Source organism: Sciurus carolinensis, chromosome 5 (genome assembly GCF_902686445.1).
Source record: "Sciurus carolinensis chromosome 5, mSciCar1.2, whole genome shotgun sequence".
Taxonomy (NCBI): domain Eukaryota; kingdom Metazoa; phylum Chordata; class Mammalia; order Rodentia; family Sciuridae; genus Sciurus; species Sciurus carolinensis.
Window position 1 is genome coordinate 52,338,750 of NC_062217.1, and position 144,179 is coordinate 52,482,928.

The 144,179-nt window shown below is 33.3% G+C and overlaps 1 protein-coding gene across 3 annotated transcripts; it reads left to right on the plus strand.

The window, feature by feature from the left end:
- The first annotated feature begins 15,714 nt into the window (after positions 1-15,714).
- On the plus strand, positions 15,715-105,770 carry Pcdh17 (protocadherin 17). Of its 3 annotated transcripts, XM_047553878.1 has the most exons (5): positions 15,715-19,474; positions 19,601-19,684; positions 50,033-50,091; positions 50,225-50,397; positions 104,457-105,770. In XM_047553878.1, the coding sequence occupies exons 1-5, from the start codon at positions 17,117-17,119 to the stop codon at positions 105,137-105,139; spliced, it is 3,357 nt and encodes a 1,118-aa protein (XP_047409834.1). In that variant the 5' UTR covers positions 15,715-17,116; the 3' UTR covers positions 105,140-105,770. The 3 variants fall into 3 exon arrangements, with proteins under 3 accessions (XP_047409834.1, XP_047409833.1, XP_047409835.1); XM_047553877.1 differs by having other exon boundaries at positions 15,715-19,684; XM_047553879.1 differs by lacking the exon at positions 19,601-19,684.
- The last annotated feature ends 38,409 nt before the right edge of the window (positions 105,771-144,179 follow it).

Genomic DNA, 144,179 nt, shown 5'->3' on the forward strand with positions numbered 1-144,179 from the left:
TTCACCATATATGCCTTAAATAGAAATGTATATTTATCACATGGAATGTCTATAATAGTAAAATACATAAATATTATTTTCATTATATTGACTAAAACCCTTATGAATTTTAACTAAACCTTTTTAACAGTAAATGCTTTTTCTTATGATAATTGATATAAATTATTTTTAGTTTTAAGATCAAGCTAATGACTAAAGAAATAAAATTCTTACTTGAGTCTTTCTATTAAAATAAAATTAATACTATATTAATTAACATAACACATCCTCAACAGTAGTATCAAGTCATTCATATGTATGACTTATATGCATGAGACAGTGTGCTAAAATTTGTGGAACTGACACTTCAGTAAAAAATGGAATTAACTTCATAAGAATAATTGAAACAATAAAACTAGTTAAAAGACATATCATAAAATGATTCCGGAATTAATACTGTCAAGTATTTAACATATGATATCAAGATTGATAGCCATCTACCTAAAGTAAAAATACAAATATAAATTCTTATTGAAATTTGATGACTCTCTTCCTTTAAAATTTTACAGACTGCTATAATCTTTTTATACACAGTAATTTAATTAATTCTCTAATTCTGGAGACAATTTCTATGATAAGTGTGTAAAAGAAAATCTCCAACAGACGAGTTAAACCAACAATGAAGACTTTATTCAATATGATTATGACAGAGAGGAGAGATTGAAATCAACTCTACTGAAACAAATGATTGAAGTGAGTTTAAGTGCTAGAGTGAGCAAGTGCAAAGGTGTGTGCTACACACACACACACACACAGACACACACACACACACAGTTATTTATTTCTGCATCTATGCTGATATCTACGTCTATATGTTGATAGCCATGGTACATACCAGTACTTCCAACTCCACTACAAAACCACAGACTTCACCATACCTTCGCCACATCCGTATTTCTTCTTCCCTTTTTGGAGTGTGAAATATGACTCCCACCAGCTCACACTGGTGCATGCAGTGACTCTTCAAATGCTGTCAGACAGCTACCTGTATACACAGGGCCCTACACTGTTTGGGCATGCCTAATTAGGGATTTGAGTTTGCCTAATGGATTGTTGACAGTTGAAGAGAGGATGAGGAGTAGAAATAGATAGAGAGGAAAGTTAGTCAATACTTGTATATATATGAAAAAAAGATGTTTAAAAAATTAGTTGTATTCTCTGAGATCAATTTGGAAATATCTTCATTTTCATAACTTTGTATTTAAAAATCATTTCAACTTACAGAAAGTTTGCAACAATAAGGGTAAGTCTACCTGTAGGAACACCTGGAAACTCTTCACTACATTTCTTTTTGTAAAACTTTTGCCACAGTTGCTTTTTCATTCTTTGTCTTCTCTGTAAGGCATATATGTTTAAACATGAATCTGTAGAAATCTACATGCAAATATATATGCAGCTGTGTATATACACATGCATATCTTTTTTGAATTATTTGAATATGTTTTATATATCATGGTTATATTTTGTGGTTATATTTATTCATAAATATTTCAATGTTTATTTCCTGAAAATATGGATATTGCCATAAATAACACCAGTATAGTTATTGGTATCAAAACGTAACAATGAAAGTTATTTCATTTAAGTATATGTATTCCAATTTCGCTAATTGATCTAGTAATGTCCTTTGTAGCATTTTTCTAAATTCAGCAAAGAGTCTTCTACTGAGAATCAGACATTACAGTTGATTGTCATAGATCTTTGGTCTCCACTTATCTGAAATATTTTCATGCTGTTTTCTTATCTTTATGTTACCAACATTATTTTTTTAAATGTAACTCCTCCAACTTACTGTTAGATATATGTAACTTATACATATATCTAACTTACTGTTATTAAATATGTATTTTTGACATAGCTAATTTCTTTCAAATTAATTTCATGTGAAAAATATTTCCACGAATATATAAAATGTTTGAATATTTATATCAACAGTTAAAAATAAAACTATATATATTAATATATAGTTATTAAAAAGAATGAAATAATTATATATATGATAATGCAACTACACAATGAAATCCTAAATACCTACTAAAAATCACAAAGGTCTGGTATAGAAAAAAGTGCATGATATATCATTATTGGGAGAAAAATAAACTATATAAAAATTTAATTGGTATGATCTATTTTATCTATTTGGTGTGGTATTGCTTCTTTTACACAAACTATGAGTGAAACACATTTTGAAAAATTTATAATAATATTTTGTGTCAAAAATTTAAATTTAAAATATTAAAATTATATTTAAGACTAATTTAGTTAAACTTCTTATTCTAAAAACATTAGAAATTTTACTATTCAAGTTTTCTGACATTAAATATTTGTAGCAATTCTAGTGACATCTAAAAATATTATAATCTCAAAAATTTTATTCAATGTGAGGCTCTAATAGCAGATTGTCTTTATAAATTCTGAAAAGTAATATCCATTAGTATTTTAGGATATGTAGAATTACTAGTAATTAATTTAACAGAAAATTTTTAGTGACATGTCAGTATATAGTCAAACAAATTAGGTGCCAAAGCTAACTATCAAAATAATGTGTAGAAGTTATCTTTGAATCAACTTGGAAACATTCAGCAGAGCAAGTCACATATAGAAATGTCCTCTCTATAATGAAAAAGCATGTCAATTTTTCCCTGCCAAAATCATGCAATGGGCAGCAGAATATTACTACTAATTGGTATGTATTTTCTTTTAGAACTGAAAATTCTAACCTTTTACTTGACAGATACTTGGGTAAAATGCCATGTAACATTTGAAAGGTATCTGTGCTCTTTACAGTTGTTTATGCTGCCACACATTTAGGAGCAAACAAATGAAAAAGTAAACAAAAGTAAAAATATTACCTAAATAGCTATTCACAGAGAAAAAAAAAAACATAAACCAAAACAAAGTGAATTTCAAATAAGTAAAATATAAAATGAATTAATAGGATAAAATATCAACCCAGAAAGCACAGTTCTAAATATTTACAATGTTTGATAACAAATGATGGTATTTGGGGTGGTTAAGAGAATAGTAATTGTAAATAAATATAATAACTCACTAATACAAATTTAAAATTCTTAAGTGTTGACTATATTCATTGTTGTTATAATATAGCTAAGTATGACTAACATCATAGGAATGGTGACAATTATATTTTAAAGTTAGCAAAATTTGTCCCAAATAGCAGCTGGTCACCACAAATGTGGAAGGGAGCTCTCTTAGAGATAGAATTAGTATTTTTGAGGTGTGAAAATTAAGTCTCTGTAAAGTTAACTGACTTGCTTTCTGAGCTATATTAAAGCCAAAGTTTTCTGATAGCTCTTTCAACATCACTGATGAAATAATACTATCCTAAACAGCCCACATACACACTCTACCTCAAGATTGTTAGAAAAATTTAGGCACGGTTCAGATTGCCAATTTCCCCATGAACTTTATGTTTCTTTCTGTGTGGGAGCGAAGGGGTACATGGGATTGAACCCAGGGGCACTTAACCATGGAGCCTCATCCTCAGTCCTTTTTTATATTTTATTTTGAGATAGGGTCTCACTAAGTTACTTAGGGCCTTAGTAAGTTGCTGGGGCTGGCTTTAAACTTGGTGATCCTTCTTCTGCCTCAGCCTTCTGAGCTGTTGAGATTACAGGCCTTCATGTCTGGCTCATGTCCTTTATTATGTAGTATAATTTTATTTACAAGGGCATTGTAAAATGAATTTATTCATTAATACTTGGGTGAGAATGTTAAGTTTACATAAGTCAATTAAATTGTCTAGTTTTCATGTCATAGATATCTTAAACCTATCAAAATAAATGATAAACATATTCAATGGGACAAAATTGAAGACAACCATGGGTTTCTAAGAAATAATCCACACTTTCATAAGAAAAATAGTATTGTGGCATTAATGTAATTTATTCACTATGAAATTCTTCAGATACTGGACCATATAAATATATTGAAACAACAATTTCTTATACCTAAAGACAATACAGAAATAAAAGTGGAAAGAACTAAAAATATTTTTTCTTTTGGGCACCTGGGATTTAACTCAGGAACACTCAACCACTGAGCCACATCCCCTATTTTGTATTTTATTTAGACCCAGGGTCTCACTGAGTTGCTTAGTGCCTTACCATTGCTGAGACTGGCTTAGAAATTGGGATCCTCCTGCCTCAGCTTCCCCAGCCACTAGGATTACAGGCATGAGTCACTGCACCCGGCCTAAAAATAATATTTCATTTGACACAATAAATTACAGCACCCCAAGTCAATGGTTTCTAATTTATTTATAAATCATTTCCTCCCTTATCCATTTCTGGATAATACACACACACACACACATACACACAGAGGAATGTTAGTTATGGGCCTATACCAAGGAATGCCTTTATTCTTAATTACTGGGGAATAAGTTATTTACTACAAATTTCTCAATGGAAAACTAGAGAAAGCAGTAAAAGTAATTAGTTGCTTGTTGTGGAACTCTAGGATTTTGGAGACCTGAGAGAGTTCTGTGGAAAAAAAGAAAAGATTTGGCTGGCTATAAGAAGAAAGAAAAACAAACCTGGAAATTAAGATCACTTATAGGAAAAGTAGTGAAGTGATAAAACTTAAAAGTATTAATGAAGGAAAACTACATTATTGATTTATTTATATTTTCTTTAAAATTAATTATTATGTGTTCATAATACAAAATGTATAAAATATATTAAAATGTCATCATCACTTACCATTCATTCATGAATTTTTATTGTATATCTTTATAAATTCTTGATGTTTATCTCCCCACTGTTTTTTTCCATAAACAAATGTGTATACACAACTTTTTTAAAAGTCCACATATTACATACTCTGTATTGTTTTAATGTAAATTTTAGTTTTTTTAATTTTATTAACTTTATATTCATATGTCAATAGAATTCTGTTATGTAACTCTTCTGTAAGTTATCAAATTCTTTGTGATTAGACAAAATGCTTTCCCAGAAATAGTCAAATCCTAACTTCAGGAATCTGCTAATGGTCATTACTTTGAAAAAGAGTCTTTTAAAGTGTAACTAAGGTTATAGACTCTAATTTAGGAAGATAGCCCTGTATTTGAGTGGACCAAATCTAATAAAATGAGCCATTAAAACCACAGAAGTTACCCCCATTGGAGTTCAAAGAGATGTTTCAGAAGTCAGACTGATTTTCATCTTGAGGAAGAACAGGCTTCCATGACTTGAACATGAAGGGGCAAGAAGACATGAATGCAGACCTCTGGGAAATTCTCCTGGCTGACAGCCAGCAGGGAAATGGAGACCTGACTCCTACAATAACACAGAATGGATTAAGATGCAACCTTGGATCTTTCAAGAAGGACGTTCCTGTCTGACTTGTTCACTGGTATGATTCCAGGCCCTAAAATCCACACCCTCATTTGCTAAGTCAAAAAATAAGCTAATTATATTTCTCTTTTGATAGTTTGCCTTTAATGTCACTTGTGGTTTATTTTTTCTTTTCTGTGAGAGATAATCCAACATTTCTAGGTGATTTATAAGAGCTTAAAGTTTAATATTAATTACTTAGTATCGTTAGGATAAGAAATTTTGAAAAGAAACCTATTTAACAGGAGATAAAGTCATCAAAGTGAGGTTAATAAAAATAGAAAATTTTATAGAAAGAGATAAAAAACAAGTAAATATATGGCAATGTCCATTATTTTGGTACATGAATGGAGAAAACCATGAATGCAAAAAGACTTAAGTGTGCAAATCAGTCTTTAAAAAGCCTACATCACCACTGGTTCTGGGGGGAAAGGAAGGTATTAAATGAGTTTGTAGAATCAGTGATGAGGGTAAAAATATGTAGTATCTATTTTAATGTTAAAATCAAGTCCAAATGCTAAAGAACTGCTAGGAGACTGTAAAGCTTTGGTTTCTTCTATACTGTAGCCATAATGATTTGCCTACAAGTCCGAAAGCAGTGAGATTTTATGCCATCTTGCTCTTCTGCTCATCAGCCTTGATGCCAGTAAATGTCACTTGTGCTGGAAGAGCTAGAAGACTTTCTTGTGTTCATCAATCAGTTGGTACTTGAACAAGTATAGTAGACTCCTGCTTACCTTGCTCCCTGTCCACAGGGTGGAGACCATCTGTTATGGTTTAGATATGAAGTATCTCCCAAAAACTCACCTATGAGGAAATGCAGAAATGTTCAGAGGTGATATGTTAGATTATACAACCCAATCAGTGGATTGATCCACTTGATGGAGTAATAATTTGAAAGAACTTCTATACTGAGTTGTGACTACAGGGAGGTAGGGTGTGGCTGAGGAAATAGATGATGGTGTGTGTGCTTTTGGGGTTTATATTTTGTCCCTGACAAGTAAGTGGAGTATTCATTCTCATTCTCTCTCTCTCTCTTTCTCTCTCTCTCTCTCTCTCTCCCCTCTCCCCTCTCTCTCTCTCTCTCTCCCCTCTCCCCTCTCTCTCTCCCCTCTCTCCCTCCCTTCCTCCCTTCCTCCAACCCTTTTTCATGAATGTTATGAATTGAGCAGCTTTCCTCTGCTGTATCCTTTGGCCATGATGTTCCATCTCTAACCAAAACTATGGAGTCAGTCGACAGCGGACTGAACCTTTGAAACTGTGAGCCCAAAATAAAATTCTCCTCTCAATTGTTCTCGTCAGGTGTTCTGGTCACAATGACACTAGTGCTGACTAAATTCCACTTAAAACAGCTCTAGAAAGCAAACCTAGGGCTGGGGTTGAGGCTCAGTGGTAGAGCATTTGCTTAGCAAGTGTGAGACTCTGCCTTAGAGTCTCAGTATTGAATATGAATAAGTTTTAAAAAATAAATATTCACCTAGAGTTAGCACTTAATAATATTTTATTTTTTCATCCTCCTTGAAATTCAAAGATCAAATGAATATGTCTGTGTTGGGTTTTGCATTTTGCCTGATAGTCAATGGGCTAGTCTAATTTACGAACTTGAGCCGTTTTCATCTCCCCCCAAAACATTTTTCCTCATATTTTTGTGGTTATATATTTCTTCCTCATTCTACTTTTTTCTTGTTTTAGAATTTCTATCGTTTATGTTTATGTTCTAGTAATGAATATCCTTCACCTGTCCTCATACTTATTTTTGTCTGATTTTATTTTTCCCTTCATCCACATGAATGCTCTGGGTTACAGAAAAATATCTAATCCTTTTCATGCATCTGTCTGTTTTCTCCAATATTCTTTCTACTATCAATTGCCTATACTGTAGTTTTTCATTTTACAGTCAGGATGTTTTAAATTTTATATTAATTTTCCTTCACGGCCACCTATTCCAACTTTCATGGATTCGCTATCTCCAAGAATCATTTTGAGAACACAATCTAGAATTTTTAGAAAGATTTTCTTCTGTTTTTGTATTAATTCTTCTGCACAAGAGAATATGTGCTTTGATTCTTTGTTGTGGTACTGAAACCCTGATCTATAGTGCACTGTTTTCAGAATGACACATGTATACTCTTCCTCTTCACAGAGGAAGATCAGATCATTGAGAGTAAAGACAAGTTCCTTCACACTGCAGATTTTGGTCAAATTCAAACAAAAGTAAAGACTTAATCATCTGGTCACTTTCCATACCTAAAGACATAATCCATATGTAACTACCTCATGCCTCATCCTACTCTTTGTACTTCTTCTATGCACATGATAATTACATTCTTCCAAAATCTCTTTCTCCCAAGGAAGTGACTCTGGGGACTAAAGACTTGAGAAATTTCTCTCAATCTAATACTATCATACCTGTATTTAGAAATTACTCTTATTCAAGTATGTCACTGTTGTTAATTTCACCATAATACACAAATTTTCTTTGTTTTTGTAGTATCAATTCAACAGCATTTGAGGCAAGGAAAGAATAAGTGACAGTAACACATGATAACAATTCAGTTGGAAAGGAGGATAAGACTTAGTCATTGCCTAAGGTTAAATAAGCCTTTCTTTTCATGTGTGTACACATTTAAAACAAAGTAATTAGGTTTCCTTTTCTTTAAAGTTTTCATTCTAAACCTTAACTTACTTGGGGTAAAATACTATTGTACCCAAGTGCTTAAAATTCTTCTAACTTGGAGTCCATGGATTACAAGGAATTCCATGGATTGCTTCTTAATGTATGACCCCTAAAACTAGGCAGCATTTTAAGTGTATGTTTTTAATATAGAAACATACTGGAAATATATTTGGGATTCTAATGCATTCAGCAGATTCCTCAAAGAGTCTATGACTCAATCTCGTAAATCAGGAGGTACTGGGTAGTGAAATCCATCAAAATTTGGTGTATGCATGTATCGATATGATAGAATGAAACCCACTATCCTGTATAATTAATATGCACAAATAAAAAGAATCTGGTTACTACTTTCAAAATATTGTTAATTTATATTTGTTGAAATGACTGAGACATAAAATAAACTGTTAAATCCTCAGCAATTTTTATACCTTTCTCTGACTGCTCTTGCCTTTTCACATCAGCAGTGTCCTTTAACTTTAACTAGACAGAATTACACAGCTCATCTTCCACCAATCTGAGTGAGGAAGATCCCTGCATCTCAAAGGACATGTTAGAGCTAAACCTGAATAGAAAAGTGAAAAGCCTGCATACTGAACTGTCTTCTACTTCTCTGCTGGTTGCATGATCACTTGTATCATAATGGTTATGTTTATTAACTTTTCCACAGTAAATAAAGTTTCTGGTCATAAGTAGAGGAAAGGTTTTTCTTTTTTCCTTTAAAAATTGAATTTTTCAATTATTAAAATATGCTTATATAGTGTGCAAATTTGTCTCACCTTTCTTAAAATTTCAATGTTGACAAAGCAAAGCTGCTTTTTGATAATTTTTCCAAACATTGGCACTTTAATGTTTGTACACAATGGGTGTGCTAATTAAGTATAAATAATTCCTACACATGCTCATAAAAACATTAATATAAACTAAAATTATAGAACAACATCAAATTTATTGAGAAGGGGTATTTCAGGAGTCAGCAGATTCCTAAGTAGATTCATTTCACAAAAGGGCTTAATTACAATAGTTCCTTACTGACATACTTTCAGAATATTGCTAATTTATATTTGTATAAGTGGATGAGCACTGCAATAACTTTTAATGCCTTTCTTTTTTTATGCCTTTTTTGATTGCTGTACAGTGATCTCGTCCTTTAGAAATAACAAAATAGAACACCTAGTCTCATCTAATTATTTTAGCCAATATGTTTCTAACTTTAATCTGTATTGTTCTCAGAAGAGTTGGCCAATATTTAAAAAGTATTCAAGCATCTAAATTGATGGTTGAGTACTATTTTTGTGATTGTCACATATCAAAATTATACTATGAAAACTACTTTTGATGAAAATAAAGATGTTTCATTTACTATCAAAGTTAAATTTAAGTCCTTCAATATTCAGTTAAAGTAAATCCTGAAGAATGTAATTAACCAAATTATGTGCATGTATGAATATTTCAAAATGAATCTCACTACTATGTATAAGTTTAATGCACTAGCAAAATTTAATTAAAAATAAAATACATGATTATATTTTTATTTCAATATTAGTAGTTTGTAAATAGCCAGGACCTTTTTCTACATATTCTTCTCTCACCTTTTGTAGAAACAGTGGACATTGACTAAGAAATCTGAACAATCTTCACATATCTGAATTCAGAAGCTCCAAAAATCAACTCATCCATGGTGATTTTAATGATGCTTAATTACAAGTGATTTATTTAACATAATCTCAAAAACATCAAATAAGTATAGAAACTATTTTATTAAATGTGTGCATGTTTGTGCATTTTTAGTGGAATATAGAGGAAAAATAAAGGTGTTTTACCTAAAACAAAAGTATGCTATTTCAAGGATGATAGACAATAGCTGTTTAACAGTGCTTGGTTTTCAACTGAACTGCTGGGAGAATTTTTTAAAAATAAGAGAAAATAATAAGCCTAGCTCACTGAAAAGAGGAATTTACATAAGGAGATCATAATTATCCAAGTAAGACCTTGTCACTGAAACTTGGGAGGGTTAATGATTATGATGATAATTAAAATGCAGAGGATCTGTAGAGTACTTATTTGTTTTCTGAAGAGCTCAGCATACTTTTCGCATATTCTTCTCATTGATCTCTGTGTGATAGCTATATAACAGGCTGTTTAAATGCCTTAGAATAATGGAAAGAAATGCTGGTCTTGTTATAAACATAAGTGATCATAAGCTTTTGGTTTTTGCCTCACCTGAAAGGCAGGACCTCCTGTGACACAGCTTTTTGAAACATCAGTTCAGGCCATCATTATAAAACTGACTCTGAGGAAAGAGTGCCACCTACTGAATCAAATTTCCTGGGTGCCCTCTAAGGGCTGGGCTCCCAGCTTCAGCATTGTCCTAACTTGCCTAACTACAAAAAATAATGGTATTGCTGCACTGTGCAAGAAATTATGACATTATCTTTGTTCCTAGTTTCAACCACTATAACGATTTGCAGGCACATCTATAAATTAACTATTTCATTCATAAGCTTTTCATTTGTTTTAAAATGTACATGCAAAGATTAAGCGAACCTAATTTTTCCGTGTAGAATTTCCCAAGCAAATACCTGAATGCCTGTATTGTCAAAGTGACCACAAGGGGGCGCCAGCACGTAACTTCTTATGGGGCAGGAGGGTTGAGATTAATTAATTGAACTCTTTATTTCTAGCTGACAGGTCGGGAGAGAATATAACCATTCCGTTAGAAAAGTCTCAGAGCTACACTTTACACAATGTAATCTAACTTTCCCTTTTAATATATACTAACTGATGCATCTGATGTATTGTAATTTTTTGGTCTGACCATACCTTTTTCTGTGTGGTCTTCTCTACCTATAAATATATAAATGTTGTGAATTTAGTTTACTTATCCGGTTAATTATGAATTAATTCCTTGAAGATATAACTTGAATATTTTTGTTGAATTAATATAGTGACTTTAATTTTTCATTGGTAACATTTACTAAACTAAGAAGGCACATATATTTGAATAATGAGATCATATTGTAACACATCATAGAATATATATGATATAGAAGAAAATGAAAATATAGTATTTCCTGACTTGAATATGTTTCCTAATGGCAACATTTCATAATTTTAATAAAAATTAAAAACTATTTAATTTGATTTTAAATACTGTAAAGAGATTACACTTAAATATTTGCTATGTAGAAGAAATTGAATTCTCACCATTTTTTAAATTAGAAAATATTTCTGCTGAAGTTTAAAAATTATAGTTCATTTGAATTGCTTATTATAATTTGTTTATTAAGGAAAAAATAGATTTTAGCAATTGTCATTTTAGTAATGTGAATTCTTATTTGTTAGAAGGTAAAACTTTCATTAAAATTCAGCAATTGTCAATGACTGTGTTTTTTGAGGTGAATCACAAATATCTCTATAAGACAACAGCAAGTAGAAGAATTAGCTAAGAATGTAATACTAGCACTTCAGGGTATTTAAATATGACATGGAAACTTTGATACTTCTCATATCTACATGTCGAGCTATTAAATTTAATTTTGAAGATTATTTGTTCACAAATAAAAATGTATGAAACCAGTTAATGAAATGTTTGTAAAAATATATAAGGAATATATATAGAGAGAGAGAGCATCTTTCTTCTGTATAAATAGTGACTGTATTGAAAACATCCACATCAAAAATGTCTCCTAAGAGCCATATTTTATTGAATTCAAGATCACAGCAAGCAGGACAAGTTACAGAAGAATGTTATAACATGGGCACAACACACAGTACACTCTTCTAGATTCCTGAACTTGATGTCATATGTCTATAGTCTTCTACAGCACAGAAATCAGTCTATGGTATAAAAACCAAGAGTATTTTTGAAAATATATTTATATCATCTCTTTCTTTTTCACTTGACTTTAATATTTTAAGCATAGTTTAAAACTCCATCTTAAATTACTACATGTAAACATAAAATCTATTTGGGGAATAGGACATAGGAAATGATTAAGTATGGTCATCATATCTGCTTAAAGAGAAGCAAATAATTGGAAAATTGGAAGTGAGATATCAGTTGATTTCATTTCCTTTAAAAATAAAATCAGTGTGGAACATAAAGGAAAAAATTAAGTACTTTGGGTACATGTCATTCTTCAACAACAAAATCCAGTATTACAAGGTATGAAGTATTTGCTATATATATATCTTTTGCTCTCTGGATGATGCCCTGTGGTATTCACCATGTGGTCCTTCTTTTTCCATACACTAGGGGGAGGTGTGACATAATTACTCTGGAGGGGCTTTCAGCATATTTTTGTCCTTGAGGATATGGTTTCATATCACTGGATTTTTTTTTAGACATTGTGTTTCCAATATCCCCCAACTGCACAAAAGCACATCCAATTAAGGCTAATCAATAAAACATAATAAGTGGAACAAGTTATAATATATTCATTTATGAATATGAAGAAATAAACTCCATTATGTATAACTATAATGCACACATAAAAATAGTTGTTTTAGAAAAAAACATAATACTCTTTCTTGGAATTATTTTATTCTTTCACTTTTGCATTATGGTAAATTTTATGTAGGTATATTTTGTGACTTTCCCCTGAATTAGTACGTAATGCAAAAAGTTTTAAATTTATCATATTAAAAAGTATTAATAAGCGAATGTGTAATCACTAGTCTTTAATCTAGTTGCTGCTTTTACAGACTCAAAGCCTCAACTTCCAACGTACATGACAGAGGTACTAATCCCAAAGAGATACAAAGCTGTAGTTTCACATGTCAGTGTGGTTAAGCACCCCTCAGACAAACAACTCCAAATTTCTAGGAGGTTCTATGACCCCTCTTCATCAACAGTATATATATATAACAAACTACCCTTTTTGAAAAAAAAAAAACAAAGACACTCTGGGATTTGAAGGTCTATCTTTGACTCTTTAAACTGTTAGAGTTTCCTAAAGGAGTGGTAAATTTGGATACAAATCAGGCTGCAAATTCTCACTCTAAGTTATCTCATTGAAGCCTCAGGGAAATAAATAGCTCCTTCACCTGAATCTTGAAGCAATTATCCCAACAAAAATCTTCAGAACTTTCTCGTAATTGGTCTGGATTTGATTTTCTTTGAATCCTGAATGATTCATGTTACAGATCTGTATGTTAGTCATTCACAATTTATAAATGGCAACTTAACTTCAGTATTTATGAATTGCAATCAATACTCTAGCAATCAAAACACTCACCTTTTCTATTTCAATACTTCAATTTTCTTTTTTGTCTAAACTCTTTCCCAGAACAGATCAGAAGCAATCCAGTCTTCACTTGTGGCTGTGTTTGATAATAGTTTAGGAAAAAATAACCTTTGAGACTGAAGTTGGGGAAGAATTTGGAGCCAGGGTTTGTGTGTGTGCGCTGTTACTTATAAAACAGAAGTCCCAAAAGATCTACTGATCTACCTTCATGTTTTTACAATTCAGCTTCTATGCATAGGACAATTGCATGGCAAATGTGGTTATCAATGGCTATTTGGTATTAAAAAGATAAAATTCAATTGCCTTGTGGAACTTTAATAACAAGGATGGAGGTGAACAAAACACTAAAACTATCTGTGTTGAGGGGGGTTTTCAATTGCCTTGAACCTTGAGATGAGAGGAGGGATGTGACCATTAGGGCAGAACCCCAAGTATTATTTAGCCAGGTTTGAATTTCTACAGAGACTTTTCTCCTCAGGAGAGGTTATTTTCCTCTAAGGACACATGGCCTCTTTCAACTGGCGTCTGCTTTTCTTCTGAAACACTTTCATAATCAAGGGACTTTACTTGCATGGGCGCCTGGGGAGAGCTGATTTTTCTCTGAGGATGAAGAAAGTTACATATTGATTGCTGTTGCTCTCGGCGTGTTTGCTCCAGCGCCGGCAGAAGCTGGCTCGAAAGCACCCTCGAATTCACACACTCATTGAAATACACGTCGCGCCAGTCAGAAACGCATTCACACACACACACACACACACACACACACACACACACCCCTGCGCACCTCATTCTGATGGGTCCACCTGGAGTCAGGAAATCTGCATCTCCCTTGGCATGGGTGTGTGTAAGATGAAAGCTTGTGTGAGTATATGTATGCGTGTGTACAGAAATCCATTAGAAAACCGCAGCTACCTTATTCTGGAAAGAATGCTGTGAATTCCATTCCAGTGTATGTAGAATAACAACAACAAAAAAATCAAATCGCTATCTTTTTTTTTTTTTTAAATTCTCTTTTCCGGAGGAAAACAGTGAAGGAGCTTCTCCCGGTAGTTAAAGACCCGGGAGACCCGGCAGCGAGGCCCTGGGCGCCGCCGCCAAAGCGTAAAGCTGGCTCGGCTGGCGGCGTTGGTTTCCCATCTAACTGATCTAATCAATGACTCTAAAGCGCTGGGGCTCCTAGCTCCGCCCCCGACAGCCTCTTCTCCGCCTTCTATTGGGCGTGGGCCGAGGAGGCAGGGCCTTGCTCCTCACGCGGATTGGCTGGCAGGGAATCAGTATCAATGTTTAAGCGGCGGCGTGAGGTGAATAGAGTCAGTCAGCAAGAGACGCTGGGGAGAGAACTGGGACTGCGAGTCCGGCGGATGCGGCAGCCGCGGAGGGCGACTGGGGAGACGCTACTCCAACTGTTGAATTGAATTTTCACCTTTCATTTCCTCCGTTGCTTTGCTTGCGGAGATGGATTTATTTGGTTTGAAATCCGCACGTCTTTCTCAGGCTTTGGGGTGATCCTGACGGGCAACAGATTGAAAGAGACCACCCGTGACAGAAAAGGAAGAATTAAAAAAAATAAAAATAAAAGCCCTCCACAACAGACTGCACAATTAGCTATGCACACCGATGCTGGACTTTGAATAGAGAACATTGAGAGAAAAATCTTGAACTATGATACTGGGGCAAAGCTGAGAATAATTTCTGGAAACGTGATTTTTTTTCCCCTAAGACTCTGAAAGATTTTGGGTTATCTCACGCCTAACCAAGATAAAGGGTTTTTTAAAAAAATAAAATAAAATAAAATAAATACACCTAGCAAAGCAGACGACTTGTTTTCCAGAGCCTCGGACTCCGGCAGAAAGAGGTAGAGTAAAAGTGCTCCTGGATTCAGCTTCACCTTCCTCCCCCACTCCCTTTCTCTCTCTCTTTTTTTCTTTTTCTTTTTTTTCCTCCAAAACATGAATCTGGTTTTTCTTTCTATAGAGTGAGTCAGAGAAAGCGGTAGGAAGAAGCCGCAACTAATGTCTGTGAAGGGAGGACCATGAGGCGAGAGTGAATACGATTCGTTCCGCTGCTTCTGACTCATCCGGCAGATCAGAACACCTGCATTTCTAGATGTGTCATTACCGTATATCTAGGCGCCTCAAGAACCCGAAATAACGTGTAGACCAACCTGTGCCTAACCTCTCCTTGGAAGTGGGCTCTCTCCCGGGGTGGGCTCCTCTGGCAGGACCGCCGCGGCCCGCAGCTTCTCACCCCCTGCCCTCCCGGAGTCGCCCAGAGAGACTCTGTGATAGCGAGACTGCAGAATGCATCACGCCAAACCTTGATGTGTTTCTTTCATCCAACCCATTGCTCCTACTATTAATTTTTTTTTTTTTTAGGAAAAGAAAAAAAAAAAAAAAAACCCGCACCTTATTCTCGTCAAATATTCACCACTTTTATTCCTCGCCAAGGTTTTCTTTTCTAGATGAAGAGGACTGGGAGACTGGGCCATTGGAAGGAGGTGCTGAATAGAAAGAAAAGAGAGGCACTTGACAGCCCAGCCCTGTGAATGCAGAGACTGTTTCCCTTCTAGCGAGAGACAGGGAGAGTGTGTGTTGGAGGACTGGGAGGGTGGCTCCCCCTTCCTTTTTATTCTGCCTCCCCCCTCCCCCTTCAAATCTGCACGTCCAACCATGAGTTGCCTGTTGATTTCCTTTTGCCTGGGAAGAAAAGCAAACTGGAATTAAACTGCATGGAGAGAAGTCCTTGCTCACAGGAAGAGAATGGGATGGTAGCGGCGGCTACTGGTTTTGCGTAGATACCAGTGTGTTCTACGATCAGAGGCGGAGATATATCTATATATTTTCCCCTCCCAATAGACTCACACCGCAAATGCTGATTAGGCTGTGGCTTTCTTGATTTCGGGGGAGAGCCTTTTCCGAGGAAGAGAGGGAGGAGCCTGGTAGGGGGAGGAAACTACAAATCGGGACACTAGTTCTTTGCGCTGCATTTCCTCCCCTCCCTTTGGCTGCTCGGAAAGGAGAGAGAAAAAAAAAAAAAAAAAAAAAAAAATACGCTTGGCTGGGAGATGCAGTCCGCCGCCGCCGCTGCCTCAGCCAGCAATGCAAGATTAGATCTCTAAATGCAGCAAAACACTGCCTGAAAACAGACCAGCCTGCGCAGCAAGCAGACATTTCACAGTGCGCCGGAGAAGCTTCAAAAATATATCTGTGACTCTCTGTTCGTGCTTCTCATTTCCATCAATTTCATCACGGGAGACGAGTAACAAGTAAGGATTTCACTTTCTGATCTGCCTGGAGACACACCTCCCCGAACCCTCCCCCACCCGATGTGAAGAGTATTCTGTAGGCTACCGGCTGGAGTGGATTTGCAGCGCCCTAGCGGGAGCCAGGAAAACCTACCGATTCTTTAGCTCATTACCATCCCTCCCAGACTCGATTTCCTTCTTATCGCCGGCCTCATCACTCAAGTTTGAGCCTCCTGAAGTCCAGGCGGGAGAGACAAAGCCCCGGGCTCGCCCTTAGCCGCAGGGAGCCGCCGCCTTGCTCCGAGCCGCTGCAGCTCCGCTGCGCCGCTGCTTCTCCCCCAGTGCGGATGCTGTAGATCAACAGGTTCGGGGAACTTGAGCGGAATAAGGAGAGACCGCCTGGTGCCGCAGCCCGGGTGCGGAAGGAAGGAAGGACCTACAGACTTGTGGCTCGCGTCGCGCGCGCGCGATCCTCCCGGGCCCCAGGCTGGCGCGCACCCACAAGCTTGCCCCTCCAGTCCGGCTGCTCCTGCCCCCACCCCACCGGTCTGGGATGTACCTTTCCATCTGTTGCTGCTTCCTTCTCTGGGCCCCTGCCCTGACGCTCAAAAACCTCAACTACTCAGTGCCTGAGGAACAAGGGGCCGGCACCGTGATCGGCAACATCGGCAAAGATGCTAGACTGCAGCCAGGGCTTCCGCCCGCTGAGCGCGGTGGCAGCGGCGGGCGAGGCAAGTCGGGCAGCTACCGGGTGCTGGAGAACTCAGCACCGCACCTGCTGGACGTGGATGCCGATAGTGGGCTCCTGTACACCAAGCAGCGCATCGACCGTGAGTCCTTGTGTCGCCACAATGCCAAGTGTCAGCTGTCCCTCGAGGTGTTCGCCAACGACAAGGAAATCTGCATGATCAAAGTAGAGATCCAGGACATCAACGACAACGCTCCCTCCTTCCCCTCGGATCAGATCGAAATGGACATCTCTGAAAATGCTGCCCCCGGAACCCGCTTTCCCCTTACCAGCGCACATGACCCGGACGCGGGTGAGAACGGGCTCCGCACCTATCTGCTCACGCGCGATGACCACGGTCTCTTTGCACTGGACGTCAAGTCCCGCGGCGACGGCACCAAGTTCCCAGAGCTGGTCATACAGAAGGCGTTGGACCGTGAACAACAGAACCACCATACACTTGTGCTGACTGCCCTGGATGGCGGCGAGCCGCCGCGCTCCGCTACTGTGCAGATCAACGTAAAGGTGATAGACTCTAATGACAACAGTCCGGTCTTCGAGGCGCCTTCCTACTTGGTAGAACTGCCCGAGAACGCCCCGCTGGGCACGGTAGTCATTGATCTGAACGCCACCGACGCTGATGAGGGTCCCAATGGCGAAGTGCTCTACTCCTTCAGTAGCTACGTGCCCGACCGCGTGCGGGAGCTGTTTTCCATTGACCCAAAGACCGGCCTGATTCGTGTTAAGGGCAACCTGGACTATGAAGAGAATGGGATGCTGGAGATCGACGTACAGGCCAGAGACTTGGGTCCTAACCCAATCCCGGCCCACTGCAAGGTCACGGTCAAGCTCATCGACCGCAATGACAACGCGCCGTCCATTGGTTTTGTTTCGGTGCGCCAGGGGGCGCTGAGCGAGGCCGCCCCGCCCGGCACAGTCATCGCCCTAGTGCGGGTCACTGACCGAGACTCGGGCAAAAACGGGCAGCTGCAGTGTCGAGTCCTAGGTGGAGGAGGGACAGGCGGCGGCGGCGGCCTCGGCGGTCCCGGGGGTTCTGTTCCCTTCAAGCTTGAGGAGAACTACGATAACTTCTACACAGTGGTGACTGACCGCCCGCTAGACCGCGAGACACAGGACGAGTACAACGTGACAATCGTGGCGAGGGACGGAGGCTCACCTCCACTCAACTCCACCAAGTCGTTCGCGGTCAAGATTCTAGACGAGAACGACAACCCTCCTCGTTTCACCAAAGGGCTCTACGTGTTGCAAGTGCATGAGAACAATATTCCAGGAGAGTACCTGGGTTCAGTGCTCGCTCAGGATCCCGATCTGGGCCAAAACGGCACAGTGTCCTATTCCATTTTGCCCTCGCACATTGGCGACGTGTCCATCTACACCTATGTGTCTGTGAACCCCACTAACGGGGCCATATACGCCCTGCGCTCCTTTAACTACGAGCAGACCAAGGCTTTTGAGTTCAAGGTACTTGCTAAGGACTCTGGAGCACCCTCGCACTTGGAGAGTAACGCCACGGTGAGGGTGACGGTGTTAGACGTGAATGACAACGCGCCAGTAATCGTGCTGCCCACGCTGCAGAACGACACGGCTGAGCTTCAGGTCCCGCGCAATGCTGGCCTGGGCTACCTGGTAAGCACCGTGCGCGCCTTAGATAGTGACTTTGGCGAGAGCGGGCGCCTCACTTACGAGATTGTGGATGGCAATGACGACCACCTGTTTGAGATTGATCCATCCAGCGGCGAGATTCGCACGCTGCACCCTTTCTGGGAGGACGTGACACCCGTGGTGGAGCTGGTGGTGAAGGTGACAGACCATGGCAAGCCCACCTTATCCGCTGTGGCCAAGCTCATTATCCGGTCTGTGAGCGGCTCGCTGCCGGAGGGGGTACCCCGGGTGAACGGCGAACAACACCACTGGGACATGTCTTTGCCGCTCATCGTGACTCTGAGCACTATCTCCATCATCCTCCTAGCGGCCATGATCACCATAGCTGTCAAATGCAAGCGCGAGAACAAGGAGATCCGCACTTACAACTGCCGCATCGCCGAGTACAGCCACCCGCAGCTGGGCGGGGGCAAGGGCAAGAAGAAGAAGATCAACAAAAATGATATCATGCTGGTGCAGAGCGAAGTGGAAGAGAGGAACGCCATGAACGTCATGAACGTGGTGAGCAGTCCCTCCCTGGCCACCTCCCCCATGTACTTCGACTACCAAACCCGCCTGCCCCTCAGCTCGCCCCGTTCAGAGGTGATGTATCTCAAACCAGCCTCCAACAACCTAACTGTCCCTCAGGGGCACGCAGGCTGCCACACCAGCTTCACCGGACAAGGGAATAACGCGAGCGAGACCCCTGCCACTCGGATGTCCATAATTCAGGTAGGAGACTTTTAGCATAACTGGGACTGAATTCACTTTATTGCTGGTTTTGGAGCTGTCCTGAAACCTTTGGAACAGGACAAGCCACACTGCCAGCAGCAGTGAGGGGGATTTTAAAAATGAAAATGGTTTACACTTTGACACTGTGTGTGCATCATATTTTACACATAAACCCTCACATATAATAGTCTAAAATCTACAAGATGTAAATGTCTTAATTCTGTTGCTTTTTTTAAAGTTTATTTTTATAGATTTAAAAATGTTAGCAGTGTACAGTATTAATAGTTTATTTTATTTGTTGGTCTACATTTCTTTCTGAAACAGGAATTCCAGAGTAGAAAAAAAAGTAATTCTCCTTAAAAGATTTTGATTCATTTGAAAATTTTTTATGCCAAAATGAAAGAAAATTTTACCCAAATATTAGCTATCAAATTACAGAATAGGAACTGGTCAGAATTTTAGAGCATGAGTAAGTTTAACTAAGTTGCCACTCCCCCCAAAAGTTAGTTTTATATTTTAAAAGTGTTTTAAAGGACAGAGATCTCATTTATTCTTCAACTGAAGCTGCAGCAATAATGCATTAGTGTAACTTATGCTTTTGAATTGTGAGTTAACACTTGGAGTTTACTCCAGAAATTTGAATAAATACAGTCTGGGGATAGTGATCTGTAAATATCTAGGAAAACCATTGTATTTGTTGTATTCTGTGTTTTTTGTGATGCTTCCTGAAGTCACTGAGGAATGAAGAGAGAGTTACTGGATCATTATGCAAGAGAGTCACAGGATTATTTTGTGCTATTGAAAATGGAAGGCAAATTTGCTCAGGATTTAGGTTGCATTTAGTTTACATAGTGTGCACTTTCAGGATTTCTAGGTGATGTTTATTGTATATTATATAGTATGATTCAAAGCTCTTAATATATGACAAAAACTAAATGACTGATATAAACAGATTTTGTAAAAAGGTGACCGTATTGTGACTACTTTGTTTAGTTCTGTATTTTCTTTTATTCACTATTGAGTCATATCACAGAAAAACTTATTTTTTGCTTATTATGAATGTGTTATTACAAATTACTCTGGATGAGCAGTGCTTGGAGTTCAAAATTGAGCTTAACTAAAAGTGACACTTTGGGAGGAAAATTAGAGTGAGGTAAATGAAAAATAACTTGCTCATATTATCATGCTTTGAAAAGCAAATAACTTTTGCTTTTAATGACACTTGACTCAGTAATGTTTTTATTTTAAAACTGAATAGCAAAATTTCATAGTCCTATTCTTTCACACAAGTGTTCCATATGCTAACTTTCATCAAAACATATTTTTCTACGATAGCATAATATCTTGGTTACTGAACACTAACAGATCAATTGTAGTATTAAATCCTACTTTAATAGTGTTCACTGTATATCAGTAATCATGATTTTAGGACATTGTCTATAAACTTCAAAGGAATTCCCCATTTTCATGTTTGTGCAAGTCTTTCTGTGACTGTAAAATTGGTATATGTGATAATCAAATCTCTATAGGGGGAGATAATGCTGAAATATATATATATATATATATATTTTTTTTTTCAATGTTGGGGATCAAACTCAGAGCACATGCTAGGCAAGCACTCAACCACTGAGCTATATACCCCTTGCCCTAAAATATATATTTGTAAATCTGTTGCAGTAATTTTATAATGAATTTATGTATTGTAACATTTCTTATAATTATACCATTAACAATGCAGAGATGTCACAAAGAGTTAATGCTTAATCCTCCACTTCAAGTGCTCTAAGTTGAATTTTCATTTGGTTTCTAATAAAAAAACAAAAAAAGTAATTGGTGCAAGTAGAATTCTCAGCAAGTCTGATTTCTTGGTGAGACCACTGAGGAACAAGTTTGACTGAAATATTCACAAGTTTTTAGGAGATAGTGATGCCTGTCCTGAATTTACAACATGTTGTCCTTGGAGCTGGTCACTGCTTAAGGGTGATGATGATGATGATGATTCTTCTCTTTACCAGTAAAATTCAAGAAAAAGCAAATTGCAAATGCATACAGAAATACACAATTTAGACAGAACACTAAAGACAAGGTGTATTGATAGTCTTTTTATTTTTTTAGAATCTTAACCCATGCAACAAAAACACAAAGTAAGTTTTTTCTCAAAGCGACTTCCTAAGTTCTCATATTGTTTGTGCCCTGAAAATATTCTCAGCATAAACTGTTAAAGCAGGCTCTTTGTTATATTGATTTTTTGCAATCCTCTAAGATATTCTTTGTAAATTTCTAATATATGTATTTCCTTTTAAATATATTAGGTTTATCTCAATACTTATTATGGAGAACATAGTAAATTAACAAGTGTCTTTTTACATTTCAAAACTGATATGCTGCAAACACATGGTGCTAAAGTGGCATGCTTGAATGAAAGCACTTAGGTATCACATAATCTTGTTTCAAATGCATTTATTAGTGTGTGTATAAAATAAAGTCCAGGAAGGAAACAGTATTAATTTCATATGTATTTTTGAAGGTAGACTTTTAATCCACAAAGTTCACTTGTACTCACAGCTACTAGGTGTGATTCATCTTTATGTACCAGCATTTTGCATGCTGTTTCAAAGTTTCACAGCATAATTCTACCAAATGAATTGAAAAGAATTTCATAATTGTGTTTCAATATCCTGGCACAATGTAGTGATAGAAATTTTAAGAACTTTGTGACTTATAAGGTTCATGTTACAGCTAAGGCTCATGTCACAGCAAAGGTTAAGATTTATTTAAGTATCAAAGCATTTGTGTATGTTTCACAGGGTCTAACATGTTAAGGTTAATGTCTGTAGGTTTTCTTGGCACAAGAGTGTTTTTACTGAATTTGAATATAGAATAATCATGTGAACTGGTATAGAAACAAAGGTTTGTGAGAAGTGATTTTATTAGAATAATTAAAGCTCCATAAATAAATTTAAGCAGTCTATATAGTGTTTAAACAGTAGATTTTAATAGATTAAAACACCCACAATAGTGAGAATTATAATACAACATAGATAATAATTAAATATTTTATTCCTTTCAAAAGTGTAAGACTGATTTTGAAGTATAAGAAGACAAATTTTGTGATAGATAAGACAGATTGTTACACAAATTTATAAAACCTTTTCCATAGGAGCAATTTCCACATGAATTACTTCATGTGATAACATGAAATCTAAAACCAAGTAGAGATCATTAATAATTCTTAAGAATAACTACTAATTTTACCTTATCAAGAATTACTTATTATGTCTCAGGGTAACTTCTCAACAGGTGTTTTCAATGAAGGTCTCCCAAGATGAGGTGAGGAAGCTGGGGACTTCTCACTGATAGGATTTCCAGTTTTGTTTGAAGATCTGTTTTCGTATTTTTTAAGCACTACTCCCAATAATTTTAACATAAACTCATAAAAGAAAATGTATTGAGCCAGCAAAATAAGATTTACTAAAATAAATTTTTTTAAAAAACATATTCTTATTTGGTGTTTTGCAGATCAATTTAAAATGATTCACAGTCTTTATGACAGGATGCTAGAATTCTTTAGAAATACATGCATGACCTTTTCAATAAAAAGGAATTAAGCACATGGTAAATACCTAGATTCAATCCAAACATATAAAAATGAGATTGACATGTAGAGAACTATAGTATCATAGCATAAATAATAAACTCAGTATCTCAAAATGAAAAGGTGAAATTAAAGGTCTTTCTTTAAATAATAACATTATCCATTACCCATCTTATTCCCACTTCTCTAATACAAGAGGTTCTTAACTATAGAGACTCATTAAGATGAGTTTCCAAACTCTTGATCCTTCAAACTTTATATCTCTAGGGTATTATTGATATTAGCAACAAATATACAATGTGAACAATTTCACTTGTCATTTAGAATTTTGCAGATATTATGCTGCAACTTTTATTCTAAGGAGGCACACTTTGATTAGTTACATGCTTTAATTTCTATAAACTAAATATAATCTCTATTAATTGAGGTTGTGGTGGTCTGAGTGGGAAAGGGATGTCCCTTTCCAACTGCATCATTCCTGTACTTTTTTTTTTTTCCTTCCGAAAGGTTTTTGAAAACATAAGAGTAATTTCTAGTTAAGAGTAACAAATCACAGTCATTAAACATTTTTCTTTTATTATACATTAAAAATAGTACAAACAAAGTAGTAAACTTAATTTAAAATATAATCAGCCATTAGGCATTTGAAGTTTCTTTGGAGAAGAGTTTTAAATTATTTTAAAATTTCAAACTTAGTGTCATTATTCATATTATATTGTCACTTTTATTCATAATTACATGTGCATCTGAGAAAACTTCAGCTCCAATATAAACCTGTGGGCATTCTTCTATTTCACAATAAAGGAAAACAGTAGAATCTTATTTTTTTTAAAATAGCTGATAACACATCATAGGGTAATAATTTCTTTATTCATTAGCTTTTAGTTTTCAATAAAATTTCCAAAATGTCAACTACATGATATTTTATCATATTAACACAGATAATAATTCACCTGGCCTTTAAAAGTGTAGGAAAAAGATGTAAATCTGCACCAAAGACTTGGGATTTTATTTTTGGCATCCCCATGTTATTTAAGGATCCACGTGATCACAAAAATGTGTGCCTTAAAATTCTTATCTCAACTAGTTGAACATACATTTTAGTTATAAAAAGTTACATTTCCTGAAACAGATAGCAACTATTGACTATATTTTTCAAGGCATGCATAAAAACACACAAAATAATATTTTCCAGAGAGTTTTTCCATAAAGTTGATACAGTAATATATATTACTCACTTCTTTATAATACAGTTTTTATATATGAGGTTAAAGGATTTATTCCTAAACTAATCCTAAATATCATCTCTATTAAAAATGATGAATTTTAGATATTTTAAGAAGAAAAACCTTCACACTCTTTAGATAAGCATTTAACACTTTATAAAATATAACATATATATTTTATTGTGTTTCTGCACTACTGGTAAGTTTCAGATTTCAAATTTTTCTGTTAGTGCTCCTATGTAATTTAATGCAACAGAAATAAATCTGTAAGGATAGTAGGTGTAAATTAAGAAAAATATTGTTTTTTAAAATTTATAAAGATCTATATGAATTTATTGCAGTAAATTTAGGTTCTGTATTCATTGAAGAAAATATGAAAAAAATTGACAAAATTAAATATGTATTTACATGTATACATGTCTTTACATGTTCAGTATGATATATGTAAATATTCAAAATATTGGCCTATTCTTACATGTTTCTTAGAGTTCAAAGAAATTCTCCTTTTTAAGGAGAAACTCAAACCTTTGTTTTCTTGATAGTGTTAGACCTTGGTGATTTTACCATTTTAAAGTTTCCAAAATTTGAAATTCCATAAAACAGACATCCTAGAGTGGAGGAGCTAAGAAACAACTGTCCTTCAGCAATTGGATTTTATATAGGTTAAAAGAGGAAAAAACCTATTGTCATGTAATTTTCTATTGTTTGGAGGATGACTGGAAGTGTTGTGAAAATACATGGTGTGAGCCTGATGATGAAAGAACTACAGAAGGAAGAAGTCACTATAATTGGGCTCATGCCAGTTAGGAAGTAAAACTTAACTCCCTGATGGTGAGAAGTCTTGCAATACACTCAATAGTGGGTGAATTCTTACAAATGCACCTGCTAATTATGATATTAGTCACTGCTCTAGAATGTATTCCCCTCAGTGATACTTCTGTTTAATAAATCCCACAGGGTATTATCTTGAAGTCATCTTTTAGTAAAATCATTAGGGAAGAGATTTTTTTTTTCACATTAAATTCCTTCAACCAATGATGGTATAGTTGTTAGAGAACAGCATGAAGTTCAGTTTGCCTATCATTTTGAAGATAGTGTGACTTTTGCCACCCACCCTAAAAACATTTTCAAAGTTCATCAGACCTACACTAATCTATTGTCAACCTATTTTAGTAAAGGAGACTTTGACAAGAATTTCCTTCAATAGCATACAGTATTTTACAGTTAGTCATGGCTTTCACCACTAGCTTTGACAGTGATGTATTGCTATCCTTTGGTCTCTTGAAATAAATCATCTATGATAAAGAAGTCCTTAATGGCATCAACATCCTTGCTGTGACTAAGCAAAAGCAGACTCCTGCTTCCTTGCTACTGCAGAAGTTTAAGTTCAATATTTTTAAGGTAAAGCATTTTTTAAAAATCTAACAAAATACAAATGCAAAATTATGGCTCTGTGGGTGGCATCTTTTACTTGTATTCACCAAATTCCTCCAGCAATAGATTAAAAAAATTGGTTTCAGACAATATTTCAGAGAATCTATTGATATATATGTAACACACTTTTGTTTGCTCTGGTCCTAGTGACATTCTGATTACTGGTATTTGTAGGCTTTGCCCTGGATCTATTCCAGACAGTTTTATTATAGTGAAATGGTTCTTATGGTTCATTGAGCTTCTACCATAACTGTGCTGAATGTGATTGGTGCATTTGCATATATTTATTCAAAAAAATAAGGCAGTTAAACAGTATAATTATGGGAAAATGAATCATAACAATAAAAGACTATTTAAGTTAACAAGCTTTGTGATCAAAGGATAAATACAGGTTGGATAAATGAGACTTTATATGTAACTAATCTACATAGACAGACTTTGGTCTGATTAGAGGAGTGGAATATATTAAAATAATTTAATGATATTAGAAATGCATTTTATCTCAGTTATTTTAAAACATTTAAAGCTTATATTACCTTTATATTTTCTTTATATTTCTATTTACTAGAACAGTCTCATGAACCATATTTTAGTTGTAAGAAAAATGAACACAATGAAGATAAATATAATTTTATAAACTTCTGTTCGGTTCTGAGATACACCATCTAAATAATATTTAATACTTTTCAAACTTGTAATGTTTCTGATTTTTAATTAGTGGAACGCACTAAAGCAACCATTTAAAGGACAATTTCTTGTTTACTGTCTTTATCAGCTAAAAGCAGCCTTTGTAGAGTTTGAAAGCTAAAGTATTAAAAATCAATTTCAAGTTTCAAAGCTTTACATTCATAATTATTATGCAGATATTTACTACTTTTATGAAACATGGGTTACATGTTTATAAATTATATTAATACATGATGTAGGTGATGACTTTCTATTCTGAAAGATGGTAATGTGGTTTCAATTCTTGCTTTCAAATAACATATTTAACTTACAACATAACTAAATAACCTTCCATTGACTATGGTACTTTATATATATGTTTTCTTTGGTAATAACATTTTAAGAATATAATTTAGACATGTCATTAATTTATATACATCTTCATAGTATTCCTAAATGAATCTTTAATAATTATGTGTATACATAATTTTGAGGTCCTCCAATTCAATAAAACACAAATTGAAATCTATACATATAATCCTAAATATTGGAATCCTAAATTCCAATAGTTTCCTTGCATAAAATGTAAATGCAACAGGTATTTTTTTAATAGACAAAAATAGTTTCAGTAGTTAAAAATGTCTTTTATGTTATAGTTCAATTTTAGGCAATTCATTTCTTAGAATAATTCTTAAATTTATACTTGCATTATGAACATTTCCATCAATTTTAGAAGCCTAACACTATAGTTTTCACCCTTAAGATGGAGCATTGTTTTTCTCATCACAGAGGGAAAAGACTCACCATAAATACCTTTGCAAAAAGTAATCTATTTCATTTTTTGCATAACATACTTTATCAGATTATACTGAGATTATTCTATGACTCAATATTTTATGTATTTTTTGTATTCTTTCACAACAGCAGAGCAAATTGTATATGCAGAATTGAATTTATAAAAGCAATTCACCTGTGGTTATCATGAGAAGAATTATGTAAGCACATTTGAAAAGTAGCAGTATATGTTTTCTACTGATGTCTCGGTCTGGTATGTTTGCAAAATAATATGCTTCACATCTTCATAAAATTTTCTAGAAAAATATTTTCCTTTCAGTATTCTGGAACAAGGGTGAGTTAGCTTTAAAAGAAATTATTTTCTAACTCAAATTTGATAATTACCTAATTATACATCATTATATAAATATTAGTCATAAAAACTTCACAACTTTAAAAATAGTTTTTTTTGATTTCATAGTTCTATTACAAAAAATAAGCAATATATTATCTAAGTTTGGTGAATTCTATTGTAGTATTTTCTGGGTACACACATTTCTTATTTTCTATTTTGCTTCTGCAGTTTTTCATCTGTCCTAAAAAGAATATCATAAATCAATTTTTTGTATTAAAATGTGACAATGAGAAGTTATAAGTCATGCAAAAATGATAAATCAGTTGTCCATCTTTATTATTGTTTTCATTATGGTAGAATTAAAAATTACATAGAAACTTACCTTCACATGCCTTCAAGGCAAGATATTTGAACATTTGCTGTATTTTCTCTACTGTTTTATCTTTGTATGATCTCATGTTACATTAATTACTATTTTTTCTTCTTGTTTCAAGTCAATGTCTTATTTCATATTATAATCTTGACTCAGTAAATCAGAAATTCCTGAATTAAAAATAAATTTAAGTTTGAAGGTTTACACTGACTTTTACTTTTCATGATATCCATGGAATGCCTTAATTAAGGAAACAGTGAAAACATCTTGATACTGTAGCATAAACCTAAGTGTGGAGTAAGGTATAAGATTATTGATATATTGACGTCATCTATCTATTTAGTCATCTCTTTCTCTGTGTATGTGTGTGTGCATATGTATATTATATATTATATATGTATATATGTATATATATATATATATATAAATAAAAACAGCAACCATTTTAATATCAACTCATAGATTAAAGAAAATAACTCTAACCTTGCACTTTTACTGTTGGCAGAAGCATGGGTAGTAATTATTAGCTAAGTTTCCAGGTCCTGACCTTCTTAGGAAAGCTACTATTTATCCCTAGATGATAATAAGGATGGAAATAAGAAAAATATCCTATTTAAAAAAAAAAAAAAAAAAAAAGACTACTCACCAGGAATTTTAAGGGTTACTGCCAAAAGTCTATTTTACACTCTGGCCCTGATAGAAGATGTGCCAATACTAACAAGTGAAGGAATATGCCTAAGTGAAGAGAAATAAAAAAGATGAGAAATACTTTTAAATAGACATTTTTCTTATGATTTTGAGCAATAGACTTTCCACAATTTTTTATAATCAAGACAATTACATAGTAATTTGGGTTAGAATGCATGCCCAGTTCCCCATCTCAAAACCCAATTTGTTACCACCTGTGGCTATTTCTATTAAAAAAAAAAGAAACATAATTACTATGAGTCTCAGCAGTCTTAGAGTAAATTTTTGCAATTACAATACCTCCCTTGGGCAGATGTGTGAAAATGGTAGATTAATTCCTGCCAGGATCTTTCTGTTCCTTGTGCATTTGTAGGTTTGGTGTCTCCTGCTTATTAGAGTGGCTCTGTTTGCTCTGGTTAAAGGTTATGTCAGTGTTTCTGTAGTAAATCTCTAGAAATAAAGATTCAAAAATCAGCCATTAAGTTTTGCCCTAGGTGAAAAGTTGACATGTAACATAGTAAAGGAGTAGATATATTTCCCATTACACCTCTGTGGTCCAGTTAAACTGGAAGTAAATGGGAGTAAGACCATTTAACAATGTTGAGAAAGCATGACTCAAACTATTAGGGAAAAAGAAAAGTATGGCAAAGTAATGTGTAAATCAGTAAAGGCCATGGAAGTAATTTTCTTCTATGTTGATCCCAAAACTACTTGAGGTCTCAGGATTTAAGAGGGATAATCAAGATACAAAGACTGAATGGATAACAGGAGGTGTGACATCTTACTACTTGCCATTCCCTCCTTTTAGTTGCAGTGGTGGTGGTGTAACCCCATTCCCAATTGATCTACATGCAAAATAGTGGATGATATTAAGTAAGAACATTATTGAACCTCCGGATCAGTGTTTTAATTCTCTATTTGCAAGATTAAGTTATTTTATCTCAAAGAAGTCTATATAGCAGAATACTTGAAGACAGAATCCATATCTGTCAATGTAGTTGAGAGAACCTAATATATAATGGGCACATTAGAAAATAAGAACTCTTGGAAAGGAAATCAAAAGTGTAGTTAAGTGATTTCCAATCATCAAAAATCCCATCTATGCTGAAGTATGGACTCAGACCAAAGTCTTAGATAGATAGATAGATACATAGATACATAGATAGATAGAACCATTTGGTAAATAATTTATTTTAAAGTGGCATATTTTGATAATTTTCATTTATACTCATTGCCTTTTAAATAACTACAATACAAATTCTTATATAATTATATTGATCCATTACAAGTTCATGGAGAAAAACAAGTGAATAAGACTTTTCAATTGTGAGCATCAACTTTCATAGTACCTCTTTATATTATATATGCAAGCATATATATAATATAACATATACATACATGAATATTCATACTTGTATTTTTTATGACAAGAGATGATTGTGTTGACTTTAGAATATCATTTTTCCCATTCTTTATTATAGTTTATAACAACACTAAAATTATGCAATTCAAATGTTATATTGAATTGCTTTAATTCTTACCCAGGTCTACTAAATTAATCTATTTTGATAATTTTGTCTGTATTAAACAATTTTTCAGATATTTATGTTTGTAGAGATACTGTGTAAAGTATAAATACTTCTGTTTTTTTTAAATAAAATGAGATTATAGCTAAATCATAAACAGTTCTTTTAAAGTTACATCTGTTTTTATTGGTTAATATACAATATTATGATTTTATTACTTTGATACCTACCATCTGCCATTTGATAATAAGAAAATAACATTGACAATTATCAAATATATATAATAATAATTAGCTAATTTACATAATTTTTCCCCAGATTTCAAAATCTATCTTATGTAGATGGTAATGAGATTTGCATATACTTATTGAGGAAAAGTAAACTAAGTATTCAAATAAACATCATGTCACCTGTTTTAATACTGTTATTTAAAATACATCCCCAACCTGTGGAGTGGTCTAATCCATAATAACTTATGCAATTGATAAATAATAAAATAATGTTTTAAAAAATTCATTGAAAGTTTGCCACTTTTAAGCTATTTTTGACTTGGTTATTACTTAACTGAATTTTTAATTTAAAATTTAAATTAATTTAAATATTAATTTTAATTGTAAAATCCATATAAGTAATACATTGGTTTGTTAAAATAAAGCCTTCAAGCAAAATGAGTTTTCAAACCATATTAAAAATTCATTTGGGGCTAAACATGTAGCTCAGTGATAAAACATTTGCATAACATGCATAAGACCTTAGGTTTGATTCTCAGCACCACAATAAGAAGAAAAAAGAAAGAGAGAGAGGAAGAGACAGAGAGAGGGAGAAAGAGAGAGGGAGGAAGGAAGGAAGGAAGGAAGGAAAGAAAGAAGGAACGAAGGAAGGAAGGAATAAATCATGCATCTTGCCAGAGTGACTGGGAAACAAGGAAAAACAACAATAAAAAAGAGCATTGAAATGTAATTTTAAAAGGTTTAGGGATTATTTTAAACATCTGTACACAAGACAAAGACCTTATGAAAGATTCAATTAATAATGTTAAATATTATGTAAAATTATATAATGTTTGATGGATTCTCAGTGTAGACATTATATACACACTTACCTAATCATTTTAGTACAAGTCTATCTATAAATTCACTCTGAAATACTTGGAAGTTTTTTTAAAGGCACACCAACAATCTGTGTTACTTATCCACATGGGGAGGTTGCCAGATAGGTATTGGCTTTGTGTTCTTGGAAAAGGCCTTGTACAGAGCAGATGTGCTCTCACAGGATCGACCAGAAACTGGGCCTGTCATACTAAGTCTGAATTTTACTCATTTCTCTCAATGTGGGACTTTTTCTTAAACTATTGTATATATATATGCTTTCTTTCAAAGAATACAGCTTACACATTTACTGGAAATGCAACTTCCAAATAATGTTGGTAACAATGTGAACATTTTGCAAAATCACCAGTTTTTAGGTATTGTTAGTTTTATATCAAACCACGTAATCTGAAAACATACGTTGTCAAATATTTGAAACATACGTTGTTTCAAATATTTGAAAAGTTTTATTTAAAACACATAATGTTGAGAGAAGCAAAAGGAAAGGGATTATTATTTATATCTCGTACTGACCTGTTCTAACTCTATTCTGGTCTTTTTCATCTGGTCTCTTATCTGTGACATCCTAGCAGAAGATGTGTTTTTTACAGAGATATTTAATATATTGTGTATTTATATTTATGGTACATATTATTAAATTCAGTATATATGTTTATGAGACAGGGTGGTGATGCTCACTGGATTTATGTTTAACTATATGCACATGTTCTCCTGGAATTCATATAGTTGAATTGCCATAGTAGAGAAATACAAGTACGGGTTGGATTAAATAATATGACATTTGGCATTTTTTAAAATGTAGTTGATAGACAAACATTTGTGTAGTAGTTAAAATTTTAAAAATTCTTCATTTTCATTTAATCCAGGCTTGATGATATATTTTAAGCGTTTAATGTTTATCTTCTTTTATATGAAAGAAAAATAAAACTAAGCAGTAAAATAAACTTCCCAACACAGTTCCCTCTTGTTGTTGTTCAGGTAGAACTGTGTACTAGTAAGATGTAGTGAAGATAAAAATCTTCCATCTGCCACTCCTGAAAAACAGAATGCTAATTTCTTTTCTTGGTAAATTTCTTAGTAAATCTTTTGCTTCTTACATTTATGACAATTCACGTCTGAGGAGTTTATCATATAATGAGTAAAACTTTATAGCTCAATTTATTCAATAAATTCCTTAAAATTATTTTAGTTGAAATTTCCCATTGAGTCTCAGTGAACGTGAACTTGATATTTGTGTTAGTTACTTATTAATTCACTAAAGAAATCTAATCTCTAAGGAAGCATCTGTTACTGAATGATGTTATTGTTTGGGTTTTTGAGGTGCAAGCACACTATTGGTAGTGAAAGTACTTTAGAAGTGAGAGAACGAAAGGGACTCTAGTTGAATATCCCTAGGTAATATAAATAATTGGAAAGTGGATATATCATTTCACTTGGTTAATTGTAGTAAACCTATTATCTTGTTATACCATTAAGGTAGAATCAACATGTTGGGAAACAGATAAAAGGTGCATGAAAGCATTTAAAATTCAATCATTAAGTTTCATTGCACCCATCTGCTTCTAGGAAATATAATTAGAAATTTGATTCAATGACCTTTAGCTGCCATTTTTGGGCCATAGTTTTAAAATCTGTGTTTTTAAGTTGAACATTTTAAGTTAATTTGATAAGAACCATACCCAATGCATTTCTAACCTAATTACTTTTTTCACAGAAAACTTGAAAAACTAAAATCATGCTTAATGGACTGGTGTAGATTTGACAGTCAATATACTTATTTAAACTTGAATTTGGTTAAAAGCAACTAACATTCAACTTGATTAAAGTTTCTATTAACTAGAGCAACTGCTCAAGATTTTACTGTTATTTTATGCACAAATTCCTACCTCTCATTAATTATTCTATGGGTTCATGTTACATGAAAATTACACTTACAACATCTAATTATGCTACAATTACATACCATAGCAAAAGAAAAACATCAGTGCAACTATTTAGAATTTCCAGTGATTATCCTAAATTTCAAATTGTGGGTACCCCCATGCTTTTTTGCCAAGATAAGTATGATATTATGGAACCTGTCTGGAATATTTCGTATGTATTCACTTAGAATGGTGAGGTATGATATATTATGTGTCTTGCATAAGAAGTGCATTATGCAAATTGATCAAGATTTCTTGTCAGCATTTATGTACTGCTTCTCTCACTGAAGCTCATGTAACTTGGAAAAGAGTCATGATTAGACAGGTGTTTCTTTGGCCCATGAGATCAAATTTCTGAAATATTTATACAGTGACAAGCCAGATGTACACAGTTTAACCTTATAATCCCATTTCACAGCTTTTCCAAATACTTAGAAACTTATTAAGTGTGAAGCTGATTATTTTGGCAGCGTATCTCCATTAAAAGGATTCAGATACTCCTTATTTACAAGCCAGTGCTGCTAATATAATCTAGTATATTAAATCAACAGGGAAACTGAAAGAGGAGAATTCATCCAAGGGCTAATTGACAGGGAAGCTTCTTCTAAAGCTTTCTAATTTGGTTTTTATTGACTCCATAATATCAGAAAACACATAGAGCAAGTGAATGATAAATACTATGCTACTACCATTTGGGTCTTAAGTAGTTATTGCACAGATCCCTTGTACTTCTACCATAATCTCAATATAAGCCACATAAGACCTTGCCTTTGCTCTCCCTATGCACATATTCCTTTCAGCATCATCTCAATTGCAAAGCTAACATTCATTTGACATGTGGAATTATTTTAAATGCATTCATCTGGATTTTTTAATGAATAGAGGCAATACAGAATAATGTAATAATGTGTCATGGTTTTCATTATGCTTATTTATTGGTTCTGCAATAATGGAAAGAGCTTATTGCTGTGCTTTCATCTTGAGCTATTTATGCACTATGGTACTGGGTTCACCATTTTATATTGGTGATGTTCTGTCCTCTCAAGAAAAAGGGTATCAACATTCTTAAATCAAATTAGACTAGAAAAAGAGTTCCATAATTTGTCTTTTTTATAATAAGTGTATAGCTTTTATAAACTACCTGACTCTACATAAATAAACTCATGTACCTTCAGAAAGAGAAAAAAAAAAAACTAGTTTTCAAGCAATGTATGACAACTCATTTCCCTATTTTGAAAAAATCAAAGAATGAGAAAGCTGTTTATCAGAGAAAATAGCAACTCTTTCACTTTTTCATTTCTTTTAGGGAAAATTCCATACTTCATGTTTTAGATTTAAATAACAATGTGTCTAAAGCATCAATAATAAGTTAACACATGTAGGGTAAAATATGGAATTAAGGAACTTTGTAAAGAAAAGATCTCCCTGTACAACTGACATGTAAATATTTGCAATTTTTGGACCCAGGATTTTTGTACTGTTTCAGATATTCTAGAAATGAAGCTATGCCACTGAGACTCAGACACTGTTAGTCTGGTGTATTTAGATTCAACTACTTTATCATCAAACTGGGAGTACGTAGTTAGTCTCCAAGGATGAATGCCCTGCATTTGACTGCAGGGCCAGATACTCCTCTCCTGTTTGATTTTTTTAACAATTTTTTCCTTGTTTCCCTATGTAAACAGATTTTACTCTTGGTGGGGAAAAAGATAACTATCACAAAACACCACTATGTAAAAATCTATGTTTTTGTATTAAAATAATTGTAAATTTTTTTCTAGTTTTGTGTGTTTGAGGGTTTTTTCCTTCTTTTCCCCCCCAAATTTCGAATGCATTTTTTCCATAATTTTAATAGGGATTTTTGCTTACTGGAAAAGTTCTACTTAAAAATTCATACCTAAAACAGTGTCTGGGGTATAGTAAGAACTTACTATATACTGTGTACTGAAAATATAGAAAGTTGCCTTTATCAAGTTTAATTGCCTTATAATTTACTACTCATATACAGATGCTGATAACCTTTTTTGTGTTAATCTACAATTTCTTCTCCCCAACTACAAAATCCAGAGGACTTACACCTGACTATTCATATTTTTTATTTACTCTATTTAATATGAGTATTAAACTTTTTACTGTGGGGATATTAATATGTTCATGATTGAGATGTTGTCAGTTTTTGCTGAGATAGTAACTAATACTGAACAGATACTCAAAATATTCCATAATAGGAAAGAGTACTTACAAAATATGTCTAATTTCAAGGTGTTTGGAAAAGAGATCATGAACAAGTATATATTTCTACTTCATATATGAGCACAGATGCATATGAAGCTAGATTTTTCACAAAAAGTTTCATTTTTTAAACATAATACAGTAAGCTGCATTTTACTAAAAAATATACAGTCACGGATGTATTTCTATGTCAACAATGTAGTTTCATATTATCTTAAAATGGTGGAATTCTGGGCCAAAGAATATGATTCATTTAAGTCACTTACTCTGTGTAGATAGTTTACACTGAGATTCTACTCACAAGATTCCTCGTTGAAAAAGAAATAAGCTCTTCAGTCCAGGGCAACTTGTTTCACCATTTATTCTTTTGTTTGTTGTTTTCTTATCAGATACTTGCTACTCACCAGGTTGTTATAAGAATTAAAATTGAGATGTGATTTTTCATACAAGGAATATGTTTAATACTAAATATTGAATAAATATTAATACATATCACTATTATGATGGTTAGGAACAAATATCATAAACTGAAACACTTAAACTTTAGAGTACTGATAGGCAGATATATCTTTGTTAAATGAGATTTCAGTTGACCTAAATTAGTAGTTGTTAAAGAACAGAATTTTATTTTAGAACAATGACGATTATTAAGAAGTAATTTTACCAGAATACTAATATGTTTGATTTCAAATTACCATTTTGTACTCTCTAAACCAGGTTTGTCTCTTTTAATTTTAAATAGACAATTTAAAAAGGTAACCAATTTTTGGTAGACTATCTTAAAAACTTTGTTTCCAGATATCTTAAACGTCTTAAACTAAGTCAGGTGCACATTTCTGTAATCCCGGTTTCTCAGGGTTGAAGCAGGAGAATCACAAGTTCCAGGCCAACCTGGGCAGCAGAGCAAAACCCCTTCTAAAAAAAAAAAAAAAAAAAAAAAATCTGGTTGGATGAAAAGCTAACACTAAGCATCAAATGAAGAGATATCTGTAAAAAAGAATTGTTGTAGGACAATGAATATTAGCAATACAGATACATAAAACTGGATCTGTAATCAGGCATACTTTTCTCATAAACAAATAGAAGTACACAAATTTTATACCCACATACAGACAGTTAGGAACTAATATGATCTGACTCAGAGCTGAGGGTTCTTGCTCCTACACCACTTGAAATCTCATGATTAGCATGCATTTCTCATAATGAGTATATAGAGGGCAAGAACATCATATAGTATAATAATTGCTTCTCTGAAATACTGAAACTTTGTTCCTAGACTGTTCCATGTGGAGGAGAACTCTTCAAAGATTCCACATGTTGAATGTTAAAAACTTGCCAAGCAGATTGGCACACACTTCTTACTCTAGCAACTCAGGAGCCTGAGGCAGGAGGATTGCAAGTTCACAGCCAACCTCAGCAACTGTTGACACCCTCAGTAATATCTTAGAACTTGTTTCAGAAAAAAAAAAAAAAAGGACTGGGGACATAACTCAGTGGTAAAGCATAACTGGGTTCAATTCCCAGTACAAACAAACCAACCAAACAAAGACCAACAACAAAACTCTGCCAGAACCTACTGTATAATACAGTGCTACAGGGGTTTTCAGATTGGGAGCTAGTTATCCTTTAAGAGGTTCTCTAGATTGGTCCTGTATAGTAGAAATATTTTCACAAGTTGGAGACTCCAGGTGTCACCCAGGATTCTCAGATTTAATCGTAGAACTGACTTTGCTTCTTTCATTCTAATCAAAATTGTCTAATAGTCTCCATTGCTTTTCTTTTGTGTTTAATTCAAAGTTTAACCATTATAGGAACAAAGCCACTCCAGGGGATGTGACCTGCAGAAAATCTATAGGGATCATTTACTAAACATTATTGGAATGAGGCTAAATCCATAAAGTACATACGATGATGATAAACAGAAGTAGAAAAGAATAGAAAACACAATACACACGAAAGCTAGGTAAATCATCTAGTACTTAAAGGTACAAAAATTTTGATTCAAAGAAAGCTTGTTTATATTATTTACTTATATTGGAACTTCCAGCTGGCCTTTCATGAGTTCCACAGATCTCAGTTACCCCTTCCATTAAAATAATAATGATAATTACATTGGCCCTATAGGTGAGGTTGAAAGAAAAGAATAAGGAATGTGTTGTAATGCCAAATAGATAAGGAAGCACTGAATCAAAAGAGCATGTCCTAAGAAGAAGTGTGAGATTTTATAAGTAAACAAGGACTGAAGATGTTTCTGGGAAAGAATGGGTCTTTACTCCTGTCCTAAATACACTTTAGAGGAATTTGTAATATACCTCAGGAAGCTTCATGTGTCTAAGTGCCATTTGTTTTTAGATGTTCCTGTGCTGGTACTGTTTCTACAGTTTTAAGTAGTTTGGAATGGAATATAAACATGCTCCAAATCACCAAACACTGAGAACCACTTAAAAAAATATGAACAGTGTTTCAATCAGGTACTTTAAAATGTACACTCTGAAGGGAGTCTGTGTCCTATAAAGAAAAATGACTTGTGTTTTTTTTCTTAGCTATGACCTAATTAAGCATACTGTATGTATAAAAATTATTTATAATGTTTTATCTTCAGGAGGCAAGAGAGTAAAACACTGAATTAAATACTTAAGAACAGAGTTTTAGTTTTTCTCAACCAAGAGTCAACAACTCTTTTTGATAAGGACCAGATGGCAAATATTTGAGGGTTTGTAGGCTGTCATAGTGTCTATTACAACTACTTGTATCTTTGAAGCATGAACATAGCCAGAGAGGACGTGTAAATGACTGGGAATGGCTGAATTCTGATAGAATTTCATTTTCCAAAAACAGAAAATGGACCATGGGCCAAACACTTTGGAAGACATTACTTATTGGCCCTATAGGTGAGGTTGAAAGAAAAGAATAAGGAATGTGTTGTAATGCCAAATAGATAAGGAATTAACAATATTTCTTAATTTTTTTAAATTTTTATTTGATTGCAAAAAATTTCTACCAAGTAGATTGTAAAATTTTTCTAACAAAATCAAAATGATAGTCTATAGTTTTAAAAATAGATATGAAGAATGTAGGCCTATTGCCTCATGAAATGAAAATCATCAAATAACATTACTTCTTTCACTAGAGAAGTATTCTTGGAATTAAAGCCTTAAAGCAAAGTAGAAACTGTAGGTCTTTGAATTAGATATGCAGTGACACCCTGATAAAGAGTAGAGGTATTTAATTTAATTTGGTGCTAATGTTTAATTAAAAATATTAACCTTAGTGGCAACACTTTGCTTTATTTTGATTGCAGGTATGAAAGCCTACCTTAAAAAAGAACATTTCCAATGAATCATATATTTTAAATATGATACCTATTCTTATATTTCAGAGAGGAAATGATAAATATTCTAGTAATCTAATACTAATTTGATTAATAATTAACTTTTTTCCCCAAATTTGGGTATACCTTTTCTTTTGTAATAGTAATTTCTGAGGATGTATACCATTATTAATCATTTATTATAGTCTAAATTTAAATTTACATAATTTTTTTCTCAAATTACAGTTTTGTTTGGAAACTAGAAATTCAAAGTCATTGGGTATATTTTTAGAAATTTAAAATTTTATATCTTTTTTGAAAAAAAGTAAGTAAATTAACTTTGAAGCTCATATGAAAGTTTAGAAGCTTCAAAATGACCCCAAAGCATTTATTAGTTATTTTAAAACGTTTTGATTGATTAGCTGGTTGATTTGTTGATTTATAAAGAATTAAAAATTCTCTATTCCTATCAAGAGTTAGAAGAAGGAAAAGTAATAATAGGCTATATCTTTAGATTGATGACAATATTTTGAGGCACAAGACTTGTGAAATGTGTTTACCAAAATCATTGCATATCTGAAGTTGTTGATTTCTTTACATTGTGAAAAAATAAACTAATGAAATATATTACCGAACTATGCTCTCTTACACATTTGGTTTACTCGAAACAATTTTTTTTGCTTGGGAATTTTACATAATGATTGACTAAAGGTAATACCTTAAATTTCTTTTGCATTTATAAGGTAAGTGTTCAAAAGTGCTTATTTTGACAATTTATATGAGTATAATGAGGGTAAGTAATCATATGGTTAATCATACTGCATGCATTAGAATATTTGAAAATAAGTGGCCCTTATTAGCTTTTATGTTATTATTCAGAGAAAAAAATATAGTTACTAGAATTATATATACTGTTCAACATAGTAAGATAATTTAATATGAACATATAGAAAGACAAAAGAACAGACCCTTTAAAGACTTTATTAGAAAAAGACTTTATTAGAGATGATAATAGTACCAATTTTGCTTAGTATGTAACAATAATTTTAAAAAGTACTTTTAAGGCAAGTTACATTAATTTCTCATCAACTCATTTCCAAAAATGTAGGAATTGCTCATAATTTTTCTCCATTCTTTTAGAGAGGCAGTACAGCAACTGACTGGTGCTGAAAGTATCTGGCAATTATCATTATTTTATAATGAGTTGAGTACATGGCAGGTGACTCTATGAAAATTACTTAGCTGTAGTTCTCTGTTTCAAACAAAATTTGAACAGTAACCACTTTGTCACCCCTCAGGCAATTGAAAGAGTGAATAATAAACATCAGTAATATTGTTTTGTAATCCCAATATAAGTCAGTATTCCAAAACTCCCTGGGCAGAATGTACACAATGGAGGCATCAGAAACATATTTTGATTCAGCATAGTATAGTTTCAAATCTTGTCCATAATTGCTAAGTGAATTAGACTAAAAACTGCTCTGAATAAATATCTCCAATTATAAAATTTTCCTTTTGCTTATTAGCAAGTTCTTTAAAACTAATAAAATAACATTTTAAGGAAGTGTTTCTACCAAAAGACTCATCATTCATAGTGATAATGAGTAAAATAATGCCACTAATTTATCTCTCTCCCTTCTCTCTTTCTCTTTCTATGTTGAGACCATTAGAAGAAGCAATTCCAGTATTGTAATGAATTCTTATTGGTCACCTATAACCTTTGAGTTTCCAGTCCTGGAAGCCCAGTTGTAGAGAATCCAGTTGTAGATAATCCTTCCAGTGGGAAAATCCTTCAGTATTCTTAATAGAGATGGAAAGAGCATGGGAGGATGAAAGCAGAGCAGTCTCCAGAGACAAAAAGTTTGGCTAAGAGATGACAAAAAAGTGAAAAGAATTCTGATCTTCTGTTATTGCAACTGGAATTAAAAGGGAAGACATGGTGCTGGATGGGGCTGACGTGGATAGGCTGACTGCACTGATGAGGGGACTGAGGACTTTAGAAGAACAGTCTTTAAGTGTGCTTTGATTTCTTTCCGGATGGCATATACACTATACAATTGCCAACCGAAAGCACGTCTGGCATTCAATGGCAACTTGGGGGTTCCTGGGATTCAAGATTCAATACACAATGAGAATGAATAGTATTCTGTTTTGTGTTCTGTTGATGACAAAATAGCATTCATCTTAACATTTGATTATCTCAATCTTCTTTGCTCTTGCCAAGGATGATTCCTCAGGATTTATAAATTACACAACTAAATTTTGGTACATAAGTTATTAAAGTTATCAATGACATTTATAAGAGGTAACAGTTGCAAGAGATTTTAAGATCACCTTAACGATCTAAGTTATATTCATTGAGCAGTAATCACAAAATTTTTGTTTACAGGATGTTCCCTTTTTTAATTTAAAAGAATACTGGTTTTTGCTCAATGTGGTAAGACTAGCCCATGTTTTTATTATGACTTTAGTAACCCAACACATATGTCTACTACACTATACTTGTATAAAATGTATTATTTTGAAAACCACTGATAAATACAGTTATTGCCATACTTCATGCACTTTAAAAATTCCAAAGCCATAGGTGCTGTCAGATAACTTTATAAGTAGTGGCTAAAATGCTCTTGCCTACTTCAGCGATGTAGGAAGAACCACACCATATATTCTGTTGAAGGCAAAGCTATCAGAAGCAATGTCGGTATGAAAAGGCTTAAAATGAGTTATTTGCCTCTTAACACTCCCTTGTGTTTAGCCTGCTGCAAAAGGAATGCTTGTTATCAGTGTGAAAAGCAGTGCCTTTGAATTAAGGGAAAAGTTCAACTTGTGTTGTTTTCAACCCAATGGCATCCATGTATGTAATCAACGGTACGTCCCCAGTTCAAAGGGATTTTTCAAACTTACACTCCCCATGCCTGAACCCTGAACATCCAAATTTAACTCAACCCATAATGATAAGATTTAACCTTGTGTCTAGAGTCATTTACTTTTAGACAAAGCTGTTTTATTACACATCAACCTGAAATTAGTTTGTGAGGTAAGCTGATCTCTTAATGATGACTTCAAAGAGTAAGACTTTTTCATTTCTTCTTAATCTTAGTAAGTTCTCTTCTAGATCAGTATATCTACAATTAAAACCGCCTTCATTTTTATGTTGCAACCAGTGGAGATCCATTTTTTTATTTCATAGATATGCATTCACTCCCTAGTATATTACAAATTTGTAAGGAGGATGTTGACACAAACATAAAACTTATACAGATAAACATAAAATGCAATCATATATAATTTTAAGGCAAATGTTTCTAGAATCTGGTTACATCTTTGTTTCTTCAGAGTCTAATAGTCTTTTTTAACCTAAAGCAGTTTTCATTTTCAAAAGTTTCCTTTGAATCTTTTTAACATCTTCTATTTCTCTTCTTCAGGGTTGAAATTTAGGTGAGGCAAGGGAAGTATTTAAGATAGAAAATTTAAGGATCATGTACACCTGTGTCCTGCTTTCACATTCCTAAGCACATTTTTAACATTTCAAATAGGTTTTTAAATTCTTTATTAAGTTCTATCATTTCCCTCTTAATACTTTTCTCTCTTTTTTTTTCCTTCCCACATATGGGTTATATTTGCCTGGTCCATGTAATTCCTGACAGGATTTCAGATATTAAGAATTTTATATTGTTGTTTTATAGCCTTTGTACACTTTGTTCCTAATGTGAATTTACCTATCTGTCTGAGGAATGATGTCAGTCCTTCAGCCTCCTCTCTGGTAGAGAAGCAGAGAAAGGCACAAGACATCTGAAATACCAGTTTCTAGTCCACTGCCTCCCATGTTCCTCTGATGGTCATTTTGGAAATGCCAGAGCTACTATGTGTGTCAAAATTGTTTCCTTCATAGGAAGTTTTCTGATTGTCTCAAGACTCTCTAAATGTTGGAGTAAGATAATCCTGGATAATTAAACATCAAGGTTATTTTTTAATAATTTAATTTTCATGGTGTGATCACACTAATCACAGTTTGGATTCTCCAGTGTTTACTTAAATAATATGTATGAAAGTAAAAACTGACCACAGAATGCAGCTTCCAAATGCTCATATTCTTCTCTCTTCCTTTTGCAGGGACATGTTTGAAGACTAGATATTTCTTTCTTAGAATTCATTAAAATTGAGATTCAAAATGATGAGGTCTTTACTTTTTTTCAATCCCACAGGTATTTCATTTTGTAGAAATCCAAGAATCATTTTTAAATTTCCCACACTTTTGTCTGATTATTATTTCATGATCATTATTGTGCTGCACATAGGATTTAAAAAATTTAAAAAGTTCTAATGGAAATTGTATTATTTAACTGAGCAATTTTCATACATTATCTCATATAAAATATACAACCATGTATTTTGGATACTATTATCCTGATTTTATCACCAATTCTATAAATTATTTTGATAGTAATTTGCATACATAGTACCTCACAGATGCTGGTCATTTTACATTTCCTGTCCTTTGAGTTTTTGCAAAAGTATGCTATGATATTACTCCCAAATGCAGAGTCAGTCTTTCAAGGTATTTTCTACATTTAAAAACTTATCCTTTCTGAAGATGGATCCCAGTTCTCCATGATCAGCTGTTTGTTTCTTGTATTAAAAGGGAAGCTGGCTACTCCTTTGCAATAAATGCAGTTAAAATGTTTATTTAAAACGTTTATTTTATGGCTAAGTAAATAGGGAGATACATACAAGAAAAAATAATCTTTAAAAGAAATAAAAGTTGAGTTAAATAATTTATATTTAAGGTGACTATTTTATAAAGTGGTTGCTTGGTTTTACTGGAGGGGTTAAATAAATCTTTATATCCCAAATCCATTTGTATTATTTTCAAATGAAGATGAACTTTTCATATAGGTTTTATATGTTGACCTGGTATCATTTCAAAGGACAAGTTCAGAAACACTCTTTATTGAGAATATTTAAGAAAATGTATTATTTTACTTTTTCTTTTCTTTTTTGTTTGTTTGTTTACTTTTTTATTAGAACTTTATGCTTATATGTAGTAGTTGGGTTTATCCCGACAAATTCGTACATGCTTCGAAATCTATTTCAGTTCATGAGCATCCCTTTTTCATCCCATTTTCCTGTCTCCTCCCTCCCCTTCCACTGATTTTTTGTTGTTGTTTTTACTAGTTATATGTGGCTGTAAAATGTATTTTGACATGTTATACATATATGGAGTATAACTTCCCATTCCTCTGGTTGTACATGTTTTGGAATTACATTGGTTGTATATTCATATATGAATATAGGAAAGTAATGTCTGATTCATTCTACTGTCTTTCCTATTCCCATTCCCCCCCTTCCCTTCTTCCCCGTTTGCCATTGATTCTTGAATAAACTTTCTTGTCAAATGCCCAAACAATGCATTACACATATATATCTTAACATTCTAGCCCAAAAGTTAGCATTATTCTTAATAATGTTTAGGGTGTCATTTTTTACCACTCCCCATGTCATATAATATATATATATATTTCATACAATATTTGATACACATTGGGGAGTTCTTCTCATTTTTGTTCAACATTTAACAATATCTCATATTTATACTATGTAAAAGACTAGATTGGAAATGACTTTTTCAGAATATACCATAATGCTAAACATGGTTCTAGGCACATAATAAATGTTAAAAAATGTTTTAGCAAGTATTAATCATAAAAATGACAAATAAAAATAAGAAAATGTATTATTTTCTATGAGATAGACAAATCCTCAGCATATATGAGATACAAATAATCATGTTACATGTATTTGGGTATCATTTATTTTTTAAATTAGCATACAATAGAGTGACTCTTTTTGGGGATGTATAGTTCTGTGGGTTTTTATAAATGTGTCATACCATGAAACAGGCAGATACTAAAGAGTCATATCACTCTAAAAAGTTTCCTTATGCTCTCATACATTTCCTCAACTTTAACCCTTGGTAATGATTAATCTGTTCTCTGATATAATTGTTTTGCTTTTTTGTAAAGTCTTATAAATGTAATCATGTAGTATACATTTTGGGGGGACTGGCTTTGTTCATAGAACATAACACTTCTGAGATTCATTCAAGTTTTTGCATCAAGAGTGTATTTTTTTCATTGCTAAATAGTATTTCATTTTACATATGTATGTATGTTTATTTACCTGTTGAATGAGATCTGGACTAATTCCAGTTTTTAGCAAAGAAAATTCCTGTAAATATGTACATACAAGATGTTTTTGTGAGCATAATTTTAATTTTATAGGATAAATCCCTGGAAGTAGAATTATTGAGTTATATGATATATTTATTTTTGCCTTTATAAGACAGTGCCCCAATTTTTTTCCACCATAGCTGCATTATTTTGCATTTCCACCTAAATACTGAGAATTCCAATTATTCCACATTCTTGTCTGTACTTAGTATTATTAATTTTTAAATTATCAAATCTCATAGATACATACTAACATTACATTTAAATTACAATTTATATTTCTCTAATAGCTAATTACTACAAATATTTTTAATGTGCCACCAACTTATTCTAGGTGATAAAGTATCAGTTCAAGATTTTCTTTTCTCCTTGCTAGTTTTGAGAGCTCTTTATATGCTTTGCATTTAGATCTCTGATCCATGTTTGAATGTGTGTGTGTGTGTGTTAATTGTAAAGCATAGGTTGTTATTCATTTCCACTGGATTATCTATTGAATTGTTTTTGCACCTTTGTTAAAAATCAATTGACCACATTTGTGTGGGTTGACTTCTGTATAGTCTCCTCTGTTCTATTGATCTGCGTTTCCATTCTTTAGGCAATACTAGACTGACTTAATTGTTTCACTTCAATTGTAAGTCTCAAAATAGAGTGATGTGATTTCTTCATCTGCATACTTCTTTCTCAAAACTATTTTGGCTATTATAATTCATTTGCATTTACAAGTTTCTTTTAATGTATGTTTATTCACTAAGTATTTGATTTGGGGAACTATTATAAATGTATTGCTTGAAATTTTGGTTTCCCATAGTCCATTCTAGAATTTAGACATATGATTGATTTTTTTGTGATGGTCTTGAATGTATCAATCTTGCTTAATTAATTTATTAGATCCAGGAAGTTTTGTTTATTTTGGCTCTTACTACTTTCCACCTAAATGATAATATTATCTGTAAATACAGTTACACTACCTGTGGACATTTTGTTCTTCCTTTCCAATTAGTTTGAGCATTATTAATTTTTCTTGCCTTATTTTATTTAGTACGGCGTTCAGCACAATGATGAATAGGAGTGGTGAGAGTGGACCTCCTTGCCTGGGTGAAAGCATTCAATCTTTCACTATTAAGTATGATACTAGCTGTGTTTGTTTGCAGATGCCCTTTATATAGTTGGGAAATTTTTCTTTTATTTGCTGAGAATTGTATTATTAATAGATGTTGAATTTTATCAAAGGCTTGATACATTTTTCAAAATTTCTATGTTTCATATTTTAATAGTAAAAATTCTTTTCAATCCATCTACCCTCTACTTTCAGGTCAACTTCTTAAGGCACATTGAAGTGTCCATATTAATTAATATACTTTCACGATTAGTTTTCTCCATTTCTATCAATATGGTTTAGTTTTAAAAGTGCACTTTTTTTTTTTTTTTTTGGTTCCAGGATTGAACCCATGGTCTCTTAACCACTGAGCCACATTCCCATTCCTTTTTTATTTTTATATTTTTTAGACAGGGCCTTACTAGTTTGCTTAGGGTCTTGTTCTAATGCACTTTTTTTTTTTTTAACCTTTCTTTGGGATATTTGTTTTTGAAATTATGGTTAGTGTTTCAGAATGCTAGTAGAATGAGTAAATTATAGACAATATCATATTTTAGGATTAGTGTATTATTGATTACTGCTAATAAAAATTCTGATTTGAATATCACTTATAAATGTACTATAATTTGCTGAGTACTACTAGAGAAATGTGTATAGACAATAATCAAAGGAACGTCAATTCCTACACACCTTATTCAATTTAAATGTTTGCTTGCTTGCTTACATTTGTTTTGTGCAAAAGGAAAGAATCTCTAAATTTTTATTGTCTTTAACAAACAACAACAAAGCCAGAGGGCACAAGTTTATGCTACTTCATAATATTGTTATAAGCAAATAATCAGATTTTTTAAAATATTAACTTTTGTCTCATTGATTCCTGACTTTGAGATTGATTTAATAGGTTATCAAATCCAAAAGTTTTAAAAAAAATATATACTTGAGAACATTTCTGTATCTACCCACCAGTTCAATTTACACAATTTTTATGACAAATATTGTGTTTTTGAAATAAGATTTAAACATCACTGTGTCCAAGCAGAGTTCGAGAAGAAAACATTGTAGTGATTAATTATTATAAACTACTATAAAGTTTTCAAGTTTTATAAATATGCATATTAAAAGACTCAGTTGAGACCTAAAGAGTTACAAGTGTCTCATCTCATATTTTATTTTCTTCTAAGACTTAAAATTCAAGACTTAAGAATTATAAATGTACAAGCTAGCACTCAATTTTTAGAGTACAGTGTTGTAAAATATCTGAAAGTGCTTCTATTTCTAAATTAAATGATGCTGTGATACATATGGCTTTTTCCCTTTTTCATTTTTCTATGCAAATGCTGTTATTTCATATTCAGATTATTTTAAATGAGTTTTCAGACACCCTTGGAGCCTAGGTAATGAAAATGTTACTCTTTATATTAAATCAGTGTGATTTTTTTAGTGAATTGGTTGTATGTTTGTTAAGGGCCAACTGGTTATTTCATTATGCTAATTATATACACACTTGCACACTCTCTCACATTCCTGTGTACTTTAATGGATGAGTGCAGACATTATTAAACTTCTATTACTCTGGTACTTATCAGTTTGTAAATTTTGAACTGTACTCTGCAATATTCTGTGATCATAAATCAGCTTAGATTTTTCTAGATTCCTATTTTCCTCCCTCCACACTGCCTCCTCCTCTTTCATAAATCTTTTTGCAAACATTTTTAGATATTGTCCCTGTTAGAATAAGAGAAGTTTTCCCAGTGTCTAACTGAATACAGATCCTCATTCTACTAGACTTCATCTAACTGACTCCATTAAAATCACAAGACTATTTGTAAGAATGCCTGTTTTCTAACGAGAGTTTCCATTTTCACATGACATTCTTTTTAAAAAAAATTTATTTTTGGTACCAGAGACTGAACCCAGGGGCTCTTAACCACTGAACCACATTCCCAGCCCTGTTTTGTTTGTTTTGTTTTGTTTGTTTGTTTGTTTTTTAAATTTGAGACAGGATCTTGTTAAGTTCTTAGGGCTTCTCTACATTGCTGAGGCTTGTATGAACTTGCGATCCTTGTTTCTCAGACTCCTGAGCTGCTTACAGGCATACACTACTGTGCTTGACTAAAATTTTATTTTCTCCTTACTCCCCAGGATTTTGTCTTCCTGAAGTGTTATTCTAAGACACTAAGGCCTAGCTTTTAACTAACAGCAACGATGGGTTGTATACATGTTTTTGACCAATTCAAAGGATAAACTAGTATTAAGTACATAAAATTTCTAAATAATTTTGAGTCAAAAAATTGGCTAGATTCTCTAGCAAACATTTTTTGCCGCCTGTTTAGGTTAGCACTACTAATTTTACTAGATGACCAAGTTATCATTAAAAGTTAAGAGCTTGTCAATATAAAAGCAAAAGTTAAAACATTTCACTGAATCCAGAATCTAGTTCACATGTCAATGAAAAACGTCTGCTACAAATACTAATTAAAGTGTTTAGGAGTGAGAAATGGATCCCACTTTTTACCTTCATCATTGCATGTAGTTTGAGAAAGGTCATTTGGCCTTAAAAGAAAGGAAGAAGAAGAAAAAACTTGCAAAATAAAAAAAATTCATAGGGATATTTCTACCACTAACCTTCTAGAGAATAATGAAATTTACATAATAGTTCGAGTAATTTTTCTTAATGTGTTTTCTTTTCCAGCAGTAGTTGACAGAGTCAAATAAGTTAAATTGTCATATTGAAAGAAAAACGCATAGTCATATTTTAAGTCAGACTTATTTATAAAGAAAGCACATGTTGCGTTGCATTAATCCTTACCTTGGACCCTCTGCTTCATAAATTGCGTGGTCCGTGTCACTGATCTTTGCATGCTGGATGGTCTTGTATGAACCATAGCTGCTTCAGGGCATAATGGTGTGATATGAAGTGATGGAGAAAACAGGAGAAGCTTTGTCACTGTGTCAGCTGCAAGAAGAAGTAACGTGTATGAATGTACAGTATAGGGAGATCTATGAAAGATCCAGTCTCTTTCTCCCAAAAGACTCTGTTCCATGATACAAGGAGAATTCAGTTCTTTTTGGCAGACCTCCACATCAGTTTGGAAGCAGTAGAAACAACCACAAAAACAAGCCTGGTTTCTCAGTGTCTTCACTCTCGATATTTTAAATAACGTGTTTTTTTTTTTTTCTTGTTTTTTTTTACTTTGTTTTTAAGAACCAGAAAGTGATACCTATTTCCATTTAATTGATTAATATAATTTCCATAGTTGGAATGTAACTGAGAATGAATTAGAGATGAGTTCAACCACATGTGACATGGTTGTATATGTTTCTGGCAAAATTTGAAGTAAAGGCCCTGTATTTTTTAATAGAAGAGTGGATGACTTTAAATGATATTACTTGGAGAAGGTCAGAGAATCCCAGCAGATGATGTAATTATGTTTAAAAATGAGTTGATTAAATAATTCACACTTTTAATATGGAGAAATTAGGTCATTTTCCCACTCCTCCCACAAATATTCAATCTTAATATCTAAGCAATGAAACAACATAGACAGTGTTATCCATCCTGGTACTAACAGAGAATGCCAGTTATGACAGGCTCTTTGTTTACTTTAACAGGTAATTTGTGGACCGGAATCATTTAATTGTTCTGAGTACATAATTACATGTCAGCAATTTCCAATTTAATTAAAATGTACAAATCTGAAGATTAAGGGAATTTTTAAATTATTAATCATTTTTCCACTAGGAAATCTTGTTGCTCTGCAGGAGATTTGTCCAGTGTACAACTATACGTATTTTTTTCCTTCTTTTTCACAGACAGACAATTTTCCCGCAGAGCCCAATTACATGGGCAGCAGGCAGCAGTTTGTTCAAAGGTAAGGCCTATTAAATAACTTTCTCAGCTTCTCCATTTGCATTCGTGTCAAAATTGCTTTGCAAGAGACTACACTTCAGATTTAAACTAGTAGAGACAACACTTTCTCTTCTTTTTCTTTATATGTATTTCAGTAGCTCCACGTTTAAGGACCCAGAAAGAGCCAGCCTGAGAGACAGTGGGCACGGGGACAGTGATCAGGCTGACAGTGACCAAGACACTAACAAAGGCTCCTGCTGTGACATGTCTGTTAGGGAGGCACTCAAGATGAAAACTACTTCAACTAAAAGCCAACCACTTGAACAAGGTGAGTGAAGTCTTCCAATGCTTACAAAGTGTAAAGCTTAAGCAATCATTATAAACCTATTAGACCGAGAGTTGCAGTTTATCACGGTGGAATAGACCATTGATAATAGATCAAAGAAACAGCAAATCCTACGATTACCTCAGATAAAAAGCAACTATTCAATATCACAGTCACAATGATAAAGAAGGGCCATGGATAATCTTCTTAATATGGGAACTTGACCAAAGTTAAGTAGATCATTCTTATTTCATAGACAGCTCCTAACCTTTCCTATTTGGGGTTTTGCTAGCAAGGAAATTATGGTGAATATTAATTAGATATGTACATTATAATAAACTAATTTATAATATTAAAATCACTAAATTGGATGATTTTTAGTTGAAATGAAAACTCAGAATTTTGAATCTCTTATCAGTGTTGATTTATTTTTAGTTCAGAGTTTAGCTTCATATAAGTGTTTCAAGAGTCAAATAATAACTAACCCAGAGTTTGGGTTCTTTTGTTTTGTTTTACATCTATAAATCTTCACAGATATCAAATAAACAGGAACTGGCCTACATTGAGATATAAAGAAATATAACAATAAATACATATTTTCTAAAAGCCTATCTTTAATTTGTTCATTTAATATTATTTATTAATGTTTATATTTTTATTGTTTCAAACAAATAAAATACTTGCTAATGATTCATCGAAAGAAAATTAAGACATTTCTAATATGAAAAACAGTCTACGAACAGGTTTTTATGTTCTAGTGTAAAAAATGAAAAGAATGCTATATAAATCAGATTTTATTATTTCAAATGCATTTGTTAGAATAGTAGATATAATATTAAATATACTCAATATTTATTATTTCATGGTTTTGGGAGTAAGAAACTACATGTGAGCATAGCTTCTAAATTATTTATTGATTGATGATTCATAAAAAGCAAACTTTTGTCTGTTGTACATTCTGTACTCATATTTGAGTAGGTACAGTCGTTAATTTTTCAATTCATGTTGAAATTTCAGTACAAACATATATAATCCAATATATTAAAAAGTTTATATATAATCATTATATTTATTCAAAACAGAAATAAATGTTTATATTCTATCTTCCACAAATATAATTTTCCTGAATTTACTTGAAGGTTTACCTCACAGAAAGCCTTGTTTGCTAAATAGTGTTAGACTGATGACAATTTCCCTGATTTTTACTATAAAAGCTTTTCATGTAACAATGCAATTCTATTTTCAAAATTATTATTAACAGAAGAAATATGAATACATATCTGATATTTACAGTTCCTGTAAATTTAGTTGTTTACTTGAAATGACTTATATGGTCATAATGAGTTGTGGCTCTGTGACATTGTAATATATAGAGTCCTGTTAGATACATTTTAAATACTGGGTTGTTGGATCTTGATTTGTGAATGCACAGCATGAGATAGACCCAACTATGTGTATGATGCATAAAGTAATTTATAGGTACTATTCAGAAAGCTGCACAGAGTAAGTAAAGAGTTTGCATGTACTATCATATTTTTTATAAGGAATTCTGTAAATAAAAGAAACAAAACAAAAGAAAACTTTGCTATTCATATTAACTCTGATTTGCTTGCATTCACTAATATATTTAATAGAAGTATCTTTGAGATATTTCCCCTATTAAAAAAAGGGAAAGTCTCATTTCTGAAGATATATTATAATAAAAAGTTATTTTTTAAATTTTTATATAAAAAACTTAATTCTTGGGAAAGTGGCTATCATTCTTTTAAAAGAGGCCAACATTGGTTTATATTTTAATTAATATCATGCATGAAATAATTGGTAGTATAAGAATGAGAATGCCAATAGAAATTCTGTAAGGCAGATAATTTCCATAAATTCCTTTAATAAATATAGGAAATTATTATGGATCTAGAAATTGGATTTAGGTAATCTATCAATTACACAGGAAAGAAAAACTAACCTCCATTTCAAAATATTATTTTTAAAGCTATCTATACTAATATTTCCTTGATTTATTCTTTGATTTCATTTATGCACTTTTGATATACATTTATCAAGTGTTTTGAATATATCAGGAAGGATGGAAACTTTTAAGGAATGTCAAAAATAAATTTTACTTGAATCTTGCTTTCAAGTAACCATATGTAGCTAATAGAAAGGAGAAACCTCTGTTTCTGTCTCTAATCTTTCATCTATCTCTGTCATAATCTCCCTATTTACCTCTCATTTATCTATTACTTTATCTCATTTTGTCATCTGTCTCGTCAATTTTATCTATGTGTGTATCTATGTTCTTTGGTCTTCCTATGTAGATTCAGAGGAGATTTATGGAGTTCTTAGTACTTTTCATAAACAGGCAAATTTCATTCCAACATTAGCTTATTTAACCAGCATATCTAAAAAGTTTTTTTATCTTATCTAAAGAAAGTAAAGTTTGTTTCAAATTTACTAATTTGCATAGCAGGTTGAAGTTTAATCCTAGACCTAAATATGGACAAAGCTTGTGTCTTTTCTGTGTACCTTTGTGTCTAAATGGGAGAATTTGATCTAATGCCATTTTAATTCATTGCTGTGACAAGAGATCAAGTAAACATTAAAGAATAAGTTAAAAGCTGAGCTAATACATGTAAGTCACAGGGGACAAAATTAAAATAGCTCATATGTATTGGTTAAAATACTGTCTATCCACTGTACTTTGCTCAGTACTTAAAAACCTTATACGGTTCATAGCATTTACAGATAGGTAAATACCATTACTCTCACATTTAATAGACTTGAGTACTTTTTAAATTTTTCTGCAGTTATAAGTAGTAAAGGAAGACTTAAACTTAAAAAAAAAATACAGAAGAAGAGCAACAACAAAACACATGCCATTCGAGCCTACCCTTTTAGGCCAGTGATTTATGCTATTTGCATAATGAGCAGTTTACTCAGAAATAAATGTAAAATGTTGAAGAAGCATGCAACTATTTTCTTGGTCAATACATTTTGTTAGTTTATTTGAAAAGCATGATGACAAGCAAGGCCACGCTAATTTCAGCGCACACATAAAAAGAACAGCTTCCTTTACAGATAAGAGACTGTGACAGCCATATCCAAATAATTATTTCATGTACATTTCAAATGTTAGATCCTAATTTTTAGTACTTTCAAAAATATCCTAGGAAACAAAAGTAAATTTCCTCCTTAAAAAAAAAAAAGAAACGATGAGTTAATTAAAAAGAAACCAGTTTATCACTCTTTCACAATTCAAATAAATTCTAAAAATAATTTTCATGTTATCAATGGTGCTTTCTTTGCTAATAGTAGTTTTTCTCTGGAAATGACTTAGGCCCCTTGAGATTTTTATTTTATTAACTCAAATGTTACTTTTTTTCTTCTCTTTGAGTTATTTTTTCACATTTGTTCTGTTCCTCAGAGTTGTGTATTTTTGCTATTACCAGCTTAATAAGTCCAGATACACAGCACTGGTATGTATTACCCATTATTTTAGCAAAAATATTTGAAAGGATTCAGCAGCTAACTGAAGGTGCCAAGTGCTATACTGTAGCAGACAATAGCTTTAAGGATTTCATGTTAATAAACCCTGTAGTAGATAGAGGTTATGTAGGGTTTTCAAGTAGAATGAAAAAAATTCTCAAGAATGTACTTAGTTTCTCTCTATTTGATTGCATTTTTGTGTACTGTTTTTTTCACCTTCTGTGCATCCTTTATCAAATATTGTAGGTAAGTAGATGAATGGATAGGTGGGTGGATAGATAAGTGACAGACAGATAGATAGAAGATAGATAAAGATTCTGGAACTTGAATATCACATTATTTGAAAATAAAGGTAAATATATATTTATGCTTAATATGCCATTGTCCTATCAAAAAAAGGCATACAAAATTGATCAAACCTGTACTTGCTCTTATTTTACTGATTTTGTATTTTAGAATAAGAAAATCTGATATAAAAACTAATAAAAGTACATATAATGCTATTTTTGTAAAGAAGAAAAACATACAGATTTATAAAGAATAAAACTCAAGAGGTTTTGAAGCTAACTTACTTTTTATGCTGCAGAATATTATTCACACTTTGACTTCTATAAGGAAGTACTGTACCTTTGAATTCTACCCACTAGAAGCCTTGTGAATGATTTTAAATGCTAGCAATAACTTTTTCATTCCAAAAGATTTAATAAGCATTCCCTAAAATCCTATAGTCTCCATTGATTCCCAAATAATAAATGTGCATCTTCATAAATGCTTACCAGTAATTTTCTGATCTTATTGGTGACCAAGTGAAAGTTCTCGCTTTTCCAAGAATGATCAGTCCTTCTAATATCTTTATAAATGACTGAAACCAAGTCCTTAATGACAGAAGCTAGTGAAATAGAACTGTACATTGTAATTTTATTGACAACTTATTCCTGAGTTGGCCATGGGAACACTACCAAGTTTAAGGCCTCTAGTAGCTACTGTCAGTCCCTTTCCCCTGTGACTGAATTCCAGAATTTTTTGCTTCCTAGGTATTGATTCCATTCAAATTCTTTCTCATTTCTCATTTTATTTAACTGCCTTACAATTTGCATTTTTTATATTTCATTCTGTGACTTCCATATCCTTTTTCTACTGTTAGAATGTATAACTTCTTAAATTGTATTTTGGTCAAAAGCATTTCACAGTACAACCCTTGATTAAAATGTAACTTTTAAAAATTCCATGGAAAATTAAGAGCAGAATACCAAGCAAGTAACCCTAGTTTGCTATCATTAATTCCAACTTTAAAGCTAAATTTCTTAATTTCCTGTCTTCCTAGAGTGTCTTATAGAAAACTACAGAATTAAAGCCAGTTGATCTTTTTTATCGCAGTATGTTTTTTTCCCAGTAAGTCAGTATTTAAATTTGGCTTATGAACTCCATAAGTGACAACAGTTACATGATTCCAGAGTTTGGTAGAGATTCTAAGCTTCATTCCTTCAAATCTCTCCATAGTTCACTGTGTAATGACTGCGATTTCAACATATTTCTACTTGTATATAGAAAGGAAACAGTTTAAGAAAATTCCCACAGTCTGAACTTCACCAGAAAGAGCTGTTGAAGAAACCCGTAGTAGGGAAGTTAGAGAATAGGAGTTAGGATCTTGTGTACTGGGTGAGTCCAAAACCACACATGCAGATTTGGGGAGGAAGTACTGAGCCAGAGTACTAAGGGGCTGAACACACACTTGACATTCTTTGCAATTTTCTCTAGAACTAACTCGGAATAATAGGATAATATTTGCATGTTCTCGAGCTTTTCTGCTCTGTGTTATATTTCCTCATTATGATCCGGGCAGTTTGGACCCTTCCTATCAAGGCTTCCTTTTTCTATACCTCCCAGAGCAGGCAGCAGCCAAAGCACTTCCTTATGAGCAAGAAGAAGAAGGTGATGACTACATGCATCCTCTTAGCAGTCACTGGCCAATCTCTGATACAATTTTTTAAAAGAAATGTTGTGATAAATTTGTGAATAACAAATAGGTCTCATGAAAGAAATTGACCATTATAAGGAGAAATATGTTGAAATCATAGTCATTACACAGTGAACTATGGAGAGATTTGAAAGAATGAAGCTTAGAATCTCTACCAAACTCTGGAATCGTGTAACTATTGTCACTTATGGAGTTCACAAGCCAAATTACTGTCATATACAGGGAATTAAAAAAAATTATTGAATATTTAATGTAAGAGAAAATACTTTACAAATGTTTGAAGGTATTGATAATTTATAATTCATATAAATAACATCTGAGGAATTATATTATTTGCCAAGAATTTGTATTATTTCAAACATGGTATATTTTTATTAGACTGGATTTACCTAAAAACACTTAAGTATCAATATTCCCACATTCCTGTGCTATCTTTTAGGAATTTCAGAATTCAGTCGGCCATACACTTTACTGGATAAAGTATTCTCCAAACTAAAAGCAGCATTAGTTTTTTTTGCTTATTAAACTTCACAACTATCCCCTTAGTTCACTTTAATAGTTTCAGTGACATCTCTTTTTCTCATGTGCAAACATCTGCTTCTAGAATCTAGCTGCTGGTATAATGAAGAAAGAGATATTATCACTCTCAAATCTTCTGTTCATTGTAAAACCACTGAAAAAGTGTTGAATGATTTACTACAGAGTTGATGGAATTTGGGAAACTGTCTTCCTTTAATAGACATATCAATAAATTTTGTTAAACATTCCAATTAGGAATGTTGGGACATTATTTCTCAGAGTATCAAAGAGCACCCTTCCCTTCCTTAAAGGTATTGTACCTCTCAAATATCCCAATACAACCCAAATAACTTTAACTTCTGTAATGAAAATACTTTTAAATAAAATCTTTTTACTAATATTAAGTGCAAACTTAAGAAATTAAAAGGGTGCCTATAAATTACAAATGTTTGGTATAATAATCAACCCATCTATTAAGAACTGTGAGAAAATAATTTTGGTAATTTAAAGGTCTAAAGCTTCCCCAAGAAATTATATATTTATTTCACTTTGATAGCATGCTTCAATATTGGAAGTTCTCTGTTCTTTTGAAAGCGGTATTACAGAATATTCAGTTAAGAAGGAACTTTGAATCTTTCATTTTGCAGGTAAGAAAACAGATTCCAGAGTCTTAAGTTAGTGGCAGAGGTAAGGTTGGTTCTGGGTTTATAAATGTCTAGTTTAAATCTCCTTCTATCCTACCATGCCTTTCCTATAGCACACAATTGAGACCTCCAGGTCTCTAAACAGGCACGTCAGATCTGTACAGCACCTTTTGTTTCCTTATGAATCTGACTATGTAAGTAGTCATGATGAAGAACTTAATTCTTGATTCTATAACAAATATTGAATAAAATCTCTAAGAGTACAATAAAATATATAATTCCAGATGTAGTTATTGATACTACTGTGCTATTTATCACCAAACACGAGGATAGTATTATTTGTTCAATCTGAGCACATTATCTGTACTTCTACTTGTTGGTCCTTGACCGTTTAGCACATTGAGAATGGGGTGGCAGAAGAGATTTTCAATCACTTAATATTTATTTACTTATTCAAACATTCTTTTAACAAATGACTGTGCTCATGGATATAGACTTGAGCTAAGGCACAGACAGGGTCAAGGAATTCACCATGTAGTAAGAGAATTTGACATGTAAACTGTGAGGTCAGTGCAGTGAAACAAGTCCACACGAATAATAGAGTCACGAAAAAGAAAATCCAGCCCAGAGTTAGGGTATTGAATAATATTTTTGGCTTAGAAGATATCTGAGCAGATCCTTTTGCTCACTTGGTCAAATGAAGTTGGAGAAAAGAAGATGACAGGGCGTTCTCAGAAACACAGATGAAATGAAGCAATGTGTGGCAAGTTGCTTATAGGAGCAGATGAGTACTGCTACATGAGACTAGGAATGACAGATGTGGGACTAGGGACACAACTGGAAGTCCAGTGAAGTGAAGTGTGATAGGGAATTGCTGGAGGAGTTAGGGAGGTAACAGTTCAAGCTTTGATCTTAAAGAGATGATTTTTCTGACAACACCTAGGCAGACAGTAATACCATTAGAAAGCAAGGGAAAGTAGTCCCAGGCAGGGAAAAATGAGACCTAGAGTTATGATGAGGTAGCAGGAATAAACTAAGTAAAAAATTTAAAATGCATTTAGGTATATACCGCTACTGATAGTTATAATGAATTGGTTAGTATTTTACTTGAAATTGATTTAGGAATGAGGAATTCTAAGAGGGAAAAATGACTTGATGTTCATAAATGAAATAACACTTGAATTATTTAACATTTTACATTTTAGATGCTGTATATAAAATGAAAGATAAAATTTTCATTCATGTGTTAATTTTTCTTAAATGATCAATACTTATTTTATACTTGAAATGAATCAGTAATATGGATCACTTGAACTGTTATCTTTCAGAGATACTAGGAAAACAACAGCAAATAAAAAACATTTTCAGATCTTTGAAAATATTTGGAAACAGTATAAAATGATGTGTTATTAATTCTTAGGAGCGTGAATTCTTTAAGTAGATAGTGGTTCACTTTATTAATGTGGTGAAGACATGGTGAGGTCACTGCAGGGAGAATACAATTAGAAAATACTTGGTCATTAATAGAAGAATTTAGAATTAAACTTGTTAATTAGACCTGTCTGAGGCACCCATGTGGAAGTATCAGAAGAGGCACCTGTCATTTACACTGTGACTACCAGAAATGTTGGATGTCTACCTTTGGAAATCACTGACATAAATTTTACTTTAATCCAAGAAAATTGATAAGAAAGAAAACAAAGAAAAAATAAATAAGGACCATGACAAAATCCTACAGAACACAATAGTTGAAAGTTGGGAAGAAAAGTTTAATATTTCAACCTGTTTAAAAAACATTCGTAGTATGTTCTGTGTGAATCCAAAATCTGAAAACCTCTAAATGAGTTATTTGACTAAAAGAGACAGTTTTTTTTTTCATTGTCAGCCAAATACAATCGATAGTCAAATTAAATCAATATATTAGCAAGATAATTTTGTCTGAAACAAAATGATACTATGCTGGTTCTACTTAATGACTGACAAATTCTGAGGATACTTTCAAATGTGCAACTAGACATCAGTAGTAAAGGTGTGTAATTCACTATTTTTAAGAAAGAAACCTCCACTTGGAACAGTTTTAGATTTTTAACTAATTCCTTGTTAAATATTTATTATGAACATGGGACCATCTTATTGATTATAGTGAATATTTGCTCAACAAACACTTATTGGGTTCTTGCTATTTGTCAGAGGCACTATTCCAAATGTTAAGGGTGGAATACTAAGTGAAATAAATATTCCTGCTCTCAGGGAACCTACATTCTAGTGAGGATTCAATTGCGTGGTAAACCCTCCCTGGAATCATGAAAACTTTTTTCAAGGAACTTATAGTATAGTAAGGCAAATAAAGAACTAAAAAAAAGTAGAAATGGTGTGTCATTATTTAAGTTTAGGTAAAGAAATCTGATGCTTTCATAGGAGGGATAGAATACTGATACTTGTCCAATGAAGATCTCTTGAGAAATGAAATTTGAGGTATGACATAATAGATGAACAGGATTTGTACTCTGAAAGAAGAAACTGAATAGCCTAAACACAATCATAGATACAAAAAGTACATATGAAATTGAGGGATAATGAATAGTTCGATATATCCAGGAGAGAATGGCCAATAAGAAGAAGAAAGAAGGAAGAAGAAGAGTTATCAAAACCAGGAAAGGAATAGTTAATAAGGAAGGGGAGGGCTCAAAAAGCTGTTTTATCACAGGGTCAAAGACAGCCAAGAAGAAACAATGTTGCCTCTTTAGAGAACACCAAGGAAATGAGGCTCAAGGGATGTTATGCAGTCAGATGCTAACACATCACTTGATTTCAATGAGAGGAGTTAAGAGCAAGGAATAAAAAATTTAAAAAGAAAATAATTTTCCAAATGATATTTCCTAGAATTTTGTTTAGAATTAGAGATAGGTTCCCTGCCCTTTCAAGACTTTCAAATAATGGAGAAGAGAAAGGAGGTTGGGGAAAACAGCTAAGAAGATGGTGTTATGGATTGCTCTGATTATTTAAAGCACCTGAACATCAATATACTAAAGCAAGTGACCCAAATGGAAGGAAATATTGAAGGATTGAACTAGACAAAGGATACTTACCTTAGCATTATGAGGATGATAACTTTAAAGTAAACTTTCTCTGTAAGGGATAGATAAGAGAAATAAATTTGAAAGGATAAATAACAATGTGGAGATAAGGGGAAAATAATTATCAGGAGTTTCTTAGAGGTGTCTCCAACTCTTCTTTATAAAGTGCAAGGTGAAGTTCATCATTCTCTTATTGCATATAAACACTTTTTATACAAATGACACTCAGATATGTAAAAAGCCAGAGAAGCTCAGGAATTTACCACCATAGTTTACCATGAGGCATATGTCTGTCAAAAACAGATGTAGCCATTATTTCTTATTTATAGCTGGTAAAAAGTTAAGAAATAAGAAAATATAATAAATCAAACCAAATATATTAACATATTAAAATCAGTTCTTCCTTTTCAATCTCATAGGCCTCATGAATTTTTGAAAGCTGATGTTATGATATATAGAGTTACAATTCTTAGAATAGAATGTCTTCCAGAATTAAATTTTTTTCCTATCTTAGGTTATGTGATGCGTCTACATGTATCATGTAGTATCCCTTCTGGAATCAGTGGTTGTATCCCAATTCAAACCCATCAACAGTTAGTCAATAGCTTATGTCACTTCAGGTCACTTTTGTGACTGCTCTTTTAAAAAGTTTTAAATTTAGGGAAAAGGAATAAGTTGATTTGTTCTTAATTTGCACATTATACTATTTTGTTCCTTAAATTTCTGACATAAGTTGTAATGATGACTCAAGGAGTAGTATAATGAAAATGTTGTCTACCACCAAGTGAAAAAGTAAAATTATTTAATCTGGTAGCCTATGAAATTTTGCTTCATACTGAATATAGGAAAAGTAATCTATCACCGTGTAATAGTTTCAATATAATAAATACTGACTTTGGAAGCTGAAATGTTTTCTTGACAATTTGAAATGTTATTCACAGCATAGGATCATTTTGAGTAGCAGTTTCAGGATTCGTAGACTAATAAGAAAGGCACCCCCACCCTGATACAGAGTTTATTTTTGAAACCAAATATGTGTTTTATGGAAATTGATTTGTCTCTTCTGGATTTTATTTTCCTTGAGGTTTTGAAATTCATATTGCAGGATGAAAATTGTTCCACTTCTTTTTTGTCCTCAGTCATTTCCTTCTTAATTTTAATTACTATATTTATTACTTAATTCATTTATATAGACATCTGACCTGTTACCCTTAAAAGCTAGCAGTACCTTAAGATTTCAGGTAAGAAGCAAGAAGTCCTTAAAACTTTTAATGTGTAAAAAAAAATCACTTAATGATTTCTGTAAAGATTACTCTTCACAGTTAGAAAACAGTAGACGATAGATGGAATCTTAAGTAAACATGAATCTGGAATTTTTGTTTACTGATGAGGAAATATTGTGACTTTTGCTCAGGGGTAGATCTTATTACTATGAATTAATACATGAATAAATTAATTCAGTGCATATTACTTTAGCACTCATGTATATGACACTCTGTGCCTGCAAGGTGTTTCATCTGCGTTGTCAACCCTCTGTTTAGCTGTAATTCCATTAGATAAATACTGTCTTATGTGCATAAACAAAATAAATTCTACAAGAGAAATCAATAGAAAATAACTTCACAAATCAGGTAAGATTTTTAATAGAGCCTTAAGAGTAAAGTAGGATTTCTAGATGAAGGTGAATTGAATATTCAAAGATGGGATAATCATATCACCAGAGAACTAGAGATGTGGCAAGTCATGGCATAACTCAGGAATGGCAAATAAATAAAGCTATTTTTTATTGGAATCAGAAGGGAGAATGGAGTTATAATGGAAATAAATTGGAATGAAGCAATTCATTGGGTCAGATTATGAAAGTCCTTGAATGCAGTACTAAAAGTTTTTATGTTATTCTATAGGTAGCTAAAAAACTATGAATTAATGATAGTCCAACAGAAACATGGAAATAAAAAGAGCTCAGTGGCCAAAATACCCATCCACATCAAATGATTCAAAAGGGCAGCGATTTGCTTAATGCTTTTTAAATTTTATATATCATAATTGCTGTGTTATAGAATTTTATTGAAATGCTTCTGAGCTATAAACAATAACTCAGAAGAAAGATTGTGCAATTCCAAATACTATTTATTTCTCTTTGTTGATAATGATTAAAGTTGATTTTTTCCATTTAATTCTCATTTACAACAGAGATAGCAATCCTACATTAAAAGCGGTATTGATGAAACCGTTAAAAGATTGTAAATATGTGGAAAACTGGTTGAATCTTTTCAATTAGAGAACAAAATATCAGCCAGTAGTAAGAGAGAATTTAAAGGAAGAAACAACAAACTGGGTGTGGTGGTGCAAACCTGTGATCCTAGCAACTCCAGGAGGCTGAGGCAGGAGGATCACAAGTTAGAGACCAAAATTTAGGGACCTCCATGCCAAAACAAAAACAAATAGAGTTGGGATATAGCACAGTGGTAGAGTGTCCCTGGCTCCAATCCCCAGTAGCACAAATAAAACAAAAATGTTTATTGAACAACTACTGTGTTTCCAGCACTGCACAATTATTTTTAAATATACTTGTCCTCAGCTGAATATATGATAACTGTTTTCACCTTTGATAAATGAAAAACTTGAGCATTTGAGGTCTGACGTAACTTGCTTATGTTGATGTCCTCAGCAGTGCATTGGTTACCTGTCTGATGTCATGTCTGTACTCTTTCCATTCTTGTCCCTTTGCTTATTTACAGTCTTCAATAATAATGTGCAAAGGAGAGTTTGCAGGGCAGTTATACTAAGTTGAAAAGAATTTCAAAATTGAAAATATGGTATGTTACTTTTTTTAAAAAAAAAATTAAGATGTTGATAGGCCTTTATTTTTATTCATTTATGTATATGTAGTGCTGAGACTCAAACCCAGTGCCTCACACATGCTAGGCAAGCCCTCTACCACTGAACCACAACCCAAGCCCTAGTATGTTACTTTTGAAAGAATTAAATTTGATACTTTATTTCTACGTATCTAGATTTATGAAGGGTACTTCAGGACCACATAGTTATCTGACTAATTCTTATTATCATTTTTATTATTATTTTGTCTTATTTTGCTTAGTACTTAATAATGAGATTTATATCTTGAATTTTTTTGTTTGTTGGTTCGCTGGTTGACTTTTTGTTTGATATTTGTATGGTCTACTGACCTTCACTCAGAATGACTACTGTTTTTCTGTTAACTCTAGAAGGTGTTATAAAAAATGAGCAGAATGCACCAAATAACTCCATGTTAACTCATTAAAATAGTTTAATTTCTATATACTCCTAAGCATCAGATTCATTTAAGAGACCTAAACTTATTAATGTGTAACCACTGGTAAAACAGGATATAAGAAGACAATTTTAAATTTATGTTCTGTCTTTTCATTCAGTGCCTCTTAAATTTGTCACAGTGGTAGTTCTGCTAATTTGGAACAATATGTAAAATTACTTTTGTTTATATTTAAGTTCTAGCATTAATGGTACAATTAGAACTATTCTAGACTATTCAGAGATATTTATGTTATATAAACAAAGTTCACTCTACTATATTGAGAATCTATAATATGCGAGAGTTCCCCTATAATCTTAAAACATTTCACAGTTCCCTAGGTACTTGATCTAAGTTTTCATGCAATTAAATTGGAGCAAAAAGACTCTTGTTTAAATTCCATTCAATTTATTTTTCCCCACCCAAACTTGCCAGTACTTATCTCCATTTCTTCCCCAAGGTCTCCCAGCCAGCATCCTTCAGATAATCCTGCAATCCACCTAGTCTTCAGTCAGAAACAAAAGAATTCCTCCTTTTTTTTTTTTTTTTCCCTTAATTCCAAAATCTACCCTTAACTCCAATTGTTACTTCTTCCCAATTCCACTTCAAAGTCTTCCCTCTGCCAAGTCTGGGGCCCTTTCTGGTCACAGTATCCTCAGGGTGGTCCTTGTTCACTATTATCTAAATCACCAACCATTAGCAAGAGAGTCATCTCATACAGATGTAGATTAATCATTCCTCCTCTAATGAAAACCCTAAAGTGACTTCCACAGAGATTTATAAAAATAATCTGAACTTTCAGAGTTGGTCTTCTGAGTCACCAGGCTTGCTCACTTCACTATAGCTGTGTAGACTTTCTTTCCCCTCCTACCCTCCCTCCACATTCCTTTTGTCTTCATTTTCTGTCCCTTCCCTTCCTTCCTTTCTCCATTTTCTTCTGGTTTTTTTTTTTTTTTTTTTTTTTTTAAGATAGAGACTTCTAGCACTGAGATCTTTTTGCACTAACTAGCCTTCCCAATAATGTGCAAGTGGCAGAGGGGAAAGGTATACTTGCTGTACTATCCAGTGTATCCCCAATGATCTTTTGAAAAAGAGAGAAAAATTTATCAAAGATTAACACCAGGGGATGAGAAGATTTTGGAGAATCTAAGTCATTGAGAAAATGATAAAGAATCTTGATCAGGTAAAGGTCATGGTATTGAACTAATCTTTACCCTTTAGGGAAGCCAGTTGTTAGGCATCCAACATGTGATGACATTGCAAGGAACTGAATTATGCACATTTACCTAAATTTTCTCACTTGACATACATGATTTTAATAAGGTAGGTATTAACTATTTCCATTTTAAATAGAGGAACTGATTAGTCTAAGGCCACCAATATTTTTTGTGGCTATGTTAAAATTTTAACTTAGGATATATAATTCTATTTTCATGGGTCTTATTATTTCACAATGATGTAAGAAAAATGAAGTACTAACCCTTCTAAGTGATAGATACAAGGGAGCCATGGAGCTGATCACATTTGGGGAAGAAAGGCCTTAACCTTCTGATAGACAGTATGAAAGGGTTGTCATAATTTTTCGGTATTCAGAACTACCAAGAGGTTTTTAACAACACTGCTGGGCTATGGAATAGTATTGGCAGGCAAAAATGGCATGCAGAGAAAGCAAATGATTGTACAGGAAGAGTGAAGAGAGAAATGAGACAGTGTGAAAGTGTGTATAATCCATTTTGAAACATGTGACTGCTCCACTTGAAATGTGAGACTAGATGTTCAAGAATATAGTGTGATATCAAGGGAGAGATGAATAAATTTGAGTTAGATTTTGAGTGTCTATAACTAATATTGGATTTTATAAGTATGTACACAAAAAAAGCAAGTAGTAAACTGACACATTCAGGAAAATAGTGAATCAAGTTGACAATATGATGAAACACAGGAGACAAATAAGCAAAATAAAAGCTTATCCTGTGAGTAAATGCAGTGAAGAACCTGAGGTGAAGCTGGTAAAGATGCCACAGGACTCAGAAGTAGCACTTCATATTACTGGACCCAGAAGACATATTTGCAATGAAATAATTAAATTTGAAAAGCCAGATAGTAGTATTCACTTATTTGTGAAATACTGATGTTACTGAAAGCTTGGTCCTTGTCCCCAGTGCCCATTCAATAATGAACACATGGTTTTGAGAAAAAAGGAAAAAGCAGTTTTATTGCTTTTCTAGCAAAGGGGAAACAGGGTGCTCCTATCTCAGAGGCTGTGATTCTCTGAGAACAGAGAGTTTTAAAAGAGGGGAATCAAAGGCTACATTCCAAGTGTTTTCTGTCCAGAGTTTTAATTCATTGTTAATTTGGGAGATAGTCATTTTTTAGCTCTTCTGGGAACATTCCCAAGTCTGAATATTACTTAGTTCCTGTGGTGGGTGAGTGCTCAAGGACAGGTAGCTCTGCCTAGGATGAGAAAGAAAGGTAATCCTGTTTCCAGGGATTAAGGAGAGGAAGAGATTAGGGAGAAGGAGGGAGAGAAGTAGAGAAAGAAATGTACTTTAAGAAAAAAATAAGTCCTAGTGGCAGAGCAGCAAGGGATATATTCAAAGCATAAAGTGGACCACTGTTAGACTGATATAGGCAACCACATGAATACTGATTTTATAAAACATCAGTTTATGTAAGTCCATCTAAAGCTACAGGGATGTGGTGAAGAAATGAAAGATTTGCCAAAAGGGCTAATAAAACATCACTAAGAAAAGAAATAAAGAAAAGTACTCATTTATTAAAAAGTTTCTAAAGAGAGAGGGGTAAGTGTACCTTTCAGGACACAATGTAATCCCTTGGAGAACATCTATTTAAAATAAAAATGTTAAAGTAGAAACTCTCCAGGGTCCAAAATTTTCCAGTTTTCTTCCTTATATTTTACAGAGGACACCAACACTATATTTTTGCAAGAATTTTCCTTATGTAAAGCCCCAAAAGTTAGGAAATAAATGTTCTCTTAGATTTGTTTTAATGAGATGTAACTTCAACTTTTTATGTTTGATTTTTAAACCATATTTTCTATATTATACTCACACACACATTTATATAATATATGTGATGTTTTGTATACACACGTACACACACATAACTTTAAAGTCTGCATGGCAAAGCTTTTTAAAAATTTTTAAATTACATTTAGCCTACTAACTTTACCAGATACATTACTTTTCAAATGTATTGTAATTGTGCATGGAAATTATACCAGGTTGCTAGAGATTTGTTTCTGAAATTGAAAACTATATAAACAATATGTAATAATGGATTGGCACATAAACTTATTAGGACAAGTGTATTCAAAAACCATTATTTATCAACTTGCTTATTTTTGTGTTCACATGACAATATTTTATTAACCCACATTTAAAAAATACTGAATACTGAAAAGAGTGAAGAAAAAAAACAGTTTTAAAAAGTCATATTATTTGCTTGATATTGAGTATATATTATGCTTTTTAAAATAGAGGTTAAGTATTACATATCTCATTAGTTTTAGAATTATGGAGTTGGAAATATAAATATGTACATTAATATGAGTATGTTTGTTACTTATGTATTTTCTCTTCACTTAAAAATTTGACATATTTGCTAGTGCCATCATTGTTTCCTGGATTGTTATTACTTTCTTTAGATGTAACAAGTTTTTCTCTGATGTCAGTTCAATAATGTCAAACTACTCAAATTCACTTTAATAATACAACATAGTCTTTAATTCTACCTTAGGGGGAATTTAGCTGCATCATGAATAACTTTAAAAAGAAGTCAGATTTTTACTTGCTTTGATTCAACGTCATGCTGAAATTCAAATTGAGTCAATAGTATGTTGCCATATAAATCCTTACTGCAACCTGCAAAGATGAATAGATATGATAGATAGTAATTAATATGTTATCTAAAATTTCTTTCTAATTTATTTGAGGGAGATTAGAAGTAATTTGTTTCCTTGGTACTGTAAATATCCCCTTATAATTATGCTTATGTGCTTAATGCATTATCTATTTAAAATATTGGACAAGGTAAAAAATCTATCCAGTAATAATCGTGCTTATTTATGAAGCATTGCTGATTCTTCAATGTGGTGTACATTCTTTTCTGCGTTCTCAAATTTAGTTTGCATTAACTGATTGAACAGTTATTTGTGCTTGACACACAATAAGGCACAAAATGATGAAATCGTGCCCCAAACCAACTTAATTCCTGATTTCTTGCTTATGCCACTCCAACACATGTGTTATTCAAAACTGTTGGAACAACATCTAGTTTGATGTTTTGCCAATGATAAACACACGCCTAAAAGAATACTTAGATTTGCCCTGTGAATTTCAGTGATAATACATGAGATTTGGCTATAAAAATTAAGTAGGTTAAAAATACATTATATCTGTAGATATTGGGGATTGTAGGATCACATTTTATTCCATTCATATAGATTAAAAAAATTGAGGAGTGAGACCCTGGATGGGGTCTTCAAACAGAAAAAGAATCTGTTAATAAATATAGAACTCTGAATAAAGTAGGAACTGTAGTTAATAATGAAGAATCAGTACTGTCATTATTGCGATGAATGTAAAGATGTTAATAATAGGGCTAACCAAGGTGTGAGGTACTTAGAACTTTCTGTAGTATCTTTTCAATTTTTATGCAATATTGCAAGTATTCAAGTTTATTTTAAAAATCATTAACCTTAGCAGAAAATACATTGAAGCCAAATTGTGCAGAATGTTAGATGTTAACCAAAGCATTTGGCATTTTTAATGATTGGTAAGAAACCATTGAAAATGTACAAAAAGGAGCATAATTAGTGCAGTCATTTAGGAAACCCTTTCTATGACTGCACACGTAAGTTGTGGGAAGGAAAAGGTGATATCAAGGAAGCCAGTGTAAGTCAATAACTCCCATATAAAAATGATAAACACCAGAATTTATGTGGTGATTCATATGAATTGACAGATCAAAATTTGATAGTTTGCAAATAATTAATGGTGTTTAACAGTTATGTGACTATAAAGTCTGTAGGACAAACAGAATGCTGATGATTTAGAGATGTTTATGACACAATAACTAGATTTGGAATAGGATAAAAATATACAATTGAAACTTAGAATCTACACTTGCTGATGGTGTTAAGTCTGGTAGGGTAAAAGATGTATTTGAGTTCCCAAGGCTCAATAAAAGTTTTATCATTTCCTCCAGGAATGTTCTGTGATTAAATAATTTGAAAACTTTTTAGCGGTGAACAAAGAATGCTTGGAATTTTCAAGTCTAGAATGTTGTGGTGGTCTGTCGCACTAATCTTTTTGCCATGACGGTTGTATTCATATTTGAAATATTAGCATTTTCTCATGAACACACAGTAAGCTATATCCTTTTAACACATAAACTAAGGGTTCAAAGTAAAATAAGATTTTTCTAGCTGCCAGACTATCACTCAATCAGTAATCTCTAACATGTATCCAGAATATTTATTCATGATTATGATTGTCTAAAAATGGAACATTATTGTAATTCCAAATTCATTTGATAAAATGAAATATTAAGTAGTTAACTTTTATTCTATTCTCATTTACATTTCTACTTTTTATTTAAAAAAATAATTTTTTGTTCCCTATATTACAAGTAGAAAATAAATTAACTTCTGAAACTTTAAAAGAAAGAGAAATAGATGGACTTTTAGAATTCGAAGATGACCCAGAAAACACCAATATGAGTTAGAGCTGAAACTTATTCCAAGGTGTGTGAAATAGTCCCCCTGATGTCTGTGGAGGTTCCTGGAAAGTTTGTGCAGGTGATTTGACATGTGCAAATTAGAAGTTATTATTAGGTGAAGCACTATCAGAGATAGATTTAAATTTGCATTTCATAGACTTGATGGGGGTCTTTGGGATCATTCTTTTTAATTTTTTCTTTAATTGACATAAAAATTGTGCATAATTATGGAGTATCATGTGGTGTTTTGGTACATGTATACATTTTATAATGTTCAAATCAGAGTAAGCATATCATTTCTTTGTGGTGAAAACATTCAAAATTCTTCCTTCTATTGTTATTTATAACCACTATACTGTGCAATACCATGCCAGAACTGTCTCCTACCTAATTTCGAACCCATCAACTAATCTTTCTTCATCCTTCTCTCCCTCTCCCCTCCCAATCTCTGGTAACTATCATTCCTCTCTCTTTTTTTTTTATTAAATAAGCCAAGTCTTCATTAAAAAAAAAATCTAAAGTTGCATTACCAAAAGATAACTATGAAGTAGCACTCTATAAACCAAAAAGTGTAAAAAAATACTTACATTATTTATTGGCCTGTACCATACCTTTCATTTTTATGTAGTGAAGTATAATAATAAGATCATACTTATTATTAAAATCTCTTATTTACCATTGACACTGTTGTCCAAGGCTGAAGCTGTTTGTAGAGAGAGCTCCCTGTGTGGGGCTAAGTCTTCACAGGTGACAGATTATCTTCCTCTCCAACAGATGCACACCTTTTCAGTATAGTTGGAATTCAGTGAGAGTGTTTAGAATAGATGAACCGTATGGAGAGAGATTATTAATTTAGGTCACTCATAGTACAGTGAAGAGGAAACATTTTGGGGAATTTTTCCTCCAATGAAAAAACTTAATCCAACATTCTTCCACTCCCCAACCCTGCCCCATTTATTCTGAGACCTCTAGAGGTGTTGGGCAACTCTCTTTGGATTGTTATGTAGGTAAGGCATTAAATTAGGCAGGGGTAGATTGTGCTCATTTATAATAAGTAAAATAAAATTTCCCTTTTGGTACTAATCAACATGCATTTTAAAAAAGTATGCATTAGGGAAAAAAGGAAGGTTAGTTATTGTATTCATTAAGGCAAATCGTTCATTTAAGTTTTGTTTTTATTTTTCAAATGGTTACTTACTATTGAAGTGTCAGAGTTGGATGGGTGTTTGTATAAATGCTATGTATTGTATTGAAGCAATTTAATATATTATTAAATACACAACAGAAGACTTGGTACATTCTGTATCAATATAGGGAACACTAGATCAGTAATTAGTGAACTGAGTTCTTGTATTGACCACTCAGTTATAATAACAGTGCTTATCTGTCTTTGTCTTGGGCCTTTCCCAACTTGAATATGTCTTAAATGCTTTGCCCATAAATGAGAGGACCAAACTAGATTACCTTTACTTTGTCTGACCACTTCATCATGTTGCATATATGGAAACTGAAAAGTTGCACCTCTGTAATGCTGATATGACAATCTCTACTCAAACTCATCAATTATTTTCTTAGTATGATTAATTCCATATAGTAATATTAATAACTAAAAATTCTTAGAAAATTCATTTGTGCTTTTCTAAATTTTCAGTTGATGATAGAAATGATTGATAATGTGATGATGAAAAGTATTTCTGCAAAATAAGACTCAATCATTTAATGAATTTTCATGAGATATTGTAATAAGCCAGATATATTGTAAAACAGGTAGACAGGAGTCCTCATGGAGACTAGGTCATTCTTTCAACACATGAAGGTAGTGAGGGAGGACAGCTGTGAAAGTAATGAGGAGGAGCATCCAGTACCTCTGGGGAAGAGAATTTCAAGCTGAGAGAATGACCAGTGCTAGTTGAATAAAAAGCACAAAGTTCTGAACAGCTGGGGCAGAGAAGGTGAGTTTGAGATAGCAGGACATGTCAGTTAGGGAAAGGAAAAAATTCAAGTGGATGTATAGTACCTTATAGAAAATGGGAAGGACACAATTCCTGGTGAATTACCCTACTGATGATGTTTGAAACATTTATTTTTTTATTTTTATTTTTTAAGAATCATCCAGGTGAGGTCCTCTTACAGTAAGATGCAAATTTTTTATAAGAATTATAGACTATAACTGAATTTACCTAGGCCATTGTATATTTGCACATCTCTTCAATAGGTTCTTTTGAATGCATGTATATTAAGAAACATATAACAGTATTACATATATAATGTTATTGTTATATGTTATTTAATATGTATGTATTATATGAATATATTCACACACATATAACACATTGTATTTTTTGTTGTTGGGGTTTGTTTATTTTTGAGAGCCGAGTTCTCTATGTGGCCTAGGCTGGTCATGAACTCCTGGACTTCAATGATCCTCCTGCCTCATTCTCCCTTGTAGCTGGGATTGCAGCATACACCACTCAGCCTGACTCTAACACAATGTATTTTTATGTATGCATATTTGGCATCATTTGAAATATATAATTTGTGCATTTCCTTTAATATCATGAGTAAACCCCTCATCCCTGATTTCTTCAAGATTAGTCTTATTCAACTCAGTATTCAAAACTGCAGTTGAGCAAATTTTTGTTGATGTAGTCCTCTATTTGAAGAATATGCATGTACACATTTTATGATTACTTTTATAAATAATGAGCTATTCTAACTACACTTGCAAATAATATACTGTTAAAGATATCTCTTAAAATAATATCTCTAATTATTTCCTTAAGATGTGATACTAGAAACAAAATTACTATTTCAAAGAATATGACTATTTTAAAAGTTCTTGATAAAAACTTAAACTCCATAGTAAATTATAATACCATTAAAAAGGTATAGAGTCTAAATATTTTCACGTTGAAAACCAGTCCAGTGTCCCAAAGGAAAATATTAAGACAGGAATATATTTAGAATTTTGTTTTTCATGTTTATTGGATTTCAGAAATCTTATATAAAAAAACATTTCTTTGACTAGCATTCTAAATGTAATCATACTGGATCTTTATTGTACTATTTCCATTTATTGACCCAAACACTTGACAAACTATTTAAAAATATTATTAGAATATTTTAACGTAATAAAAAGTAGGAGATTACATGCAAAGGTATAATCTAATTAAAATATAAGGAGATCACTTGATTTGTACGAGAAATCAGCTTTTAGATACAGCAGTTTAGAAAACTTAAAATTACTATTATAACATTTGCAAATGATAATACCTTGTTTTCCAAAATATGCAAATGGAAACTCAATAGAAAAGGGAAATTGAGCAAAGTCATGACTTTCAAGTAGGTGGAAGAATATATATTTAGTATGCACCTATGATCATAGAACGACTACTGAATGAAACTGAAAAAACTCATGGATAGGAAAGAATGATGCAATGCCTGATCCATAATACAGGGCCTGTATTGTGTCATATATATTTTTGATATAAATCTTGTAGTCTTTACCTTGTGCCAGGTATAATTTTCATAATAATCTAACCACAGCTTGTTCACTAATTGCATTATTCTAACTAGCTGTGTTGTATGCCCTTCATTTGACAGTATAACTGTGTAGCCTTTGAAAATGGTATCCCTTGTGGTTTTTAAATGCAGTATCAACATTTTGGCAGAAGCATTTTGCAGATATTTAAGTTACATGCATTTGAGTTAAAAATCACACCTTTAGAAAAAAGTTATTCCTTTTTTATCCACCTATTCTTGCTTATATAAGTGTAATAAACTGATAATTCTTTAGTAAATTACCAGTTTACTCAAAATTGCTTGAAGTAATTATGACCAAATATTTAATTATTTTAAACAAAAAAATTATATATTATTTAATGTAAAAATAGAGTGAAAGTAAAGCCAATCTTTTGTTCATTTTCGATGAACTTCATTCACTCATTAATTCAAGTTGTTTTGTAGCACATAATGAGATATTTGGTGGGACAATCATTTATAACTTATTGCCCAAAATAACTAATTTTTTTTTTTTAAGGAGAAAGGGATACTTGTAGTACATTTACTGGTCCAGACTTTTCAGGGCAAGTTGAAACTTAAAATTAACATAATACAGAAAAAAATTTAAATAATAAGTAAAGATGAACTTACATTTAAAAAAAGCAGAATAAAGAGCAATTGCATGGGAAAGCAAAAGGTAAGTGTAATGGAAAAATAGTAAGAAGTAAAACCAAATATTGCTCTATTTGACTTTCTTGTGATTATTTTTTAATGTTAAGCTTTTAACATCTACATTTAATATTTAAACAGAATACAAAGTATTTTTGTAACACATAGATTTAGTATGTGTACCAATCAAATAAGAGTTAATTGTTTTACAAATAGCTTTATGTATTTCCCTTGTGTATTTAAAAGTAGAAATGAGTAAGTTAATAGGGAAACTGTGAGAAAATCATTTAAATTTTAATACATAGATAAAATGGCCTATCTAGAATAATTTTAGTAACTCCCATTAGGGAAGTAGATTGTCTTTACATAGTTTGACTTTACCTAATTAATAAACATATTAACATTATAACAACTGATAAAGTTACTTCATTTTTGAATTAAAAGCAAACCTGTGTTTGAGTATGTATAATTCTGAGTCTTTCTATTTTGAAAGTATAGTTGAGCTTATTAAATTTTAATACCAGTAAACCAATTTAAGGTGACTTATGGTTTAATAAATGCCAGTGAGAACAGGAAGTTAAAAGGCTTATAAAATTCAGGAAGATAATTTTAACTTGATAATGTTTCATGGTGCAGGCTGATAACATTTTCTCTTAGTATTTCTTTTGATTCTCTACTTTTCTGGTATCTAGACATCGATATTTATCATTTTCATGCTTTGACTAACAGTTTCATGCTTACTACTAAATTGTCTGCAATTTTATGGAGAAATAAATGATAAATTCACTATTTCTTAGACATGCTCAGGAAGGACACTGCCAATTTTTATTTCTGTACATCAATTAATTACTTTAGCTGATCTGAAATTTTGTCAAATAGTTAATTATATTTGTGTTAATTTAATATTTTAAATTTTTACTTTTTGTGTTATAATATGTTTCATGGTTAACTAAACACACATTTGGTGATCTTATTCACATTAAAGTAAATTTTTAAACATTTTGCATTAAAATGAGCTAAAATATATTAGCTACTTCTATAGTAATTTAGATATTTTAATATATAAGAGCTATATCTAGAAATTTTAAAATGTTATCTGTATTTTGTATCTCTGTAGTGGGAACACATCTCCAAAAGTGGCAATATAAAAAGACACAATATCATATGAACTAATAGAAAACAGAGCAGAAAGAAAAAAACACAAATTAACTTTCACTTAGCATTCATTCATTTGAAGTATTATTTTTCTTTCTTACTCTTTTTAGTCTCTTTTTCACTACTTTTAAATGGGAGGGAAAATGCTTGTTTAGTTTTCTAAACTCAGCTATTGAAAGTAAATCTCATTTCTAAAACTATTTCAATTAAAAACAAATTATACATGGACACGTGTACATTTAGTACAAAGGTAACATATATGGTAACATCTTTGAATTTATATTTATTTGAACTTGTTTTATAATCCATTATTTTATGTCCTTTTGTCTTATAAACACACAGATATACTTGTAGAAAGTTTAAGAATTTCTCCAATTGAAAAGGCACTGAAATTTCTCAACTTACCCATAGCCAAAAACCAGTTCCATTACACAGTCAGAAATGGCAGTTACAGTTTATGGCTATTCACCTCAAGGGATGTACCTCTTACAGTACTTCCATTTTCACGTTTCCAGTTTTCAAATACCAAGGAAGTTAGTGCTCATCAAACAATGTGACACCTACATGCAAGATCAACATTTTTTTCCATATCTATATGATAGCCCCTTGTGAATTGAAATAGCATTTTTAGTAAAAAAGTTTAAAAGGAAGTTTGATGTTTCACTTAAGTTCATAGGTATTTCAAGAAGTTAGGACTCAAAGTATCATCTTTAAAGTAATTCTAAAATTTTGAGATTCAGATCTATTAAAAATTGTACACTGCTCTTTCAAATTTTATTTTTTAAAGTTTTGACATATTACTATGGGAATCACAGGTAGCTCAAAGTGGATATGGAGTCTATATATAATATTTGTCAATAGTGAAAGGAATCACATTGCTTAAAATCACTTGGATCTTATTTCAAATGTTGTGGGGGGATACAATTATTGAATAGTAATGATTTTTTTTTATATTTAAATTTTCAGTTCACAAAATATCTCTTAGAAGTTATTATAAAGCATTTCTTTCCAATCATTTTCTTAATTAGATAGTGCTTATTTAATGGTATTTTCTAGTTTATAAGGTTATTATCTTTTTGAAGTGTGTATATTGCTAGAAAAAAAAACCTGCTATATAAATTGCTAATTTTATTCTTAAATTTTCCAAATTAATAAGTTTTTACAGTGTCATTTTCCCCATTTATAACAATTTATGTTATGTCTTTAGAGACCAATTAAAGTAAAAGTACTTTGTAAGGATACTTCTAATTTATAAATTGTAGATTCACAAATCTCAGAAATCATACTGCTTCATTTAGGGAAATATTTTTCAGGCAAACCACATTAAAGAATAACAAATAAGAAAAATCTAAGCAACACATCTTGGACATTTCATAGCCATAGATAGATAGATAGATAGATAGATAGATAGATAGATAGGTAGGTAGATAGTAAGTATAGCTATATACATTATGCATATATGTACTTATATATGAGAGAAAAAAATGTGTGTGTGTGTATTTATATATCTACCTATCTACTATTTTATTTTTAAAATGGGATCCTCCCATGTTGCCTAGGCTGCCCCAGAATTTCTTAGGCTCAAGGAATCCTCCTGCTTTCATTTCCCAAGTAGCTGGGACTAAAAGCATGTGATACCACACCTGAAATTGAGTTTTATATTTCTATCTAGATCGAGTTAGATGAAAAATGGAATCAGTCCTTCCTTGATCTAGCAAAATCTGCACATTGACTTAGTTGTCAAGATGCGAATCTGGAAGTAAGCAAGTTAGTCCAAGTGTATTAGTTTTAACTTGTTTCCTCAGCCAAAGATGTTTTTTGTTAAAAATGCTCAGTATGTCCCATGGTGATGCATGCTTGTAATCCCAGCAGCTCAGGAATTTGAAGCAGGAGGATTACAAGTTCAAAGTCAGCCTTAGCAATTCAATGAGGCCCTAAGTAACTTAATGAGACCCTGTTTCTAAATAAAAAATAAAAAGTGTTGGAGATGTGGCTCAGTGATTAAGTGCCCCTGGGCTCAATAACTGGTAGCTCCATGCCCAGAAAAATGCTCAGGAGAGGGAAGTTATCTCTGAAACAGTTTTTAGAGCATAATATAATTGCTATTTTATTATATCTACTTTTTAATGTGTAAAAATTACATAAGCAATCATATATACCATATACAGCAATTGTTAGAATCTAGTGAGTAATGAACATGAAAATATTTTGATGAGAGTGAAAGACTATTGTGTGTGTGCGTGTGTGTGTGAGCGTGTGTATTCTTGTATGTAGTTGTTTCTTCTAAGAAAAGTGCTTGTCTAGAAACGTGTTAAGACACTTTAGATAATTCAGAAGTTCAAAAAAATTTTAACCTTCAAAATATAGTATGTGTGAATTTATTCATTGTTGAATAAATATACCTAAAACTAGTTTTGGTCTTTAAAGTAAACTTTATAATGGTAAATTTTATCTTTTTTATAACATTATTATTTTACATTTTTCAAAAGTGAAGTCTCTTCTCCTAAGCTTTGATTATTTAAAAAAATTTAACTTTTCTTTCTTTTGTTGTGCTGCAAACTGCAAAAACAGCGAATGATAGAATAATTGTTTCATTTTAATAGTTTATTTTCCCCCCACTCCTCAGAGAGCTCCTATATGGGTCATTGCCACATGTATCATTCTAGAGTATATTAATCAAGGTTCTGAATTGGGATGGCAACTCCTGTGTGTCCAAAGAGCTGGGTCAGGATGTTTCTATAATTCCCTCTTGAGGACTAGAAATATATTGGCCTTTTTTACTATATAGACCATAGGGTTTTGTATGCCATTAACCACTTGATTGCTGCTCAGCAGACTTTTGTTACAGTAAGTGAAAATCTTGATTATACAATTGACTAGAATTTTAGAAAACTTTCCCACTATCTGAAAAAAATTATGTCTTTCTTTGTAAATAAATTAAAATGAAGCATATACAGACGGAAGATTGAGTTTCCTTCTAACAATGGCTACAAGTATGTTGATAATTTATATTTTAAAAACTTAATCATCAAAAATAAGGGGCACAATTTTGTTTATTTGTAAATTATTGCCTCTCATGTAGCAACTCTAGCTTAACTACTTGGTTTTTAAATACTTCCAAAGTTGGGTTTCGTATAAAGATATACAAGGTAATACTGCAATTATAAATGAAATGAAAGGTAAAGGAAAGAAGGAAGGAAGGAAGGAAAGAAGAAAGAAAGGAAGAAAGGAGGAAGACCGGGGGGGGGGGGGAGGCAAGAAGAAAGGAATAGAGAGAAAAGATTGATTACTAGAGGTAAATGATGTCTTCTGTGGAAAAAAAACCTGTATTTTATCCAACAACTTCAAAGGAAAACAATCAATTTTTAACTTATATAACTAATATCATCCTTCCCTCAAAAACCTAACTTTTCTAATTAAACATCAATTTGGAGTTGGAAAATTGGAATAAATTTAAACTTTATGATCCAACACAGTGTAATACACTCCTGCTCTTTACTATGCCTCTACTTTGTATCTAGCTCTTTACATATATTGTTTCTGTCTTTATAGATTAAAAAACCTCTGTAATTTAGATGTTACTCCCATACTAGTAAAAGAATATTATGGATCAGAGAATATTTTTTATAAGCTAAGGTCTATGCTTTACCTAGGGTAACTTGTTGTTTCATGTAGAAGTAGGCAATGAATCAAAAACTTGTTCTAGTTGGTTTTGTCAGTTTCTAATGCAGAATAAGTTCCTTTAATTCTTTGGATTCAAGTTCCTCCTTTGAAATTCAGAATGAACAACATTTGCTTCCTCTTTAAAGAAATTTTTGTGAATACAATGTGAAAACTCTATACAGATGTTATTATTATTATAACAGCTGTTCCTAACAGAAAATAGGAATAAATGGTTGATCTTTATATTTTATTTGTAACTACTACCCTGGTTTTCCAAACCAGTTACTTTTAACTTTTAATAGACAGTATTTGAGTTTCAATAGATAGTATTTCCAAAACATTACTTTTAACTTTCATTAGACATCCAGCTCTCTTGGTTTCAGAGAGCAAAACCTGAAGATGGCATAACATTATTTAAACATTTATTTTTAGATAGCCAAATTCTTCTGATTTTGTAAATGTTCAAAAGAAAAACCAGATTTATTCACTATTTCATATGAATAATTGTATTTTAATCCTAAATTTTAAGAAAGAAAACCATATTAGTTGAACAGAGAAGCATAATAAAATAGAATGTTGACATAAAATGACATTACTTCAAATGGAAAACAGATACATACTTTTACCAAGTAAAAATGATTTGAAGAAATGCCTTAGAATCCTTTGTAGCCTATCTTAAGCCATACCCAGGAAAATAAATTACCTATTTTAGAGCAATAAGAGTGAAAATAAATTTATTTTTATCATTTACACTGAGTAAAAGATGTTAGTGATTCATTTTTTTTTAAATAAGATACAAGATTTTACACATTTTGATTATTAACAATAGAGATTAGAAAGGAATTATACATTGAATTTCACAATGAGAAAAAAAGCCTTTTTTTTCCTTTTAAATGGCAGGGAAGCTACTGAAGTTTCTGTCTGTTAGTAGAAGAAAGGAGTCAAATATGAAGGTTAGCAGTTCTTCCATCTACTTAAATTCCTCCCACATCTACAATTGATTGACAGTCTCAACAAACTGATAATTGCCCACTTGGTTTATTTTAAACAATTCTTATAATTTTTTTTTTTTTTTTATTTTTAAGTAGACTTGAAGAAATCATTAGGAAATTTCTTTTTCAAGTGGAATCATTTGCTTTTATTAAGGTAGAGCGTTCATCTTTTATGGAGACAATCTGTTGTGACACCTCAGATTCCCCTATCTTCATTGAGCTATGTGGATTTGTTTTCATTAAGTAAAAAGCCCATAATTTCAGGCTACCTTTCCACTCGTATTTACTTATTTATACACTCCTGTATAAATAATCATTTATACAGGTATTTACTTATTTATGAAATAAATTGTATTTATTTCATAAAAGTAGTATTTACTTATTTATGAAATAAATGGTTTTATGTAGTTAGACATATTGCAAAAAAGTGAGTCGGCAAACTTTAGCTTGAGAGTATTCCATGCTAGAAATCTAAGATGACCTTCTTTTTTTCCTGAAGAGATATTACAGGTTTTCTTAAAAGTCGAACTTTTAGATTTATGGTAATATGTCTAATATCAAATGTTAAGCAATGCAGTGATCTTGCCACATAAGCAAAACTGGTTAAATAATATTAAGATATTAACTGTTTTTTATATCTGTCATGAATAGCTCTCCTACTATGTTATGGGCTACTTAAACATAAACAAGTTACAAATTTTACTGTGAACCACCTGATATCAAGTTATACTGCCTGGATAAGACTGTCTTTATGTAAAATCAAAAGTCAGATATTCAATAACATTTTTTCAAAAATTAAAAAAAAAATAGCACAGTGTATGTTTGAAATCCTACAGCTCAAAACAAAAAATGACTGTGTATTTGGTACAAAGAATATTAGAAGGGGATTAAAAACATAACCCCTAGACTGGGACAAAACATATTACATAAATTTGAATTATTTTCACTGTGCAAAATCAAATACATCATAATTCTACTTTGAAGTTCTATTATTCCTTCAAATATATTAAAGCATATTTTAGTGTCGCAGATATTTTTTAACTGCTTTCATATATAACCACCTCACACAGTGAAGCACCTGAATTCAAGAACATTGAACATCTGCTGTGGAAAAGTAGTGGAATGTGCATTTTGGTGTAACAATGTACACAGACATTTTATCAAGTAAGGTTTTTAACTTGATGCATTTTGTGGTGTTATCAACCTATAAAATGTTCTGAGTTGATTAACTGACTGCATTTCTATATAAAATATGAAGAGAGAATATACAGAGTATAAAGAGTATATATATTAGGTATTTTTAGTTACTCCAGATCCTTCTTTCATATGTTTATTTTAAGTATCATTCCTGGAAGATATTTGTAGAAGCAAACTTTCCTTGTTGACTGGATAGGAAAATTGGGGCTAAGGAATTTATCATGTATGAATTCATAGTTTTAAAATTCGGAGTTCAGATATTGGTCTTCAGTTGTTTATAAAAATCATGCTGCTATCTCTTGATCTTCCTGGAAAGAAGAGATTGATTGTAGTATTTGGATATTTATTCCTGTTCATGTTTCTGAAAAATACCTAATAACATAGTGCAGCTTTCAAAATTTCAATGACTAATTTTGAGAACTATACAATGAAATGAATTTACCTATTACACAGAAATAATTGAATCCTATTACCCATTCAAAGACTATTTCAACATACTGTCTTTCACTCTGCAACTGATTCATTCAGGTCATAGAAATACATGAAAATCAGAGATGACGTCTTGTTAGGCCTTGCACACTGCCAAAACTGGCTTTCAGAGCTAAGGGACTCAAATGAGCAGTCACCTTCCGGTAAGTAGCATATTTTTAGGAAGGCGGGAAAAAAAGAACGTTAGTACCATGTAGAAAATTAGGAAATTAGACTAAAATACCAGCTGACTATTCCATGTCAAGAATTGAATAAAAAAAAAAAAGTAATTAGAATGATCTTGACATCTTTTTTCCCCTGACTCTGATTCAGTTATATGTAAACAGAATTCCATTCTGACAACTGTTTAGCTCAAGGCACAGATTTGAAGTATTAGAGATAATGGCAGATTTATTAGATTAACTATTGCCAGGATCTTTTAGTGTCCTAGATAATTACTAGCTGTGGTACATCTGAATGGTTTTAGCTTGTATTATTGCAGTGTGTGTGAATTCCCTTTTAGGCTTTGATGTTTCATCAAAAGAGATATTAGAAAGTTTATGCTTAGTTATGGTTCATTGATTTGTGTTTTTAAAGTTTGTGTGTATGAAAAAATTCATATATCTTTTTTCTTCCTCAAATTAGAAAATAAGGTGGAGATTTCTAGTAATTTCCTGAATTTTTAAGTAATTTTTCTCTTGGCTATGCTTATAATTTTAATTACTGATCTGTCCTTCTCTGATTACTCTGTGAGTGCCAAAAGAATCCTTTCATCAAAATTGCACAATATATTTCTTTTCCGTTTTGTATTTTTAATTTGTACAGTCTCTTTGCATACTTACATTCTCATGTGGGATCTACTGCCTTTTTATTCTTTTTTATGTGATGTTAGATTTCTTTCAAAGCACTTTTATTGCTGTATTTTATAATTCTTAATTGGGCTTAAATTTTCTTGATTAGCTTAATATTTTATATGACTCTCCCTACCATTAACTTAATTTTTGTTTGTAGCAGTACCTTTTGTTTCCCAGAAAAGGAATAATGAATTTTTTACCACATTTTTCTTTGTGCATAGGTGAAAGCTTCTTTTCAGTCAGTCAATAAATTTGCTATTGTTTTTCAGTTTTAGGAGATTAAAAATTTATGCTATTTTCCAGAAAAAATCTGTTAAGATTATTGCACTCAAATAAAATTTTTATTTGTTTATTTTTAAAAATGACCTTTTCAGGACAACACAAAGGATGCCAACTAAGCTTGGTCTTTCTTTGCCTTACAGATAGGGCTGTCATACATCATGGTCTATCCCAGTGGGGAGGGGAATATCTCTGTTTGTGCATGTTGTCCAGTCATGGTTTTTAATAGCAGCCTCATCACTTTCAGAAATGTCCTGTTCAGGACAATATATTATGTGGCCAACCTGATATAGGTGGATACAGCAAAGCAACATAAAAGGAAAAATATATAGGTTTTTGAAGTGTCGGGGAAAGGTCAGACTTGGCATCAGGAGAATAATTATTGTTTTGCCACTGTTTTGAACTTCAGTTTTCTTATTTGAAAAGCAGGCATTTTATTTCAGGCTATTTAAAATTCCTCTCATCCTTGAAATATAAACTATCATACCATATTATTCCCCCTTTGAGATTCAAATTACATAATAACTTCAAGGAAAGGATTTTAGATGGATATGTTTGTTTTAAGAGATTAAAGAAGGTGGATTGAGGGAATTAGTGTTTTCTTTCTTTCATTTGAACTTACGTAGATATTGTCCAAATGCCTTTGAAAAAATATAAAGTTTTATATTTTTATATATAAATGACAGTTATAACTATCCTTATAACTGTTATTTTGTATGTGAGCAGTCATGTACATGAAAGCCTGACTAGACAGACTAGAAAAGTTCAGAACACTGATCCTGTTCTGGAAATAGGATTATTTCTACAATGTTCCATTAAAAGGTAAATAAGATGTGTTTTTTGTGCATTTTGCAATTGTTGCTGAGTGTCAATAAATAATACATGAATAATGAACAGAAGGTCCAACTAAAAATAAACCTCCCTTATTATTCTTTTTCTGTATTAAGATCGGCTATAAAAGAATTTTTAAAAGTGGAATTTAGTTTACTAAAAAACAAAAAAAAAAAAATCAAAGAAAGACAACATCTATCATCACCTTTCTGGTTAATTGAATTACTTTGACACAGTGTCACTTTATCTTCCACTTCCTTGTTTTTTGTTACATAAGTTTTAGAAGGCAGGTAGGAAAATGACCCCTAGAGTAGGTATAGACTTACATTCTAAATACCTGTTTCTAATTTGTATGTGAGCCTGATAAATTTCTTTACCTTTCTGGCTTATCTCAATTTTTTTTTTTTTTTTTTTTTAAAGTGTGCCTAAAGCCAGAGAACAGTAAATGAGTACTTAAGGGCTTTGCAATAACTGCTACAGGTATTTGATTCTCATGCTTTAAGTTGCAAATACCACGATTTTGCTTTCCATGACAAAAGTTTTGATATTTATTTAGTAGAGATCAAATGTTTTAATTATTTTTCATCTAGTAACTTTATTCTTCAAGAAAATGTTCCATGTTTGTTTTTGGTTTGATCTATCCTGAAAAGAGTCCCTATTTGAGAAGCATAGACCCAGCAGATCAATAGCTCTCAAATTCTGAGATCATTTGTTACAAAAATGACATAGAGATAAAGAATAAGATATTTATGACCTTTGTACTTCAATTGTAAATTAACACCACACCCAAAAGACCATGTGTATTGCTCATTATATACTTACATTTTAAGTATGAAGTATTATATTAAGCATGTTGCAAACAAAAATAACAACTGCATAATTTGCTCTGTACTTTTAAAATTTGAGTCCCAAATGAATGACTTTTGCTTGTAAAAGGTCTACATCCAAATAGAATTTTTGTCTGAATTGTATTGTATTTACCTTGACTTGTAAATCTCCGCATAGCATCATAATCAGTGAATGCTTTTCATGAACCGGTCTGAATGCTTTTCACACAGGTATTCTATTAATCCCTACAACTACCCTATGAGGGTGTCACCAATTTACAGATGAGAAGGTGAAAGATTAGAGAAATTGAGAGATTTCATCTAGAAAATGTAGTGAATTTTTAGATCCAGCTATGGGAGCTTGCAAAATTCAACCTTGCCTTTCCCCAATACTGTAACTGTCGAACATTATTTTTTTAGTGTTTGTAAAATTCTTACTCTCAAGGTTGAAAGTTTCAATTCATACACAGCTGATAGCTAGAGTCCAGAAATGGTCTATTTTTTTAATCACCTCCTTTGTTCTGAGTACTGAAGGAAGTCAGCAATGTATAATGCAGGTGCATGTGACAGACAAGGGGTTTCTACTTATAAATGACTCACATGGATGGACTCACAAATGACCCAGATGAACCTATAGGAGAAAACTCTCATGGCCCTATTGTTTTTGTTATACTCCAAACTCTTGATGCTGATGATGAGTTCAAATAAAAGGAAGAATAAAACGGCTACTAGAAATGGCATAGCAAGGAATGCCAGCCAACTCCCACCTGATGCTGGGTTTTCTGCCTCTCTGCCAAAGTCTGTATTTGTGTGTGTGTGTGTGTGTGTGTGTGTGTATGGCGTTATGTGCATTTGTGCTTCTGTGTGTTCTTTTTTCCATTTTCATATCACCAGTTTGCTTCTATTAAGATTTTCTCAAAAGAGTGAACTAATTTGCTTTTGCAAATGTTTACCCTTTGTTAAGGACACACTCTTCTTGACAAAGAAGTTAATTTTAAAGTCAAAGAAAAATAAGTTAATTTTAAAGTCCATAGAAAGTGCCTTCTTTTCCTCTAAATTTGAAAGGGCCTTCAGTTTTTGTTTTTGTTTTTAAGTCACATTGGATATCATTCAATCAGCTTGCTTTTAGGACCAATATTAAGTATGAATTCTTGTTTTAAAAAGTTTTGTTAAAGGTAGAAAGCCCATAGATAATTTAGGGAGCACAGAGTAATTCTAGGGGTGTTAAATAAGCCTAGGAGATATTTCCCAGGTGGATTGTAGAGAAAATGTAATAAATGTAGGGTACAGGAGAGAATGTCAATTGGAGAAAAGATAAGGAGGAGAAAGAAAAGGGTATTGGAGGGAAACAATTTTATTTCATACCTCTTCAGAGAATCATTTCTATATCTTTGGAGGGAAGTAGTTCTTCTCCCCCTGAACTTCCTATAGTGCTTTATTGTTTTCTGCTGCTAAGATTCCCAATTAATTCGCTTGAGTTAGTATTAGTACTGCATGGTGCAGTATTAGTACTGTATTTAGTACTACAGTTTAGCTACCTTGAGTTTAGCATGTTTTTGCACACTAAACTCAAAGTCTATTTAACTCTGAATGTTTTATGCAGTAACCTACCTTTCTATCATGTTGTAAAATACATTTTGAATTGCAAAAGCTGAAAAGTGAATAAACTTTCAGAAAATAACTCATTTGAAATTGTGGAATACAAATAAGCTCAGTGTTTTAGGTTACATAATCCCACAATGATGTTTGCTTTCAGTCATGAGAATGTTGTCTTCTCTTTTTCATTTTATAGTCATTCCAATTGTTGTTGAGTTTGAGAAATTCACAGAGTAATTTTCAGATAGGATTTATTTCTTAGTTTGTTGAATAGTTTTGTATTTTTAGGTACCAGTACACTGATTTAAGGAATCAGTGAATGAGAATTCAGTTATATAGGTTTGTAGTCTGAAATTTAATCACATCCCAGTTTGTACCTGCCAGTGTACCATTTTGTTTTGACATCAAATTGAGAGGGTTCAAGGTGATCACTCTCTTCCTTTTAGCCATTGTCAAGGATAATGATGATTACATGGCTTATTATATCTTCATGTCATTTTGGTAGGCAGTACAGATAACAAGATCTGCTCACTAAAGCAGTTCAGTGGGCAGCAGAAATTTTGTAGAAAACCAAATATTTCTCAAGCATTTTCTCCTTTTATAGTTCTAGTAATAGAAAGCATTTTTAATCTAGTTTTCCACTCTATTTCTGGGTCATCATAATGATTGAGAGAAAAAAAATGAAAGAATAATTTTAATTTAATAGCTATTTCCTATTGTAAAGCCTGGCTTGGTGACTCAAATTCCTATCCCCCAAACCACTGAAACCTAATATGTGGGCACAGTACCTGGAAGGCATTATTTGAAACAAAGTGACAGGGGGCAATTTGCCGTGCTATAATAATGTATCCATTGATTTTTCATTTAAAGAAACTGAATTGACATGACAGAAACATTCTACTATGAATAATATCACAAAACAATAGGTGATATTGTCTGGCATTTATATGTTAGATACCGTTGTCACTTTTTAAACACCATTAGGTTCAGTCACTTTGAGGAATACTGTATAACTTGAATAGATCAATTATTAGATTCTGTACTTGTTAAGGGCGTGTGAATACTGCATCTATATTGGTTATAAAATAATGTATTTTTTTTAGTCAGAAATGAATCTGTTGCGAGATCTGACTCAATTTCTTTTTTAAAGTTATTTGACATTTAGTCTTCCTTCCCATGGCATTGATTTTCTTTCCTTAAATACAATATCTCAGAGAAGAAAATTATGATATACTTAGGGATAAATTCTGAAAGAAACACAATATGTGTAATAAATTAGCTTAAAAAGGAAATGCTTTTACAAATAATGTATATAACTCTTTGCTAATGTATAGTATATTTTGTTGAAATTTAGCATCAAATTTCTTAAGTAAAATGTATTTCTACCTTATTTTTTCCAGTTAGACTAATGGGAATGTATAAATATGAAACATTTTAAATGTTTATTTCTTAAATAAAAGCAAAAGTTATTAATATATGCTTTGAGATAAAGCTGAGTATCATCAGTATTGATGATAATCCTATACATATTGTTTTTGACTAATAAAGTGCATGTGTGTGAAGTCATATTTACAAATATAGAGCATGTTTTCTTCCTATAAGTGATTGTATTTTTTGATTGTTAACTCCAATGTCTGTGCATGTATTTGTACATACCTTTTATCACAATTTTTTTTTAATAACCCACTAGTGGATATGGAACTTCTAAGCAAGTTGCCCATTCACAGGATGCTACAAATGTAATTGTACCATACCTAAAAATCAAACAGTAAAGATTGAAGAGAGAAGCCTCACCAATCTTAGAAAATAAGCAAAAGGATCCACCAATCTTAGGAAATAAGCAAAAGGATCTATTAATTTGCTGGTGTTTTAAAGAAAATATCCTGCATATCCTTTCCAACTTACAATGGGTTTAAATATCAATAAATTGATCATAAAGTTTAAAATATCACGAGTAGAACAAATTCATTTAACTCACCTAACCTACTGAACATCATAGCTCAACAACACAGTAGACTGTACATTATTGATAGTTTACCCTCATGATCAGGTGTTTGCCTGGAAGTTGTTGCCCAGTGAGAAAATATACCATATGTGACTAGCAGCCAGGTCCAGTGGTGATCACCTGTAATTACAGCTATTTGGGAGGCTGAGGCAGAAAGATTGCAAGTTCAAGGCCCACTGAGGCAATTGGGGCCAAATCTTGTCTTAAAATAAAATACTAATAAAAAGGTTTGGGGTGTAGCTCAACGGTAGATCCCTTCCATAGCATACATGAGACCCTGGGTTCAATCCCATGCAAAATAAAAACAAACAAAAAAATATCATTAGCCTAGGAAAGAACAACATTTAAAGTACAGATTCTACTGAATGTTGCTTTCTCGCCACCATAAAGTTAAAAAAAAATAATTTGAAGTATAGTAGGGTGGGGAGTCCCTGAACTTCAAAGTATTTAGTATGATTTCTAATAATTGTACTTGTTTCCTAGGTGATTTCAGTCAAGTCTCATAGTTAGTAGCATCAATTTTATTGACATATATTCTTGTCTTTTTTATCAAATAGTTTATCTGTGAATCATTATGAAGGGGACATTATTTTAATTTTAATTTTTCCATTTCACTCTTGTTTTTACCTACTAGCACCAGCTTTTTAATTTGTCCCATTGTTGTTCTGCCTTTCTCAACAGTTTCTCTCTCTCTCTCTTTATTTCTCTATTTTATTTTATATTTCAAACTTTATATTTATGCCTGCTTATATTATTTCCCTGGGACTGCTGTAACAAAGTATTGCTGCCTGGTTGGTTTAAAACAGCAGAAGTTTATTCCTTCACAGTTCTGAAAACTAGAAGTACAAAATCAAGGCATTCTCTAATAACTCTAATGGAGGACCCTTCCTTTCCTTCTGCTGGTCGTCAGCAATCCCAGAAACCCTTTCCAATCTCTGCTTCCATAGCCCTATTGTGTTTTCTTCATGACTGTCTATATCTTTCTTTTCTCTTCCTACAAGTACTTCTTTTTTGGATTAGGTCCAATTCTAATCCAGGATGAACTCACTTTAAGTAATTACATCTGCAAAAACCCTATTTCCAAATTAGGTAATATTCTGATGTCCTGGGTTAACATGAATTTTGGGAGCAAAGTATCCAACTCGCACATACCTATAGCTCCTTTTTCACTAATATGGATGAAGTATATGATTGATTAAAGTAGTTCTGTGTGACTTATGTTAAAAAAACATGACATTTTGAATATATCTAAAATATGTTAGACACTGAATAGTGAGTTTGGATTATTATCAAGTGAATGGAAAATGGTCATTGGATAGAATAAAGTCCATCTGCTGGTAGGATTGAAAATGAAGAGCTATGTCATGTGTGGAGAAGACAAATGAGTCTGGTAGCAAGATGAGAATAAATGAAGGTCAAAGACTATACGTTTTTCCTTTCAGAACTATAAATTTAGCATAATAATAAGGTGACTCATACATTATTTGTCCTTCTCCTAAACAGCTATTCTTTATATTCTGTGTTCTCTTTACTGTGTTAAATAGCACAAGAGACATACTCTACACATGTGCATGTGGCAGACTTATTTTCAGGTGCTCCCATCTGTCCTGTGAGTGTACTTTAAAAATAGGAGAGAAATATACACAAATTAAACATGAAGCCAGAGGAAAAATAGAAAAAAAAAAGAAAGAAACATCTGCAGGGCAACAGTGACAGAAGTGTTTGAGGTGCCTGTTATTAACTACTCAACCTGTTTTACATTGCAATCCTGCATAATAGCATTTCAGGGGAGGGGCAAATAACAGATGTGGAAAAAGGTTGAAACTAAGTCTTATTTTAAAAGTGAACTTACTTTTGCTTACCAACAGGCTTTTTTTGGAAGGGAAACAAAAATTTTAGGTAACAATTGATTTCTTAAATTTCTGTATATTTTAATAGCACTAATGCAAAATGAAATTTTTTTGTCTTTTCTCTAAGAAGTAAATCAGTTTTATGTATCCATAATATATATAAGTTAGAGGCTTATAAAAGGCAAAACAAAAAATAAAACATTCATTGCATTTCCTTAATTTTGTATTAAATAAATGTTTCAAGTAAATAAAGAGAAGTTGCTACAAAAATGTATCTATATCTGTATCCATCTATATCTCTATCTATATATGTATTTGGGCTTATGTGTGTGTGTGTGTGTATGTGTGTGTTGTTATTACTGAAGTCAATAATAGGTGACTGAGTAATGAGCTAAATTATACTTTGTCTATTGTTTTAAGTTGTAGACCACATAAATTGTGTAAAACATTAAGATGTAATCAACATTTTTATGAAAGCATTCTTTTCTGGAGTTATTATAGAATTGAGTTTCTGACAGTATTTTTGGTGTCCTTCTTGCTTACATCTTCTACCCATTCGTGTAGAAAATAATTTATTTTAGTGTAGATAATTGGGTGCCTCATCATCATGAGAGTATTTTTACCATTGATCTAGGAATTCATGTAGTTACTTTGCACTGTTTACATCTCATTTAAACTGAAATGCCCCCTAAAAGTAATTTTTTCCTTTAAGACCACTTCTTATTTATTTGGGGCGATATCAATGACCATAACTTTTAGGGATGGAGCAATCTAAGGAATTTTATTATAAAATTAAAATCAATAGAGGATTCATAATTCATTTGGCCCTTTTTTCCCACTTGATTTTTCTATTTGTTAACTAAAAATATTTTATTTTTCAAGCATTCCCGACTTTGCTTTCCTTTGCTATCCTCACCCTACACACCATCACAACTAGACTTCAGTCTGTTGATCTGCTTCCTCCAGGTGAGCAATTTCTTCATCTGCTAGCTTTCTTCTCTGTGATCCAAATTTGACTTGTTAGATTATGGCACTCATAAGACTATGCATTTGCCATGCAGAACTTGTAGACTTTATTTCTTAAAGGAAAAATATTAACTCATTGATCCTGTTACTTTTGTGTTGGTGCTATTAGTACTTCAGGACAAACTATGGAATGTTAATGGTTGAAACAAGAATCTAAATATCGATTTAAATCAGAGTGTTTGATATTTATTTTCTTAAGCAAATTTAAGTAGTCGAATTCTCAATCATTTCCTTTAAAGAAAGTCTACCACTTATATTAATTTCGCACTGAAGATAATATAGGCAATGCTAAGTGAAGAAATGGATGCAATGGAGAGTAGTCTGAATCAGGAATGAGGGGCTGATTACTTTCCTTTGGTATAAATTATGGGTGCAGAACAAACTGTTTCACTGTCACAGCCTGAAGAACTGCATTTTACCCAAGAAACTGGGTGCCCAAATTCTCCTCTCCTTTTTGATGGACAATTACATATCATATTAAACAAGTTTTATTTTATGGAAATATATTAAAGAGTACTTTATGCATTAGTTTTTAAAATCTTTACACATCTCCTTAATATAGATTACTAAAGGCAGGACAGAACCAAATTCATAAAAAATACAATAATTGGTAAAGCTCAATAATAAAACCCTCTGAATTCCGTAAATTTTGTCAATGTATTCTAATCTCTAAGTATGCTCTGGATATGATGTAGATAATTTCGGAAAGCACATTAACACTTGAAATAACTGGATGAATTAAGTGAAGAGCAGGAAGGAGTTTCTCTATTTTAGGTGAAATTTTAGCTCACCATATTATATTTTTCTTTGTAGGAATATATATAGTCTAAGTCTCTGAATTATTTGAATGCATTCAAGAGATCTGATTATGTTCCTGTTTAATCGCTACATAAGGGAAAGTCAAACCACAGGAGAAAATGCTTATATCATAATGTTGCTGTACTTGAAAAATATACATGTGTATTACAGCAATCTAAGAATCCCTGTTATTTTTATTTGTGTTGCTTTACTCATGCCATAAAAAGCAAAGAGACTGCCTTATTTCCTGTATGGAAATGAATGGAAATTTGAGAGAACATACAAGAAAAACCCTTAAATAGAAAACGTCATAGTGTGGAAAGTTATACTTGTCTCTGAATTTTGGGTGGTGATGTCAAAGTGTGAAAATGTATGCACGTCCCCCCAATCTACATAAAATCTTCTTTGTTATACTTAAATTACAATAATTTCATATTGATTAAATTTTCATCAGTTGGAAAGAAGAGTTTTTCCATTCTGTGAAAATTAAATTCAGCAGTAATATGTGTACCAATAAATAATTTTAGCTTCTGGGATGCGAATTTCTGTACATAATTCCATGTACTCTAAAATGTATATCTGTCTTGTTCTGACATCTACACTCTGCTCAAATGTACATGCATGATCATAGGTTCATGTACACACATGCAAGTGCACACCTGTGTTTTACTGTTTCCACTTACCATGTTAAAACATGAACGAGCTGATTGAGCACCAGGAAAAGAAGAGTAGTTGTTCTTAAGGGAAGTAAGTGGATTTTTATGTCCACTAAACAGTTCTAGGAAGTTTTGACCTTTAGGGAAGACCCCTTCTGTTCATTTCCATCTGGAATACGATTTTTTAATTCATCAAGTGCTCAAAGGGTGCATGCATAAATACATACGTGCTTTTTTTTAGTTGCATTTCTTTGGTGATACTTATTTGAAATATGTTAAATGATCTTGTTATTTCAAAACTTTTTATTTTCTCACTATAAGTATCAGATAATCAAGATAGTGAAGCTTGAAAGTATTTTCTATTAAGAAATATACTATAATAAAACCCTTTTATTTAGAACAGAATTGCTGAGGTTTACTGAATGCAATTTTTTTATTTTAATTTGGTTATCATAATAGAATTATTAAGTAAAATATAACTGTTTTGTGTTATAAAATAATCAGAATAGCAATATGTTTTTATTTTGTTTTAATCACAATTATCTCACAAACAAATACTTAATATAGATACAGTTGGCCCTCTCTATCCTTGGGTTCTGCATCCATGGATTTGATCAAACTCAGATCAAAAGTATTCTGAAAAATGTTGCATCTGTACTGAAAAATTGCAATTTTTTTCTTGTCATTATTACCAAACAATACTGATATTTATATGACTTTTTATTATATTAGTTATTATAATTAATCTAGAGCTGCCTTAAAGTATATAAGAACTTATACATAGGGATTTTATGCAAATACTACCTCATTTAATATAAGGAACTAAGAATTCACAAGTTTTGGTGTCTGCAGGGGCTCCTGGACCCAATTCCCCATGGATTCCAAGGGACAACTGTACAACCCTTGAACTTTATGCATAATAAGTAGATCATTGGACTGTATATGTTAAAATATATCATTTTAAATAAATGCTTAATTTACCAATGCATTTCTTTTTGGAATTTTATGGAAAAGCATATGCAGATATATTTGTTTTTATAAAACAACTATACTTAATAAGAAAAAAGACTAAGAGAGAAAATTCAAGTACTACTAACCTAATAATTTTTCTATTTTGCAATATTACTTTACTACAGATAGCTAGATATTTTTCCTTTGTGATCATAACTATTTTATCTATTCAGGGAATGAATGTTAAATATCTTACTAGAAATTTGCCAAATCAAATAGTCATATTGTATTCTATTTCTAGTTGAACCTTGAATTACTGGGTATTTTAGGTTAAGGAATAAACTCATCTGGAGTTGTAAATTGAGTCACCAATAAATTTAAGATTAGAGCGACCCTTAAATTCAAGTTGTCTCCTTTGCACAGAAAATTGGTGATTTCAATTATGTGTCCAGTAGGTTTCCACATTCTCCAATTGATGTAGGTAATTATGTTTCTAAAGGCATTTAAGATTTAGTTAGGTTACTGCCATTTCCCTAAACATTCTCAAAGAGATTTGCTTTCATGCAAACCTACAAATTCAACTTGTTAGAATTTGTGTTGGCTTTTTTTTTTTTTTATCTGTTCCTAAAGAATTTATTTGTGCCAGATTACAGAGGGCTTTGAACACCAAATTCAGTAGTTCATATTACGTTCTTTTTTTCCATAATGACCATAATTATAAAAGCAACAACTTGAAAATAACTTTGGAAATAACAAAAGATCACTTATTCCTAAGATGAAGCATATATTTTCTTAAAGGGAAAACTTCAAATTTTAGCATGCTTGAATTAACAAAGATCTTAATTCTCCCTGATATATCAATAAAAACTCATTTTTTGATTAGATTTCAATTACGAATCTGCAAATACAGTAAGTGCTCATATATTTGTATTTGTTTGCCTGTTACTATTATTCCCAGGGAATGTACTTAAGTCTTGTCATCTGTTCTTTGTTCTGAATATGGTAGATTATCAAATAAAATGCAGACAATACTTTTCAATAGAAGGAAGCATTTAAAATTCCTCTGTAGATTCCTGTCATCTCTGAGAGGATCCACTCTCTCTCTTGAGAGTGTCTGTTTTTTCCTGTTCCTTTTAGCAAATTCATTCCCGTTTAAAAATAAATAAATAAATAAATAAAAATAAGATACCACTTTCTGATGTACATAATGCATTACATGTGGAATCACTTTCATATGCTTTAAAAACACATCTTTGTTATCCTTGATGTGCCTGAGAGCCCTCTCCAATCACTTTTTTTGACACTTGGTTTGAATATATAGCAGGGGAACCCAGAGGAACATATCTCTTTTCTTTCAATATGTGAGTTTCCTGACTGCTTTTGCAATTTCTTATGGTTTCAGTATGTTTTAAGGATTACAAAATATTAAATCCATTACTAGAAAAATGGCTTGTCATTGCCAGTAAAATCCATTACAAGAAACATTTCTGTGTATTTACTCTAGAACATGGATATTGAATGCATTGATTTTGCTTAAATTTTCATTCTTGAGATGACCCAATCATGCAGGATGAAAACATCAGCTTCCAATAAACTTACTGCACACTTACAGGTATAAGAACAGAATAATTTTAGTGAAGTAATTCCAAGAACAGCCTTTATATAAAATGTCAATTATCTTCGGCTAGTATCAGCAGTTTGGTGGTAGGGTTCTTTGTCTTGGTTAGATCAAGGCCAAATTGTTAAGGTTCAAACTTCCTCTATTTAATTCTATGGTAACCTTTGGACTCTGTCAGTTTCATTAGATCTCTCAAAAATATCTAATTTCACAGGAGTGAAAATAGTAAAAATGCATGATTATCATCATGTGTGTATGGACATGCCTTTGTGTACATTCACATGGAAAACATTTATTTTTAAACTTTTGCAATGTAAGTGATTTTTGTAAGAATTCATTTATTGATAAGTGTATCATTTTTGTATATCTCTCACTGCTTTGTATTTCTTTCTTTAAAAAATTATATTTTGAATACTAATCTGAACAGAGTACCTATCTGTTCATTTGGAGTCATGTCCATCTAATTTAAGGCAATAATTTAAACTTTAACTCTACCTTTAGAGTTGATTTCTTTGAGTTTAAGTAGCTTTTGGGACCTAGGATGTCATTGAGAATATTAAAATACAAAATTTTTCTTAAAAATCCATCTTCTGGAATTTCCACATTCTACTGACAGGAATTGATTACTAAATAATAAGCAGAAGAGGATTATCTCTCACTCTGAATTAATTGTTTTCAGAGAATGCTAAAAATGATATCAATTCTGTTTGCTTGTTTCTAGAACCTGAAAGCAATGAAGTGCTAGAAATAAGATGAACAATAGGATTTAAATTGGTAAATAGATATACCTCCCCAAAGCAATCAGTAAGCAGGCATGAAAAGAAAAAAAAAAAAAAAAAAAAAAAAAAGCACTAATAAGACTATCTTGCTTGCTACTTACAAGAGTTTGGCTTAATAGGCATGTTTTTATTGACCTTCCTTACAGGATTACCACTCTGCTAGGAGGATGATTTGAATCTTAAATGTATTCATCCATGTCATCAAAAATGGTGTCATTATCAGAGATGGGGTTAGCTTACAGAGGCAATAAAAGCATAAGGAAAACATCCTCTCTAAAGATGAAGAACGGTAGCATATTTGCATAGTCTTAGGTCTGAAATTCACAGAATTATTTAAGTTGCTCGAATTTTATATTTGTCCTTGTAAACTAAACAGCTTTTACTAACTATTGCATGCCACAGCATAGGTTTCTCACTGCATATAAATCAGGTTCTTTTGGAAACTGCATTAACTCTTTCAAGACTCTAAAATTACAAAAACTTATGAATTAATTTATGTGTTTATGGTAGCTTTCAGATGAAGTGTAAGATACAAATGCAACAAATGTAAAACCAAATAGAAGTTGACTCACTTTACTCAATGCCTTAGAAGGAAGAAAAGGAGAAATCTAGGAGAGAATAAAGGAACCTATTTGTGCTAAGGTGTAGATATTCAGGATACTCACTGTTTTCCATGATTTAAAATTATAAAAGGGCAATTATTTACATAGAGGTTTTTATATCAATAACAGTGTCCCTGGTTTAAAAATTCTGTGAAGGAAAATAAACTGACCTCCAAGTTTGAGTGGAATGAACTTCAGGTAGATTTGTTTATATCATGTTTTAAAAAGGCATAGTCAATAATACACAAAGAGTTTGGGATATTTATATAAACTTGGTATTTAACAGACAAGTATAAATGTTATTTTAAACAATGTATATGTCATAGCAGAAGAGAGTTAGGTACGACTTCTCCTAAGTTCTGGCATCATTCTGAAAACTGACTTTACAGATTCACACATGAGCAATTTGACAATGAGTAGTCCTGTAAGTAATAGTTCCTATTTTTGATTACGAATAATATTTGATACCTTTTAAATTTAATTATGCTTTATATCAGTTACAGCATTGTGTTCAGATTCAGAAAGTGTTTATCAAGTGTGTTGTGTACATTCAAGGAATGGTTCCCCAAAGAGCATACCAGGGCATGAGGGTCTCAATGAGGAAAACTGATTAAAAAAATCAAGAAAGAACATGTAATTTACTAGGGAGATTATAACATTTTTTTCATCCAAAATAGCAATGTTTACTCTGAAGAAAAAAAATCAGTCATTTCATTTCATTAGTTATTTTTATTGATATAGACTATCAATATTCCTGAAATATTCCTGGGATTGAAAGTTCTAACTTATTTGTTGTCATCCTCTTTGCTTAATTGAAGTATTTGTTATTTCTTTCCTAAGTATCTAAAAGATCCTTTTTCTTTCCAACTCTTCTAGTCTTCTAAAATAATCCTTCAGTTTTTCAGATATGTGATCATATGTGATCATTATAGTTGATAATAATAACAGAAAATTAGGGAGCAAAGAGAAATAATGTAGATGTAGGAATAAAATACTTTTCCAATGTAAAGTTATAAAGTTCTGGATTTATATTGATAATATAAAATATCAGTTGAATCAACAAACATGAAGACTTTCTTTAGTTTAGGTCCAAGCTGAAAAGGCAAGATTTGGGACCAGAATGATTATCCAATGATTGTTTGGAGGTCAATGAATCATGCCAGTTTCTATTTTATCTGTTGGAGATATCAAAACTCTTGCTATCAGTTTCTAGAAATAATGCTGATTTGAATATTATTCACTCTCTAGTTCATCCCAGTTCTGTAGGTTCATAAATGTTGTCCAGTATCTTTTCAATGAAACACTCAATTCAAGAATCTTCTGAGATGTATGCTCAACTGAGCAAATATCTAAAATTGTGTTCCATTGCCTGCTGCATTAAATTTGATCTTTTATTTAGAATGTTTCTTTTTTCAGATCTTAGCTAATTTCACCTGCATTACTATTTAATTTTTTAGTATTGCAGCATAAATTCTTTGACTTATGAAACTGATCTCTAACTGCCTTATGAAATGTGTGGCAGTTGCTTCTCTTATCAATGCCTTTCTTGAAACACCCTCTTCCTACTTTCCACTCCCGGTTGAAACTCTGATAATCCTTGAATCGCAGATCAAGCAACCTCTCCTGTGCAAAGTCTTTTACAATATTGCGATCTACATTTGTCTCTGGATATTGTTATATGACATTCTTACAACATAGTTCAAAATGTAGTGGTATTTGAAATATTTCCCCTATGTTGGTTTCAAATCCAGTTTTCTAGTTTACACTCAAAGTTTAAACTCCTTTGTGAAGAGCCTTAGTTATACAAACTTGAGAATGTAAAAGTGGATAGATTCAGGTTCACTTACCATAAACTTCTACCTGAGGCAACACTCGTCCCATAACAACCTATTCAAGAATGCCTCTGTTGAAACTTCTAGCACCTGGGCACAAAATAGATGTTTAATGCATTTTTACCTTATGAATTATTGAGTACACTACTTTAAAGTAACTGCTGAGCTACTCATATCTAATGCACCCAAAGAGTCTTAGTCTGTTGGGACATTTGCATTTTATTGTTTTTCTTTGAGAGGTATCACAAACTTCTCAAAGAAAATACAAACCTTCTTCCATTAGTATAACATTGAACTTCAGAGCCAGTTCTCCTCAGGGTACCTGTTAGGAAAGAGATGGCCCCATTTAGCTGAGCCTTCCCTTCCAAGCATCTGCTGCTGCCTGGGTAATAACTGTGCTTACAGGATAGGATTGGGGCAACTAAATTTTAAATGTTAATTTCAGAGTAGTGTGCCATGGGACACAATTATATTTGTGTCATAAATTTCCAATGCATGGCTTAGGTTTTCACTGTTTTATATATCTAGTGCTTCCATATCAAATTTCCTTAGACTGTTTTGCATTTTTTCCATAACATAAACTTCATTTTAACTTGTCTTAAATTTTCTTCATCTCAGAGCACTATCTAGATATCATCAATATATACGCAAAAAGGTCATTCTGGTAGATATTTTGCTATGTCCGAAGGGTCACAAACACTTATAACCATCCCTGAAGGTGTGCAGGTGCATGCAATAGGAAGTTCAAATGCTCCAAGCAGCTTCAGATACCCAGCTGCGATTGGATTCACTTGAATATGATATAGGCCAGTGGTTTCTGGTGTCTGAATGCAGCCATGGCAATACATTCAGAAGCATTGTGCAACGCAGGTGCACGCTAGAGGATTGGTACTTCAAAGCTGCCACGGTTTGACTATTTGATGGCATTATAATAACTTCCCCTTCAAAATGTGCTCTCTGCCTATCAAAAGCAGATAGAATGGCATTTCACAACTAAAGTAAAATCTGTGAGCCAAGCTTGGCAGTGCATCCACCTAAAAATATGTATGTTTCTTTCGCAATATTTTTATTATGTGAACTATATATCTAAATTCTTATTTCTTATGGGTGATTACTTTGAAATAATTTAAGTTCCTGGTGTTCTATACACGGTGATTTTTAAGATACCACCACTGTGTGAATAGACATCCTTATGCAATGAGCATATTGTAACTAGATATATTTTCCCCATTACATTAAAAAATAAACGTAACAAAAACATATCTCACACCTGTGTATCTGTTTATCAGTTATGACACTTGATTAGTAAAACAACATAGATCTTTATGCATAGGGGAAAAGCATGATAAATATAATGCAATAGAAGATCATTTATTTAAATAAGTGATTAACTCTCCTATGTCACTTTTCTTCTTACTCACCTTGTTCTTCTCTGCATAGGATATAAACCAAGCTTATTCAAAGTAATGCTAAAATAAGGGCAGTCAGTCACATGAGCACTTGTAGGGAAAAAAACTACATATAATAAAATTGTAATATTAGAATACTTTTTATTGGCACAGGAAAAATTATTTTGAAATAACTTTGCTGCTCTGTCTTTAGAAATAATATTGAAAGTGAAAGTTTTACTCCTGTTGTCGGCAGAGTGAAACCAGACAGTTCATTTTGAACTAATATACTAGTAAATGGAACACAGAAATCACAAGAGAAAATAATTTGATGACTAAATTGTTCAGGTATCTTTTATATGGAATGACTTTATCATTGAAACAAAACATAAGGATGTTATTGGCTGGTCAAAAGAAGCAAGCGAATAATAATCAACATAGTCAAAAAAAAGAAAGAACTCTTTATGTCAGAGAAGTGTCAGTTCACAGGATGTTGCAAATTATGCCAACTTAGTGAAAGAGAAACCTATTTTATTAGTTTTGTTGGACTGTATTCTGACAAAATTTCTATTTTAGCATTGATAGTTCTCTGACATGTTAGAATATATTTGGATATATTGTAATTTGTGGTGCTTAAATAGAAGTATGTACACAGACACATGAGATATTGTGTGTTTGCATCAAATAAAGAGAATGAAAATGAGCTTTTGTTTCACCATTAAAACCTTTCAGTAGAAAACAACTGCCCATGAACTGCCAGTCTAAGGTCTTGGCTTGACATGGTTTGCAAGAAGATGAAGAATCCATGATAGATGCTTGACTATAGCAATTAATTATACAATTAATATACAGAATTCTTCTATCAGCCATAAGTAGAGACTTGTACCTGTTTTGCTTTTCCAAACAGCTAATTAGGTGTTAAGAAAGCTTACATTAGTGAAAGAAGGTAAATTAGAAATAAAAAGAAAAATGAGAACAAATAAAAAATGAACTTCCATTTATAGAGTTGTATGGAAACAACCCTAATTTTAAGAAACTGTTAGAAACAGTACCAACTACCACAGTAATAGAGGAGCACTACTCCTATTTAAAGCTGTTTACAAAACACAAATAAAACCATTTTGTTGACAGTCATAAACCACAAAAAACTCCCTCTTAAATATCCATCTTCCATGGTCATAGCACTTTAGAACTTCCTCACCGATGCCTTGATTTATGAATTTCAGTTTCCAAACTTCTATGACAGACATTTATTTCTTCAGTATGAAAAAGTAAATCTTAGGCAGGTACCAGATGCATGTGTGAGAGACTCTTATGCTGGAAACTATATACATATTTTCAGATGTACGTGTATGCGAGCTCTGAGGCAGCAGGTAAATTTTAAACTAAGGAAAGGGAATACTTTTACATTCTCTAACATCTCCCTACATGGTAACAAATTTGTGGCTGGATAGTTCTCCCTGGGAGTATAGTACTTTGAAGATGGCAAATAAGTTTAGTCTTCTGATTTGAGATACATTCCTGCCTGAAAGCAAGACAGAAAAAGAATAGTTTGTTTTGCTCTGCAGTGAGAAATTTTTTGGCTGGTTCCTGGACACGTTTCCTTTGTAGTGGACACCACAGAGTCATAGCACATGCAGGTTTTCCCGTTCCTTTTTCCACAATACCTATGCTAGATAAGTCCTACTCAATCTCTGTTAATTCTTGCTGATTTAAATAGAGATCTGACTTCAAATTTTAATTGTATGCGTGCTAATTGTTGGCACCTTTCACCCATCATTGAAATGGCTATGTGCTTCCAGTGATACGGTGACATTACAAAATTAAAATCACAATGTAGAAGTTAGTAACCTTTGTGGAGGACTGCTGAACTCCAATGATGAAAGTGTGAATTATTTGGTGTTTTCATTGTACAAAATTCTGATTTTAGAGGTAGTTAAGTTGTTGACCTAATCATAGATTTCACCTTCATGGATGTAGAGCAAAAGGAAAAATTAAAATGTCATTTTTGGGAAGTTTTATTTCAAGATATTAATTCATATGTGTGCATTTATATATAAGAATTTTGTTAATATATAAACAAATATATAAAAAAATTAATTAAAAACAAAATATTTTATTTATGGTATCTTATATTATGAATTTAGAACTTTCTTATGATTTGCATGTGGCAGTTACTAAATCTTAATATTCAGGATACAATGGCTATGAATTTTAGATTTTAGATTTTTAAAAGATTTTTGGATTATGTTCTGGAGAATGTTTATCAGATACATATAAATGAAGATGTATACACGTTTGTGTATGTTGTGCGTGGGATTTATGATTCAGCTGAAAAGCAACAACTACAGTCATTTGATAGTTATTTGAGTCACGATATCTTTTGCAAAAATATTGTATAAATTAAGATGCAAAATTGAACCAACTAAAGTTACTGCATTTCAATAATTCCCTCTCAGAGCATGTGTAATAAATATGGTGACGGAAGTATAGAAAATGATTCTGAATACTGAACAAGTGTTTAAAGTGATTTGATTTTCATATGGTCTGTCAGGAATTGTACCTTTAACCAGATTAAACACTGCAAAGTTTGTCCAGGCAAAACTGCCCAGAGTTCCAGCTGCTGGACTTCAGAATTGTTTTGTCACGTCTAGCTCTCAGTTTTCTCATCCCCTCTTTGTTACCAAGGGGAGCATTCTCTGAAAAGGTGACCATGTTGTATTTAGGAAAGGATGAAAATAAAGGTAAATAATTTCTTGAGACTTCTACACTGGATCAGAAGAAAAATGTGACTATTGGATCAATTATTTTTGTTTTTGTTTCTTCTATTTACTGAATTCGTTTTCTGGTACAAATACCAAATCTATGCAAATAGTGGTTACCTAGATATTTGCTTCCTTTTTCATTTGTGTAGTTGATAATTCTATGTATTTATTCTGGGATTCATTCTTTCCAAAGTACAGAGAACAATTTAATTATCTACCTTTAGAGCCACAAGACTTAAAAAGTATTCCACACTATTATTTTTTATTATACTCATTTAGCTTATTAAGGGAATTTAAAAATATATAGCAGAAGGTGCACATGGCAGAAATTTTACTGGTATAACTCACCTTGTCTTAAATGCTTGCTTCTGTGGCATCCCTCCCTCCCTCATCTACATCCCCTTCATCTCTCCTCCACCCTTTCCTCCCTACCTTCCTTCTTCCCTCTCTTCCGTCCTCCATTGCTCTCTCCTTTTCTCCTTTCCTCATTTCTCTTTGCATTATTTCTTCCCTATTTTCTCCACCTTTTTTTTCATTTTATTTAATATCTTTACGTCTAGATTGTCATTCATTGTAGATTACCTGTGTCCCTTTTGGTACCTAACTATTCATTTATTTATTTATGTTTTCTCAGAAATGATTCCACTCTCTCATAAACTCTAACTTGACCCATGGCAGTTATGGTTCACTTTGTGCTCATGGTCTCTGTTGTTTGTACAGAAGTATCCATTCAATTTTCTTCACTGTCTGTGAACTGCTGGCATCAAAATTACAGTCTAATCACAAGGTGAACAGCTTGTAATGTATCATAATCAATACTCAAAATTTGCTCCCCTGAATGTGACATGAAGGAGTCAGGTAAAAAGCTGCAGATTTTCAGCTGTGAAGTGCAAACAGTCATTTTATGATGGTGGTTTCAAATCCAAGGTCGATTTACACTTTCTTATGACTGCATTAGTCTATGTCTTTCTCCCTCTTCTTAAATTCTTATTGAATTCATTCAGCACTGGCTATCCAAATAGCTGAAATGGAAGGCCAGTCGATATTGGAATATAAAAACTGTGTTGGCATATTTCAAAGACATTGTATTGGTTGTAAATGAATTTAAGGGGAAAAAAATCATGGCTCTAAAAAGATACAAAAGTATGAATAAAAAATACATTGTATTGTTTTCTATTGTGTTTTTGAAGGGTAGAATTGGTCAAATGAAATGATATTGTAGTTTCTAACACCTACTGACAGATAGATAGAGGTAATATATAATTCCCATTCAATGTAGATAAAGAAAACAGCTGATATTGAACTTTTCTGACATTTATTTGTTTTTTTTTTTTTTAATCCCAGCTCTAATTTAAATATGTAAGAAGGCTTCCCAGAATGTACTGTGTGTCTAGCTTCCGCTAAAGCTGTTTAGCCTTCCCAGCCAAGGGTAGCATGTGTGAGTCGATAGGTGTGGATTTCAGTGTAAGACCACTTTCAGCCTTCTTGCCTGCATTACGTAATAGCAAATATTTTATTCTCCCCTAGCAAATCATTTTTTAAGTGACAAAAATAAAGTGGACATAACTACCTCAACGAATTTCTTTAGCATTTCTCCAAGACTGTACATGTTATAAAATATTTCCATATTTTTATTCTGTCAAAACACCATTTTGATTCTTTTTCAAAAAATTTACTCTCATAGGAAAATTATTTATTGTTAAAACTGAGATAAAACCAGTTGTGGATTTATGGAATTTGCTCGTTTGTTTTTGTTTGTTTGATGAGGAATCATACATGAACTTTAAATATAAACTCATCTCATATGAGACTTTGAACATTATCTGTGAAAATTTAACAATACTATTAAATTTGCTGTCCATAGACTTTCCCCCCCTTAAACATGACACTATACATTTGTAGGGTTCATCTAGCATCAATTAAAAGGCAATCCCCAGTGTTACTAAATGTGTAGGGAATTCTATTCCCACCACGTGAAGGTAAATTGTAAATATCCTCTCCTGAAAGTAAAAGTCCCCGATTTAAAAAGGATCATTAAACAGAATGAAAACAACCGTTTGCAGAGTAAAGGAAGAACTGGGAAGATGTACTTCAAAGTTATGGTTTAAAATATTGGGGTCAATAAAAATATGCAACTGTTGTCATTTTGGAGGAATTTTTTTTTTATTTCCTTGTTTTGCATCTTTAAAATAGGGATCATTAAAGAATGCTTTACATAGATTCTCCATATCTTTATTGGCAAAGGAGAAAAGTAAAAATTCTCACAGAAAGCATTATTATTTAAAACAGGAAATTGTGATTCATCATTTATTCTGAACTCTACTTATTGAGTAAATCCATTTTCACCTGCTTACACTAAAAACAAAAGGCTGAAGTGCAGAAAACTGATTACATGATCCATAGGCATATCTAATAAAACAGGAATGTGCACTTTTTGACAAGCTAATTCGTAATACATTCTGATAGAAAATTCTATTTGCCACTCTCAGTAGGAAAAGTAGGCTTTGAAAGAAAACCTTTTATTTCATGACTGTCACCAAAATAACAATTACAAGTAAAATAGGGATAAGACATTTTTTAAAAAGCAGCTTAGGACTTGGTATGGAAGTTGCAATCCAGTTTTTGCCCTGCTATTTGATTTGAAAAATTAATCCTGATAATCCTTTTTGAAGTTCTCTGTTTCCAGGATGGGTTATACAGAACAAAGACTAACTGATATCCCCAGGACATTAGATTACGATGATGCTCTGTTCTACTGAGAATGATTCTCCAATGGCCACTTTTTACTTCTTTGCAGGCTATGGGAATTCGTTAATATCTAGAGAATAGACTTAAATAAAACCATTGTCTCAAACAGCAGGTTTATGCAACCATCCTGAAATGTTTTAATTATTGTTTTCTTTTCCTTTTTAATTAAGAGACCAGAGGTCAAGCAAGCCCACTGAGAGCTGATCACAGCCTCTGTAGAAATTTAAAGGAAACCCTAATGATTGGATTTGCTGTCTTCTCTTTTGTTTTGCAGAACCAGAAGAGTGTGTTAATTGCACAGATGAATGCCGAGTGCTTGGTCATTCTGACAGGTGTTGGATGCCACAGTTCCCTGCAGCCAATCAGGCTGAAAACGCAGATTACCGCACAAATCTCTTTGTACCCACAGTTGAAGCTAATGTTGAGACTGAGAATTATGAAACTGTGAATCCCACTGGGAAAAAGACTTTTTGTACATTTGGAAAAGACAAGCGAGAGCACACTATTCTCATTGCCAATGTTAAACCTTATTTAAAAGCCAAACGTGCCCTGAGCCCTCTCCTCCAAGAGGTCCCCTCAGCATCAAGCAGCCCTACCAAGGCATGCATTGAGCCTTGCACCTCAACAAAAGGCTCCCTAGATGGTTGTGAAGCAAAACCAGGAGCCCTGGCCGAAGCAAGCAGTCAGTACTTGCCCACTGACAGTCAGTATCTGTCGCCCAGTAAGCAACCAAGAGACCCTCCCTTCATGGCTTCTGATCAGATGGCAAGGGTCTTCGCAGATGTGCATTCCAGAGCCAGCCGGGATTCCAGCGAGATGGGTGCTGTTCTGGAGCAACTTGACCACCCCAACAGGGATCTGGGCCGAGAGTCCGTGGATGCAGAGGAAGTTGTGAGAGAAATTGATAAGCTTTTGCAGGACTGCAGGGGGAATGACCCTGTGGCTGTGAGAAAGTGAGAGAGAGAGAGCGAGCGGGAGAGAAAGGCATTGGCATTTTCTTGTCTCTTCTGTTGATTTAAGAATGAGCGCTCCTGGGGACAACCCATCTTACAGGGATGAAGAAAGACCAATGCTGCTCTAAGGCTTTTAGTGAACATCTGAAGTGCCCACAAGTATGTTCTTTTCACTGCTGTTTCTTTTTCAGAGATAACAATGGTTTTGTTCTGACCAAACTTATATTAGGACAAAATTAACGATGCTTAAAGAGAAAAGAAGGAGAGAGAGAGAGAGAGAGACGAAAATTGAGAGAAGAAAAAGGAGGAGGAGGCGTTACCTTTTGACAATCTGTTAGGAAGGTATGCAGTATGGGAAGTGAAGTGTTTCTGATCACTCTAAGACTGTCCTCCGTGATTTATGCTGACTTAACTGTTTACCTATAAACCCCATACAAAGCAGGGTCATCATTTGTGATCTGTGGTGGATTTCTAGCAGTCATCACAGGCTTCTACTGAAAGTCCCGAAAAGACCTTGCAGTAGTCCAAGCTACACCAAACATTAACACATATTTGTGGTAAACATTTCTGTATAAAGTTACCTGCCACACATATAAACACAAAGAACATTCCATTTCATTCGTCAAAAGCAAAAACAAAAACAAAAACAAAAACAAAAAATGAGAAAAAAAAAAAAAAAAAAACCCTTGGTCATTTGTAAGACACCTCACGTCGTATAAAAGTTAAATGTAAAAAGATATAGTCCATTTTGTCCTGCACACACGTAGACTAATTCACTTCATTAAAGGAGAAGAAAATTTAAAGATTCAAAATGCCTATTTAGCATTTAGTGTCCAACAAAGATATAAATAATGATGAGTTTGAAGTTTGACACAGAAAAAGTTCTGGGAAATAGTCGCCTTCAAGTGGTAATATTCAGAGCATATTAACATCAATAATATGACTTATTCATTTGTGGACACTAAAATAGCTCAGGAAAGTGAAAATGTCTTAGACATACACAAATCACACGACCATTTAAATGTGCAAATGTAAGAAGATTCAATGTGTTTACATCAAATGACATATTTTTATTGATTTATTGCAGATTCCGTGCATATGAGCCAAATTGTTGAGTGTATAAGAGCTATATTGTGTATTTTATTAAATTAATATATAGTTGTGTTGCAAAAATATTTGGGCTTATATTGTAAATGGCAAGTGTTGCCTCGGTAGCTGTCGAACTCTATGAGTTTTGTTTTTTCCTGCTTCCTTTTCCCCATGGAGTGTGGGAAGCAGTGCCTCAGAGCAGAGTCTCTTGTTTAATGTATAGTCTACCAAGTACTACAGTACATAATCTGTTCAAAATGTGTTTGAGTGAGCTGATGGAGCTAACTGAAAGGTCAGAAATTACATCCGTCAGTCATGGTTCTGTGCAAGTCCTTGTAGAAGCTTTTATTAAAGTCATGCTAAATCACAAGAATTACATTTGTACCAATACCTGAAACTTCTTCATGTTGTTTTCAATACCATAAAGCTTCTGCCTATGTAGATATCATACCATTGGTTGGTTCTCAAAAGTATCTTAAGTGGTTCAGATGTATGTTTCCATTATATTTCAAAAACATGAAAAATGCTTTAATGCATGTGTGGTACCAGCACTGGTTACTTGCATTGTGTAGTGTTTTTCAAGAGGTCTGGGTCGTAACAAAATCTTTTTTCCTTTGTCTCAGTGCTACTCTGCTTCTTTTTATTGGTGTCCTTCGAAAACAATACACCTTCTATTCCATCCTTGAGTTGCATCTTTTCTTGTGACATTTAGCAAGTTTCAAACTTACTTCCATGTGAGGCTAAGAAACCTCTAATTTCAGGAATTGGGAAAAATAAAATTAGCATTTGCAGAAGTAGTAGCAGATGGGAAAATGCCTTGATTGACATTTTCCTTCAGTATTTAAATTTTTTGGCATTTTACAGCTTCATGGCAAATAGTTTGGAGCCCATACCTTAGAAAATGTGGTGCTGAGTTAAATAAAGGCTGTTTGTGCACTGGAGCAGAAAAATGCATTATTTGCAAACTGGTGGAGAATTCTGTGCCTTCTTTTCTGGCCACCAAGCCAGTGTAGAAACAGCATAAATGTCATAAAACCCTTATATTTAAAACAAAAGTAAAAGCAAAAACAAACATTGAACTAAATTAAGTTTTTGTAATCTTAAACCTTAAAAATTCTGCTGAAAATATTTCCATCAAATGACTTCAAGATTTTAGACTGTACCTCATTTGCAAAATTGCTTTGGGAGAAAAGAGTGGACAACTCCCATCAGCCTTATTCTCTTGAGAACTATATTTGTTCCTAGTAACAGCCTTTCCAAAGCTCTACTCTTGGTTTTTATTATTCGTAAATGTTTAAAAAAAAGAAAAGAAGGGATCTTGTACATGTGAAACCTAATTGACTCTCTATATTTTGGACAATTTATGTATCTGAAATGTGTTGTCTCTGTTACATGATGTTAATTTTGCCAGGAGACTACAGGTTGATTTAGCTTGATAGCTAAAATTTGATGGAAAACTGATTTCCATTTAGTCTTACCAAGTGTTGCCTCTCTCTTACTAGACAGATAACCACTTAGTAAAATCTAAAGCAGTATGTAAATGAAATCAACAAAGAGAGTAGGATTTATTTTAAAAACATTCTTAACGCTAAGTAGCCAGTTGTTCAATTTATTCTGTGTGTCTGAAGACATTAGGACACCTTAAGATCATAAGAATTGGTTGTGCCAATGTGTGAGGGATTTACCTTTAGGCTCTCTGTCACCAGTGATTTACTAGTGTTAGCTGTTTAACACATTATCTGTATTTAGTAGTGATTATTTATTTACAAGTTGGTGGTAATTCAGCAGTCAGGACTCTGAGCTTTTGTAGTTGACAAATCTTGCTTTTATTCATTTCCCTGGCAACTGCCTTTAACACAGACCTCTGGTGCTTGGCTTCCAAGGAAGCCTATGAGATGCCAAAATCACACCTATGGGGAGCAATTGCTCTAATGGTGATGCATAATCACTGAGAATTGAAGGGGTTTTGGTGGAATTTGAAATGTGTAAAAAAATTACATCTTTCAGATACTAACCCCTAAACACACACACACACACACACACACACACACACACACATACACACACACACACATACACTTTCAGAATGAACTATTTGATACTACTTTGTCATTTAAGTTCTTAAATAACTGAAGTCAAGCACAGAAAAAGAATCCATTTATAGAATTTAGTAAAAACCCTATTTCTAAAACTTGCTTACTGATGAATTAAAAAATAAATATCAGTAACAAAGTGATCTTTTCATTAGATGTTAATGATGACAAATCTTTGTCAAAAGTAAAAAATAGTAAGAATCAGTTAGTTACACCTATACCAAAGTAAACATTAAAGAGACATACCATGCAATTTCAAAGAATACTTTACATTGTTTCTCAACCTGATAGGCTTATCCTTACTACAGGCAACATGCAAAAATTGGCCCCTGATTCCATAAATTCATTGAATTCCTGGTTTTGGGAAATTGACTTATTTTATTTTCCAAAATTAACTGAGATCTTATAAAACATGACTTCCTTTAAAGGATCTAGACACAGTTTAATTTTAAAAAAATGACACCATTAAAAAAATAAGTCATGTAGTAATAGAGCAATATGCTTTATTAGAACCAGGTTAAAGCTGTTTGTTGTCTAATGGAGGAGAAGTTGCTGAGGTCAACAAATAGACCAAGGTCTGGCATAATATATGCCCACTCATTATGGTCTAATTATATTCTTTTGACAACAGACAGCATTTATCAGAGCATTAATTCAAATGAGAGTTTTGGCTATCAAGATGTGTTGATTCAAAACATAATTGAATGAGACCTGATTAAAGTCTGACTTTCCTGGTCCCAGTGTTTTGCAGGTTAGCTACTCCCATTTATCAGCCCCATTACTCCATAAGGTTCTTAGCTGCACCAAGTGATTGGTGAACAAGGACAACAACAACAAAAGCAGCATACATTGTATGGATTTATCTCAACGCTATTGTTTAATGGCTGTGTTTAATGTGACCTATCTGGAAAATGAGGACTCCGAATAAAAAGCTATTACTAATAGTGGCGTTGCCTTCCCTTGAATTCATTATCACACTGTATACCTCAAGGACCCGGATTATAATTATTTTGGAAAAGCAAATGTGACATCACAACTGTTTTTGCTAATTACCTGTTTGCCAGTAGAATGAGGTTCTTTACAAAATTTGCTTCACAATAATGTCACCAATTTCTCTACAGGAGTGAATTAAAAATCTTTCAGATGTTTTAGATAAGTTGTCTAGTCAAATGGTGATGGAGTCAGGACCTAACAATTCTTGTGTCTCTTAATATTTACCATCAGTGTATCAATAATTTGGTACGAAATCCCAAATGGTTTCAAAAATTCAGTTTATAAATCTTCTCTTAATCTTACGTGACCAACGAAAGCACATATTTACAAAAGGAAATTTGAAGTAAATGTATGGTGTCAAGTTAATTTAAAATGATAAGCCTCTCCTACTAACTCAGAGTATCTGTTGAATTCCTACTGTGTGTTTGCCTGGGCCTAAAATGCCTCTGGAGTAAAAGCTAACAAGGAATCAGTGCTGGTTATAATCGAATGGAAAAAAAAAAATCAGGTAAGTTACTGTGTGTACATTGGATTTGATTGTGTTTTTCCTCCTTTAATCCATAAACCCTGTATTTCTGCTCTCACAGTGAATGTATCTTCTAAATTCCAAACCTACATAATATTTTTCCTATTAATATTTTGTTTTACGTTTTATGACAGCATGACCTATCAATAAGCGTGCACAAGTTTTCCATATTTAAGAAGATCTTTATTGGTTAGACTTACTGGTATAGGCTAAATAATTTGCCTATTCCTTCTTTGCTGGTCTTTTTCTTTGAGCAACTACTATCTAGGTGCCACTTTCTATAGAAGGATCTTAAGTTACAGAGAACTAAGCCAATTACATTTTGTTCTCAGAGTTCTTAGAATTTGTACCTTGGTGATATATACTGACATACAAATTGACCTTTTCTCACCTTTTATACCATTACCTTTCCATGATGAAAATAATTTCACTATTAAGAATATAAAAATCCATATGCCTACCATGCCATGAACTGCTTTTAAGTTGTGAGGGTTGACCAAGCTGTTAATTGAAACATCTGAAACTGACCAGGGTTGAGAGAGCACAGAATCATTCAGATGAAGAGCCCTATGTTACCATGCCACAACTGAGAGGAAGTCCTGTATGGAACATATCTTAAAATCATTCATAACCTGCTTTCGGAGATGGTTGTACAAAATTGTGTATGTGTATCACACAGGTTGACTTACTGCTCCTTATTCAAAATAAATATTTATTCTTCTTTGTCTTAGGATTGGGATATTTCACTGCAAGAGGAATACTTTATTTGTTTCACTCCCTTTTTTATGTACAAATTAAATTATGACATTTAAAAATGACTAAATTTTGAATATGACAGTTGTCTTACTTAAGTTACATGTCATTTTATTTTATCATATATTTTAAAATTATAAAAAAGTAAAAATAAAAAACCAAAATTTGAACCCATTTTTGTTCATGTTATATAGATGGCCATATTTTGTTTAAAAAATTGTCATTCAAGGCAGCTTATATGAAAGTTGTGCTTACTTCCCTAAGGGTTTACACTGTCACTCTGACCAACTAGTGGAATAATTCCACAAACCTAAATTAATACTGATAAATTTTGGTTGTAGGAAATTTTCCAACTCACAGAGTCCTTTCACAAATTTACAAGGCATTACAGAATTAAGAATTCTGAAGCTCAAAAAGGTAATTGGGCTTATCCAAGGGCAACTAGCTGGGAAGCCTTCCACTTAGACTTGAACTAAGTGTCTAATTCTGCTGCTTGTTCTATGTTTTCTGAATTCTGCAATCTTGCCATATTTAAAGTTTCTTCTCTAGCATCTTCCATTTATTATTCAAAAACAATTTTTACATTATGCTACTAGTATGATTTTCTTGATAATCACAGTATCCTTTAGACTGTGCCTATGTTAATGATTCATTATTTAGTATTAAATAATTTGAGAAGAAGAGAAGAGAATTTATAGTTTCTAAGAAAATGAATAGACATTATATTAATTGGGTCTGTCTTAAGACTGCCTTCAGTTTTTCTCATTGCCATCTACAAAATTATTTCACAACATTGATGGTATAATTTCTAAAATCTTTTATGGAGCATCAGAATTTCCCAGTGAACTTGGTATATTCTTACTTGGAAGCAATCACATTGACTTCATTGAATTCCTTTAGATCATGAAGGTTTGCATATGCTAAAGAATGCTTAATAATAGGGCTACTAACTAACTTATTGGAAATGGTTACATAAATGCTAGTAATATTAAAAGTATATTTGAATAATATGTCCATATCTATGGAATACTATATACTTATAAAGTCATGAGAGTCTAATAACTTCAAAAATGAGCATCAGAAAATAAAAGGGAGAAGTTATTTAAGCAATAGTAACATGGCTAAGGATGAATAACATATTTTTAGATTTCTGACTTGTCTCATCCATATTGGATAAATATTATATTATTGTCTTTTTCAGTGATCAAATGAAGACATTTCAATTGCTATCAAAGTCACTATTTAGGATGATTAATCAATAGTGAAGTTGATCTGATTCTGCCTGAATTTAACTCAGTAATAATTTGTTTGCAGTTTCTATCACAACTCACAGAAATCGAATTTTAATCTCAAGCAGTGCATAATAGATTTTAATGCCCCTTTAACACTAATTAGTTATTGTATATTTTGGAAATTTAAATTAAAATAGATTAGATGTAATATTTATTCATTTTATTGATCAGCTAAATATCTCAGTACTAATTTTTAAATTTTTAAATCACATTTTCATGTTATTCTTTTACCACTGCAGTTTAAAGACTGGCTTAAATATAATAATTGACTTTCAGTGAAATTTTGAACTTTAATTGCCCTTTCCCTTTAAAAATCTGATTTTCACCTATAACTCTTTGTTTATAGTATTTAACATTCTGGTTCTTTATTATCTACCATGTGATTATCTCCTATTTTCATCTTTATTCTATAATTTCTCTCAATATTAGTTAAATACTATGTTATCTTTTTATCTATTATTAAAATAATCTGCATGTTATAGATTAATTATGGACCTAGTGAGAAGTTACCAGATTAATACAGTAGGTAGGTAGAAATTTTCCAAGGCTTTTTTTTTTTTTTTTTTTTTTTTTCGGTGGCGGGGAGGTACCAAGGATTGGACTCAGGGGCACTCTACCACTGAGCCACATCCCCAGTCCTATTTATTTATTTATTTATTTATTTATTTATTTATTTATTTTAGAGACAGTGCCTCACTGAGTTGCTTAGCACCTCACTTTTGCTGAGGCTGTCTTTGAACTTGAGATAGTCTAGACTCAACCTCAGCCTCCAGAGCCACCGGGATTGCAGGCATGCATCACCCACGGGCTCTAAGCCACTTTTGTAAAGCTATGGTAAAACTAATATCAATTTTTAGATGTAACCTATAAGAAGTGTTAAAATTGACAAAATGCATAATGATTTCTAGCAGGAGGTATACAAAGTGAAAATAGGTTAGCATGAGGAATTTTAGAAGAAAATCTTTATAAAGGAGTCTTTAACTCCTTCACAGAAAGGTTGCCTTAGTGATTAGAAAGCTAATCATCTTACTATGTTATCCCAATCCTATGCATTAAGAAATTCTCACATTCAGATCTCATCATGTTAAATGTTTTACTTTGATTGAAGATACTGTGAGATTATTATGTGCTTATGATTTTCAAACTGTACTTCTTCCTTACACATCTCCAACATTTAAATACTACATGTAGTTTGTCATTTCTTTCATTTTGCACGAGTACAAAAATTTACTCTCAGTCCATAATCCAGAGGAGAAAAGGAAGTAAATAAATGGGTGAAATATGGCTTCTCTAGTGCCTTTCTGTCTTGAGGCTGTGGCATCCCTATTCAATTTAAGACTAATCTATGGAGCATGCATTGTGTATTTTGACACAATGGAGCATACAAATATGACCTAAATGAAGCTTCTGCCTCTGTATAATTTACAGTATACTAGGAAATGAAGAGTTTTTTAAAAATGCAGGCTGCAGTTGGTAGTATGAAAGAAGTAAGTTGCAGTGGATAGACCAATAAAAGAAAAAAGAAATAAAAGAAAGGCAACTACTTCCTGCTGAGGAACTTTGAGGTGGGATGGGAATATCTGTAACATCTTCTAGGAGACAGCAGCATTCCAACTGAATATTTAAGGTGGGGCAGGATTTTAGGAGAGCTGTATAGGAAATGCATTTTGGAGAAAGAGACATTTAAATAAAGCCAGGATGTTTTCTGATTAGAAAGGTACCAGGGTGGTAAAAGTGGGTTAGATCAAGTGTGGGCTGTGCAGAATGTATAGATTAGATGTCTTGAATGTCTACCCTAAAGGAGTAGAGGCTTAAGGACACCTGAATTAGCCTCACTAGTTTGGAAAGCTCTGAGGAAGGTTTGCCAAGCTGAATGTGAATTCAGGAAAATAACACTGGGACAGCTTGCTGCTGCCTGGCGATTCGTTCTTTATAAGATGCTGCCTAATAGCACCTTGTTCTTGGGTCAGGTCCAAGTATTCTAGAGGCAATGCCAACTTTGCTGAATCTTGAAATTCTCAGCTTCAAGCCATCAGCAGAGTATTTATGTATATGTTTCCAGTTTCCCAGAAATAATTCTTCCTTTGAAATCTGTAATCATGTTTGAAGCTTTGGGAGGCAAAGAGGCAAGACAAAGGTGAAAATCAAGGGTATGGATGATTTCCATGCCTGGAATAGTGGCTTTTTAATATTCCTGGATTCTGTAAGCATCTCTTGGAATCTGCTGTGTAAATTTAGAGTAATTGCACTCCAAAGAATTGTTTAGTATGTCCCAGACTCTTCAGGCTGATAGAGATGTCCAATATTGTGATTCCACAATATTCTAAGCATACAGAAGCTTATGATTATTGACAATCTAGGCACTAAAATGGGGAATAATTAGTTTGGTGCGGTAGTGCCCACCTGTAATCCCATTGGCTCTGGAGACTGAGGCAGGAGGATTGCAAGTTCAAAGCCAGCTTCAGCAAAAATGAGGTGCTAAGCTACTCAGTGAGACCCTGTCTCTATATAAAATACAAAATAGGGCTGGGGATGTGGTCAAGTACTCCTGAGTTCAATCCCTGGAACTCCTTCCCCCCCAAAAATTGGGTATAATTACAGTAGATCAGTAGTTCAAAACTAGTGCAGTTTTGTCTCCTGGGATATCTGGCAGTGTTGATAGTTTTTGTTGTTAACACATGGAGTTAAGTAGGTTGTCATTATTGGCATCTAGTAGACGAAAGGTGTTACTGAACATCCTAAAATGCACAGGACAATCACTCCTACAAAAAGTGCCAGTAACTTGCAGGTTGAGAAACCCTGCCTTAGAGAAGGGATGTAGTGAAGAGGAGTGAACAATCCTGACTTGTGGATATTTGGTGTTGAAGTAAATGGATCCACATGTTTCCAGCCAGAATTTAGAGAAGAGTCCTGGAAATTCTTCTAAATGCCTTAGCATTAAGGACTAGGACTTCTCTCCAAATTTTTGTGGATGTATTCTGCAGTAATTGTTGTTGGCCAGTGTCTTCCTGCACCTCAGACAATTATCTCTGACTCTTGTCAGTACCAATAACACACATATTGAATGAATTTTCTCAGAATGAAAGGGCAGGCAACTGCTTGGGAATGACCGTTTTCTCTACTCCTGCTAAAGGGGTCTATAACTGGTTTCCTAAGGAAGTTGGGTAAAACAGAATTCCTCAGCAGTCCCCAATAGGAGGAAAAAGAATCTGCCTCTGGGACTACCTCAAAGATCTAGTTTTATAGGCCAATTAAAATGACCAACTCATCCTCCAGCCTGAAGTAACTTGTCCTTTGTGTATACGTGGGATCTGTCTCCACCACCACACTGGGGCTTTATGGAAGCCAGAAACTAGAAAAGCAGTGATAGTACAAGGTAGTAGATACAGAAATGACAATGTTCAAACAGAACTAGGTGACCATCTCTAAGCCTGGATGCCGTAGGATGAATGTCCCTATTGATCTCTTAGTCACTTTCCAATCATAAATACTGACTTTAATTCTTTCCAAGTAATACATGAAATGCCAAAAAAATGTCAGATTGACTTTCTAAATGAGGTGAGGGGAAGGTGAGTGCAAACGGTTTCTTAAAAGTTTTATTTCTCTTGACACATATTCTGTTTTACCCATCTGTAATGCAGGGTAGGCGGTTCCAATGCACATTTTATGAATTTGAACTTGAAATGACTCTAGTTTTAAAATAATAATGGTAATGTGTTAAAAGGGTGACAAGAACTCCAGTGGCAAAGTTGAAAGTCTGTGCATTGACAGTCAATTAATATAAATAGTAATTACCATAGCCAATCCACATTTGAGATTGGCTTTTATTTGGCTACATATGCACTGAGTGCATTAAAAGGTAAGAGTTGTTATATACTGTGGCGAATTTCAGTTTTACCCACAGACCAGGACCACTTTGAAAAGCAGAGGCTTTCATGAGGGACAGAAGAGAAAACCAGAGCCTCAGCCTTGAGTGTGATCTTTCCAGTGAAGACTCAGTTATCTCCCAGCATACACACAAACTTGTATATATTTTTCTATATTACAGCTTCCTATATTAAAAAGCAATGTAATTATGATATATTATTATGGTTCAAGTTAATTTACTTCTTAATGGTTTATTTGCTTAGCAAAATTTGCATTTTATTTCACAGCAAATCTTATGACACCACCTGCCCTATTTTAGGCAGAATACCACACCAGAACTAAGAAAGAAAGTAGAAATGTTGAAAAAGAGAATGAATATCTGAAACATCTCACCCCCACCCATTCCTGGTTGGTGACCCTGAATTTAACAGTCAGGAAAGAGCATGATAAAGCTTGATGTTTTCTACCCTCACATACAGAAGCACTGGCTGTTTCAACCCTCCCTCCCTCTCCCTCTCCACCACCCCTACTGTTGCAGTTCAATAAAGGTAATTTCCACAGGCAATGCTAAACCATATTAAGTTCATTGCGAGGGTGTATTCAGTTTGAGAAATGTAAAAGACAAGTGCAAAGTTACATGAAGACAGAACAATTTACCAATCTTTCACATTACTCCTGCTGCCTGACTTTTATTGGCCTCAGACAGACAAGGGTCCAAAGTGCAGATCATGGCCTAATATAAAAAAGCATTGCTTTCTAACCTCTTCCTTCTGTTACCAAGAGCATAGAATTAGGGGATATATGTTCTCTTCTTGTTGAAGCACATGCATCATTATATATATGCATCTTTTTCTACTTCAAGATTCCAATCCTAAGGTGACACCTGCAATTGTAAAGATGACTCGTTACAGTCATCTAGAGAGTCCCCTAACAGATGGAGAGGACTTTGTTTCCCAGGGAACACTGACAGGTTACAATTCTCAACAGTTTTTAATCGTTTTGACAAACTTACAAACATCTGTCAATTATCCTATTCACTAAAGTTAATAACAACTATCTGGGAGAGACAAAGCAATAAATTTTTAAAGAATTATTCCATAAAATTTTTTTGTAGAGAAAAGAAAATGTAGGTCAAACATATTTGGAAGTTTAATTTTTAATACACAGGCAAAACTCCTTGAATTTTCAATAATAAATGTCATAGTTCTGTTATTCCTGAAAATAATTCTTAGATGTTGCATAAATAATAGTACTAGGACAAAACTATAATAACCTAATAATTAGACAAAAAAATTTAACTCATATACTTAAACAAAGTCACTTTTCTCTTTGAAAACTATTACTGTTGTACAATACAGTTTCCCAAATGAATGAAACTGGAAGTATTTCCAGTTACAAAGTTATCAGAAGAAGTAGAGGATGGTAGTTGATGAGCTCTATGGCTGAACTACCTCAACGGGAATCTTAACGACAACTATGCTCTCCAGCCATGCGGGCTTCCATCAGGAATAGAAAAAATCTGGCCACTATACCAAATTCAGACCCCAGCTTATTTTTGTAAATGAAGATTTAGATTTATTGGAAGGTTGGAAGCTGGTCAAGGCCTTTGTTTATTTGTTTGGATATCATTTTTGGCTGTTTTCCTGCTAAAGAGTTGACATATTAGGAGAAAACTATATGTCCCACAAAGCCAAAAATATGATTTATCTCTCTATAGAGGGCATATGCTGGTCCTTGCCTAATGAAACTACTGTGTATTTCAGTTTCTTCTCTTATAAAATGTGAATGACAAGAGAAACTTCTATGGCAATAGTAAGGAATAAACAAGGTACTACATGAAAAGCTTAAAACCATTTGGACACACAGTAAGTTCTCAATGAGTGTTATCCATCATTACAAATGGACTCTTGTCACAGTTATATAAATCTATCCACACACAATCACAATACTAACTGCAACATCTTGTCAAAGGTCTTTCTCAATTTATTCTAAAGTAAAACACAAAAAACCAACAATAATAACAAACCAGTTCAAGAATTTACTCTGTTTATTGCAGTTTCACAGCCATTATGAGCAAACATATTCCTTGCATATTGATACTCAATAAGTCACTTAAGCATCACCACTATTTCAACAGAATCCTGGAGGCCTTTACCTTGTTTGCCACTAGCTTGTAGAAGTATGTAGTCCATGGTCAAATGCTTCTCAGTGAAGTTAAACAAGTGGCAGCTGGCACCATACAGCTCTGTTATAATGAAAACATGAGGTGGCTGCCATTACACAGTCCTGCACTAATGAGAACAGTAGGAGGCTAGCATTACAATGGTCTAATGAAAACAGGAAATGGCTGGCATTAAATTGCTATAATAAAAACAGGAGGTGGCTAGCATTACACTGGTAGAATAAATAAATTAAGAAGTGTCAGGCCTCCCCAATCCCATCTCCATTATATATGACCACAGTCCCCACAATTTAGACCGGACCTACATAGGGTCAAATCAGGGTTGGATGAAAACATGATTTTTTTTATACTATGCTTCAAATTTTCTTCTGTTTTGATTCCTATTTCCCTTAGGCCAATGCAAACATGTCATAATATAATGATATAATTTACACTAAATTCTTTTCTCTGCCCTTAATTAAAAAAAAAATAAAATAAGAGTGACATTATTATGACTCAGATGATTTGCTGGAATAAAAGCCAACCAGTCAAAAAGAGCTTCTAATTTTGTTCATATCTTTTACTCTTCCTTTCTCTTTTATATATTCAGTGATGACTAACCAGATATGTATAAAACACTAACAACACAGAAAATGGTAGGGGCGGGGGGGGGATACTATGCAAAGAAAAAATTATGCACAAAATCATTCATCTAACTAATGGATTTACTTTTCTATGAACAAAAGGTCAGGGTTTCTTTTACATTTTTTTTTTTTAATTTTTAGTGTAGATAGAGGACTTTTGTGTAAAGCCCTCAGACAATAGATTTACAAGAATCCTATGCTTTATTGTAACTCACAGAGCCAGCTGTATCTAATTCATCCTGTCCTTTTTTTTTTTTTTTTCTTTCTTTAAAATCTGGACTGAAAATTGAGCAAGCTGGCACAGTTCAAGGTAAGTATATTAAAATAGCACACAATCCTTTATCAGTCAGTGGCTCCAACTCCCGTTTTAAAAATTCTATATTAGCCACTTAATTTTTTTCCAGTTTAAAAATACATACCCACATATTTACAAATGATTTCTAAAGAAGAACAATGACTGAAGTACTTCAACGGAAAGGTTCATGTTTTTGCAGTTTCTGCTGAAGCTTTAGTTTCCCAAGCCGAAAAGAGAAGGAAACATTTTGGCGAGGTTCTCAGCTCAGAAAACAGTGGTATGATTAAAATAAGAAAAAAATGTGAATAAACAAATCAAACTTTTAATCCAGTCCTGTACACTGACATCTAATTTTCTTTGCTCCATAATTTTTATTAGGCTTCTCTAAGACTTCTGAATTAGCTTAATGAACAAACAAATTTATGAATACGTTTCTAGGTAATATACTAAAGAAGCAAGTAAGTAGTGAGGAACAGTAATCTTACACTATACTTACCTTATTTTAATTAAGCAAGGCTTGCTCTTTCTAAATAAGCCTTCATTATAAATCATCAAAATTGATATAAAAATTAAGAAAAGTCATGGAAAACAAAAAGTCAAATACATTTGGAATAATTATGGGAAACAAAAAGTCAATTAACATGCTGTATTCTTTTATTTTCAAAGAGTTGGAAGTTATAGTGTAAAAGAAGCAATTTCTGTCACACATTTAAAGTCAGAATTAAATCAATGATGCCCTGAACGCTAATACATGTGTTGCATAAAATCTGTTGCTGGGCTTGCATGGGACTCACAGACATGGCTTAATCGAGACACAAAGTGATGTGTGCCATGCATTCAAAATTAGCATTTGGCCTGGGGCCACTAAATTTGGCATCCTGAGAACTGATTCTATCCTCTGCCAAGTTTCTGCAGGGACTAGACTCACTGCATTCTGAATCACAGTCTCTGCTTTCCCCTTCTACAGAATGTCTTTGAATTGTGAGACCTGAGAAACTTGCAAGTGAACATAAAAATTAAATGTGAAATACAGAATTCTTCACAAAGGAAGATTTTAGATGAAAGATGTATACAGAATACGAAATATTTCCAATTAATCAATTTTAAGGTAGGCTGCTTTCTAGCCATCTCACCCTTTCAATTAGTTTAGAACACACAGTAAGCTGCCCATGTTGCTAAACTCCAAAGAAATACTTAAGAGTTTATGAATTTTGCATACTATAAATTTACTTGACAAGTCTCATCACATTGTAAGCAATATTTTTTATTAGCCAACTTGGTGGAAGAAATGGCGTTTTGCCCTATTTTCAAACTAACAAATTCTGTCATGGTTGGCATCTTTATTACATTATTAAATGCATCAGTCAATAGGACCTGGTATAATTGAGCCTTGTTATGTAAGGCAGTTGTTAAAACTATAGATTTTTTTTCCCCAAAGTCAAATCAGCAGGCAGAAAAGAATATTGTTTTAATGATATTTTAGAAAAATATGTGTCACTACTGCAAATATTTTTGACTTAAAATAATGAAATGACCTTTCCTCAATTGTGCTCAAAATCATTCCTAATTGTGTTCCACTGAAAATACTGCACTAAGCATTTGATGGTACAGGATATCAGCTTTGTGTAGCATATGCAATCCTTCAAACCAAGCACCTGGGAATTACAAAGGGATCACAGATGAACAAGTGACAAAATGTGAGAATAAATTGAAAAGACTTGCTTAGAGCTGAAAAGGAAGGGGAGGAGAAAGGGTGAGGGAAGAGACCCTATGACAGAAGAAAAAGAAAAGTTCTTTGTTTGAAATTCTTTTAGAAAATTAAAGATTATCTTAGTAGCTTTCTCAGAGGTCAATAAAATTATTTAAAAATAAGTGGGCAAGATGCTAAGTGAGGGAAAATTCAAGGAAAAAAAAATGCAAGTGTTTAGTTTCCTTTTCTCCTGAAGTTCATTAACAGTTTTAACTTCCTATATAAAGTAATGGCATAGGATTAAGTGAAATTTTCATAGGCAAAGTCAGCAATATTACAAAGAAAAAAATCAGGACCTAATCTGGAAAAAGCAACTTTATTTCCTATTTTCCCAGATTCCTAAAATTTAACAACTGTTCTGTTGAGTTTTTCAAAAGAAAGTAAAATAGTCATTAATTTTATCCAGAAAGAACAAAATTCTCCTGAGAAACTTGCAGTATTTTTACCACAAATGAACTTTCAAAATTCTTCAAGAACAAATCTTGATAATAGTTCATGTTACAGCAATTTATATGTGACATTAAATTAAAACAAAAGTTAAATGAAAGTTTATTTCATTCAAATATACAATGGAACATACCCCGCTCTTGCTATTACTATTAATTATTTTTAATTGACAAAAATACCAAATATGCATACAACATGATGTTTTGCAATATGTATACACTATGCAATGGCTAAATCATGCTAATTAACATATGCATTACCTCATTAACCATGCATTTTAAATGGCATATTGCAAAGTATATTGGACTTAAAAAATCTTCTGAAAATATCAAATATAATTTAGATTTAAGAGATCACACTTTTTTAAAGATCACACATATTTTCAAGAATGTTTATACTCAAAAAAGTAATTGCTTTCATTTAAAACAAATTATACTTTAAAAAATAAAATTAATATACTTTTAAAAAGGTCTATGTTCCTGAAAACAGGTTCTAGAATTTACCATCATTACCTGCTCCCCACAAAAAAAAAAAAAAAAAAAAAAAAACCACTAGAAAAAAACTAATATTCTTTCAAATATTCTCCTTTGATTCATACATGGTCTCACTTTAAAAACTGGAAAACAACATTTAGGAATTACTGAGTATTGGTGGGAGGGAAAGAAAGTTGTGTCAATAAGTAAAATCAGTGTCCCATACTTCACCTGGCAAAAACAGACTTGTATGTTTGTATGTTATGGCACATTTAAATATCTGCCAATAGACTCTACTGAGAGCTTTGACAAGATAAATGCCATTTAGTGCAGTCTATATTCTATTTCTTATGAAAAGGTAGATTCTTTTGCTTTTTTCTTTATCCTATTTCAATTTGTTGGTTTAGGATTTTCTCAGGTAACTGTGGCTATTCAATTCTCATTACTCTTCCATTTCAGAGCTCTCCAGACATAAGAGCTGAATTTGACATGCAGTTCACAATTGAATATTGACTACTTAATATTTAAATACCTTAATATTGAGAACTAAATGAATCTGTAGCTGAGAGGTCACTTGGGGATATAGATGGTAGGTACAATTGTGCATCTCCCAGTAAGTAGACTATGGCCCAGTTTAGGAAATAAGCAGAGTAGTAGTATAAAACAATGAAATGGAAAACAAAACTTACAACATGATTTTCATATTCAATATTTTTAGAGGATTAAAATGACTATGGAGTGAATAAAATAATTATTGTAACTTCTCACTGATATGTTCTTTTTGAATATCTTTATTTTGAATCATTTGTAAAAGGGCATGTTGGTTAATCTTATGTCAGTTCTTCACAATTAATCTTTACTTCTTGCTCTTGATAGGTCTCTCTCCAGTTGATTCTATTTCTCTGGAGAACTCTGGTACACTATGACAAGGGATATACCATAATAATGACAGTGTTTAGGACTAATTTGATGGTTTTCATTTTAGGATGGTAGAGGATCATGCTGAGAAATATAAACTAAATGAATTTTGTGTCCAAGACACATGTAAGTTGATTCTTTCAAACATCTTCCTCAAAAGTGTTTGTACAGGAAGTAATTACCTAGTTATTGTAAAGGACAAATGGAGGTTTGCACAATGAAAGGAAGGATAGTGAAAATGCTAGAAAGAATGGAACTCTAGGAGATGGAAACAGTGCATACCAAACCTGGTTTTCTGAAAGGTCATGATTTGTCTAGAAAATTATATTAATAGGAAGTTTTCTACTAGAACAATTAACTGCTGTGAAAAAGTGGCAACCCTTTGAGTTATTTCTTGGCAACTATGTTATAAAGGATGCTTTCTCAACAATATCTTTTTGGAGCACTTAACTTCCTTAAAGGAAAATATATCTTGTTTTGTTGCTATCAAATCATTTGTATTATAATGTATTCACTTTTGTTCAAGAATAAATATGAAACTAATATGACTTCCACACATTGATAGTTCTTATCTAAAAAACAAAAAGAAATTTATAAATTATATTTAAACTGAAATACAAATCCAATAAAACTCAAATTAATCACAATTAACTTAACATGATGAATGATTGTGTTTTGTCTAAATTAAATTGCCACTGGATATGTAAATATGAAAGAGTAGGCACAAGGCTCTGTTTAGGGACTGACTGCAGGTGGTTTCAAGTCTGGCATTGCTAAGCTACTGTGCATCTTACAATGATGCTAATCTCCTATCACTAATCTCTTTTTGACCTATTGTAAAACACTCATTAGTACACATACCCTGGTGTCTTTTGAATGCATGCATCATTTACATATTAATTCTCCAAATTTTTTTCTTCTTAGTCACTTCAATAAATGTAGTGTTTCTTAGGTTGAAACTTAACTAATTTTTTTATTATTTTAAAAATAAAATTCTGCACCTTAAAAATTCTGGTAGAAATATTCTAATATACTAGGATAAATATACATATCCCAGATAACATATGGATACCAGTTGAGAGAAACTACTATAGAAGGAATTTTTACTTGGTCATTTTGTTATCCTGAAATTTTTTACTACAAATTCCTTCTGTTTATATTATCATGGTCCTCTTAAGTTTTTCCACAGAATATAAGAATGAATTTGCATGATGCAACAGAATTCAGCATAGAAACATAATACAATACTTGTTGTGCCTTTAGCAGTCATATTTGATTTTATGGATATTAGTGGAATTTGTGGCCTTATCCATAATTCAGTTGCAAATGGCTTTAGGTCAGGTGATCATCTTCAAAAAAAGAAGAAAGGCTAGTGAGGTAAGGCTTTCCTGAACAAATCATTAAATTGCTGCAACTTGGCAAAGTTCCTAACAAGAAGCAAGAAGTGGCACTGAAATGTCTCATTCTCACCTTGATGAGTCCTTATCGTGGATTTTGCTGTTGCTCTCAATTATTATATATTCCACAAGTGTTGACTATTTTTGGATTACAGCAGCCTCACAGTCAGATGATGATGAATGAATTTAATGATCTGTTCTGTTTTAGCAGAAATCTAGTGTTAAGGCAAAATAAGATATTTAGACTAATCTCTATGACTCCTACTTGAAGTTTTAATAAACTGCCAAAACAATGTGCTAAAACTAGAGTGAAAGTTTTTCCAAAAGACAGACTTTTTTATTCCCAGGGAAATAAATTAATTCCTTCCAAAGGAAGTGATAATATGGCATACTTTTCAAATGTGTTATTTGTATTAATTATCTAGATTCTAGAAGGTCCTACTTCCTTTTACTAAGTAGCAAAGAATTCATCATGAATATGACAAGCATCATTCAATTACACCTAAATTGAAAATACTTTTTCTGGAGTCATGGCATGTGTCATATATACCTTGTGATATATGTGTATGAATATATATTGGCTGTTTAAGGTCTACATGGTGGCCAAAAGCAAAACAACAAAACAAAGCAAAAAACTAACTGAAAAACATTGGCAGGGAAGATGATACATATGGATGTGGGTGGCAGTGTTTGAACAACAGATCTGGTCGTCCCTAAGGGAACATTTCAGGAAAAAAAAAATATTTATACTAAACTAGTGCATTGTGTTAAATTAAGTAAGAGTTTCTATCATATATTTGTATGCTATCAAAATTACAACCTTTGCCTTTTTGGCTTGGTGACGTTGGATCTCGTTTGTGAAATAGAATTTTAGATGTTGCCTTGAGCTCTTTTTGCCCTACACATTTTAAATTTTGTTCCTCTTACATTTACAAATATTGAGCTAGCATTATTTATGTATATTGAATAACAGATATCCCCAGACATTTATTTCACCAGGCCTATCACATGGAATAGAGGCAAATGAACAAAATCAATACATTTAAGATTCATTGCATAAGAATTCCTGAAACATCCACTTCTTTCTTTTATTCTATCATACCTTCCTCTGCTTCAAATATAAGAGATATAATTAGAAATCACTTACTAATATTACAAACTTTGAAATCAGAGGCATATATGTGCAAACCTAACTCAGACACAAACCAGGTAAATTTGGCCAAATTCCTTTGTATTACATGCATTGTGTGTTCATTTATTTGTTTATTTTTCATCTTTGTGGTTATACCTACTTCATTGACTTATTTGAAGATAAAGGAATTTCAGCATGTGTCAGATAATGAGGCACAGAGATTTCTTTAGGAAAGCAAGGAATACCCATTCAAGGGAGAATGAAGACTATCTTAGGAGTGAGAGATGCTTTGTGAGTGCTTGGGCTTTTATTTTAAAGGAAAGTTGGTGAGGCTTGGATATGGGAAGGTATGTGGGAATGACAGCAGTCTAGTGATCCTAGGATGGTTTGGAGTGACATGGCAATTCTCAGGATCCCTAATCTGACATGATCTCCATTATGTGATCAATAGTTAAGGTTGGGAAATTACCCTAGATTACAGATTGTATCTGTCCCTTTGCTCCCTCTATTAGAAAAATACATGTGTTCATAGGCTAATTAAGGATGCACAGGGCAATTTTCATAAGTGGGTGAATTTTCAGTAACTTAAAGATTATGAGAGAAGATTTGTAGATTTCTCCAAAATTTGGGAGTTATAGGCCTGAGAGAGAAAATTGACTTAGAAATGAAGTAGGCAGAACTTTAGTATAAAGCTTTCAGATCGAAGTTATATTTCAGTTCACCCTTCACTTTGTCTCCTTTCTACCTCTCTTTTTTATTTCTCTGATCTACCTTTCTGTCAAGCAGCCTGTTGGCACTTCTAAGTGTCCATAGACCCTCATTATTCATGTCTCCCACTAACCTACCCTAATTCCAGACATCATTATTTCGAGACTGAGTCTCATTACAATCTTCTTTTGTGGGGGAAATGGGGAAGACTGGAGATTGAACCCAGGACCTTTATCCACTGAGCTACATTCTCAAATGGGCCCCAGCCCCCTTTGTTTTGAGACAGGGTCTGGCTCAAGGTCTCCCTGAGTTGCTGAGACTGGCCTTGAACTTGTGATCCCCCTGTCTCAGCCTCCTGAGTTGCTGGGATTACAGGTGTAGGCCAACAGTCCTACTTACAATCTTCTAATGCCTCTTCTTGTTCAAGACTTTTCCTTTTAAGTGTCTACTGTCTTAAACTGTGAACTGTGATGGTTAATTTTACATGCCAATTTGACTGGATAATCAAGCAAAATTACAATAATCCAAACCTTGCAGGACTACAGAGAGCCTGAACTCTTGGAAAGGAAGTTTTTCCTGCAAGAGAAAGAATGAAACCACAACGAGATGGGTCATTTGCTGAAGGCAAAGGAATACAGAATGTAGCAGAAGGTAGTTATAAATACCTGACCTTATGGGCAGTTGTAGAAGGGAGGACTACACTAGTTGCATTGTATTTTGTTATGAATACAATATATGTACATGGACATACATTAACCAAAAATCTTTATTTTATTTTGTCTCTTATTCCCTTGTCATGTAATGTAAAATATATCGTTAGTAGTTAAGTATTGTTAATTTCACTTTATGGTAATTAAGTTATGCCATATCACAAGAAGAGTCAACATCACTGAAGGAAATGGGTAACAGGAAATACTGCAATTTTTTGTGATTATCATCTTTATTTGGAGAGTAGGCATGGTTTAAAGAAATACAAATGGGTATCAAATTGAACGGGTGAACTTATGATATTTAGTTTTATGTAAAAATTTGACTAGGCTAAAAGATGCTCAGATAATTAATAAAACATTATTCCCATGTGTCTCTGTGAGGGTGTTTTCAGAAGATATTAGTATTTAAATAAATAGACTGAGTGAAGATTTCCCTGACCAACATGGATAGGCATTGTCCAATCCCTTGAGGATTCAAATAAAACAAAAAGGGAAGAAGGCACATTCTTTCTCTGAACAAAGACATCCATCTTCTCATGCCTTCCAACATTGGTCCACCTGGTTCTTAACATCTTTGGACTGGGACCAGGACTTATTCCATCTGTTTTTCTGTTTCTTAGGCCTATGGACTTGAGCTTTATCACAGTACCAATTATCCTTGTTCTTCAGTTTGCAGACAGGAGTTTGTGGGTCTCCATAATTGTGTGAACCAATTTCTCAATAAATCTCTCTTGCTCCACCTTCTCATATATACATGCACTATATATGCTCTGCATCACCATGTGATATATGACACAATTTCTCCTATAACTAGGATTCCCAGGTCCACAAATGAATGTATGTATGTGTACTTTATATATGTATTTACTGCTATTGGTTCTATTTCTCTGGAAATCCTGACAAATGCATTAACTTAATTGCCAGGATTAGTCTTTGAAGTCATAATCTACAAAAAATTTCCCAAAGTTACCCAGAAAAAAGTCAAAGACACAAGAAGGGCTTTAAAGATGGGGCTACTCTTTGCTGCTACCATTTCACATATTTGCTCTCATTTCTTTACCTCTTTCCCCATTCTTCTGGATCTGGACTTGGCTAAGCCCTTTGTTACAAATCTTGGCTTCCTTCTTATGTTGTCATGTAGGTGTAGACAAATCACTGCATCCTGCTCACCAACCCTCGTTTTGACATTCTACACCATGACATTTCTCTAGCTGGTTTCATAACATTTATCACTTTCTAAGACTATAAATAAATACATTATTTTTGTCACCTAATCTCATTACTAGAATATGAATCCTTCAAGAGCAGGGGATCTATGTTTATGGTATTCTTTTTCTTTTTCTTTGTGATAGTTACTTTGCTCAAGTAGTTGGGCCAGTGTCCCTAGAACACAATGGGTTATCAATGAATATCTGCTGAACTAACTTAAACCTCAGAACAAATGAATTTAACAGACGCACAATTGGAACAGTGATGATGATGAACTGGAATTCTGTGTGATACGTTCTTACCAAAAAGTCTTTATTTGGAGTTGAATCAAAATCTTAGAACTGATAATCACTTTATAGAACATGTCAGAGAAAAAGAGAATGAATTCAATGAAACCAAAAAGAAGATTTAGATAAATCTAGCATGTGGAATATTTAAAGTTAACTGACTTGTTATCTTTTTTTTTTTTTGGTACCAGGGAATAAACTCAGGGGCACTCAAACATTGAGCCACATACCCAGCCCTATTTTGCATTTTACTTAAAGACAGGGTTTCACCGAGCTGCTTAGCCCCACTCTTGCTGAAGCCAGCTTTGAAATTTCTGTCCTCCTACCTCAGCCTCCCAAGCTGCTAGGATTACAGAAATGTGCCACCACCCCTGGCTGGCCTGTTATCAATATTTGCCAGGTGTGGTGGCACATGCCAGTAATCCTAAGATCTTGGGAGGCTGAGATAGGAGAATCACAAGTTCAAAGCCAGCCTCAGAAATTTAGCAAGACCTGAGCAACTTAATGAGACAAAAGGGCCGGGGATGTAGATCAGCGATCCTGGGTTTAATTCCCAGTACAAAATTAATTAATTCAACATTGTTTAAAAAAAAATGTAGTGGGGCTATTCTTTCAAAAAGAGGCCAAAGATATAAAATAATCAAATGCAATGCAGTTACTTTTATTGTTTGATGTGTATTTAGGTTTAAATGTTTGCAATGTATTTTAAGTGGTTTAGTATAGATGGAGAGACAGATATTATGAAATAAAATGATAATTATTGAATCCAGGGGTATGAATATTTAATACACTATTATTTAATTTTTTTTTCTAGGTTTTAAAACATCTTAGTGTAGGAGAAAAAAAGGAGGAAGAAAGCTGGAGATGAGAAATTAAAGTCTTTAAACAATATAAGCAAACCATCACTTGGCATTGACTTATGACCAAGTTCATATGTATGAAAGGCCTATTGTGTTTGTTTTGTACAAAAGAAAATTTTTTTCCTTCTTTACAAAAACCAGCAACCTTGGGAACTTTCATACAAACAAAAAAAAGACTGTAATTTCTGCTTCATAAATGGATTTTAGAGAAACAGAGAGTTGAGTATGAAAATAATTTGGTAAATAAAAAGTTTATTATTTAACAAAATACCTATATTATTTACTTTCCCTTAAAGTACTCTGTGAAGAAATATGGAGGAATATGAAGAAGGTTTATTTATGGCATCGAAGTGGTGATTTAAAGATGAATATTAGGTGTTAATGCTTTCAGCGTATTGAGTATAATTGGTATTTTGGGGAAAAAAAGCTTCATAGCATTTAAAGTTTATAGAACAGTTTTTAAACACACGTTTTACATTATATTTGTTTGAATAGAAAGAGAAGACATGATGATTTGTATGTTTAAAGCCTAGTAATCTTACGATATGAAATATTTGTTTTCACAATCCTCCAGCTCCTTATGCACCTCACCCCAAAATTTTCTATTTCTCTAATATAATATGAAATAGAAAATACTAAGCCAAGGTTTACATTATTGTAGTCATTGTCATGAATGTCTTCTTTCATTTTGCAATTTCTCTTATTTATTCCTCATAATATTCCTGGGTAGGTACATTTAGTTGTACAAATGAAGAGACTTGAGTTCAGAAGTTCAATAATTTGCTCAGGGAAGTACAAACTGAAAGGATGAGGCCACACATGGAACTGGAGACAGTGTTCCCATTCGCTGCACATTTACTACTTCTATGGAAGGAGAGGTATCCTAAGATGGCTTCATGTAACTATGTTAAACTGACAGGCACATAAAAGAAGAAATGATACAGAATGTGGAAACGGAGTTTAAAACAGATTCCTGGGGTTTCAAGATGGCAGACAAGAGGGCGGCTGCATTTCATGTTGCTCCAGGACTCAAGATTCAAAAGAGGAGATAGTGAGGGACTTGGGACCAACTCAAAGCCGCCAGGTGAGTTTCTCCCATTGGGGAGGCGACCCGGAGGGGGCAGTAGCCCCGGAACGCAGGGAACTTTATGAAGTAGAGTTGCTCTGCGAGATGCCTCTCCCCCCACTGGAGCGGTAAACACGGACAGCGGGGAACTTTGCAGAGGAGACCGCACACAACAACGATTGGTTTTGGAGCAATCTGCCGGGGCTCCGGAGGCTGCCAGAGGAAGAAGTGGGCGGCAAGCTATTTGGACTCGGCAACCGCCTGAACAACAGGGAGGGGGCTGTCCTGAGGAGGTGGAGGTGCGGAGTGAGTTGCTTGGTCTCCAAGCGCCCACACAGAACACCGGGTGGCTGCCTGGAGGAAGAGGCGAGCGGCGGGTCACTGGGGCTCGGAGCATATGAATGAGGCTCCAGGTGGCTGCTCAGAGGAGGGGTCGCATAGCCAGGCGATTAGGTGCAAAGCATGGTCCAGTCCGGGGAACTAGGCGCCTTTTGTTGAAAGAGCTACACAGAGACAAAATGAGGGGCGGAGCGAAGGTTCCAGGACTGCGGGCAGCTTCTCTGAGGAGGGGCTACCTAAGGAGACTCGTCTGCGAAGGGAAGGGCTCCCAGGCCCAGGAGGTAGGTCCGGGCCCCTGGGAACGTTGCCTGGGAAGGCTGCCCTGCCCAGGCAGTAGTTGTGGACTGAGGGGAACCTCTAGGAGGGGAACTGACCAGCGGGACCTCCCCATCGGGTGACTCTTCCCCGCTGGGTGAGGTTTTCCCACAAGGACGGTAAAACCAGAGACACAGGCCAAAACAGGCCTTGCCTCAGCCCGCAGCCTAGTTCCCCTTTGGATGACCATTGGTCAACAAGTAGAGGCACCTCTGCCCACTAGCAGGGAATATACCCCACCTGAAGACCACCACCCCTAGAGAGGCAGCTTCCTTGGGGAGCACCGCAGTTTCAACTTCCTCTAAGACTTCAGGCTACTGAAGGATAAGAGGGGATATACTAACAATCTTCAGGGACATTATAAGTCAATGGAGGAAATCTGCAACATCTCAGCAGTCCACTGATACCTGAATGACATGAGAAAACAAGGGAAGAAAATGCCTCAAACAAATCTGGATGTTACATCAATAAAATCCAATGACAGCATGGCAGAAGAAATGTCAGAAAGGGAGTTCAGAATGTACATAATTAACATGATAAGGGAAGCAACGATGAAATGAAAGAGCAAATGCAGGCATTGAATGAACGCACCAATTAACAGTTAAAAGAGCAAATACAGGAAGCAAAAGACCATTTCAATAAAGATTTAGAGATATTGAAAAAAAAAACAAACAGAAATCCTTGAAATGAAGGAAACAATAAACCAAATTAAAAACTCCATAGAAAGCACAACCAATAGGATAGAACACCTGGAAGACAGAACCTCAGATATTGAAGACAAAATATAAAATATTTAACCTCGAAAACAAAGTCGAACAAACAGAGAAGATGGTAAGAAATCATGAACAGAATCTCCAAGAACTATGGGATATCATGAAAAGGCCAAATTTGAGAATTATTGGGATTGAGGAAGGCTTAGAGAAACAAACCAAAGGAATGAACAACCTATTCAATGAGATAATTTCAGAAAATTTCCAAAATCTGAAAAATGAAATGGAAAATCAAGTTCAAGAGGCTTATAGGACTCCAAATACACAAAATTACAACAGACCCACACCAAGGCACATTATAATGAAAATACCTAACGTTCAAAATAAAGACAGAATCTTCAAGGCTGTGAGAAAAGAACCAAATTACATTCAGGGGGAAACCAATACGGATATCGGCAGATTTTTCAATCCAGACCTTAAAAGCTAGAAGGGCCTGGAATAACATTTTTCAAGCCCTAAAAGAAAATGGATGCCAACCAAGAATCTTATACCCAGCAAAATTTACCTTCAGATTTGACGACGAAATAAAATCCTTCCATGATAAACAAAAGCAAAAAGAATATACAAAAAGAAAGCCAGCATTGCAGAACATTCTCAGAAAAATATTCCATGAAGAAGAGATGAAAAACAAAGAAGCAAATCAGCAAAGGGAGGAGCTATCCTAAAGGAACTCTCAAATAAAGAGGAACCAAGTCGCATCAAAAATAAACAAATAAATGAATAAAATAAATCAAATGACCAGGAATACAAATCATACTCAATAATAACCCTGAATATTAATGGCCTGAATTCATCAATTAAAAGACATAGACTGGCAGATTGGATAAAAAAGAAAGATCCAACAATATGTTGCCTGCAAGAGACTCATCTCTTAGAAAGAGATACCCAAAGACTAAAGGTGAAAGGATGGGAAAAAACTTACCATGCACATGGACCCAGCAAAAAAGCTGGGGCATCCATCCTCATTTCAGATAAAGTGAACTTCAAGCCAAAGTTAGTCAGAAGGGATAAAGAAGGACATTTCATACTGCTTAAGGGAACCATAAATCAGCAAGACATAACAATCATAAATATCTATGCCCCAAACAGTGGCTCACCCATGTATGTCAAACAAATCCTTCTCAATCTCAGAAACCAAATAGACCACAATACAATAATACTAGGTGATTTTAACACGCCTCTCTCACCACTGGACAGATCTTCCAAACAAAAATTGAACAAGGAAACCATAGATCTCAACAACACAATCAATAATTTAGACTTAACAGAGACATTTATAGAATATACCATCCAACGAAGAGTGAATACACTTTCTTCTCAGCAGCACATGGATCCTTCTCTAAAATAGACCATATATTATGCCAGAAAGCTAATGTTAGCAAATACAAGAAGATAGAGACACTTCCTTGTATTTTATCACATCATAATGGATTGAAATTAGAAATAAATGAAAGAGTAAAAAACAGAAATTACTCCAACACCTGGAGATTAAACAATATGCTATTATATGATGAATGGATAACAGAAGATATCAGGAAGGAAATTAAAAAATTCTTAGAGGTAAATGAGAACAAAGAAACATCATATCAAAATCTCTGGGACACTATGAAAGCAGTACTTAGAGGAAAATTTATTTCATGGAGCACATTCAATAAAAGAAGCAAACCTCAACAAATAAACGACCTAACACTACAGCTCAAAGCCCTAGAAAAAGAAGAACAGACCAACACCAAAAGTAGTAGAAGACAGAAAATAGTTAAACTCAGAGCTGAAATCAACGAAATTGAAACAAAAGAAACAATACAAAAAATTGACAAAATAAATAGTTGGTTCTTCGAAAAAAATAAACAAAATTGATAAACCTTTAGCCACACTAACAAAGAGAAGACGAGAGAAAACTCAAATTACTTAAATTCAGAATGAACTAGGAAATATCACAACAGACACGATTGAAATACAAAACATAATTAGAAGCTATTTTGAAAATCTATACTCCAACAAAACAGAAAATTTCGAAGATATCAACAAGTTTCTAGAGACGTATGAAGTGCCTAAACTAAATGAGGAGGACATACACAATTTAAATAGACCAATTTCAAGTAATGAAATAGAAGAAGTCATCAAAAGCCTACCAACAAAGAAAAGTCCAGGACCTGATGGGTTCTCAGCCAAGTTCTACAAAACCTTTAAAGAAGAGCTCATTCCAATACTTTTCAAAGTATTCCATAAAATAGAAGAGGAGGGAACCCTCCCAAACTCATTCTATGAAGCCAATATCACCCTGATACCTAAACCAGACAGAAACACATCGAGGAAAGAAAATTTCAGACCAATATGCTTAATGAACACCGACGCAAAAATTCTCAACAAAATTTTAGCAAATCGCATACAAAAACATATTAAAAAGATAGTGCACCATGATCAAGTGGGTTTCATCCCAGGGATGCAAGGTTGGTTCAACATCAGGAAATCAATAAATGTCATTCACCATATCAACAGACTTAAAGTCAAGAATCACATGATTATTTCAATAGATGCAGAAAAGGCATTTGATAAAATACAGCACCCCTTCATGCTCAAAACACTAGAAAAAATAGGGATAGTGGGAACGTTCCTTAACATTGTAAAGGCCATCTATGCTAAGCCCATGGCGAATATCATTCTTAATGGTGAAAAACTGAAAGCATTCCCCCTAAAATCTGGAATAAGGCAGGGATGCCCTCTCTCACCACTCCTATTCAATATCGTCCTTGAAACTCTAGCCAGAGCAATTAGACAGACCAAAGAAATTAAAGGGATACGAATAGGAAAAGAAGAACTCAAACTATCCCTATTTGCTGATGATATGATTATATACTTAGAGGAACCAGGAAATTCCACCAGAAAACTCTTAGAACTCATAAGTGAATTTAGTAAAGTAGTGGGATATAAGATCAATGCCAATAAATCTAATGCATTTTTATACATAAGTGATGAATCTTCAGAAAGAGAAGTTAGGAAAACTACCCCATTCACAATAGCCTCGAAAAAAATAAAATACTTGGGAATCAATCTCACAAAAGAGGTGAAAGACCTCTACAATGAGAACTACAGAACACTAAAGAAAGAAATTCAAGAAAACCTTAGAAGATGGAAAGATCTCCCATGTTCCTGGATAGGCAGAATTAATATTGTCAAAATGACCATACTACCAAAAGTGCTATACAGATTCAATGCAATTCCAATTAAAATCCCAATGATGTACCTTACAGAAATAGAAGAAGCAATCATGAAATTCATCTGGAAGAATAAGAAACCCAGAATTGCTAAAGCAATCCTTCACAGGAAAAATGAAGCAGGGGGTATTGCAATACCAGAACTTCAACTGTACTACAAAGCAATAGTAACAAAAACAGCATGGTATTGGTACCAAAATAGACAGATAGATCAATGGTACAGAATAGAGGACACGGACACAAACCCAAATAAATATAATTTTCTCATACTAGACAAAGGGGCCAAAAATATGCAATGGAGAAAAGATAGCCTCTTCAATAAATGGTGCTGGGAAAATTGGAAATCCATATGCAACAAAATGAAACTAAACCCATATCTCTCACCGTGCACGAAACTAAACTCAAAATGGATTAAGGACCTCGGAATCAGACCAGAGACCCTGCATCTTATAAAAGAAAAAGTATGTCCAGATCTTCAACATATCGGCTTAGGACCAGACTTCCTCAACAGGACTCCCATAGCACAAGAAATAAAAGCAAGAATCAACAACTGGGATAGATTCAAACTAAAAGCTTTCTCTCAGCAAAGGAAACTATCAGCAATGCGAAGAAAGAGCCTACAGAGTAGGAGAAGATCTTTGCCAATCATACTTCTGATGGAGCACTAATCTCCAGAATCTATAAAGAACTCAAAAAACTCAATACCAAGACTACAAATAACCCAATCGACAAGTGGTCTAAGGAAATGAACAGACGCATCACAGAAGAAGACCTACAAACAATCAACAAACATATGGAAAAATGTTCAACATCTCTAGTAATAAGAGAAATGCAAATCAAAACCACCCTAATATTCCATCTCACCCCAATCAGAATGGCGATTATAAAGAATACAAGCAACAATAGGTGTTGGCGAGGATGTGGTGAAAAAGGAACACTCATACATTGCTGGTGGGGTTGCAAATTAGTGCAGCCACTCTGGAAGGCAGCATGGAGATTCCTTAGAAAACTTGGAATGGAACTACCATTTGACCCAGCTATCCTACTCCTTGGCCTATACCCAAAGGACTTACAATCAGCATACTACAGAGATACAGCCACATCAATGTTCATTGCTGCTCAATTCACCAGAGCCAGATTGTGGAACCAACCTAGATGCCCTTCAGTTGATGAATGGATAAAGAAAATGTGGCATATATATACAATGGAATATTACTCAGCCATAAAGAATGATAAAATTATGGCATTTGCAGGCAAATGGACGAAATTGGAGAATATCATGCTAAGTGAGATAAGCCAATCTCAAAAAACTAAAGGAAGAATGATCTCGCTGATAAGTGGATGATGATACATAATGGGGCGTGGGAGGGGTTAGTTTTAGGGTTAGAGTGAGGGTTAGGGATGGGGGCAAGAATGGGGAAGGAAGGACTGTATAGAGGGAAAAGAGGGATGAAAGGGGTGGGGGGAAGAGGAAAAATAACAGAATGAATCAACCAACATCACCCTATGTAAATTTATGATTACACAAATGGTATGCCTTTACTCTATGTACAAACAGAGAAACAACATGTATCCCATTTGTTTACAATAAAAAAAAATAAAAATAAAACAGATTCCTATCAGATTCCCTAACTGAAGGGATAAACCTGAAGAGTAGGGGGATATAAAGCCAGAATATTCAGTAGAGGCACTGAAGGACACATAGCTTTACTCTCCAAACTCAAGTCAGAGAGCTGCAGTGTTCAACACCGTTTTATGATGTTTCGATGTGAGTGACCATTGTGTTGTATACATTACAAATATTGTGACCATGGTGGTGACGCATGTCACCCTGTTATCCCAGCTACTCGTTAGACTGAGGCAGGAGGATGGTAAGTTCAGAACCAGTCTTGGCAATTTAGGATAACTCTGTTTTTAAATTAAATTTTAAAGAAGGGCTTGGGAATGTTGCTGTGGTAGAATGCTTCTGGGTCCAATCCCCAGGACCCCACCTCCTCACACACACAAAGGAATATTGTGTTCACTCTGCATCAAAAGGCTAAATTCTTATGACCTTGATGTCCTGAGGACATAGAAGGCTTTCTTTGAACTAACTGGAGAAGTCAGCAGCCTTCTTGGTTAATGTAGCAGCAGAAGTAAACCAGGATGCACAGTTCAAAGGAGACTATCAGAATTATTCATTTCTCACAATCTCTTTAGGTATAAAATTGAGATTTAGCATTATATTACTTTAAGATTATGTCAGGTTATGTCAGAAATATTCTTCACTTTCTTCTTTGTTTCACAGAGATAAATATAACACATAGTAACATTCATCAGGGGTCAATTAACATTTTCTGTCTTTTAATATTATGACCTTAAAATAGTTCAGGGATGCATTATTTAAAACAACTGAATATGGAAAGCAATCTGCATAGTTCATGCTTATCAAGCTACCTTTCTTCAACAACAGAATGTGTATTTGCTATTTATAATTTTGCAATAATCACTTCATCTCCACTTTGTGTAGACACAGCCAGCATTAACTTTTATGGAGTGTGAAATCAAGCAAACTGGAACTAATTGCAGTATTAGTCAACACAGTACTCAAGTTGAATAAAGCAAGATTAATATGGCTCAGGTAATAAGTGAGATGCCCATGCCATTCCTGACAATCTCATCTTCAAGGTAGTCAGTGTATTTATTTCTATATCATAATACATGAAGCAAATATGTCTGTTTATCATTTATCCATTTATCTGTCATCTATTACTGTACAGATATGGATACATATGTGGGTATCTGTATTATAGCATTATATGTTGAACTATTAGCACTCTAGAGAAACAGTAAAGTATACTAAATATGACTTTAGAATTAGCATTGGGCCCAAATATTATCTATATGACTTTTGGCTATTTATTATCTGCAAATAAGGGTAGCAACACCAATTTCAGGGCTTAAGTAACTACTACAAAGTGCTTAATTCAATGTCCTGACCAGACTATGAACTCAGTAAGTTGAGTCACATCCAGGGAGTAAAACAGTAACTCCATTCATGAAATAAAGTTTATAGTTATGTATCTGCAAAAGTTCCTTTGGTTATTCTACCTGTCATACCTCCTTTCATCGTTTCCTTATCAGGCTCCAGACAGACTATCTAAGACTTCTCATCAAGAGCTGATTTTACCATCCAGAGGACATTTAGCAATGCCATTTTGGATTGTCATGACTTGAGGGAGAATGCTTTCTATTGGCTTCAAGAGGAAAAAGTCAGAGAGGCTGCTAAACATCCTCCAACGCACACAACAAATAATAATCCTGTCCAAATTGTCAATATTGCAGACGTGGAGAAAACCTGAGCTAATCCTATTGTATTTTGAATTTATAATGATTGCATCTTAGTGTCAATCAATAATTCAATATTTATTGATTACTATCATGGGTTGGACTGAGCAGTGAGGATACAGTTTGTAGTAAAAGACACAGTACTTTTTGTCATTGTTACGGTCGTTTCCCTGCTATTCATTTTCGTTTTCCTTTTCCATCTGAAATGGTCTTTCCATACAAATTATAGTCATCTTTTCTAAACTTCAAGCAAGTCATTTGCAATTTCTCTACTTCCCACTAATCCTATTTTTTTCATCCAAATGTCCACAGTACTAGTGCTCTGTATTATCTTTCATTATTTATTAATAAACCATCACTGTTAGCTCACTAATTGTCTCATGTATAGCAATTTCATCTCCAGAACTAAATTGTAATCAGGAATCACCTTTATTCTCCAAAATGTTTCTTCATTGATTGATTACATAGAAAGTATGAATTCTCCATTCACACACTAAGATGTAACTCATTATTATATTCTCTAATGGAAATGTATTTCTAAAAGAAGTCACCTTATCTGGTAAGGCTCAGGATAGTCACTAGTTCAGGATAAGATCAGTAGCTTGAGAGTTTCCCCAGTTGTCTCAGGATAAATGTGATCAATGGTGCCTCCATGTTTTCCCAATCTCTCCCTAGAAGCTATTTAGATTCTGGAGTATTAATGTGCCCTGGGAACAGGGTCTGAACACCGCCTGGTTTCCCTATCTTGGCTGGCAGGCTAAGTTCAGGCAATGGAAGAAGAAGATCTCAATGCCCCGCTTCAGGGAGCAGATTCAATAAGAATGCCCCAGACCCACCTCCAATCTACTCTACAGTACTATAGTTGGCTGTCCCTGGCGGGTGGGAAGACTCATGATCTCTTCTGAGGGGCACAAACCAGCACTACTTGTACTATTTCACTTTCCAGTTTAATTCTTTCACTGCTGGAGATGATGTTCCTATAGTCTGTATGTATTATGTGTTTGTACAAGACAAGAGAGAGGAATAAGTAGAGAAAAGAAGATTGGTAGCAAATATTTGTTCTGCCTGATAATTTCTGAGTCTTTTCCTATAAACCAAGAGCCACTTTTGAAATCTAAAGTCCACAAATGTACATACATATTCACTTTCTGCTTCTGCTTTGGTTGTCTGCATCTAAGCATTGGAAAGAACCCAGAGTAATCAGAAATGCAGGAAAAATCATATGTTCCAATACTCCATAACAGCCCTCCTGCAGCACCATGGAGTAACTTTATTATAGTTGCTACCACTCTCACCCATCCTCTCTGTTATTCACCCAATTATTTTCTGTTTCACCTCTGCGCTTTTCTGTATGCCTGGAATTTTCAGTATGTCTTCCTCTCTGAGGATACTCTCTTTTCTTTCAAAACTCACCATAATGTGCATTCTTTTATGCAGAGATTATACATAAATTATTCCATACCTAATGAAAACAATGGATAATTTTGCATCGAAAGCGAAAGGCTTATTTTGTTTCTTTATTTTCTCAAATTGTAATTTTCTAAAATCAGAGCTCTTTATCTAACTGTATGGTAGCAGTTAGCACGCTATGGGAATACAATAATCAATTGCTTTTATGGTTATATATGTAATATATACAAGCATTTTCACTTCTAATATAGACTGTTTTGTGAAAGAAGAAAACACTTGAATTAATTTAATACGCAAATTTAATACAACTTGGGCAATATTGTAGTTTCTGTGTAAATAGCCAGTACAGAAATAAAGCTGAATATGGAAGATGCATGATAACAACAGTTTCCTTATTTGAATATGTACTTTATGGGCATTCCATATTCAGCATCCTCACTATACCCATGTAATGGTGTCATAAATATTTCAATACTAATCTGAATCTGTTCATCCCTTTGTACAAGCAATTTCATTTTCCTTTGCTTTCTGGGCTAGCACCAATTGCTCATCTTTGCACCTCCAAACAAAAGCAATCCAATCTCCCACAATTTTTCACCTGATGCTAGTAATAAGCAGCCAGAGAAATGGACTTGCCATTAATGTCATCATTTGCATAGCTATTAGTATTCCACCGCATCGCTGCATCAGAGAATGGGAGAAAAAGTAACATCCTATTTTATTCAATCAAGAAACAATCAGTGTCAAAAGGCTGATGTCCAAGCCTAACCTTTTAATTATAGTTTCTTTCCATATGGGATTGTACTGTGAGATACAAAGGTTTATCCTTCAATAACAACAAGAAGAGCTTGCACTATACAGGCAAAATCCACAACAGAAACTACCCTTGAATACAAGAATAGAAATTATGTGAGTGTTTCTCCAGGGGAACTTTGGTTCTACACACTCCTGAAATCAAATATTTCTATGAGTGTTCACTGGTGATGTGATTGCCTGTTTTACTGCTAGATTAGGTCAGTGCTGCCATTGCAATCTGGTATCACTTTACCAGCAAGGCAATTTTGCACAATTAATTTCCTTCTCTAAAGGAAGCAATAAAGGACAGGCAATTCAAAACCTCACCGTTTATAACTAATATCCTTTAGTAACTAGAGCACACATCTGCAAACATAAATATCCTTTTCATGTACACTTCAACATGCAGGTAACTTCAAGTTTTAAATAACAATAGAGTTTTCACAGATCCCTTGAGAACTTCCTGCCAAAACCCCAATACTGTGAAGATCAGAGGGCACAGAATGGCACACACTTCTCACACTCCTCTCAGGAAATGCTAGCACACTTTGGGCATCTTGGAGTAAGTATAGTTGCAATATATGAAAGGGGAAAAAGGAGCATAAAACCAGGAAGTATTCAAGTATGAAGACAGAATCTCATATCTAATTCAGAAAGCTTGGCAAACATTGTAAACATTGATTTTATAATTATTTTCAGTATTTTTTTTTAAGTTAAAAGGCCATGTAAAGTGCTGCAAAGTATAACATAAGCTCTCTTTTTTCTTTTGTGGACGTACTTTGCTTTTTGGACATCCTTTTACTGTCAATACTTACATCTGTTGTTTAAAAAGCTATTCGTGGTGCAATTGCTTTTTAAATGCAAACCCATATGTGTGATCTCTAGAGGAACTGGTAAATTCCACCAAATGGGCATTCCTAAATTACATGCCATCTGTAGCTAGTGAAGAGAGGACTGAACCTGCTCAGCTGTGATTTTGCACCAATGTTTCCATCATTTTGATTGGCTCTAGGGAAATCATTCGCTCTTGGCATAAACTTTTCTAACCCCAACAGGTTATTATGGTCTACTTGACTTGCACTGGCTCAAAGAATATTATATATTTTTGGCACATATTAGAACATATTTGGCATTTTGGATTGGTTTCTTTACCACATTCTACCATGATGATTTAAATCTTTTTTTAAGCTTCCAAACTAGTGAGGAGATGGTAAAGGTAATTCTGTTACCTAAATAGACCTGTTTAAACTGTTGAAAGAAAAATAAGTAAAGCCCCAAATAGCACATTCAAACAGTTGAATTACCTTACTAAAAATTACCACATTATACAACTGAGGCTAAAAGACCATGATAGGGAAAAGAAAAAATCTAAGGCAGAGGATAAATCTCAAGTTCACATTTTTACCAGTGCTTTGTGGGAAAATAAAAAAGAATATTCTTTATTTTTCAATGTACACATGAAATTTCTCTTACTTAATTGCTTTTCTACATGAAGACTGTTTTAGACTCACAAATATTAAACTGTGGACACAATTCTAAGGCTACAATGCACAGCTAAATACTCAGCAGACAATCATGTTAATCCTTTTGATTATTTTTTACTTATGAAACAATTCAAAGATGAAGTCAGAATGCTGTCATGTGTAATTTTCTCTCTTGTTCTTAATGGAGCCTATTTTTGCAAAAATGTTGAAATATGAACAAAATCAAAACATTTGCAAGACAAATACTGTAACTATGCATCACAACCTTAAATGGGTTATTCGCAGTACTTTCTCCCTCCTTTCTTAGCCATTTCCAATTACTTATTTTTGGCTTATGTTATGTCAGAACAGATGACTGGTAGATGAGTCTTGTGGCAGAAGACACAGGTGGTGAGAAAATTAACATGGAGCAGAGTGAGAAATGACAACAGCAGACACATGGAAAATAAACTGATTGCACTACTGTTTTAAATCAATATGGCAAGATAGTAGTGAAGAGAGAAGTAGAGAAGGACATAAAATAGGGTGCATGTATCAAAATCCAGAAGTAAAGACTGAAATACAGGGCCAGGGAATACAACCATGAGATTCAGCACTAATTAACAGCTCATCATTTTCTTTGAAGTCTTTTTGAAGTTTGAGTGTCTAACCCTTTTCTTGAACCTTCCAAATTTCAAAGGATATCCATCCAGGGTCAGTTGAAAGAACTTGTTGGTCAGGGCTGTAAGAGAATAATGGAATATAAAGAAAACAAAATCCAGAATTAAAATTGAAAAAAACAGTAGTAGTGCCAGAAATGCTCAGCAAAATAAACTCTGACCTTTACCTCTTTTCTCTCATCTTTACCTAGAATACTTATGTCACTATGTTACTGATAGAATACTTACGTCACTTCTTATAGGCTTTAATTCATATTATAAATTGCACAGAAGTATTTTAATGAAATTTTGGCTGAGAATCGGCAGGAAGAACAAGGAACTCTTTCTAGGATGTGCCAGAGACATAGTACATTTTTGATCTATGACCTCTTTCCTTTTGGTACAAGTAATGGGTCAATGTCACAGGATCACTTTTAGTCAGGAAATCCTGGATTTATAATGCAATAAAAACTCCTGGAATTTTTATTGAGAATTTAAGGTCTTTTAGCAATGATTAGGAAAACTCACAATTTTGATATCATACATGTAATATTAATTTAACTAATGGAAATCTCACACTTAATATTGTCCATATATTAAGCAGAAAATCTCATGTAAGGAAAAGGGGAAATGTTTCCAGTCATTACCTTCATAGGTTCTTGAATCATCTCTCACAAAATCTTATTAAGGAGAAACTTGTCAACAATTTTCCCTTATACACCCTCACATCTATGCGTGTGGGAAATATTATAGTATCCTGTTTGATTTAAATAGTTTTGAGGCAATGTAGAAGATAGTCATGGCCAAATATAAAAACCATGGATAAATATATAGAGCAAACATGTAATTGAGTAGAGGAAAGAATCCCAAGGGAAAAATGCAGAAGAAAGAAAGTAGAACCTTGCCCTCAACTGCATATCATGTATCTGATTTGCCAAGCACATAGCCAAAGGAGAAAATACAGAGCACAAGAGAATGATGGTGTTCTCCTGAACTTTTGAAATATGATATATTATGTAACACAAGAATACTGACAATTTTGTGTAGTCCTATTTTATATTCTCTCCTAAATTGTAGACAATCATCCAAAGGTCCCATGTATAAGCTATAAATGATGACAAACTAGGAGAGAGGAGGTAGAGTCCTCACTGTGTTTGCTTTCTTGTTAAAAGAAATTACAGTTATAGTTGCAATCTTTTAAAATGTGTTTGGCATTGTCTGGGAAGTTTCTCAGAAGATTCATATTTGAAATGGTATTATTGAAAAATCAGAGAGATCAAAGGGAAAGATCAGTCATCTGATACCTGACAAAGGTACCAAAAGTATACCTTGGAGAAAGATAACCTTTTTAACAAATGGTGCTGGAAATACAGAACATACATATGTAGTTAAACTGGATCTCTATCTTTCATCCTGCACAAAAGTCACCTCAAAGTGAACCAAAGACCTGGGAATTAGACCATAAACTCTGCAACTGCTAGAAGAAAATGTAAGTACAGCACTTCAAGACATTGGCAAAGAAATTGATTTCCTTAACAAAACTCCTAATACACAAGAAATGTAATCAAGAGTCAATAAGTGAGATGGCATCAAATCAAAAAGTTTCTGCATAGCAAAGGAAACAATTAAGAGCATGATGAGAGGGTTTGCAGAATGGGAGAGTTTTGTTTCCTGCTCCTCAGAGGATTAATAACCAGTATATATGAAGAACACCACCCCACAAAAATACAGCTAATAAATGGACCAAAGAACTAAATAGACACTTCTCAAAAGAGGAAATACAAATGACCAATAAGTATATTAAAAAATGTCCAACATCTCTAGCAATCACAGAAATGCAAATTAAAACTACGTTGAGATTTCATCTCACCCCAGTCATAATGGCAATTATCAAGAATACAAATAATAATAAATGTTGGTGAGGATGTGGGGAAAATGGTATATTAATACATTGTTGATGGGACAGAAAATTAGTGAAACCACTCTGGAAAAGAGCATGGAGCTTCCTCAAAAAAGTAGAAAAGGGATCACCATATGACCCAGCTATCTCACTCCTCAGTATATATTCAAAAGGTTTAAAA

Bases quoted from the DNA above. Each gene is read 5' to 3' on its own strand.
- Pcdh17 (XM_047553877.1), top strand. From the start codon at position 17,117: ATGTACCTTTCCATCTGTTGCTGCTTCCTTCTCTGGGCCCCTGCCCTG. The intron at 19,685-50,032 runs GTAGGAGACTTT...TCTTTTTCACAG, and splicing joins CTCGGATGTCCATAATTCAG to ACAGACAATTTTCCCGCAGA. The intron at 50,398-104,456 runs GTGAGTGAAGTC...TTTGTTTTGCAG, and splicing joins AAGCCAACCACTTGAACAAG to AACCAGAAGAGTGTGTTAAT.